General features: G+C 42.1%; 1 protein-coding gene across 3 annotated transcripts; it reads left to right on the top strand.

The window, feature by feature from the left end:
- Window positions 1-20,351: 20,351 nt before the first annotated feature.
- On the top strand, window positions 20,352-95,547 carry ube3a (ubiquitin protein ligase E3A). Of its 3 annotated transcripts, XM_069891891.1 has the most exons (12): window positions 20,353-20,709; window positions 29,544-29,644; window positions 49,264-49,308; window positions 53,330-53,640; window positions 68,127-69,373; window positions 78,996-79,140; window positions 81,192-81,397; window positions 85,877-86,041; window positions 87,535-87,690; window positions 87,789-87,862; window positions 93,962-94,105; window positions 95,377-95,547. In XM_069891891.1, coding segments are annotated over exons 3-12 (2,571 nt in total). In that variant the 5' UTR covers window positions 20,353-20,709; window positions 29,544-29,644; window positions 49,264-49,306; the 3' UTR covers window positions 95,498-95,547. The 3 variants fall into 3 exon arrangements, with proteins under 3 accessions (XP_069747993.1, XP_069747992.1, XP_069747991.1); XM_069891890.1 differs by lacking the exon at window positions 29,544-29,644; XM_069891892.1 differs by lacking the exons at window positions 29,544-29,644; window positions 93,962-94,105; window positions 95,377-95,547 and adding an exon at window positions 90,951-91,104 and having other exon boundaries at window positions 20,352-20,709.
- Window positions 95,548-121,896: the final 26,349 nt, after the last annotated feature.

Below are 121,896 nucleotides of genomic sequence, written 5' to 3'. Positions count from 1 at the left end.
AGCCCGCTCTTGTTCATGTTATGTCACTGACCCACGACTGCAACGCCTGATCCAGCTCCAACAGAATCCAGTTTGCAGATGACAAGGCAGCCATCGGCCCTCGTCAGCAACAACGATGAGCCGCACTACAGAGAGCAGGAACAATTGGGTGAGATGGTGCAAGAATAATGGCCTTAGTCTCGACTTGGACAAGACGAAGGAGATGATCATGGACATACAGAAGGACCAGAAATGATCACCCTCCACTACACATTAATAGCTCAGTACCATTGAACCATAGAACAGAAACAGGCCACCTCAGCACCTCGAGTCAGTGCTGAACCATTTTATTTTCCTAGTGTCACTGACCTGCACCCAGCCCATAGCTCTCCATACCCTTCCTATCCATGTACCTGTCCAAATTCTTTTTAAATGTTAAAACTGAGCCTGCATTTACCGCTTCAGCTGAAAGCTTGTTCCACACTCCCACCACTCTCTGTGGCGAGAAGTTTCCCCTCACATTCCTCCTAAAATTCTCCCCTTTTCACCCTGAACCCATGTCCTCTGGTTTGTATCTCACCTACCCTCAGTGGAAAAAGCCTATCTACATTTTCTCTGTCTATCCCTCTCATAATTTTAAATCAAAAGTCCCCTTATTCTTCTACACTCCAGGGAACAAAGTCCTAACTTATTTAACCTTTCCCTGTCCTGAAGTCCAGGCAACATTCTAGTAAATCTTTTCTGCACTCTTTCCATCTTATTGATATCTTTTCTGTAGTTAGGTGACCAGATAGAGTGGAGAGCACCAAGTTCCTGAGAGTCCACTTAAAAAGTGACCTATCCTGGACACACATCTCCTGATTTATCTGGAAGGTGCAACAGCGGCTGCACTTCCTGAGAAGACCAAGGCGGGCACCATCATCTCCACCTTTTACAGGAGCTCTATCAAGAGCATCCTGGCCGGCTGCATCACAGTGTGGCATGGTTGCTGCAGAGAAATGCATTGGAGGTCAATCCACAGGACCATCAGAGTGAAGAGAGGTTCACTGGGGTCTCTCTCTCTCCTTCATCGATATAATTTACCAGCTGCTCCTGTCAGGGAAGAGATACAGGAGTATCAGAGCCAGAACCACCAGGATGAGAAACAGCTTCTTCCTATGAGCAGTAAATCTGCTGAACAACCGATGAATTGCTCATACAAACCCTCCATGACTCTTTATTTAACAATCATATTTATTTAAGATTATATCAACAAAATGGGATGAATGGCTCACTTCTATACTTTAATGATTTTATGATTGTGAGAATATATACTGAAATAATATCATGACTGTTGTGAAATAAACAACATCACAGCTGCTCATGTCAGGGTTTATATAAAGAATCACTTTCGATAGTCCCCTTCTCAACCTTCATTGTGCTATTAGTCATTTAAGTAGTTCTGATGTGTGTGAAATTTGCAACTTATTAAATAATATTTGTTTTTGATTTATCACCCATGGTCACTGTGAATTACTCAAATAATGAGTCATTCTTGCTATGGGAACATTTTTTTGGCTCTTAATGCAGAAATATTCCTAGGTTAGCACCCATCTCTCATGAATATTACATGAGAACTTAAAAGAAGAAGGAAATGCCTATTTGTCCTATAGAATATGGCTGATCTTTAACGTTAATGACACTTCCTACATACAGTGCCCTCCATAGTGTTTAGGACAAAGACAATTTGTTTTTCTTTATTTTCCCTGAAGTCCATAGTTTTAAATTTGTAATCAAACAATTCACGTGTGATTAACCTGCACATTCCAGATATTATTCAAGCATATTTTGCTTTGACCGTCTAGAAATTACAGCACTTTTTTTATACACAGTTCCTCCATTTCAGGGCACCCTAATGTTTGGGACGTTTGGCTTCACGGGTGTTTGTGAGTACTCGGGTATGTTTAATTGCTTCATTGGTGTGCATACAGGAGAGCTAGACTGCTTCTAAGCTTTTGATCACCTTTGGAGTCTGTAGTTGCCATTTTTCAACATGAGGACCAAGAGTGGTGCCAATGACAGTCAAAGAGACCATTAAGAGGCCAAAAAACAAGAATAAACCAGTAAGGGACATCACTCAAACCTGAGTATAACCAAAATCATTAAGAATGGAACATCATTAAGAAGAAATAGCATACTAGTGAGCTCAGTAATCGCAAACAGACTGATAGGCCAAGGAAGACCTCCACTGCTAACAACAGAAGAATTCTCATCATAATGAAGAAAAATCCCCAAACGCCTGTCGGACAGTCAGAAACAATCCTCAGGAGGCGGGTGTGTCAATAGTCGTTTTTATAGTAAAAAAAAACGAATGTAAAGGAGGATATTCTCCACTTACTTACCTTCAAGAAAGCTCTGAGGGCAGATTCAGCAGGCGAACTCAATTTTCATTAACTCATTCCTTTCCAACACAAGCTTCTGCCTAATGGATTGACTCTCAGGAAATTTTTCTAACTCAGGCTCTTCTAATTTCCTTTTTCAACATATTTCCTTACTATAATTTCCTTTATCTCCACCTTTCTCAGGGATAATTTTCCTTCAGCAAGTCCCAACTGTTGAGCAACATTCACCAAATCATTCTTTCTTGCCTTCAGCAATTGTGCAAATGATTGTGACTCCAAAAATCTGGAATGTGCATGTACACCCGAGCCTCTGAATTAGCTTGCGAAAAGGAATTTAACCACCCAATCGAAATTTTATCGATTACAAAGCTCCAGATTCTGCGATGCCTTCTGCAGCACATACAATATAAGATCCCTAATTTGGTTAAGCTTCAATTAGCCCCAAATGTGGTAAAATCCCTGACAAACCCCCAATTTTATTACAAATCTCGTGTAACAAGCAGCGATAGACAATGAACCAGAAAGTGTTTAATTTTGAAATACTAATTTTATTTTTAACTCTTAAACTATAGTCTTAACTTTAAAAAATCCTTAACACTAAATCTATCTACAACTATGCACAGGTGTACTAGTGTGTGTGTGTGTGTGTGTGTGTGTGTGTGTGTGTGTGTGTGTGTGTGTGTGTGTGTGTGTGTGTGTGTGTGTGTGTGTGTGTGTGTGTGTGTTATCCCCAGATCATTACAGTCCAGACCAAATTCTAGAAAGTTACTTCAATGTTCAGTTCTTTTAAATTCATTGTTGACGCATAGGCCTTTGAAATTTGATATTAATAATGAACTGATGGAACACTGGAGTTGTGGCTGGTACAGACTCACGGATTCTTCTTGCATTGCCTTAGAAGAAATGTCCGTCCACACAAGCTGTGGTCATAACACTCCTGGTCCATTTGTAGGCAAGACTAGAACTGGCTGGCCTCCACAAAGCTTCCAAGATCCTGGTGCCAGTCTTTCCAGGTGACCTTCACTGTTAGTCACACTCAAAATGAAGCACCTTGCTTCCCAAAAGACCCTCCTGGCACAGGTCAATCCACCGAAAAGGCCCAGTCATTCACAGAGCATGCTTTGCTCTGGATTCCATGAAATGGCTGACACAAGAGCTGCTTCAGAAACCTGTTTTCTCTTCAGCATCAGAATGGTTCTTCCTTCCAAAATCACAATGTCTTTGCAAATGTTTTTAATTCTGGAACAGACTGTGACAAGCCTTCCCTCAGTTCTTCCAATCTATTGGTGGGCTGTGACTTGTGTGAAATGTTAAATGTTAACTGTGACCATTCAGTTCCTCCTGTCTATGCTATCCCTTACAGTGATAATCCCATTTTACTATAATCAGAGCTCGTAATAGTAGGCAAATCAACCCATATATCTCTAAAATATAGTGCAAAATAAATCAAATGAATACAAGTGAGTGTTACAGAGAAAAGTACAGTTAAACAGTGCAAGGTTTGCAAGATCAGATCATATTTTACATATGACCCATGTCTGTTCTAGAGCTTGATAACAACATGAAAAAAACTGTCTTTGAATCTGGTGGTACCTGTTTTCAAACTCTTGTATCTTCCATCTGATTTGAGGGGGAGAGGAGAGAATTACTGGAGTCAGACGGATCCTTTACTATGTTGGATGCTTTCCCGAGACAGCAGGAAGTGTAGACAGGGTAAATGAAGGGATCATTGGTTTGTGTGATGGTCTGAGCTGCATTCATAACTCTCTGCAATTCCTTGCAGTCTTGGGCAGGGCAGTTTCAAACCAAAGAGAGGGCACTTCTATGGTGTAGCTATATAAAAAAAAGTTATTGAGGACATGCTGAATTTCCTTACCCTTCTGAGAAAGTAGAGACAACTGTGTATTTTCCTGGCTGCTCCACTGAAGTCACTGGATCAGGACAAACCTGCTATCTACTACCTACCACCTATCTTTTCATCACCCTATGCCACTTATTAATACAACTTTCTGCTTCTGTCTATTTGCAGGATTGTGCAGATTGACACAAATATTAAGGACACCATTATCAGATAAAACAAATGTTGGTAATTCACTGAACTCACATCATCGTTGATTCAGAGGCATGAGATTGAATCTCAATGGATTAAGCAGAGAATTAAATTTAAGCATTTAAGTAACCTTGGCATACTACCAACATCTGTGAAAGTTCTGGGCTACCTTTAAATATCCACTTGATTCATTAAGGTCTCTTGAAAAATAAATCTGCTGTCCTTGCCTGTCCTCGATGTGATTGACTGAAAACTCTTTCTTCAGTTCAATCAGGGGTGGACCATATACTGTATGCTGGTTTTGCCAATCATCTCTGCATGCTAAGAACTAATTAAGAAATAAAAGGTAGGTGATGAAAATTGCAGAAATATTGAACTTAAAAGAAAGGGGCAACTTAAGGAGATTCGCAACTTCACCAGTAAAATCCAGTATTTTACATCTTTTGATTTAAGGTACAGAGACTTCAGAAAACTTGGTGAAATCAGTTTCCATTATCCATTAATCCATTCTGTTAGCCAAGTTATATCATAAGACTTAACCTCAGATGAATCACTGTATTGACACTGAGAAGTTCAAAGCCTCAGATACTAACATTATTAACATCCTCCTTTGCAAACCTTTATACCTGTAATATATTATTGTGCCTTCCAACCTTTTGATTTCCAGTTCACCACAGAAAAATGAAATACATCCATTCTCAATTCATCCAGGGAGATTGTTTTTACATTATAAATCATCTTAAGTGAATGATTTTTAGTGGATATAAATTTTGAATTTACAACCCAGAAAGTTGTTCTGTGTCAGTCCCAATTACAGAATAGAGGAACAAAATTAATGCCTTACTCTTCTCTAATCTATTTCACAATCTCAGAGTATTTCCGAAGTGTTTTATGTCAACGAATTATTTTTAAAAAGCATGCCCCTTGTTGTAACTTGGTCTGTAATAGAAACCTCTCCATTTTCTTTTTATGCTGAAAGATAATTTGGTACAACTAATCTTCCAAGATTGCAGCCTTCAAAGTCATTATTATCCTTGAAGAATATTAACGGAAATATCCAGATGAAATAAAATCAGAAAATGCCAGAAACAATCAACAGATCAATCAATTATCAGCTATATGGAAACAAAGTTAAAATTTCAGATCGATACATTCAACAGACCATCCTAATGAAAATTAGTGTAATAAATAGGGGTTTACTGAGGTAATTCACTGAGATGTCTGCAGGAATCAGTGAAAGGTGTGTGGAGAAGAGGGTTTGGGAAGTATATTGGTTCCACAATGATGCCAAATGAAAGCATTTTAGAGAAGAGGTAGCATTATTTAAAAATGATAGCCTTGAGGGAATGGATTATAGAAGTATATCTTTGAGCAGAGAGAGAAGAAATCAAGCTGAGGCAGCTATTAACTTGCATTCGGCAAATGTTGAATTGCAAGGTGAGATTGCAAAAGTCTGGATGATTTGCAGCTGGTGGTACAGTTTCAAGGTGATATTAGAGCAGTTGAGTATTCAGTTGGTTAACACCTGCATAAGGCTCTGATAATATCAGTGCAGGGGGTGCAGTGGGGGGGGGGGGGGTGTGGGGAGGAAGGCAATGTTGTAGTGACTGGAAATGAAGAGTTTTCTTGATGGATGTGAAGAATGGTTGGAAGCCCTAGTGATTGAGCAGGGCTGGAGAATCAATTATGTTTTTTATGCAGTTTTTTTTTAAATACACATTCCCATTTTCTCAGAACATATGCTGTGTAAAAAGCTTGAGGGTGCCATGCCTATTCTGACATTTTACTTCCTAGACCCCTTGTCAATCTCTCGGGCTGGAGAATCAATTATGTTTTTTATGCAGTTTTTTTTTAAACACATATTCCCATTTTCTCAGAACATATGCTGTATAAAAAGCTTGATGGTGCCATTCCTACTCTGACATTTTACCTCCGAGACCCCTTGTCAATTTCTCGGAATGCCTGCAATCTAAAGTGAACAACAGGCTAATGCGTAGGATGTCGCTGCAGTGGCACTCCACGTCTCTCCTCTTTACTTACCGCACTTCTGGTATGCTGTCTAAACTCATGTCAAGAAATGGAGATTTGGAGTTTTGGTCGTTCGTGTGTGACATTCTTCAGACCAGTGAGATCATGCAAAGTCTATCTAAAAAACATAAAAGCTGGATTATCAAGCATTTCTCAGGGATGGACTTTGCTTTGTTGACCTAATATTCAGAAAACACAAATCATTTCATCCAACCTCATGCAACTCTGTTCATAAATTAACATTAATCATCTTGAGCAATAGTTTCACAAAACTGAATTCAGAATTTGTAGCAATGCCACAATGGTGAGGAAGTTATTTTTGATGATAGAAATAATAATTCAAACTTCAGCTAGTTATTCTTCATCTTCATATTGATGATAAATCAAATTTTACTTACTAACATTGGCAGAAAACGTTTGGTCTGCCACAGGAAGTGGTTCAAACAGAAATGTAGTTCCAACCATCCCCAGCTGCAAAATAGCACAGATGACAAGGAAATTGTCTGGTTTTCAGCCAAGAAAGAGCTGGATAAGCCTTTCAAAACTAGCAAATGAAAAAATTGTAAGAACTGAAAAGTGGGGCCAAATGAAATTGCCCCTGAAAGCAGGTGTGGAGGTCATCAAGGTCCATTTGTCTCTGCCTGTTGTGTGTAACACAGGCAGTGCATCAACCTTCTTCTGCTCACTCATTTGCACAGTGAACACTTGGAGCAAGAACGAATTCTCTAAATGACTTGCGCACACCTCAGCACGGGATGAGAATCACGAGCAAATGGGTTGGTGGGATAGTAATAAATAAGGTCAGGAGTAGGCCATCCAGTCCTTGGCGCTTGCTCTGTTCGCCAATAAGTAAAGTGTGAGAGACTGCAGACACCATGGTTGAAGTAAAAGCACAATGGTGGAGAAATTCAGCAGGTCAAATAGTATATAGCAACGTCCTAACCTTATATAACCAACATTTCGGGCTTGAGCCTTTCATCAAGGTGTGGAAAAACGTCAGCAGGCGTCCAAACTGCCGACATTTTGTCCATACCTTAATGAAGGGCTCAAGTCCTGGATTCCTCAGCTAAAGGAAACATCCCCCCTCTATTCAGCTTTTCTGTAAGTTTAGACAAGCTCTCCTCTCATTCTTCGAAGTAAAAACACAGAAATACTGGAAAAATGCAGCAGGCAGGGCCGGTGCTAGGAATTGCAATTAGAAAATTGATAGCGGGCCCTCTACTCTACAAAAGTCGAAATTGATGTTTTATATTTCGTGTAGTATGCCACTCTTAGCCAAAAAGCATTAAGTGCTTGATATACTAAATATTGAAAGACAATATGAAAGTTTTAATTTTTTAATACAAGTTAAGACAATTACAGACATACTGTTTATGCCCAGGTCTTTTAGAAACAGACTTTCTGGCTTTTTTATTTGCAAAATCTTTCAAAATAATTTCAAAGTCAATGGTTTTAGCAATGTCATTTTCTATAGACAGCATCGCCAAATTGTTTAGTCTCTCTTGTGAAATTGTTGACCGTAAGTATGTTTTAATCAGTTTTAGTTTTGAAATACTTCTTTCGCCCGATGCGACTGTTACGGGCATATTTAAGTAAATCCTCAAAGCAATAAAAACATTAGGAAATGCTGTGAATTGATTGTTTACTACGAGGTATTCAAACAGAGCTTGAGGCTTAACGACACTGAAGGGAAGAAAAGTTTTCAGAGCTTCAAGTTCTTCGCCCAACAGATAACCATCCACGTCTTTAGTTGTTTCAGTAACTACCCCTCCATCAGTGCTCTGATTTAGTATGGTGTCAGTTAAAGCTGCTTCAAGGTCTGCTGTGTGTTTCCTTATTTCCATCTTTTGTCAGCTCTGAAAGTTATTTAAAATCCAAATAATTTTACATGGCTTTTAAGCTGTTTAAATCTAGACTCTAAAGATTGAATAGCTGAAGCACTGAACTCTGTATGTTTCTTTTGGATCAGCTAAAGCTTGATCTTTTCCCTCATATGAAAACATTCTCTTCCTTCTCAGTAGTTTTTTTTCTTGAAATTGTCTAAACTCCAATGGTAATTCAACAGCTTCAGCCAATTCATTTGCGCCTATTAGGACATCATTAAAACTGCCCTCTATAAATTCTAAGCCATGATAATAGTTTTTCAAATGACTCCATGCCTTCATCGATGTCCTTTGTTTCACCTTGTAGTTCCTTGCTTACATAGTTAACTTTAAAAAGTACTTCATGCCAAAATATCAAAGAAACTAAAAATGTGTAGTCTTTTAGCTGCTTTGCTAAAAATTCACCTTCTGCTTTTACCTTGGGCTCATCTGTTATCTCTGATATTTCCACAAGTGCATCATATACTTCTCCAACCTGATAATGAGTAGTTTTAACACTATCCATCCAACACTCCCACCTTGTGTTGCTCAAGGGTTTCATTGATAACCCAGGTACATGTTTGTTAAAAACTGCCCACCTCTTAGTTGATGCAGTGAACAATATGTAGATCCTTTGCAAGATCCCAAAAAATGTTATAGCATCTGGACAACACTTGGCTACATCTCTGAGTAAAAGGTCATAATTGTGACATGCACAGGGTACAAAGAAAGCTCTTGAGTTATACTTTAACAGTCATGCTTGTACTCCAGGTGTGTGACCTTTCATGTTGCTACCATTGTCATAGCCTTGGCCTCGAATATCTTTCACCTCTAAATTTAATTCCTTCAGTGTGTTTAATAATGTTTTATATAAATCTTCTCCTGTGCTACTTTCAACCTGCATAAACTTTATGAAATGTTCATAAACACCTAAAGGAGCCAAGTGACCATCAGACACATACCTGATCGTTAGAGACATTTGCTCTTGGTGACTCGTATTAGGTGTGCAGTTTAAAATTATGGCGTAATACTTGGCTGCTTTTACTCGTTTCAGTATCTCAATCAAAACAGCTGTAGCCATTTTGTCTAGTAGTTCTTTCTGAGTATCTTTTCCTAAATAGTGATTATGAATTTTGTGGGTTATGACTTTTCGCAAATGTTCTTCAAGAACAGGGTCAAACTTTCCAAAGAGCTCAACAAGACCTAAAAAGTTTCCATTGAGTACACTCTCATTACCAACTTTTTCCTCTGTTCCTCTAAATGCTAGATTTCTCTCAGCAAGAAACTGGGTTATTGCTACTAGCCTTTTGAATACTTGCTGCCAGTGCTTTGTATGTTCATTGACGATTATTTCAAGTTCTTTGTCAATTGTCTGTCCCCTACAAAGTCTTTGGTGTAACTCCCAGAAACTCCATATGGCTTCCAAATGGTTTTTAGAATTTTCAGGCTCACACAACCTTGTATGAAGATTAGACCAGTTGTTGAATCCACTTGTTGATAATGCGCTGGTTGTGTTCTTACTAAAAAGTTTACAATAAAAGCAATAAATTCTATCAGCCGACTGAAAGTATATCATCCAAAGTCTTTCAACACACTCCCCATTTGAAAGTTTCCTCTTACAGTGAAACTTCGAAAAACACAATCCCCTTTCATTTCATGGAAAGTTGGTCACTGGAATAGGAGGACCTTTCATTGTTAAATATCTCTTACATTTTGATTTATGTATGCTGGCCATTTAGCTGGGTCATCATCAATGTTAATTACAACTGTACTCATGGATGATCCATCATTGCGTGATGTTTGGGCTTGGTCTTTTTCGGCTATAAGTGGACTTTCCGCTTTGGCACTGTCTTCTGGTGTATTGAGAACGTCTTCAATTTGATTCACAGCTGTGTCATCCTTTTCTAACTTGTTATCGATTTCATCATTGTATTCATCAATTGTACTTGGACTCAAGGCTGTGTTGATATTTTCTGAATTGTTTTTGTTTTCTTCATCCTCAATACATGGCCGCTTCAAAGATGGGGTGACAAGGAATTTTGTGATAGCACCTCTATGATCTTAATTTTCACCTACCTTACCCTTGGCCAGTGTTCATTTCTGGTTGCCGCTTAAATACTTACGCCCTTTGTCTCTATCTCTGCTTGCGCTTGCCATGTAAAATGACATACAATTTTTAAGCTGCTCATTCTCTGGGCTATATTTTCAAGGTAAAAAAAAGGTAAAAGGAGTATATTTTAAAATGTTTAGACTTAAAATTACACAAAAAACTTGACGTTAGCAATTTGTTATAAAATTGGACTCGACATCCCTGACAACATGTCTACGTTGTTCCAACAGTGGAACGATGTTGTCATCGACATCCCTGATAACAGGTCTACGTTGTTCCAACAGTGAACGATGTTGTCATTGTCATTGGGACAACGTAAGAAACCGACGTCAATCCCACGTCATTTTGCTTGTTAGCTTTACGTTGTTCCAACGTCAGTTGCTGACCTTGGAACAACGCACCAAACTCTCAACTTGTGAATGCCACAGAACAGCAAAACAAGCGACCGATTTTGGATTTGTTGAATGACGACAACTTCGAATAAGGTAAGAATTGCCTTTTTTTAGTAACAGTTAGATTAGATTAGTTAGGCTAGGTTAGTTAGTGAAGGTTACATTCCAGAATGGGGAGATGCACTTTAATTTTGCTGGGGTTTTTTAGCCGATTTTCGAGTCAAATATCTCATGCTAGTTTGTTGCTAGATATTTGGCTCGAAAATCGGCGGGAAAACTGATGCGTGTAATGGATGTAATTCGCCCCCGAAGAAAAAAAATTCTGCATGGTCAAGCTAAACTGCGCCTGTTCCAAATCACCAAAAACATGAAATAGGCTATATTAAGCCCTGGCAGTAGCAGTAGCCTAGTACTATTTTGATACTAAATCAAACCACTGCAAAATTGTGAAACAATGACAGAGGCAGCCTTGCTAAGAATATCTGGATCTTGTAAAAATGAATAACCCCGAGATGTACAGTACATGCCCTATAGCTGAATAACCTTGTAAACCAGCTCGTAAAGATGTAGGCTATAACCCCCACAGCGACCTAGCCTAGTAAAGATCAACTTAAACTAACCTAACTTCGGGGTTATTCATCTTTACAAGACCTGAATATCCTAACCAATTCCATCTACGATTGCTAACGTTGTCAGAAATTCTACGCTTAGGGCCTAGGCTATTTATGTTCAGGCTAACTGCTTAAGCCTAGGCTATAGCTTAGGCCCTAGGCTAGCATGACGCTATCTCAATCTCATATTAACGTACAAGTTCTCTTATCGAGTAGCCTATAGCCTGTTTTGATCTTGATAATAATAAGAGATGCTTCATCAGCTCCGGAACATATCTATCTTACTGGGTCAAATAAATACAAAACATGAAATTTTTGGCTAGGGAGACAAAGGAGGCCTATAGCAGGTAGCTTAATCAAAGACATATTTCCTAAAAATATTTCACTGAGATAATAAGATCAACTAAGGGCAATAACTTCACGAGTTCACTGACAAATCCCTCAGTTTATAAGGCCTATAGTATTATTTTCTTACTAGTTTAAACGAAGTCCGTCACAGTGTTCACTGCTCAAGGCCTGCGTGGGGCCCCCTTGAGGCGCAGGGCCCAATTTGGTCAAATAGTCTTAAAACCTGGCAGCAGGTCTTGTTGCATTCAGAGGAGGTAAAGATATATGTATAACCAATGTTTCGGGCCTGAGCCTTTCTTCAAGCAGGTGCTTGTATTAAAAGGAGTTAAAATCAACAGACAAAAGGTGTCAGTTGGAGAGGAGGCCAGGAGGTCAAAAAGGTGAGAATTGATTGGGGAGGGGGGTGGCTCTTTGAATGTAGAGCTGGAGGAGACAGAAGGAAAAGAGGAGAGAGAGAGGGGAAAGGAGACAAGCGGAAAGGTTGGGGGGAGGGTGGCACTAACAGAAACCAGAGGTCAATGTTAATGCCATCCAGCTGGAGGGTGCCCAGGTAGAATATGAGGAGCTGTTTCTTCAATTTGCAGATTGTCTCAGTCTGGCATTGCATTAGGCCATGGTTAGGCACATCAACAAGGGAACGAGGCAGGGAATTGAAATTGGTGGCTACTGTGAACTCCACACTATTATGATGGACAGAGTTGAGGTACTCAACAAAGCAATCTCCCAGTCTGCATCTAGTCTATCCGATGTAGAGGAGACCACAATGGGAGCACTGGATGCAGTAGATAACCTCTGCTGATTTGCATTAAGTCCTGCTCCATTTAAAAGGACTGTTTGGGGCCCCAAATAGAGCTGAGGGAGGAGGTGTGGGTGCAAGTGGAGCATCTCCTGCAATCACAGGGGTAGGTGCTAAGGGGATGATTGGTGGGAAGGGAGGAGTGGACGAGGGAGTCACGGAAGGAATGGTCCCTGAGGATGGGGGTGAGGGGAGGAGCAAGGAAGAGGTGTCTAGTTCTGGAGGAGTAGTATGTGGAGGAAATGGTGGAGAATGATATTTTGGATGTGGTGGCCGGTGGGTGGTAGATGAAGACAAGGGGAACCCTGACTTTGTTGCATGTGGGGGAAGATAATGGAGGTTATGTAGGTGAGGGCAGAGTTGATGGTGGTCAAGGGGAAGCCCCATTGTTTGAAGAAGGAGGACATCTCTGATGATCTGGCATGGAAGACATCCTAGGAGTAGATGCAATGAAGATTGAGGAATTGAGAGAAAGGAATGGAATCCTTACAGAGGATAGGGTGTGAAGAGGTGTAGTCGAGGTAGCTATGGCAGTTTGTGGGTTTGTAGAGGATTTCTGTTGAAATTTTGTCTTGCGAGATGGAGACACAGAGATTTAGAAATGGGACATTTTGCTCGTGGTGGACCAAGTGATTTTGAGGTTGTGGTGGAAGTAAGGAGTGAACATTTGTCCATGATTCTCTTTGGCATGTGTACTGCTGTTAAGGAAGATCTTGGATGTTTGGCGTCAGAGCTATTATATAGCAGCATGTTAAACCGCGCCAGGCGAGTTTGTGAATCTGAGACCAAGCAGAATGTTCTAGTTATGTTGATCGTCTTCAGAAAAACAAGAGATTACACCATCCTACTCCTGTGCAGCAGCCGTCACCTGCAGTGTATGTGCCGATTGGTTTACAACGCTGTACTCATGTGTTCCTCTGGCATGATGCAGTTTGCAAACCACATCAGCTCATTTCTGATGGTCCTTTACAGATCTTATGACGCCAGCCGAAGACTTTTGTGATCAACAGGAATGGAGAAGCTGACATGGTTTCCATTGACAGGTATTTTTTTTAATTATTTTTCACACTATGAACCATATCAATCAAAATACATACAAACATTTCCCTCTTAAATATACACAGTGGCATTTTCTCCTCTTTTTCCCCCCTATCTTCCCTCCATCCTTCCCACCCCCCCAAACCTGTTAAATGTTCAACATATACAATACAATAAAACCATTAAACAATGTCATCACACAATGAAAATAAACAGGAAATTGTGTCATCTACTTATACACACTGGGTCAGTTCATTTCGTCCTCTTCTCATTCTATCATTTTAGGGGGTGGAGGTCTGCAGTAGGCCCTCTCTGTTGTGTTCCACGTACAGTTCCCAAATTTGTTCAAATAATGTGACTTTATTTTTTAAATTATATGTTATTTTTTCCAATGGAAGACATTTATTCATTTCCATGTACCATTGCTGTACTCTCAAGCTCTGTTCCGATTTCCAAGTTGACCTTATACATTTTTTTGCTACAACTAAGGCGATCATAATAAATCTTTTTTGCACTTCATCCAGTTTGAGGCCTAATTCTTTACTTCTTATATTACTTAGAAGAAAGATCTCTGGATTTTTTGGTTTGTTGCTTTTTGTGATTTTATTTAATACCTGATTTAGATCTTCCCAAAACTTTTTCACTTTCTCACATGCCCAAATTGCATGTACTGTTGTTCCCGTTTCCTTCTTACAGTGAAAACATCTATCTGATAATGTTTGGTCCCATTTATTTAACTTTTGGTGTGTTATATATAACCTGTGTAACCAATTATATTGTATCATGCATAACCTCGTGTTTATTATATTTTTCATAGTTCCAGAGCATAGCTTTTCCCATATTTCATTTTTTATCTTTATGTTTAAATCTTTTTCCCACTTTTGTTTAGGTTTATAGCTTATTTCATCATTTTCTTTCTCTTGAAGCTTGTTTGTTATAAATCTTTTAATTATCATTGTTTCTGTAATCACATATTCAAAGCTGCTTCCTTCTGGTAATCTCAGTCTGCTTCCCAATTTGTCCTTTAAGTAGGTTTTCAGTTGGTGGTATGCAAACATTGTACCATGAGTTATTCTATATTTGTACTTCATCTGTTCAAATGATAATAAATTATTTCCCAAAAAACAATTTTCTATTCTTTTAATTCCTTTTCTCCCCCATTCTCTATAGGAAAGTTTATCTATTGTGAAGGGGATTAGTTGATTTTGCGTCAATAATAATTTTGGTAGTTGCTAATTTGTTTTTTTTTCCTTTCTACGTGAATCTTCTTCCATATGTTGAGTAAATGGTGCAGTACTGGCAAACTTCTATATTGCACCAGTTTTTTATCCCACTTATAAAGTATATGTTCTGGTACCTTCTCCCCTATTTTATCTAGCTCTATCTTGGTCCAATCTGGTTTTTCCCTTGTTTGATAAGAATCTGATAAATGCCTTAATTGTACTGCTCTATAATAATTTTTAAAGTTTGGTGGCTGCAAACCACCTTGTTTTTACCATTCTGTTATCTAACACTATCCTCAGTTTCACCCCACTTTCCATAAGAATTTCCTTATTATTCTCTTTAGTTCATTGAAGAATTTCTCTGTTAAGGGAATTGGTAACGATTGAAATAAGTATTGTATCCTTGGGAAGACATTCATTTTAATGCAATTTACCCTTCCTATCAGTGCTAGTTGCAATTCTTTCCAATGTTCTAAGTCTTCCTGTCATTTCTTCATTAATGGCTGATAATTTAATTTGTATTTAGGTGGCCTAAATTATCTAATTTAATACCTAGGTATCGGATTGCTTGTGTTTGCCATTCAAATGGTGATCCCTTTTTAAACCCTGTGTAATCCGCATTATTCCTTGGCATCGGTTCACTTTTATTTGCGTTGATCTTGTACCCCGATATTTCTCCATATTCCTTCTATTTCTTATGTAGTTCTTTTATTGATGTTTCTGGTTCTGTTAAGTATACTATAATGTTATCTGCAAATAAACTGATTTTATACTCCTCCTTTATTTTTATCCCTTTTATTTTATTTTCTGTTCTTATCAGTTCTGCCAATGGTTCTATTGCTAAAGTGAACAATGAGGGGGATAATGGACATGCCTGCCTAGTTGATCTACTTAATACAACATTCCTCCTTCTCAAAAAAAAGTGCTTCTTTACCTCTAAACATTTTAACTATGAAAATAACATTTCCTAATTTCATGTATTTTCAGAAAATCGTACTGGTGTTTCTTCTCCACTTTGTAGATTTTGTTGCGACTGTTGAGAACTCTGCAATGCTGGTACACGTGTAGGTAGTGGTGTGGCTTGCCGCGTTTCACCTGCTGCTTACTGATGTTGCGGTGCCGGTGGCTGAGGTTTCGCCACGGGTTGCCATACTAGTTGTTGATGTTGCAGGAGTTTCTGGTATTTCCGGTGTTGTCGTTCGTGTCGCTGGTGTTGTTGGCATTGAAGCTCTCTGCTTTGCCAGATCCGGTGTCGGCAGATGTGGACTCTGTTCCGTCTCAGCTATCTGCCAGATTCTGTCTCGATGAGGTAGGACCTTGGTGCCTCAGCTTTGCTGGGCCCCAGGCTTTCATTACTGGCTCTTGAACATGCACATGAAGAGCTCTGGTAAGGATTGTGCATATCTGTTGTAGTACTGACATCCTCCCTCCTGTACGTCAGCCAGCTTTCCTCTGGTTTCTTCCTGATGGTCTGGCGGATGGATTTTGCTTGGCAGGGTTGTTTTGTATTTCCTACCATTCAAAGTCTCTGCCGGGGCCCTCAAGGGTGTTGCCCGTAGTGATAGAAGAGCAAGGTAAGGGTGCTCCTTCATCTCTCAACACTTGGTGAGTGTGCGTTTAACTGTCTGCACATGTCTCTCGATGAACCCATGGTCCTTGGGGTAGCGTGGGGGTGAACCCATACTCTGCAGCCAGCTCTCTGAATTCATGCAATGTAAATTGAGCCCCACTGTCACGTCTTGCTCAGGTATCCCCTATTCTGCAAAGAGTGCTTGTACCACTGAAGTGACGGTTGATGCTCTCAAGTCCTCACTCTTCTGATAATGGGAACTTAGAATAGTAACAGGCCACAATCGGATACCTCTCTTGGTTCTCAGTGAACAAGTTTGCTCCCACTGGGTGACATGGCCCAGCGGGTATTTCAGCGATGATCATTCTCCACCACAAACTATCTCCCGTAGAGGAATATGTGGATTTTTTTTGCATCTGTATATGACTGCCAACAGCTGTCTCTCTCTCTCTCTCGATAGTTTTCAGGGCTTTTGAGGCAAAAGCTATTGATTTTCCTTGCTGCACCAAAGCTGCCCCAAGGCCTCTGGTAGAAGCACCTACTTGTAGTGGGACAGATTTTTTTTTTCTGTCATTATAGATCAGTTCCAATTCTCTGCAGAATACATCTCTGAGCTGATCAAACTTCTCTGATCTGATGGTGGCCAGTGAAACTCCACATCATCTGCCGTTGGCTGTGTGGGATGAAGGAGCTCATGTAACCAAGAAAACTTCTTAGCTCCTTTTTGTTCTTTGGGTGCTCCATCTCAGCAATGGCTGTGACCTTCTCTGGGCTTGGCTTGACCCCACCAGGTGTGTACACCATTCCAAAGAATTGGCACTCCTTTTCGTTGATGATGCATTTGTCTGATACTGGCACCCCTTGTTCTCTCCATGGCTTAGTGTAGGTGAAGATCATGAGTTTTCTCATCTTTACCATACACCTGGATGTCGTCTGTGATGCCAACATCTCCCTTGCATCCCCTGTGGGTCGCATCGATCTTCTGTTGAAACACATCCTTGGCTCACCTTGAGGCCAAAAGGTAGTCACAGGAACTTGTCATTGAACACTGTGAGCAGTCTTGATTCGTTGTCCAGCTTCACGTTCCAATAGCCATTCTTACATCTAACTTGCTGAAGATTTTGGATCCTGCTAGTTCTGCTGAGATGTCTTCCCATGTCAGGGTTGGGTCGTGACTTAAATCAAGCCTCTTGATGGGTTGATTTAAGTCTTTGGGATCAAAGCATATCCTCAGGTGGCCATTTGTTTTTTTCCTTTACCACTATGGAATTTACCTAGTCAGTCAGCTCTATTACTTTTGTTATCACTTGCTTGTCCTCCATTTCCTTCAGTTCTTGTCTAGCTTTTTTTAAGCTCTATCGGCACTTTCCTTGGAGCATGGACTATTGATTTATTGTGTGGATGATGTGATATTCGAAGTCTCCAAAGCACCCAACTATATCGTTGAAGCATTCAGGATACATGTTCATGAGTTCGGCCGTGTTTGTGATCAGGGAGCAGTGCTCAAGCGGAGTGTCACTGTTGATTCAAGATATTTTCTTCTCATGGATCTCATGGTTTATGAAGATCAACTGTAACTCCTGACTGCTATTCAGATCTAAATTTGCTGGTCCATCAGCATCTGCCACAAAGAATGTGCACGTGATGTTCTTTCCTTTATGACAGCTCTCGTTTTGGTTTTTCCTAGCTGCTTGATCGCGGGTCCGCCATAGGTGGTGAGTGTGACGTTTGCAGCCTCCAGTTTGCCTGCCTTCCAGTATCCATTCATTATGTTTTCAAGGAACATCTGGCAGTAGAGTCTGAGTTGAAGGATATTGCTTTGCGATCCAGAGTCCAGCTTTACCTTCAGGTGGAATGTTGTAAGCCTGTTTCAGATTATTCTCTTGACTTGGATCATAGAGTGCAGCTCACTTCTCTCTCCGATTTCACGCTTTGAAATCTCGTGAAGGTGTAACGTTCCTATGTCGAGCGTGAAAGTGTCAGAGTCACCGTTCTCACTTCCATCTTCATGATGTATTTTCTGCTTGGACCCTTTCTTCACTGGCATTTTTGTACCAAACTTGCACATCTTTTCCCAGTGTTTGGCCTTCCCACAGATCCTGCATTTAAAACCATATGTGGGGCACTTCCTGCGGTCATTGTGTAGTCTGCCACAGCTCCTGCAGGTCTTGGGGGCGGGGGGGGGGGTGGTTTTGTGGCTTTATTGGTGTGTGCTTTTTAACATCAACCCTTCCGTCTCTACTGTGTAGGGAAAAGGACTGCATTTGCCTCCTGGTGACTTCGAAGGCCCTAGCTGTGCCTACTGCCAGCTTTAAGCTATACTTCCCTGTAAGAGCATTTTGTACGTCAGGATGGGCACTTCCCAAAATCAGTTGGTCGACTAGGCCTTCCTTCAGTTTCCTTGAATTTGCATTTTGTGCCAACATTCTTCAGGCCCAGGGAGGAAATGATCCACTGTCTCACTGGGCCCTCATTTTGTTTGATTCTGTGGTTAGATCTAGGTTCCAGGTGAGAGGAGAATTTCACAAATAGATTGTGCACTTAATCAGGCTGACTCAAGGTACCCATGACTATTTTGTTAATACTGTTTGTATGCGTATGGCTGGCCTGTCCCTTGCTGACTGTACCCATGGCTCCTCTCCCATGATTCCCCTAATGAAGGTGGCAACACCATAACCCCTCCTCCAGAACAAGCTCAGGTCAGCAACATGAGACATGCCTCCTGCTTCTGAGTATGCAACAAATTAAGTGCATGAGATACCTCGTGATGTTATTTTTGTATGGAAATCCACAGACATTCTACGCGAGACAGTTGGCTGTCGAACTGAAGAAAAGTGATTGATTGGTTTCAGAAATTGATTGAGCGGCAGGTGAAGGTCTCAAGCCCGAAACGATAGTGATGTATTTTTTTAGCCACTTCCAGGTGGCCAGAATACCCCAACGTAAAGCCGCATAGAATACCCGAATGCGGCTGTTGGGAGGCCGCCTGAAAGCGGAGAAGATCGGCCGACCCGAGGAGTACTTAGCCGACCCTCCTCGGGGCAGGTGTATTCTCCGCCTCCGAGTGCTCCGCCTGGGCACCCGAAAGCGGGCGGGACTACGGCCACGGTCGACAGGAGCCGGCGCTCGCTCCGCGGCGCCCCCCCCCCTGCTGCGGACCTTTCAGGTGCCAGAGCCGCGCTGCCGCCTGAATTGTCGCTTCGCGCGCACCCGGAGCCGCCTTCTCCCAGCTATCCCACCTGAAAGCGGCTCCTACCTTTGCGACATGAAAGGCACCGTTTGACCTGCTGAGTTTCTCCAGAAGTTTGGGTGGTTTCTCCAGAAGTTTGGGTGGTTTCTCCAGAAGTTTGGGTGGTTTCTCCAGAAGTTTGGGTGGTTTCTCCAGAGGTTTGGGTGGTTTCTCCAGAGGTTTGGGTGGTTTCTCCACAACTTTGGGTGGTTTCTCCACAACTTTGGGTGGTTTCTCCACAACTTTGGGTGGTTTCTCCACAACTTTGGGTGGTTTCTCCACAACTTTGGGTGGTTTCTCCACAACTTTGGGTGGTTTCTCCAGAGGTTTGGGTGGTTTCTCCAGAGGTTTGGGTGGTTTCTCCACAACTTTGGGTGGTTTCTCCACAACTTTGGGTGGTTTCTCCACAACTTTGGGTGGTTTCTCCACAACTTTGGGTGGTTTCTCCACAACTTTGGGTGGTTTCTCCACAACTTTGGGTGGTTTCTCCACAACTTTGGGTGGTTTCCCCCCCCTGCCCACCCCACCCCACCCCACCCCACCCCCAGCAAAAGTTAGGGTGGGGGGTGAAATAAGCAAAATGAGAGTGAAGATTCCTTGAGGATCCAAGTATTGGTGGGCAAAGGGCGGGAGCGATGGGGTGAGGAGGAGGAGGAGCCTTGAGGGCGGGACAGGAGGAGGGCGGGGTCCCTTTAAGAGCCGAGGCCGGCGGTCGGCCCAGGCCGCGTGGCATGCTGGGAGCTCCAGCACCCAACGGGAATCTTCGCCTCAAGATGGCGGCGCGGGGAGCCGAGGAGTGGCGGCGGCTGTTGCAACGGCGAGTTCCGGGCCGGTCGGCCTTGTAGGAGAGAGCCGGACTCGACCTCCCCGTGCACCAGTTCGTCGCTTCACCGAGCCGGAGTGAGAGAGACAAGGGGGGGCCAGGGCTGGAGAGCCGAGGCTGCCCCTCGCACAGCCACCTCGCTTCCCGGCACGGCCTTCCCCCCTCCCCCCGTCGCCGCCCCCGTCCAGCGCGGCCCCGCTTCCCACCCTCTCTCGTATGAATTCCGCCGAAGGCAACTCGGAGTGTGCGCCAGCGGAGGCGAACGCAAGGTGGGTGTTCGAGGCCCGGGCCCTGCGGCTGATATCCGAGGCCTGCTCCGTGCCCCCCTGGCGTGTTCCTGGCAACTGGGAGGGCCGGGGGGGGGGGGTAGGGAGGGAGGGCCGGGGGGGGGGGGTAGGGAGGGAGGGCCGGGGGGGGGGGGGGTAGGGAGGGAGGGCCGGGGGGGGGGGGGTAGGGAGGGAGGGCCGGGGGGGGCGTAGAGAGGGAGGGCCGGGGGGGTAGGGAGGGAGGGCCGGGGGGGGGGGTAGGGAGGGAGGGCCGGGGGGGGGGTAGGGAGGGAGGGCCGGGGGGGCGGGTAGGGAGGGAGGGCCGGGGGGGGTAGGGAGGGAGGGCCGGGGGGGGTAGGGAGGGAGGGCCGGGGGGGGTAGGGAGGGAGGGCCGGGGGGGGTAGGGAGGGAGGGCCGGGGGGGGGGGGTAGGGAGGGAGGGCCGGGGGGGGGTAGGGAGGGAGGGCCGGGGGGGTGGGGGTAGGGAGGGTGGGTGGGAGGGGGGGGAGGGAGGGAGGGCCAGGGGGAGGGTGGGTGGGAGGGGGGGGAGGGAGGGAGGGCCAGGGGGAGGGTGGGTGGGAGGGGGGGGAGGGAGGGAGGGCCAGGGGGAGGGTGGGTGGGAGGGGGGGGAGGGAGGGAGGGCCAGGGGGAGGGTGGGTGGGAGGGGGGGGAGGGAGGGAGGGCCAGTGGGAGGGTGGGTGGGAGGGGGGGGAGGGAGGGAGGGCCAGTGGGAGGGTGGGTGGGAGGGAGGGAGGGAGGGCCAGGGGGTGGGTGGGTGGGTGGGGGGGGGGAGGGAGGGAGGGCCAGGGGGTGGGTGGGTGGGTGGGGGGGGGGAGGGAGGGAGGGCCAGGGGGTGGGTGGGGGGGGGGGAGGGAGGGAGGGAGGGCCAGGGGGTGGGTGGGGGGGGGAGGGAGGGAGGGAGGGCCAGGGGGTGGGTGGGTGGGTGGGGGGGGAGGGAGGGAGGGAGGGAGGGCCAGGGGGTGGGTGGGTGGGTGGGGGGGGAGGGAGGGAGGGAGGGAGGGCCAGGGGGTGGGTGGGTGGGTGGGGGGGGAGGGAGGGAGGGAGGGAGGGAGGGCAGGCCAGGGGGTGGGTGGGGGGGAGGGAGGGAGGGCCAGGGGGTGGGTGGGTGGGGGGGGAGGGAGGGCGGGCCAGGGGGTGGGTGGGGGGGAGGTGGGGTGGGTGGGGGGGGAGGGGAGGGCAGGCCAGGGGGTGGTGGGTGGGGGGGGAGGGGAGGGCGGACCAGGGGGTGGGTGGGGGGGGTGTTTAATGACCCCATTCCCTCCCTCTGTTTCGCTGCGATTGGTTGAAGAGGTTCAAGCTATTGACTTTGGTGGTGGTCTCAATTCAGACTTTAATTTTTAGGCATTTTGTGAAGGACGATTAGGGTAATGTTTTGACCCCCCCCCCCCCCCCCCTCCCCTGGCAATGAAGGGAGGGTGTATTTTTTTAAAATGTAATCTTGTCTGGAACTCGTTTAAAAACGAGTGGTGCCAACTTTTCTCTTTCGTCAGAGTGCCTTGGTGTGGATGAGAGAACTGGATGCAAAAGAATCAGAGGCATATTTGGGGGGGGGGGGGGGTCATTTTAAAACTGAAACTTTTGAGATTCAAAGTAGTTTTGCAGAGTTTGACTGGCTCTAGTTTTCTTTTGTGATTGCTTTTAAAAGGGAACTCGGTGAGAGGATAAGAAACGTCTCGTACTGAAACTTGAGCTTTATTTGAACTCTTGGAGTACAAATTCAAGAAATTGGACTGAAACTGGTGTAAATAGCATGTATGCTTCTGATTTGTTTGTTGCCATTCAGTATTCTTGTTTGTAGTTGTCAATTATTCATTTTCCATGTTGAAAAATCTATTTGGGTGTGAATATGCTGATGGTAAAGCTTGTTAGGATGCAAGATGGGGACAGACCCTTTGGGCCAACCTGCCTACGCAGACCAAAATTCCCACCCATGTAAGTTGTATCTGTTTGCATTTTGTCCATATCCCTCTAAACCTATCCATGTATCTGTCAAAATATTTCTTGCACATTGCAGTAGTACCTGCCTAAACTACATCAACCCACCCACCGTCCTTTGTGTCACAAAAAGAAGAGTTAATCAGATTTGAAATGAAAATGTACCTTATCTCAGTATTAAATTAATTGAATGTTTTGGAGTGGTACCAAGAATCCAGCATTATTGCACAAGTCGACTGGTGAGGCAGTTCTCTGTGGAACAATGAAAGTCTTGACATTTGACAGATGCATAATACCATAAAGGGTTTAAGGAAACAATCTAACAATGGTTGAAGGCTCAGAAGACAGATTTAAGGTTGCTGAAAAGAATGGAAGAAACAAGTGAAAAATCACATGGTTGATGGATATGGAAGCTTTGAAAGGGGAATTGGATAAATACTTGATGGGGGGGTGGGGCATATTGATATTACATGGAATTGGGGAGTGAAGAGTTTGTTGCTCTTCAAAAAAGGCAGCAGAGACGAAGTCCGAAGGCTTCCTGATTTGTCATGTTCTGATTCTGAGATTATTTTATCATTGATTTTCATGTTTCTGTGTCAGAAACACAAATTTCTATTCTTTTAATCTTTAAGACTACGTTAAAGTAAAACTGAGTATATTTGCAGTAATATACAAAAGATTTTTTTTGTTTTGTCACCTAATTGTACCACTTGACACTACTTCATTTTAAGACCTATCTCCAACAGTAGCAAACATAGCTTCAAATTTGCAAATAATTATTTCATTTTATTGTAAAGGGTATGCGTGTACAAATGCCAGATTACCCCAGGTTGCTTCAGAATTTGGTGAATCAATAATTTTAATAAAACTTGATTGTTAAGTGCAACTGTATGTTAAATTTTTAATAATCAAATGTTTGCATTGACCTGCATGACTGAAATTGGTGTCACCTTTTCATTGGTGAAAAATCACAGCGTAGAGATGGTGGAATATTTTAAAATAATTGAACATCATGTTTTGGAATACAAGTCGAACTCCTCCTTTAAACAAAAAAGCCTCATTTTAGTGGTTTTATTATATATCCAGTGTACAAGTCAATCCCAGTTTTCAGGATGCCTGAGTTTTCCCATTGACTGGCCAAAAAGTTGACCCCCAAAGATCGCACAGATTTATCTGCTGGGCGTTGGCCAGAGGTGATTCTTATCATGGAGACTCCATCAAAACAATGCAAGTATGAAGCGAGCTTTAAAGTAAGCGATAGAAATGGCCAAGAAAACCAACAACTGTGCTGTTGCAAGAAACTGCTAAGAGACTGGAAGAAGAAAGAGACTTTAAGGAAAAAATACTAAAAAAGCAATGTTCATTGAGAAAAGGCATCATTCAATGGCCAGAGGTGGAAAAATCACTTTGCAGAATGGGTACTTGAACAGAGGCAAGACTGCTGCTTAGTCATCTGAAATAAAACAAGAACATTTGCACTGCAGTGGGCAAAGTCGCACTAAGACCTCTGTAAAGATTTTGAGACTAAAGTAGGCCACTGCAACTGTTTAATGAACAGGAAAAATCTGGTATTACAGGCGCCTAACCTTTTATCTGGGATCATTGGGACTGGACATCTGCCGTTGTTTGGAATCTTCTGGATTTCAGAATCATTTTAAAATAGGGGTTCGTTTAAGCAAATGTAATGTTTCAAAATTGCACAAAACTGGGTGTGGGGTGTTAAATAGATTTAGGTAAATAAAGACCATAAAAGACTATGATATTGCTACCTCTACATAATGGGAATTTCCGCAATGGCTGTGTAAAAAAAATTTCAGACGGGAATTAGAAACTAATTCCCATCCGGAATTTTTCTGTGGCAGGCCAAGACATTTTTGTGGCTAGCCTGCAGACTGTTCGCAACGAAAAGTTAATGAATATACTGACTGCCTCACTCCTGCGCTCCGCCCACCACCAGCTGGCTGTCTTTTGTGCCCCACCCCCACCCCCCCCCCCCCCCCCCCACAACCCAACCCACCTGGAGTTCACCAGAGTGCTGCAGCAGCTTGTGGCAACAGCTCAATGTGGGAGAAAGGGCTGTCTTCCTTACCCAAAATTCCCCCCCCCCCATGCAGCTGGATTATGGGTAAGGAATACAGCCACTGATCCGACATTGAGCCATTCACCACCGAAGGAAGAGAGGGACGAGAACACATTGTTAGGTGATGATATCACAAATTATCGACGTGGAACATGTTGGACAAATGTTAGGTCATGTTTGGTGCCAAACTTTATCTTTGATGAGCAAAAGTCATCTACCAGGAAAAAAGTGCTGGTTTTTGAAGCCTCCCAATGTTTGGAATCCTGGATAAAAGGTTAGGCACCTCTAAAACAAAAAAAAAACAAGTTGCACAGAAACTACCAAAAGATCTTAATCATAAAGTTGTAAATTTTCACCAGTTTATTATATGTAATCAACAGAAACACCAGTTTGCATCGGCAAATGTCAGAAACATGGACGAAACACCCATGAATTTTGACATGATAGGCAATTGAACAGTGGAACGGAAAGGTATAAAAACTGCAAAACAGAAATACTGGCCATGAAAGGACCAGGTTTACTGTGATGTTATCGTGCGAGGCTGATGGGACAAAGTTAAGACCCATGGTAATCTTCAAATGTAAAATTAAACCAAAAATAAAATTCCCTGCCAGTATTTTTGTGTATTTTCATGAAAAAAGGATGAAAATGGTGTAAAACTATGGATAGACAGTGTGTGGAACAAGAGGCCAGGTGGTTTACGCAAAGAATGGTGTTTGCTGGTCTGCAATATGTTTCGTAGCCACTTAGCTGAAGACTAAAAGTAGATTAGCACTACATAATACTTGTATGGTGGTTATCCTGGGTGGTTTGCTGTCTGCTAGAACAAACCATTCAAGTGCCATGTGTGCGAGGAATGGACTACATGGATGTCAAGTGCAGAAAAGTCGTTTACATAAAGTGGGGAAATGGTATAACTTTGTGCTCAAGGCATGGGACGAAGTTAGAGACTGATTAAAAATTGTTCAAAAAATGCACTATCTCTTGTGCAATTGATGGCATGGAATATTTATTATGGGAAACTGATGATGAAGCTGAATCTGGCTCATCAGATACAGTCTGGGACCCATATGATGACTGTTTAAACAGAGAGAGTATGCATGTGCTCGCTGCCATCTTTGCCTCAGACGTTGATAGCGAGAGTGATTTTGAAGGGTTCTAAATGGGTTGATGTTTTCAGACAATTATGGTGATTTTTTTTTTTAAGGGTTCTAATTGTGTTGTTTTCCATAAAAATCTCAATGAAAATCTGTTACAGTCAGGTTTTTGGTCTTTCAAGGGTTGACCTATAAGCCAAATCTACTTTTCATGGGTCGACTTGTAAGGCAAATCGTTTTTTTAAATGGATCGACTTGTATGTCAAATTGGCTTCTTTGGATTTCAAGCTGAATTTGAGGTCTCAGAAGTATATCCAGCATATAAAGATTTTTTTTTGGAGATATTTTTGGGTTTCATGATTTGACTTGTACAATTATTCTGCACGTCACTTTAGGATTTTAGTTTATATTTCAGTTTTATACAGATGTTTTGCTATATTATTGATAAATTGTCTTTCTCAAAACTTGAGGTAATTCTGGTTTTCAGGAAGTATTAAAGGGACTGGATTAATGTCTATCAGATCTAACATAAAAGTAAATATTTATATCCAAATGATCTTGAATAATCCCCTCTGAAAATAGAATTGATCTTAGTTGGACTGTGGGGTTCCAATCCATTTAGACAGATTGGGCACAAAATCTAAATTGAAACCTAAACTGTTAAGTGATGAAGTGCCTGAATTTTTTTTTCAAGACCATAGTATAAACTTCTTACTCCGACTTGTTCATTGTTTTCTCTGGACAGTTGCTCATAATAAAATCCTGCTTGCCTCTTGTTCATGGATAAATTGTGCACTTGAAATCATTTGGGCTAAACAAGCACTAAAAGATGCAAAAGAAATGAAAGTACAGACAATGAATAAAATCTTGAAATTTGAAGTCTTTTTATTAAACATTTCAAGCGACACAATAGCTAGTTAATTTGTTTTCAGATTTGAGTTGATTTTGGTGCTGATGAATAATATCTTTGAAGGGGGCAACATATAATACATTATTGAAAATGAAAGCAGAGTCACAGAGTTAAAAGTAACTGAATGTTAGTGCGCAATTAATATAGATCAACTTGAATGTGCAGATGACTTTAAACTTCTGAATGAGAATCAGGATTTATTGCCATGAGCAAGTCATGAAATTCACTGTTTGCAGCAGCATCTTCGTGTAAACGTTCATATTATAACCATCTTACAACATTACTATATATATAAAAAAATATATTATGGTTCATTCAGGAATCTGATGGCAGTGGGGAAGAAGCTGTCCTTGTGCTGTTGAGTGTTTGATTTTAGGCTCCTGTACCTTTTTCCTGATTGTGGCAGAGTGAAGAGGGAGTGGTCTGGGTGGTGGGGGTCTTTGAGGATAGAAGCTGCTTTTTTTTTTTAAGACACTCCATCGTGTAAATATCTGGTGCCCATCATGCCACAGACCTAGTTAATCTTCTGGAGTTTATTCTTGTTCTCAGATTTGGAGCCTCCGTACCAGGCAATAATGCAACCAGCCAGAATGCTCTCCACAGAACGCGTGTAGAAGTTGACAAGAGTCTTTTGTGATGTACTACATCTCTTCAGACATCTCACAAAGTATAGCCGCTAGTGAGCCTTCAACATGGAGGCTCCAGGACAGGTTCTCGGAGATGTTGACACCCAGGAATATGAAGTTCTTGACCCTCTCTACTGAGCCCCCGATGAGGACTAGGTCACGTTCCCCTGTCTTCCACCTGAAGCCAATAATCCTCTTAGTTTTGCTGAGCGCAAGGCTGTGGTTCCACCTTTCATCGAGTTGATCTCTCTCCCTCCTGGACGCTTCCCCATTGCCGTTTGTGATTCTGCCAACAACTGTGGTGTCATTGGCAAACTCGTAGATGGCATTGGAATTGTGCCAGGCCACACATGGGTGTATAATGAGTAGAGCAGTGGGCTAAGCACACATCCTTGGTGCACTTGTGTGAATAATCAGTGAAGAGATGATATTTCCAATGAGAAAGTCAAGGATCCAGTTGTATAGGGGGTACAGAGGTGTAGAGTTTGTAGCTTCTTGACCAGCATTGAGGGAATAATGGTATTGCAGGTCAAGCTGTAGTTGATGAAGAGCAGCCGTACGTATGAATTGCTGTTCTCGAGATGATCCAGAGCTGAGTGGAGAGCCAGCGATATTGCATCTGCTGTGAAGCGATTGTGATGATGGGTGAATTGCAGTGGGTCGAGATCTTAAGTGCGTGTTAATTCTGATGAACTTGGTCTAAAAATGTTAAATATATCAGCAGTGCAAACAAAATTCTTGTTATTTGGTACCAATAGGGTACTATGTTAGTTAAATAAATGGGCAGTGTGGTTAGTGTAGCAGCTAGTGCATCGTTTGCAGTGTCAGCGACCCTGAATCCAGCACTGTCTGTAAGGAGATTGTGTGTTTATCCTGTGTCTGTGCAGGTTTTCTCCCACCCTTCAAAAATGTAAGGGGGTTGTAGGTTAATTGGTGTATTTGGGCACCATGAACTTGTGGACCAGAAGGGACTGTTACTGTGCTGTATGTATACATTTTTAAAAATTAAAAAGTAAATAAATAAATTGGACCATACCATTTGAGCTGCATTTAGGATTTAAGATTTGAACGACTGGTATGTTGTGTTCTCTTGCACAATTTTTATTCACTTAGCACAATCAGAATTTATTGTCATGTCACAAAATTTGTTGCTTGTGGCAGCATGCAAATATTTATATAAACCACCTTGCTAAATAAAAATGGTGAAAGTCAGTGTCTGATGTTCATTCAGAAATCTAATGGCAGAGGGAAAGAAACTGTCCTTGTGCCTCTGTGTGCTTGTCTTCAGGCTCCTGTGCCTTTTTTTTTTGGATGGTAGCAGAGTGAAGAGGGCATGGCCTGGGTGGTGGGGGTCCTGAAGGTCAGAGGCTGCTTTCTTAAGACTCCGTCTCTTGTAGATGTCCTCAATGGAGTGAAGTCTGGTGCTCATGAGGTCGCGGGCCAAGTCAACAACCCTCTGGAGTTTTTCTTGTCCTGAACATGGGCAACTCCAAATCAGACAACAAGCCAGAATGCTCTCCACAGTATACCTGTCACTCTTTTAGTCTTCAGTGACATGTCAAACTCCTTTTCAACCTCCTCCCAAAGTATAGCTGATGACTATACAATCAATTTTGGAACAAGAATTATAACCAAAATATTTTCAGCCATCTTTCTTTTTAAAATATCTATTAATTTGAAAGAGAGAAATATTACATTTATATATTTAATGTTAATGAATTATATAGCTTTTATGTCATGCATTAATTTTCTGCTATCTTTCAAAATGCAGAATGGCACAGCCAGGCCTTGTGCACACAAATAGTTGTTGGAATTCTGTCTTAATCTAGGTTGAAATTGGGAAGTCCTATTAATAATTACATTGGATCTGGAGGCTTCTGGGTGTTGTGGAGAAAAATAGGCATCAGTAGGCCTGTTTCAAAAGTTTTTTCATATTAACAGGAAAATAGATTTGCAAAAAAGATTATTTTTGCTTTATCCATGCCATTTTTTAAAATTATTTAAAATGAATTGGAAATTGCCTTAATTAAAAAAAAAGATTATTTTGCTTTTTAAACACTTGAAGGAACACGTGAAGCAAATTAAGAATTAAATTCTGCAAATTTGTGAAAGTTATGTTGTGAATGAAACTTTTATGCAACTTAACTGATGCTAATTTCAAATTTCTAGGTTGCTTTGAATACAGAAGCTCTGTCCCCATGTGGACCTCTTTCCACAATCAACATTACTTGCAGGAACTTTAAAGAGATGTAAAGCTGTGTACTTGAAGAGTAAGCACTTTATAAATACTTCTAGATTACACTTTGACACAAATGTATCCTGCACATCCCATTAAGAGTCCATGTTCAAACCCTGGTTTTTATGAAGTTTGATGGATCTCTGCTAGATAGTTGTGATTTAATTTTTTTTTGCAGTCCATTTCAGAATCTGAGTGTTGGGAAACAAATGAAACCCTGCTGATCATGACTGTCAAGTAGAGACTGAATTAGATCAGCTGCAGTATCCAGTCACATAGCCTACTGACATTCATGGTTGAGAGCATTGGACTGATTATAACCACTTGGCAGAGCTGTTTAGTGTGTTCAAAGAACACTACCAAGGGGCTGATGCCATCAGTAATGAAAACTGGTGGGGAGGAAGGAGGCAAGATTAAATTGCAGTAGACCACAAAAGTCTGCAGGCATTATGATTGTGTAGCGGCCCGCAGTTGTAGAGATCGGGCCGGAACATCGCTCGGCAGCAGACCCGGACAGAGATTACTAAAGCGACTCCCAGGACAACAAACCAGCAGGGCTAGAAGCTGGGGCAGCATCAGACCAACAGCTCTATAATGGCGTTGGTCAAGCTGCCCAGCTAACTCAGAAGAAACAGGCTGGGGTAGATATGCATTCATATGCATGGATGTTCCCGCCCCCTATTGTTATTCATATGAATGACTCAGTCAATCAGCAAAAATGGTAGGAATTTGAACAGTATAAAAGCAGACTGTGTGTTTCTTTGTAGAGGTCATCTCTTCTTTCTTTGGCTTGGCTTCGCGGACGAAGATTTATGGAGGGGGTAAAAGTCCATGTCAGCTGCAGACTCGTTTGTGGCTGACAAGTCCGATGCGGGACAGGCAGACACGGTTGCAGGGGAAAATTGGTTGGTTGGGGTTGGGTGTTGGGTTTTTCCTCCTTTGCCTTTTGTCAGTGAGGTGGGCTCTGCGGTCTTCTTCAAAGGAGGTTGCTGCCCACCAAACTGTGAGGCGCCAAGATGCACGGTTTGAGGCGATATCAGCCCACTGGCGGTGGTCAATGTGGCAGGCACCAAGAGCATTCTTTAGGCAGTCCTTGTACCTTTTCTTTGGTGCACCTCTGTCACGGTGGCCAGTGGAGAGCTCGCCATATAACACGATCTTGGGAAGGCGATGGTCCTCCATTCTGGAGACGTGACCCACCCAGCGCAGCTGGATCTTCAGCAGCGTGGACTCGATGCTGTCGACCTCTGCCATCTCGAGTACTTCGACGTTAGGGATGAAAGCGCTCCAATGAATGAATGTTGAGGATGGAGCGGAGACAACGCTGGTGGAAGCATTCTAGGAGCCGTAGGTGATGCCGGTAGAGGATCCATGTTTCGGAGCCGAACAGGAGTGTGGGTATGACAACGGCTCTGTATACGCTTATCTTTGTGAGGTTTTTCAGTTGGTTGTTTTTCCAGACTCTTGTGTAGTCTTCCAAAGGCTGTTGTCTATCTCATTGTCGATCCTTGTATCTGATGAAATGGTGCAGCCGAGATAGGTAAACTGGTTGACCGTTTTGAGTTTTGTGTGCCCGATGGAGATGTGGGGGGGCTGGCTGATAGAGGACCTCAGTTTTCTTCAGGCTGACTTCCAGGCCAAACATTTTGGCAGTTTCCGCAAAGCAGGACGTCAAGCGCTGAAGAGCTGGCTCTGAATGGGCAACTAAAGCGGCATCGTCTGCAAAGAGTAGTTCACGGACAAGTTTCTCTTGTGTCTTGGTGTGAGCTTGCAGGCGCCTCAGATTGAAGAGAATGCCATCCGTGCGGTACCGGATGTAAACAGCATCTTCATTGTTGGGGTCTTTCATGGCTTGGTTCAGCATCATGCTGAAGAAGATTGGAAAGAGGGTTGGTGCGAGAACACAGCCTTGCTTCACGCCATTGTTAATGGAGAAGGGTTCAGAGAGCTCATTGCTGTATCTGACCCGACCTTGTTGGTTTTCGTGCAGTTGGATAATCATGTTGAGGAACTTTGGGGGACATCCGATGCGCTCTAGTATTGTAGTAAAAACACAGAAATGCTTGAAGAACTCAGCAGGTCTTTCAGCGTCCATTGGAGGTAAATATATTACTGATGGTTTTGGCCTGAATTCTTCTTCAAGGTATACCTTGGATACTGCAAGACCTAAATTTCTCCAGCATTTATATATTTTTACTAAGTTTAAATTGCAGCCTATCACCAGCGTTTGTGTAGAGTTTGGTTTTTTTGCAAAGGATATTTTATTTCTTGTTGGCGTGTTTAATTTAGACAGTTGTTTAACACCAAAGAACATAATGAATGGAAATGTGGTGAGAAATCCTAATTTCACAGAAATTGACGAGTTTGAAATGATCCAAATCAGTCTTGTAAAGGCTTTCTGATTGGAATGTGATTTAACCTGAGCAAGCAGTCAGAATGGTTGCCTTCAATTCAGTAAGGGAATGAAAATGGACAGAACCAGAGAAGCTCCGTTTGTCACTCGGGTTGGACTCTGTGTCCTGAAAATATAACTGGTAGAGTTTTGCAGCATGGAAACTGCCCCTTCAATCTAGATAGTCCCATTTTCCTGCTTTGGGCCAATATAACCGGTAGAGTTCTACAGCATGGAAACAGCCCCTTCAATCTAGATAGTCCCATTTTCCTGCTTTGGGCTAATATAACCGGTAGAGTTCTACAGCATGGAAACAGCACCTTCAATCTAGATAGTCCCATTTTCCTGCTTTGGGCCAATATCCCACTACACTTCCTATCAGTTTCCTGCCTAGATGACTTTAGATCATCGTGATTGTTCTGATGTTACCACCTGTTCTGGCAGCTTATTTCTCATGCCCACCATAGTCTCCTTATCTTAAATTTGATTTCCCTACCCTAGGGAACAAAGGTTATAACTGAAATGATTTTATAAACCTCCTACAAGATCCCTGATATTTGCCTTGATAATAATCTTTAATAAATTTTATTCCTTTTTTTTGACCAGTTAATAAAATTTATATTATTCAACGTAAATGGGATCAATTTATTTTGTACCAGTGGCATTCTCACTAATCCATACCCCTTGACTCCCATCAACCTATGCCATATTCTGACCAAATGTTGGTGTGCTTGTTTCTCCAGTTAATAATACCCCATTCCATTTATATAGAACTTCAGATTTTTTTTTTATCCATTTCGATATTAACCCAAGCCACTTTTTCTCCTTCCTCAAAAAAAGAAAGAAATATTAGTTGGGCTGCTTTATAATAATACTCAAAATATGGAAGTTGGAGACCTCCTGATTCAAATCTCCATGTTAATTTTTCCATAGAAATCCTTGACAAACCTTGCCTTTCCACAAGAATGTCCTTATAATTTTATTTAGATCTTTAAAAAAAACTTTTTAGGAACCTCAATGGGTAAAAATTGAAATAAATATTGCACCTGTGGAAAAAAATATTCATTTTGATACAATTTACTTGGCCAATTAATGTAATTGGTAAATCAACCCATTTTTAAAAATCTTCTTCATTTTTCTTAAACAGTGGTCCATAATTAATTTTAAAAAGACTCTCTAACTGGTTATCAATTCTAATTCCCAAATATTTCATCCCAAATTCAGGCCATTTAAATTTTGTATTTTGCCTACATGAGGTATAGTCACCAAAAGTCTTTGGCATCATTTCACTTTATCCTAATTAACATTATATCCTGAGACTGCTCTGTATTGTTCTAATTGCATATGTAGTTTATCTAATGAATTTTCCAGATCTGCCAAATAAATAATACCATCTGCAAATAAACTAATTTTAGTTCGTTAGCCCCTATTTTAATACCCTTAATATCTGTCTGTTCTAATTAATTCAGCTAACAGTTCAATTACTAAATCAAAGAGAGCAGGTGATAATGGACAACCTTGTTGATCTTGTTAATTTAATGTAATCAGACATGAGACCATTTCCAGTACTCTTGCTCTTGGTTCAATATATAATGCTTTTATCAAGTTTATAAATGTTTGTCCTAAGCCAAATTTAGCAAGTATCTTAAAAAGAAAGTTCCATTCTACTCTATCAAATGCATTTCTGCATCAAAAGCCACTGCTACACTTAAATTTTCTTTCTTTTGATCTAGATGAATTAAACTAATCAACCTAGTTACATTGTCCACCGATTTTCCTTTTTTTAATAAATGCTGTTTGGCCCTTGTTAATTAATTTCGGTAAAAGATTTTCCAGCCTATTTGCCAATAATTTACCCACTGTCTTCTAATCCACGTTCAATAAAAATAGCGGTCTATAAGTCGATGGTATTAATGGATCTTTACCTTTTTTGAATTACCATTATAATTGCTGTCTTAAAAGAATCGGGTAAATTTCCAGTTTCTTCCAATTGTATTAAACCTTTCATAAATACAGAAATCAGCACATCTTTAAATTCTTTATAAAATTCTAATGTAAATCCATCTTCAGGGGATTTATTATTTTGAAAAGAAACTATAACTCTTCCATTCTCTGCAACTAAAAGAGGTTCCAAATATTTTTTGTTCTTCTATACTTAGGCACATTTACAATAAAATTGATCAATTTTATTATCATCCTGCATAGACTCTGCTTTATATAATTTTGTATAAAATTGCTTAAAACTTACTTATATCCTGGGTTTTATAGGATATTTAATCATATTTGACCAATTGAAAGCTAAATATGGAATTTAAATAATACAATATTCGGATATTATCAATTAAAGGCTTATCTCCGAGAAAGATTAGCTATCTTCTTTTCTGTTAGAAGACTATGAAATAGAAGGAATAATGTTGAATCCAAATACAAGAAAGTTTATCAGTTATGTATTTAATACTTTTGAGAGGAGTAAAGAAGAAAGATTTTTATAAATCTAAACAAAGGTAGGAAACAGGCTTGGGTATAGATATTAATAATAGAAATTGGACACAAGTATGATAATATTAAAATACAATAAATGTTAGATATAGAATGGTACAATACAATTTCATACAGCAATTATATATTACACCACAAAAGCTTAATAGATTGAAGTTTGATATTTCTGATAAGTGTTTTCAATGAACAGGACATGGCACCTTTTTACACTCTACATGGACTTGTCCCAAATTGAATTAATAGATTTTCTTCAATAGGTAATAGGTGCTAAACTCTTGAGAAACCCTGTGCTTTTCCTTTTGGGGGATATATCAAGGATTAGGCCAGATTTAAAATTAAATTGGTTTCAAAAAGAAGTTTTAAAGATCGCACTGGCAGTTGCCAGGAAATGTATAGCAGTTTCATGAAAATTGGATACGGATTTGGTATTAGATAGATGGCATGGTGAAATGTGAAGTTGTATACCTTTGGAAAAGATTACATAATATTTAAAGAACAAATATAATAATTTTTTGAAAATTTCATTTCCATATATGCAAAAGATTGGTGTTATAACTTTATGTAATAATGTCATTTGGTAGAATTTGCAATGAACTTGGTCACTACCCAGTTTCACCTTAATGTATTTCATTTTATTTTACTTTATTAGATGTGTTGTGTTTTGCCCAGTCGCGTTTTATTTTACTGTATAACGTATTTTACTGTATAGACTTCATATTTAAAAGATATAACCATATAACCACATTACAGCACAGAACAGGCCAGTTCGGCCCTACTAGTCCATGCCGTAGCAAATCCCCACCCTCCTAGTCCCACTGACCAGCACCCGGTCCATACCCCTCTATATGAAGTTGTAAATGTTAGAATAATTAGGTCACCATTTTTTTTTCCTTTGGCTTGGCTTCGCGGACGAAGATTTATGGAGGGGTAATGTCCACGTCAGCTTCAGGCTCGTTTGTGGCTGAAAAGTCCGATACGGGTCAGGCAGTGGTTGCAAGGGAAAATGGGTTGGTTGGGGTTGGGTGTTGGGTTTTTCCTCCATTTATTTTCACCGTTTATTCATAAAGTAATATCCAGTATTGTTTAAACATCTGTCTATTCTTTTTCTTTTTGTTTTTTCCTTTTTTCTTTGATTTCTTGAGGGGGGGGTTCCATGTGGGAGAAAATGATTAAAAATATTTTAAAAATTTGTTATGCATGCAATTTCGTTACATGTGCTAATAAAATAAAATTTGAAAAAAAAAGATCCATGATATACTCCCTCTTATCCCTTCCCCCCCCCACCACCACCTCTGCTGTCCAGCAGCCTCCTATCCTCGAGGCTCAGGCTATCCAGCAATCTTGTAATTCAAGCCAACCATTCCCAGCAACATTCTTGTGAATGTTTGGGAAACATTGTTTCCCCATCAGGTTAATTGTAGTTCTGGACTTTTTTAAACTTGTGATTTATTTCAAAAAATGAACGATTGATGTTATAGAAGAATATAAATGGATTCTTGGCTTGATAACTGTAGTTATTAAAAATTCAAAATCAAGTTGTTTTTTACAAAAAATTAGTACTTCATGAAACATTTATTTTGATGGAAATACATACCTGCACACTAGAATTGTGGTCCAAGGTTTCCACAAAATGATGTAGAACTTGTACTGAAGTTTATTTGTTTTAATGGTAATTTAATCAATGTCAGGAAATTTTAGTGTCAAACTTGGTTGTTAAAGGGAACCAAAAATATCAATTTGTTGTCAAGCTTGAATCAATAAGGCATTTGGCAGAGGTTTAGCTGAAATATGTAAAAAGTACTAGAAAATTCTGGAAATCTGACTAGCATGTGAAAACTTGCTAGATTTTTTTTAAAAGTTGGCTCTGGTGTTTTGGCAAATGTGAAGAAATTCCTGGTTTATGAATAAACCACAAAAGCTAAATATTGGATGTTCAGGAAATTTGAAATAAAACGAAATGTTGGAAATACTCAGCAGGTTAAACCCGATCTGTTATGAATTAAGTTTGGATTGACCTTTACATTTGGAGGAGGGGGAATAAGCATTTCAACATTATGATGACAAGTCCACAAGCTTAATTAATCTTTCCTGCTGATGTTGTCTGACCTAATTTTTTGTAATTTCCACTAAGATTTGAATTAAGTGGGATGGCTTGGATTTGTGGTGAAAGTGGGTGTTGGCAGGCCAAGATACTGAAGGGAATTGTAGATGCTTGAAAGTATATCGATTGCATCTGGGACAGTGGTAAAAAGCTAAATATTTTGTATCTTTTGGTCACATCTTTCTCAACTATGGCTGTTTCCCACCTTTGTAATTCTTGACACCTGTGAATTTCTTACCGTGTTGGTACCTTGTTTTAAAACCGTGAGGTTTGTGCATAATAGGGTGAATGAGCATTGGGGAAAGAAACATAAATATAGAGATGGTTACTGCACTTGTTGCATTTGAGAGGGGTGAAAATGCCCAGGAGCACTTGTTGCATTTGAGAGGAAAAGCTCATTTAAAATCTAAAGTAAAACAGGAATGCTGGAAATATTAAGTCAGACCACATCTAAGAAGAGAAACCTATGTCAAAAACTGCAGATTGAAAACCTTGCATAAGACTTGCTAGTTCTAACTTAAACAGTAAAGGCTGATTGACTGAAACAGTTGACTGAATAGTCAGAAGACTGTAGCCTGTTCGGTCAAAAGGTTAAATGCTATTCCTCATTTATTTTGGGCTCTGATGGAAAAGCAAGAGGCCAAAATCAGGGGTTTTCAATGGTGGCTTTCAATGCATGAGCATGGAATGGAGAATCAAAGTGGCAGATAACTAGAAAATGAGTGTTACTCTTGCATCCTGAACAGAAATCGTGTGGGTTTTTTCCCCCCCCACTCTTGGGGAGATCACTATAAGCATTGAATCCATTGTGTTATATTAAAAGAACAGATGAATTGCTGCTTCAACTGGAAGACCTTTTCTGATCTCCAAATGGTGGAAAGGGGAAAGTAAAAGGATAGTTGCTGCCATTTCCTGTGGTTACATGGAGAGGGACCGGGAGAAGGGGGTTTAGGTATTGGTGGAGATGGAAGACTGAGCGTTAAGGTATTTGTCCCTTGAGTGTTGGTGACATGTTAATATTGACTCGACAGCATCGAGTCCACGCTGCTGAAGATCCAGCTGCGCTGGGTGGGTCACGTCTCCAGAATGGAGGACCATCGCCTTCCCAAGATCGTGTTATATGGCGAGCTCTCCACTGGCCACCGTGACAGAGGTGCACCAAAGAAGAGGTACAAGGACTGCCTAAAGAAATCTCTTGGTGCCTGCCACATTGACCACCGCCAGTGGGCTGATATCGCCTCAAACCGTGCATCTTGGCGCCTCACAGTTCGGTGGGCAGCAACCTCCTTTGAAGAAGACCGCAGAGCCCACCTCACTGACAAAAGACAAAGGAGGAAAAACCCAACACCCAACCCCAACCAACCAATTTTCCCCTGCAACCGTGTCTGCCTGCCCCGCATCGGACTTGTCAGCCACAAACGAGCCTGCAGCTGACATGGACATTTACCCCCTCCATAAATCTTCGTCCGCGAAGCCAAGCCAAAGAAAGAATATTGATTGAAAAATTAATGATCCATTGAAGGTAGAGATGGAGAGAACACTGCTGTGTGAACGAGGGGATGAGAAAAATGGAACCGATGTGCACAAGGGTCCTGTAAACTACAAAGAAGGGAAAACCACAGTTTAAAAAAAAACATTTTGGATGCACTGGTATCATAAATGAAGCTTCTCAAAAAAACTACAAGAATAAAGTGGAGTCCTTGCAGGAAGCAGAATGGGAATCTGGATAATGGAGTTAGAAACTGATTTTAGATTTATTGTCAGAGTGTATACACGACATCATGTACAACCCTGAGATTCTTTATTCAGTGGGCCAGACAGAATTACCACTTAGTAGTAGTGGGGGGAAAAACGCAGCGCACATGTGTAAACAACTTTGCAATACAGAGAGGAGAAAAAAAAGTCCAAAAGTAAGAGTCCTTAAATGAGTCCTTGACTGAGTTTGTTGAAGAGTCAAATGGTGATCCTGAACCTGGTGGTGCAAGTCTTGTGGCACTTGTACATCTTTCCTGATAGTAGCAGCGAGAGCAGAGCCTGTGCTGGGTGCTGTGGATCCTTGATTGCTGCTGCCCTCCAATGGCAGTGTTCCCTGTAGATGTTTTCAATGGTGGGGAGGGTTTTGCCTGTGATGTCCTGGGCTGTGCAGGGCTTTTTGCTCATGGGTATTGGTGGCCCCAAACCAGACCGTGATGCAGCCAGTCAGCACTAGTTTAGAAGGTTAATAAATATCTTACAATTTGGCAGTATCAGCAAGGAGATTTGTTAATAATAAAAACTGGGATTCCTGCTAATAACAGTATATCTAATTAATTTAATTTTGTTAATTTAGGTATTCAGTGCTGTAACAAACCCTTTCGGCCCACAAGTCTGTGCTGCACAATTACACCTAATTAACCTACAGTAGGAGGAAGCCAGAGCACCAGGAGGAAGCCCCGCAGACATGGGGAGAATGTATAAACTCCTTGTAAACGGTGCTGGATCTGAACCCTGCTCGCTGGCGCTGTAATAGCATTTCACTAACTGTGCCGTCCCAGTTGAATATCTGCCTTTTGAATAGTAGCTTGTGCAACTAAATATTTTGCAAAAAAAAAAATATTTTGGGAGATGCAACTTAGAGTAAACTCTGATTCTCAAATCCGCATTTATCCAAATTTTTTCTTTGGAGCTGAACTGGCCTCACAGGTAGAAAAAAATTAACTTGTCATGAAATTAGAATGTCATTGTCCTCAATTGAGGTAAGTCCCTCCCTCCTCTTTCCATTTTTTCTTTACCTTCCCCCCCCCCCCCCCCCCTTTGACTTTCCTCTCCAACTCTCCCTCTCAAACTACGTGCTGCTGGATCCCAGCCGCAAGCGGTTGAAAGAATCCCTTGTCCCGGCATTGTCAAGGAGAGCAGCCTCCCATCAGGGTGGACTAAGACTACCAAATTTTAAGAATTATTTTGAAGCAGCTCAATTTAGGTTTTTGTCCTGTTATCAACAGAATGAAAAACCAGCTTGGATTGAAATAAAAATGAATAAAATTGGTGAAGCTATTCTGGAGTTAATTCTGTATAAATGGAATAGTGAGTCATTTAAAGGAACTAAAGATTTTTCCGTATTGAAACATTTTAAACTTGGAATAGAATTCATATTGAGAGAGAAATTAAAAATTATCAATTACCAAAAATGTTGTTAAAATAAAATCAATTTCTTCCTTTAACTTTGAATAATGCTTTATTTGATCGTTGGTACAGTAAAGGTTTACAGAGAACAAAAGATTGTTTCTTAGGATTTTTTCTTAACTTTTGATCAATTGAAAGATAAATACAATACATAATACAATTTTTGCATATTATCAATTAAAAATGTATTTGGAAAAGAGACTGGGAGCAGATTTGAGACTCCCTAAACAAAGTCAATTTGAATATGTATAATAACAGATACATTTGTTAATTATAAATTTATTACTAATATATACCCGTGGAAGGGTGTTATTGGACGAGGTCTGTGACTAGCAGTGTTCCGCAGGGATCAGTGTTGGGACCCCTGTTTGTGATATAGAAATATAGAAGACTGAGATGAAAAGTCGGGTGAGTTGGTAAGTTTTCATGTGACACAAAGATTGGAGGAGTGGACAGTGTAGAGGGCTATCAAAGAATACAACTGGTCATGGATGAGATACAGATATGAGCAATGAAATAACAGATGGAGTTTAATCCAGACAAGTATTGGGTGTTGCATTTTGGAAAGTCAAATGTGAGGGGAATATATCCATTTAAGTGCAGGACTCTTAAAAGCTCATGAGCAGTCACATCCTCTTGTGGCTGACCACAGACCAAATTTGAAGGAGTTAATCTGATGGGCATGACTGCCTCCTGAAATAGTGTCTGGATAATCCCTTTTTCCTTCCCCTAGCTCTGTACCTCTTCTTTTTCCCTGTCTCCTTTCACACAAATGTGATCATTTCTTGTCCCTTATATCCAATTTGATGGTCTGGATTCCTTCCCCCAGCTAGTATTGTCTGAATTCTGAAATTTTAAGGTTACCTGCTTCTAACTTGTTCTCCTTAATTCTTGAAGGGTGCAGGCCTGAAATTCTGAGAATATATCTTTGCTTTTTATGGATGCAGAAAAGACTGGCTAAGTTCCTCCAGCATTTCAGTGTTTTTACTCTTCCCCTCTGTTTCAGTTTTTGAAGCTCATTTTCCAGGTCATCAGATTTAATCCAGAGTTCCTCAACCAACCAACACTTGCTGCAGATGTGGTCACCTGGATGGAGTCCACCAACTCTCACATATAGCTGCAACACATCACTTGACGCTGCATCCCTATTTTATTTAATTAGTTGTAATTTGGTTTCTAATTACTTTGTCAATAACCTCGTTTAGCTTCAAGCATCAGCCCCCTTGACAATTAGTATGCTTGAATATCAAAGGGGAAGGTTTAAGGGTCTTAGTTTTCTGTAAACCTGTGTTCACCAAAGCCTCTAAGTCCCACTCCCACACTTTTAGCCTTTCCACTTGAGCTTCCCTTCCTTTTATTGGCTACAATTAATTAGCCAGGCTCAGCTCTTGCCTTTTAAAGTCTCCCTCTCTTCTCACTGGAACTAACCATTATAAGATCACAAAATTGTTACCCAGCACTTAACTGTTTGATTGCATAATGTCTATTGTAATTATTTCATGTTATTCATTTGCAATGGCTCATTTGAAGTACAAGATCAAGCTCCAGGAACAGGTAGGCCCATTGTGTCTGCTGTGGCATTCTAATCATGAGCTGATCTACCCTCCCACTCAGCCCTACTCCCCCACATCACTTGATGCCCTGTCTAATCATACCTGTCAATGTCTTCCTGAAATACACCCAATGACCTTGCTTCCACAGCCACCTGTGGCAACAAGTTCCACATGCTTGTGACCCTTCAACTAAAGACATTATTCAGCATCTCTATTTTAAATTGACCTTTTATCCTGAAGTTGTGCCCTCTTGTCCTAAACTCCTCTACCATAGGAAACCTTGCCACATCTACTCTGGCTAGGCTTTTCAACATTCTAAATACCTCTGAGGTTCCCCCTCATTCCAATGAGTATAGTCCAAGAGCTGGCAAATGTTCTTCATATGCTAACCCTTTAATTCCTGGTATCATTCTAGTAAATCTTCTCTGAACCCTCTCCAACACCAGCACTGCTTTTCTCAAATAAGGCATCCAAAACTCTACACAGTACTTCTAGTCAGATCTCATCAGTACTTGGCTTTTGGACGTGGTTAAATTACATTGGTTCTCTATTCCAAAGAACAATGTATGTTTGTTTGTTTTTGTTCATACTTTCACTTTATACATACACTGTGTAGCATCTGGTTATGGAGAGAGGGGGAATATTTTAGATTAAGCTTGTAAATCATGGATCTTTTAAATATTAGCATAAAACTTGTGTAAAGCTGAGACAACAATTAAAAATTGGAAAAAGATCACAAGACTTTTCAAATTGAACCTGAACCATATTCTGTAAACGAGTAAATCATCCCAAAATATTTGTATCCTTTAAATATATTATATCTATGTATATACAGTATGTGATTATTATGCATGTGTGTGCACCATGACCCCAAGAAACACCATTTCATAAGGCTGTATATGTACAGTTAGATAATAAATTTAATTTGAAAGGCAAAAGTGCAAAATTATGTTAAAATACCTGACAGACTACTTAAATTTTTTCTGAAGTACTAAATCCACAAAATGTTGCAGCATGGAAATGGGGCCTTTAGCCCATCTAGTCTGCCAAACTGTCTTCCAGCTAGTCTCATCGACCTGCACCTTTACTATAGTCTTTCATACCCTTCCCATCCAGGTACCTGGTTATGTCTTGCTGTATGTCTGCATGGTTTTGCACTGAGGACTGGAGAATGCTGTTTCATCAGGTTGTCCTGGTGCAATCAGATGACAATAAACTTGACCTATCCAATCTTCTCTTAAATGCTTAAATCAAATTTGCACCTGCCATCTATGGTTGCCTGATCAGCCTGCTTCACCTTGTGACCCATCCAAAACTCTCTTCTGAAGGGCTTCTTATGCCTCTGCTTCCTTTGCTCAGCTATCAACCGTTTGACTTCATATGCTTTGGCTGTAACCCAGAATTCAGTCTTTCAACTCCTCCACCCTGCATCTTTAAACACCCTCTTTTAATCCCTTTAATCCCACGTAACCAGGCTTTTCACTTTCAGAGTCCCAAGTTAAAAATGTTATATAAATGAAAGACCCCTTGAACTGTAGCTAAACGGCTTGCATTTTATTTGCTTCCTTTAACTTTAGCACTAAGTCATTCTATTTAAGCTTTAAATCATAGTTTTACAGTATAGAAATATGCCAAAGGATCCAATTTCACTAATCACAATTTTATGTTCTCCTTGCATTTTCATCAACTTGCCTACCTCCAAAATTCTGCTATTCATTTGCACACTTAGGAAATTTATGGTCGCCAATAAACTTTCTGATTTGGGAGGAAACTAGAGCACTGGGAAAGTCCACATGATCACAAAAGGAATATGCAATCCGGACATTCGGATTGAACCCAGGTCATTGGAGCTGTGCAGTAACAGAATTGTGAGTTGCAGCCCAATTCCTTTTTTTTTTCAGTTTACTTTGCATCCATGGAGATGCCCTTTCGCTTTTTTGGTTACAGCCTTGCAACATGGAAACAGCTCAGTTTGTCCATGTCAAAGGGCTCTCCTCTTTTAGTCTTGTTGTCCCTCATGAGGCTCATACCCCTCTAATCCCCTCCAAACCATGTAGTTATCCAAGCTTTTTTTTTTGAAGGAAGCTAATATACACTCCACTACCACATTGTCTGACAGCTTGTTCATATGCCCATCACCCTTTGAGTGAAGAACTGTTCCCTCGCATCCCTTCTAAACCCCACCCCCTCACTTTGCAGTTTTTTTCCTTTCATCTTGGATTCTCCTACTCTAGGAAACTCTCTCTTCACCTTGTCTAGATGAAAAGAATAAAACTTGGTAAGATCTCCAATGAACCTGTGAGGCTCTTAGGAAAGTAAGCCTAGTTTTTTTTCCAGCCTCACTAACTCAAGTTCGTAATCCTGGGAATAGCTTTGTAAATCTCTTCTGTAACCTTTCCACCTTAATAATATCCCACCTATAGCTATGCGACAAAAACTGCATGCAATATTCCCAAGTGTGGCCTCACAACGTCTTTAATAACTTCAGCATGATGTCCTACTTAGATTCAATGCTGGAGCTGATTAAGGCAAATATCTCAAACATTCTCTTTACTATATACCTTTGCTACCATCTTTAAATGCCTATGTGTCTGTGCTCCAAGTCCTTCAGCTCCATAAGAATTTTGGCTTTAACAAGAATGAGTTTTGTCCTGGTTCCATTAACCTAAATGCTATAACTCTGCCAGTGACCTGGGTTCGAATCTGCTGTTCTTTGTAAGGAGCTTGTACGTTCCAAAGATGTACAAGGTTAGTAGGTTCATTAGTCACATGGATGTGTTTGAGCTGGAAGAGCCTGTACCATGCTGTATTTGTAAATTAAAAATCAGATTGAACTGTATTTGCCAACCCTTAGCCCAATACCTCATCTGGTCTAGATCCCATTTCAAACCCAGATAACCACCTTCACTGTTCACATCAACACATTTTCGTGTCATCAGCTTGCTACAAATATCCTTGTTCAATCATTTATGTACATTGCAAAAAGGAAGGATCCTAATACCGAACACTAAGACACATCCTCCAATCCGATAAACTGCCTTCTACAATTAATATGATTCCTGCTACTAAGCCGGTAGTTTTATCGTTGGCTGGTTGGCCTCCAACCCAAACCTCTGTACTGACTGCTTTGCCCTCATCTGCCTTCTTTGTTACCTCTTTCATTTACAAGATGCGATTTCACATGCACAGATCCATGCTGGTCCTCCTGATTTTCCTCTGGCCATTCACCTTTCTAACATTTTTCCTATGGTTATTTTATCTCAAATGTTGATAGATTCTACCTCTTGAAATCCTCTCCAGTAGCTTCCCTACCACTTGCATTCGACTTGCAGTACCATATTTGCCAATATTCAGTCTTCTTGAACTTCCACTGACCTCAACGATGAGTTTGAAAAAGTATTTCAAAGCTAACCTAAATTTTACTCATGCCTTCCCTCTGATCTGGGGCATACCCAGTTTGTACCTCAAGATTTACCCACCTTAATGCTCTTGACATCTCTTCACTACTGAAGGCTCTCTGTTTCCTCACTTACTTTATATTTAAAAAAGTTTTCCTTCAACTTTAGATTCTGGTGTGGTCATCTGAACAAATTTGTATGGTGTATGGATTCATTCAGCTCTAGTTTTCCCTGTGCTGTTGTCACTGATGAGGTGAGAGATTAGAGGCTGAGGTAGCAATTCACAATGCAGTGATAGGTTAAATTAAGATGAGAAGATTAAGTTAATTCTGGGACAAATTAGACAAATTGCAAAAAAATGCAACAAGGTCAAAGGACAGGTTGAAAGGACAAATATCTACTTCAGTGTTTGGATTTGTTTCATAAATAGTGCTTCTGAGAACCTATTTCATTAATCTGGCAGACGATGGTTCACGTTACCTCAGTCATTAAAAGCTCTCTAAAGTGGCAACCTTTTTCGATAAGAAAATATTTGGAAATTGCATACTTTACATCCAAGATTCATTTTGGTGGAATTTGGAAAACCTAAACTTAATATTTTTTTGATTGCAGGACCGTTATTGGAAGACTACCATATTTTCAATCATAACTCATTGCAAATAATGTGCAGAAAATCTGATATCATGTAAAAAAAAAAATTGTATAACATGCACAAGCATATAACACACACTTATAGCATTGGAGTTGGTTCTTAGTTGAAGAAAACAAAATCGGGCTGTATCTACAGTCGCCATTCGGATTGTAAGGGCCAAAGGCTTGTTCCTTACCTGTGGTTTGGCCGCAGGCGTCCCAGGGTCCATGGGCCCGGCGGTGGCAGCTTCAGGCAGGGCCAGAGTGTCTGGGTTGATGCAGGTGTGCTTGGCTCTGTCCTGGCAGCCTGGGCCAGCGCTTTCTGCAGTGAGCATGTGCAGGGATTTGCATGCGTTGACTAGTAGGTTAGTTAGCAATCAGTTGGGCAATCCAAGGAGGGAGAGTTAGGCAGCAATAATTTCTGACAAAAGTTGCATGGACATCACATGTTATGATTAATCGGTATTTCGCTTGAGTGTTACTTTCTTCTACAGTAGTTTCTTTTTACTATTAATATTGAACATTACTTTTGTGTTAATAAAGACTATTTAAGAAAATTAATTTGGGGTTCGTAACCGATTCATTCAAGAAACTCATCGCAAATGCCTCATTTAGCCTCCAAGCAGCTATTTTATTGATTGAAGTCGCTACACAGATGAAAGTGAGGTTATTGGCATGTGAAAGAAGCACCCCGATTTCAAGGTGTATTTCCCATGGATATGAAAGTTAATGAAGTGAAATGGATTGTCGGTAGGAACTATAACAACTAATAGTCAGCAACTTCCAGATGATTGGGAACAAAAAAAATCATCAATTTTCACTGCTTGGTCACCAATTAAATTTACAAACTTAGAATCACCCCTGCGGACATCATTAACATGGATGAAGTCCCAATGGCCTTTGACATCTCTGCCTCAAGGCTTGAAAGTTCATGCTTTACTGTAGTCTTCAGCTGCACTGCAAGTGGCACTAAATGGAAGTCAATGGTCATATTTAAGAATAACATTGCTATGAGAAAAACTGCCAAATACTGAGATTGTTCACTGTAACTAAGGTTGGATGGACTCCAATGTTATGAAATTGTGGGTGGAAAGACCAGGCTGTTTTTTTTCTCAAATCGTTACTCAGATTTGATTTCATGGCAGCCCCCAAAGAGAATTCAGCACAAAATACAATAAATTCTGTTGGCGTCCATAATGTGGTAATTCTGGAAGGGCCGACATGTAAACTGCAGCCACTTGATATTGCCATTAATCAAGATGTTCATCCGATTAGAATGGGAGGAATGGATGCAGAACAGCACTCATGAGTTCACCTCATCTGGACACTTAAAAAGAGCAACCTATACTGAAGTTTGCGAATGAGTTGTAGAGCGTGGGTTAAGGTAACGTCTCCAGAATGGAGGACCATCGCCTTCCCAAGATCATGTTATATGACGAGCTCTCCACTGACCACCGAGACAGAGGTGCACCAAAGAGGTACAAGGACTGCTTAAAAGAAATCTCTTGGTGCCTGCCACATTGACCACCGCCAGTGGGCATATATCGCCTCCAACCGTGCATCTTGGCGCCTCACAGTTCGGCGGGCAGCAACCTCCTTTGAAGAAGACCGCAGAGCCCACCTCACTGACAAAAGGCAAAGGAGGAAAAACCCAACACCCAACCCCAACCCACCAATTTTCCCTTGCAACCGTGCCTGCCTGTCCTGCATCGGTCTTGTCAGTCACCAACGAGCCTGCAGCAGACGTGGACATACCTCTCCATAAATCTTCGTCCGCGAAGCCAAGCCAAATAAAAAGAAAGAAGAAGAGAAACTATACGCAGTGAATTCAGAAAAGCTGGCATAGTAAACACAGATGATGGGGATTCCACCACTGATGAAAGCAGTAACAGCAATGACATGTCAATACCGACTCCAGTAACAAGAACAATTTCAGAGAGTGAACAAGAATTTGACTTTGAAGGGTTTATGGATGATAATGAAGACGAATAAACAACATCATTATTTTACTTGTTATTTCAGATATTACATGGTTTTTTTACTTCAGCATTCTTTTGATAATTCCATTCAAGCGAATTTTTTTTTTAAATTTATGTAAATCCAATTGATGTTCAATAACTTCAATTTTATATTCAACATGTTTATAAAAAAAAAGTTCTAGAGAGAATGCGCAGTGGGTTACTCGGTTTGTAAAACATATAAAGTGTAAATTAATGCGCATTATGTGGGTAGCTAGATTCTATGTTTGTTCATGAGAATATAGGAAAACCTTATCTTGAAAGATGAATTCCTGACTCAGAAAATTTGAGTCAAAATTGTGATTGACAAATTACCCAATCATTGTTTGAGTGGATTTGAGTTTTCAAGCCCATTGTTCTGAGATTTTAAGTGTTTTGAAAATGAGTTCAAGCAAAGATATCCAAGGAATTCCAAGTTGAAGGAGGATTTTTTTTGAGGCCTTGGGGAAGCTCAAGCTATTCTGAATACATGGAAAGATGTTGATCCTTCTTTCATGTTCCATTTCTAAAGGATAAAAACCTTAAATTTCACATTACTGGAAAAATATTTTCTCCCAAACTTCAGGAAATGGACTGATGGCTTGTCCTCATCGGAGCTATTTGAGTCCACACAACTGCTTCCTTGTTTTTTCTGGGTTCTATTTGGATCTCAAACCAAATGCTGCCAGAACATTCCTACTCTGGACGCCAAATTGGGAGTGGAAAAGGGGTTGGCTCAAGAAACTGATTGGGATGCTATCATCAGCTATGATGCCGCCTCTTAGGGAGGCCATTGTCATTGAGGTGCGAAGATATGTGAATGAATTTGTTATAAATGTGCATTGCTATTATTTTTGTCCCCTGGCACAATTCTGAATTAATGCCATAAGATCAAAAGTGTAGGGTTGTCTGAGCTGCGTTCAAATCTTTCTGCAGTTTCTTGCTGCTGTAGCTGAGTGTTTTTAAACTTTATAATTGTCATAAATTGTTAGGTTTTTAATGTGGATTTTTAAAATTTAGTATGAAAGTAAGTCTCCATTTCTAATTTAACTCCATATTGCTATTGCATATCCAATGTAATCTGAATGGTGCTGCTCAAGATCGATAAATTTGGAGTTGTTATGCCTAAACTAAATATCCCAGTGAAAATTTCTTTGGTTGTATTAAAACTAGTTTTAACTTGGCAATAGTCAAAAAGTCCAGCTATGCCATGGCAGTTGGTTCTCCCTTATCTATTCTACTGGTTGGACCCTCAAATAATTCCATCATATTAATCAAACAATATCCTCTTCAATAATCCATATTGACCCTACATAATTCCTTTTATTTTCCAAGTAGCCTGATTATTCTTTAATAGTGATTTAAGCATTTTCCTGCTTACAGAATTGTCTGGCTAACTTGTCGAAAGCTTCCCGTTTTCTCTCCCTCCATAAATAGGTTACATTTAATATCTTTCAATAATCTGTGAGAAACATTCCAGAATATTTAGAATTTTAAAAAAAGCCAATTGGCTACTATCTTCAGAACCTGAGAACATGTCATCAAGTTCTCTTGATTTTTTTTTAGCTTGAGCCCCATTGTTATCCAATACTAGTTTCTTGAATATCTTCATTTTTCCTATAATTGTCCTCCTATGGGAGTTTTTTTTAAATATTATTTTCAAAAAAAAATGCAAAATATTTAATCTCACTGCCATTTCCTTTTTTCCCCAGGATCCTTCATACTGCTTGCAAGGGTCGCCTTATCTTTTTGCTGATCTCTTCCTTGCACCAATTTTTAATATCTTGCTAGTCTGTTCTTTCTCCTTTCCCCTCTCCTTATCAGTGCAGTTTTTTTCCCCCCAAATTGAGGTCTTTGTGTAACCAGCGACTTAAAGAAACGCAGCATTACCTTGTAGTAATTATGTTTATTTTAACTACAGTAAACGAAGAGAACCTTTGGCTGAAAACCACACAGCAAGCCGAATGTGAGTATTCCTGCATATTCTTTTTCTAAGCCTTTTGGAATGCTATGATAGATACTTTTAATTTAACTTTGTATTGAGGGAAAACTTCTATATGCTCTACCCAATTATTGGATTGAATGACAACCAATTTTCCTCCATTTTCTGCCATCCTCCCCACAAATCATCTCACAACCTCAGCACGGAGTTGTATCTGCAGAGGAACTTAATTTATCAGATGTGATTTTTGTTTATGGATCATAATAATTTTCTCAGATGTGAAAGTGCTGGAGAAACTCAGCAGGTCGAGTAGCATCCATCGGGGGAAAGGGTCAGGCCTTTTGTTTTCGATGGATGGTCATGTGACCTGATTTCTCCACTGCTTTCGTGTGCTGGTTCTTCATTTAATGTGAACGATTTTGGAGAACAGATGCCAAAGTTGAGACTTTCAAAAAATATTTTATTTACAATTTAAATCATATAATATTAGCTATAGTATATCGATACAAACATTATATAATTAAATGAAATTTCCCCCCCCCACCCACCTACAAAGAAAGAATGAGATCATCACTGTGGAAACTGAGACATCCACCAGAGCAGATTGGGAGATTAAATTTTAATACCAAGAATTTTTAAATATGGGCTCCATGCTTTTACAAAAAAATTATATTTATCCCTCAAATTATGTTATCTTTTCTAAAGGAATACAAGATTTCATTTCAATATGCCATTTTTCCATTCCTAAAACTAAATCAGATTTCCGTGTAATAGCCAAACTTTTTTAGAAACAGCCAAAGCCAAATGTAAAAATTCGATTTGGTACATAGTCAATCTTAACCCTAAAGCAATCAACTTAATATCTCCCTAATAAAAATAACATTGGATAAAACTGTAAACTTAATTTTAATACTTGCTTCAAAAACAATTTAACTTGTAACCAAAAATTCTTAACCTTAGAACAAGTCCAAGTCGAATGAAACAAAGTACCTGTTTCTTGTTGACATCTAAAGCATAAATCTGAAGAATTTAATTCAAATTTCTTTAATTTTTGAGTTGAATACAATTGATGTTAAAAAAAATTATATTGCACCAGTCTATATCTTACATTTATAACCTTAATCATACTAACTTTACACAAATTTCTCCAAGCATTTTCATCCCATTTCATTCTTGACTTATGAACATTCAATTTAGGCTTTTTATTTTGTAATAACTTAAACATCTCAGAGATAAATTTATTTAATTCTTCCTTAATAAGCAATAATTCTAAAGCAGATTGCCTAGGTAATTTTAAACTATGGCCTAATTTCTCCAACAAAGTTTTAACCTGATAATAACAAAAAAGTATTATCAGGAACTTGAAACTTCTCCTTCGTTCAATTGAAAGATTAAAAACTTCCCTGCTTCAGGACAATCTTCAACTTTTTAAATCCCCATTTGATTCCATATTTTCAAAAACCGATTATTAACAGTAAAGGTGAAAAGTTTATTCTGATATAAAGGCATTTTTGCTAAAATCTTTCCTTTCCCACCTATCTGATAATCAATTTTATTTCATATTACAGTTAAATGTTTCGAAATTGCTGGATTTATAACAGTTAACAATTTAAAGAAGCATCTTGTGTAAGGATTGTAACCGGCCTGCAAAGACACATAGCAATTTTGAAAGGAATCACTCTAATTGAAGGAAAGGGAGATTATTCACTGTTGAATAATTCAGTAGTTTCCATTACACCAATAGGGCAATTATCAAAGCAATTGCTCAGGCCCCTAATAGTAAACAAATCTCTTGTATTTGACTCTGGAAAAAAATGGAAATTTAAATTCCCTTGAGACGGAATTGGCCTCAGCAAATTAACTAGTCATTTAAATTTCTTTAAATGTATATTAATTTTTTAAAAATTGTTTTTTAAACTTAGGTGCAGCACAGTAACAGGCCATTTCAGACCACAAATCTGTGCTGCCCAATTTACATCCCATTAACCTACATTCCTGGTGCATTTCGAACAGGGAGGAAACTGGAGCCCCCGGAGAAAACCCACGCAGACACAGTGAGAAAGTAAAACTCCTTACAGACAGCACTGGATTCGAATCCTGGTCCCAATCACTGGCACTCTAAAGGCATTGTGCTAACTGCTACACTAACCATGCTGCACCTGGAGAATTAGAGAAAACTATTTGTACTCTTTGATTATTAGCGGAATAGATCTTCTATAAATTATCACACTTTTAATATTCTTTTCAGACTTGGCTCTTCAATGTTTTAGTGACATTCTGTTTAAGAAATTGCTATTTTGCTTTCTTTCAACTGTTATGGGCCCAGAGGACCCCAAAACCCAGCAGCAATAGAAATTCACCAAGACAAATGATTACTTAAGCACAAGTTGCTTTTAATTTTCTTTAAAACCTAAAAACAGGATCAAACTTTAACTTATTACTATTAACTAACCCCCTTCTAATTCTAAGCACACGTGTATGTAATGTGTATAAGTTCAGAAAAGTTCTTCGATTCACAGTCCAATCTCACTCCTCCAAGTTCCCTGGTTGCAGGCAATTCTTATAGTATGCACAGAATTTAACATTTATGAATTTTCACCAAGCTCTGGTGTTTAAAGATAATTGATAACGGCTCAGGAAGGTTCTTGTTGGTTTCAGAGAGAGATTTCTTGATCGTTGGAAACACACAAACTGATTGTCTCTGATCAGCCACTTCATTGCCTTGCTGAAGGAACTTACCCCATTAAGGTTTTGCAAATGATAACCTCTTCTTCTGCAGGTCATCACAGAGTTCCTTTTGTTTCCCTTATTTCAGGTGAAACACTGTAGTCAGCCATTTCCTCTTGTATGGACCATAAGTATTTTCAACAGGTTGAACTCTCAACTCACAACCTGTCTTCAAAATGGGGTTTAAGCAAGCTGCCAGCTTGCCATGCTGCAGCCTCCAAAAGCTACTGCTGCTCTCTCTCTCTCTCTCTCTCTCTCCAAAATCACATGACCTTCTTAAAAACAGCAAACTGCAACCAGACAGATTGTGGCACCAGATTAAAGCTTGAGCCCGTTCATCTTAGTTTCAAAACAATAATCTATTTACACCTGCTTTTGAAGTTTCTTGAGCTTAGGTTCTTCTGTTTGCCCCTCCTTGTAAAACCTTCAGCAAAGCAAACCTTTACAAAGACCCTGGGCCCGGAGTGTCTGGTTTGAGCAGAACTCTTGCATTTTCAATGAGATCTGTTTTGTGAAGCATTTGTTTTTTTTGTGATCTACTCTAAAACCCCACAGTCTATCTCCTCCAAAAACATATTTATATGTATTATAAAATATAATATTATCTGTCACACATCTAAACAGCATTTTGGATACTGATGCATGCTTGTTCCAGGTTTTGCTTTGAGAAATTGAAATTGTGATCCAAGAACAAGGTGTTGCCATGTTATTTCCAGTACATGGTGTTCCATCTGATATAACCTTGGAGGTGTCTGATGGAATGTTTCCCAATCTGTGTAGAAGCATGTTTCAGGAAATCGTTTGCCATTTTCTTCATAATCCCGGGGCACAATCTGCAAGAACGCAGTATGTCCCTTGGCGGTGTTTCATTTAAAACAAAACGTGCAGACATCATGAGGGAATGAGATCTGAGATAAATCCAAATTAATCAATAAATTTCAGTTTTAAAATGCAGCCAGTTTCTGGGAGTGTATGCTAAGATTGTACAAGTGATTTGGATGCTGTGACATGATTTATAGTAAGTAACTGCAATTAGACTTCAAAAGAAAATTGAACTAATTTTTATAACAATTCTTGAGCTCTAATGTACACATGCTTTGTTGCCCTGAAACTCTATTTTCTAATTTCTTTACCAATAGAGGAAAATTCTGCAGTTTGCATGTGCTGAGGGGAAGTATAGTAATTAAAAATCAGTTACAGCAATATTTTACTATGCAATTGTTTAAATGAAACACTGCTCTCCAATGCTGAATTGTGCTTCATTTCTTTTGGAGGCTTAACTAATCCTTCTGCATACCGTTTTGAATGTTTGCTACAGGAAGCGAGCAGCTGCAAAGCATCTAATAGAACGCTACTACCACCAGTTAACTGAGGGCTGTGGAAATGAGGCCTGCACGAATGAGTTTTGTGCTTCCTGTCCAAGTTTCCATCGTATGGATAACAATGCTGCGGCCATAAAGGCCCTTGAGCTTTTTAAGATTAATGCAAAACTATGTGATCCTCACCCTTCTAAGAAAGGAACAAGCACTGCCTATATGGAAAACAGCACAAAGAGCTCTCATCACATCATCCGTTGCTCAGAAACAAAAATGAATAAGGATATGCAGGCTCAACGAGAAGATTTTAAAGGTGAGTGTCAATATGGTGGATAACATTTACAGTGATGTATGATCTAGATACAGCAAAACACCAGCACCAATGGGGATTGGTAGATGCCAGATAAATTAATTTTACGGTTACTTGAGATTGTGGTTTGAACTGATGACAAGGTGCCAATTTTAAACGTTTGGATTTTAACCTATTTATTCTGCAATTTTTTTTCTGGCTATTTGAATTCTGATAACAGGGAATTTTACTGTATTTTTAAAAGTCAGAATGGTTTGGATAAAAAAAAAGTTGGTGGTGGGAAAGGCAAAACTAGATCACATTGATATAAGAAAATCACCAATTCAAATGGGGATTTCTAAAAGTACTATGTAAACTCTGCAGTAAAAGCATGTAATCCTTTACGCTTGGAGATGGCTTTAAGAGTAGGATGTGTATCATGTGAAGGAAGAGAAAATCAAAGTATGTTGCTGGAGAAGACATTCTTTGGCTGGATTAGTTTGGCTAAAGATGTGTATGTGTACAATTCTGTGATTTAAAGCATATGTGGGAAATGAGGGGACCTTTTTTGGTGATCCGAACAAGTTGAGGAGCTTCAAGGCAGTTTCAAATTGCCAAACACGTGCTCCTGTTTGTAGTTAATGATAGAGAGATGCAGGCACTTAAACAACAGAGAAAACTGGCATGTTTTCAAGGCATTGAAATTTTGATGTATTGAGTAATTTGGGTCAGAATTTTAAATATTAAACCATAAATGACAAGACTGAATGAACACCAAGGTGAATAAGACAATAATTGCTATGACAGATGACATAGGTGCAATATTCACCTGCTAGAATTCTGAAACAAATTTGAGTTTGGAAGGGAATTTGAGCGAGATGCAGTGGTTTTCAAACTTTTTCTTTCCACTCGCATGCCACCTTAAGTAATCCCTATGCCATAGGTGCTCTGTGATTAGTAAGGGATTACTTAAGGTGGTATGTACAAAAAAGGTTGAGAACCACTGCTCTAGACAGAATTGTTAGTGAAATATTTTGCTTGAATGGAAGAATGACATACACTTGATGCATTTATAGTTAAGACTGGTTTATTGAACTCTCTGCTCCTGCTTGTATAGTCCAGTTTCCTGCTGCTGGGCCCGGTTTTCCCATCATTGCCATTCCGGCTGCTGATTGGTCGGTGTTCTCGCCTTGTGGGCAGTCAGCCAGGGAGAAAGGCCATTAGCCTGCACGGGGCTTGTGAGAGCGCCACGTTTTTCTACCATTTTGTGTATCGGGCCACCTCCCGGGTAGCAGACAGCTACAATTGGCCCATTTCCTTTGGAGTTATGAAACTGTGCATATAACAAGTCAAGTAGGTATGATTAAAACAGTGGTTTTCAAACTTTTTTCCTTTCACATACCACCTTAATTTTCCCTGCAGCAGCCTAGACATTTTTGTGGCCAACCTGCAGTCTAAACCTTGCCCCCCTACCTCCCCCCAAAAAAAAATCTGACCCGGTAGCAGGGGTGTAGTATTGACAAGCCCTGAGTTCGCTAGAGCATTGCACTAGTGCAGGAGCAATTGCTGTCTTTATTACCCATAATTCCCCACGCAGCTGGACCCACTCTGCCAGAGCCAGGGCTATGCAGAGCAGTCCTGTGTGGGGGATTATGGGAAAGGAAGACTGCCATTGATCCCGCATTGAGCCAGCCGCCACCTGCTCTCCCACTGGGTACTTTGTGGTGGGGGTAGGGGGAGGGTGTCCTTTCCACCGAAAGTAAGATGGGGGACTAGTGGGGGTGGAAGTCTCCCTCTGAAAATGGAGAATATTTGCACCACATCTCATTCTGTAGCTGCGCACTATTCAAAAGAAGACACACACATGAAGTGTAGTCAGGTTAAGCTCTGAGTTTTATTAGGGCTCAGGCCCGACTTTTATATTTGTACTGTTCCTGCTGTGGCCCCCTTTGGCTGACATAATAACGTGCATAACAGAAGCAGGTTTCCCACGCGCGGTTATTTTTCTGCATATCAGCACACCGTACCTGTCTGTTGGCTTCGCAGTAAGACCAGCACCATTTTGGGGTTGCTTTCTTTAAGCTGCTCATGCCATTCACCTACCGGTTCGTATGTTGGGACCAATGCCACTGCGCGGTCTGCTGGCTTTTGGTTGCGCTTGCCACCCAGAACGCCAGTTTGATCGCCGTGGTGGCGGACAGCCACATGACCCCCTTCACACCCCCCCCCCCCCCTAAGAACCAGCAGTATTGTCCTTGGTGCCCAGAGGCAAAGTCTCTGCAGCCTTCAGTGGACTGCTTCTTCGGCATGGTGCTGGTGTCTCAAATAGGTGTGCCGACTTCAGCCAGTGGTGAAGACCTCCGATCTCCAGCTCGAATGTGGCCCTGTTGTTGCGCATGACCCAGAATGGACCCTGATATGGCCTCTGAAATGGTGGACAATCTGGACCCCTGCAAATGAAAACAAACTCAGTCCTGCAGATCTTGGGGTATGTTGGTCCTAAAGTGCCCACGCCTGGAAGGTGGAATCGGGTCCAGGTTGCCGACTCTTTCCCTTATCCTGCTAAAGAACACTGCAGAGCCGTCCTGCTGTCTGCCTGGGAATGGTACAAATTCTCCTGGGACCAACAGTGGAGTTCCATAGATGAGTTCGGCCAAAGAGATGTTGAGGTCCTCCTTGAGTGCAGTGCAGATGCCCAGCAGCGCCCATGGTAGCTCGTCTACCCAGTTGGGTCCTTGGTGTCTGGTCATGAATGCGGTTTTGACGTGCCTGTAGAAGCGCTCCACCAACCCATTGGAATGTGCAGCTGGGCACTCCACAGGCTGGCGAGGTCAGACCACAGACTGGAGGTGAACTGGGTCCCTCTGTCGGATGTGATGTGGGACGGTAACCTGAACCGTGCCACCCAGGACGAGGTGAGGCCCCTGCTGCATGAGGTTGTGGATGTATCTGCCAGTGAGACTGCTTTTGGCCACCTGGTGAAGCAGTCAACCATTGTGAACAGATAGCTGAAACCCTGGGATACCGTCAAGGGTCCTACTATATCCACGTGGTTGTAGTCAAACCTTCGTTCTGCAGGCTCTAAATGCTGAGGTGGGGTCTTGGTGTGCCTCTGACTCTTGGTTGTTTGGCACTGCATGCACGCCTTTGCTCACCCGCTGACCTACCTGTTTCCGCAATCCATGTCTCACATATTTGCTAGCCACCATGGTCCTTAATGTTGGAGAACCAATTGGGTCTAGTGATCATAATTCTGTTAGTTTTAGGGTAGTTTTAAGGAAGAGCAAGGAGAGGCCTAAAGTTGAGGTTCTGGATTGGAAAAGAGCAAATTTCGAAGGAATAAGAAGGGATTTGGCGAGTATTGAGTGGGACAGGATATTTTCAGGTAAGGATGTAAATGAAAAATGGAGGATATTCAAAAAAGAAATTTTGAGGGTACAGAGTAGTTATGTCCCAGTGTGGATCAAAGGAAAGGCTGGAAGTCATAGGGAGGCTTGGTTTTCGAGAAATATTGGAAATTTGGTTAGGAGAAAAAGGGAGGTGTACAAGAGGTATAAAGAGCAGGGAGCTGAGAAGTTGAAGGAGGACTACAAGGAGTGTAGAAGGAATCTTAAGAAAGAAATTAGAAAGGCCAAAAAAAGGTATGAAGAGGCTTTGGCTAGCAGAGTAAAAATAAATCCAAAGGGTTTCTATAAGTACATTAAAAGTAAAAGATTAGTGAGAGATAAAATTGGACCCCTTGTAGATAGCGAGGGTAGGCTGAGTGAGAAGTCTGAGGAAATGGGGGAAATTTTGAATGATTTCTTTGCCTCGGTATTCACTAGGGAAAAAAATGTTGAACCAGTTGAAGTAAAGAAAAATAGTGGGGAGGTCATGAAGCATATAAGGATAACCGAGGAGGTAGTGATGGCTGTGTTAAAAAAGATAAAGGTGGATAAATCTCCCGGACCAGACAAAATATTCCCTAGGACACTCAGGGAGGCTAGTGGACAGTTAGTGGGGCCATTAACAGAGATATTTAGGATGTCACTGGCCACGGGGGTGGTACCAAAGGATTGGAGGGTGGCGCATGTGGTTCCTCTGTTTAAGAAAGGGTCCAAATGCAAACCTGGGAATTAGAGGCCTGTAAGTCTGATGTCTGTGGTGGGCAAGTTGATGGAAAGTGTTCTGAGGGATACTATTTACAAATTTTTGGAGGTACAGGGATTGATAGGGAGTAATCAGCATGGTTTTGTCAGGGGTAGATCATGCTTGACAAACCTGATTGAGTTCTTCGAGGGGGTTACAAAAAAGGTTGATGAAGGGAAAGCTGTGGATGTTGTCTATTTGGACTTTAGTAAAGCTTTTGACAAAGTTCCCCACAGGAGGTTAGGAAAAAAGGTGGAGGCATTAGGTATAAATAAGGAGGTAGTGAAATGGATTCAGCAGTGGTTGGATGGGAGGTGTCAGAGAGTAGTGGTAGAAAATTGTTTGTCCAATTGGAGGCCGGTGACTAGTGGAGTTCCTCAGGGTTCGGTCCTGGGTCCACTATTATTTGTTAAATATATTAACGATCTGGATGTAGGAGTGGAGAATTGGATAAGCAAGTTTGCGGATGACACAAAGATTGGTGGTGTTGTGGACAATGAGGTAGATTACCGTAGATTAAAAGGTGATTTAGGAAGGCTGGAGGTGTGGGCTGAGAAATGGCTGATGGAATTTAATACAGATAAATGTGAGGTGCTACATTTTGGAAAGGCAAATTTAAATAGGTCATATACATTGAAAGGTAGACAATTGAGGAGTGCAGAGCAACAAAGGGATTTAGGAGTGATGGTAAATAGTACCCTCAAGGCTGATACTCAGGTATGGTGTGGTGAAGAAGGCATTTGGAATGTTGGCCTTCATAAATCGGAGTATTGAATTCAAGAGTAGGGAGGTTATGATGAAATTGTACAAGGCATTGGTGAGGCCAAATTTGGAGTACTGTGTACAGTTTTGGTCACCAAATTATAGGAAAGATATAAACAAAATAGAGAGAGTGCAGAGAAGGTTCACGAGAATGTTGACAGGATTTCAGGGTCTGAGTTACAGGGAAAGGTTGTGCAGAATGGGGCTTTTTTCTCTGGAGCGTAGAAGATTGAGAGGGGACTTGATAGACATGTTTAAGATTTTAAAAAGGACAGACAGAGTAAATGTGGATAGGCTTTTTCAATTAAGAAAGGGGGAAATTCAAACTAGAGGACATGGTTTAAGATTGAAGGGGGAAAATTATAAGGGGAACATGAGGGGAAATTTCTTTATGCAGAGGGTGGTGGGGATGTGGAATGAGCTTCTGGCAGACGTGGTCGAGGCGGGATCATTGGTTACATTTAAGGAAAGATTGGATCGTTACATGGATAGGAGGGGACTAGAGGGGTATGGACCGGGTGCTGGTCAGTTGGACTAGGAGGGTGGGGATTTGCTACGGCATGGACTAGTAGGGCCAAACTGGCCTGTTCTATGCTGTAAGTGGTTATATGGTCCTGATGGATGGGTGAGCCAACTCGAGGATGGAATCAAAAACTTGCCATCTCCAAGCCAACGGGACGATGGGTCTGACCTGACTGGTGGCCATGTCACACAGGAAGCTGATGTTACCTATAGTGACTGGGATGTCCTGGAGCTGCAGTCCCAATATGGCAATCCTGTATTGTGGCATCTCCTCATCTTTCTGCTACACCTCCGCCAGTGCCGTAAAGTCCACTCACCTTGTTAATGTTCAGATACTTTGCCTGGACAGTGCACCTGGTACCATGTTGTCCTTGCCGGAGATGTGCCTTACATCTGTGGTGTACTCCGAGATGTAAGACGTGTTGTTGCAGGTGGGCTGACCATGGTCTGAGATCATAGCCAAGGCAAAAGTCAGGGGCTTGAGATCTGTGAAAGCCGTGAACGACCTGCCCTCTAGGAAGTACCTGAAGTGGCGGATGGCTAAGTACAATGCCAGTAGTGCTCTGTCGAAAGCGCTATACTTCAGTTCTAGAGGCTCCAGATATTTACTGAAGAAAGCCAATGGCTGCCAACTTCCTTTGATCCCGCCTATCGCTGTTCCTGAGGCATCTACCGTCATGGCCGTTGGAGCGTCTGATCTGAGATGTGCCAGGAGAGCGGCATCTGCCAGGGCTCCCTTAGCCTTCACGGAGGCTCCCGCTGACTCCTTGTCCCTGGTAATGTCCTTCACCTTGCCTGCCGTCTAGACATACAAGGGCCACATGATCTGGGCAGCTTAGGGGATGAACCTGTGATGGAAATTGATCATCCCCACAAAGTCCTGTAGTCTCTTGGTTGTGTTGGGTCTGGGGAACTTCCAAATGGCCTCCGCTTTACTGCGTAGCAATGTGGCTCCTTCCCTGGTTATCCTGTGGCCTAGGAAGTAAATAGCCTTCAATCTGAACTGACATTTGCCTGGGTTAATCGTCTGGCCAAACTCACTCAGTCGGATGTAGAAGTTACGAAGTGTGTCATGTGCTCCTGTCGGTTCCTGGTCGCCACCAGGATGTCATCCAAGGGCACAAAGGTGCCATCCTGGTCCTGGCCCACTGCGTCCTTGAGTCATTGGAAGGTCCGTGCAGTGTTCCTTAGTTTGAACGGCATTCGAGGGAATTTTAAGAGACCGAATGGAGTGATGATGGTGGTCTGGGGGATATCATTCCAGTACCAGGATCAGATTATATCCCTGCACGAGGTCCACCTTGGAGAAGATCCATGCCCTGTGTAGGTTAGCCATGAAGTCCTGGATGTGTGGCATAGCGTACCCATCCGTTGTGGCCTCGATGAGCTGGTGGTAGTCACCGCATGATCACCAGCCCCCAGTTGCTTTGGGTAACATGCAGGGGAGAAGCCCATGGACTGTCCGACTGCCAAAAAAATGCCAAGCTCCTCCAGCCTCCTGAATTCCTCCTTTGCCGGCTGAAGCTTTTCCAGAGGAAAGTGTCTTGATGGTATCTTGCCCTTGCATGGAGCAGCGGGCCCTGGGTCAGGATATAGTGCTTTACTCCGTATCGGGGCATCACCGTGGTGAATTGGGGGGTGAGCACTTCAGGGTACTCAGTCAGGACTCTGGTGTACTCGTCTGATCTCTGTACAGAAACCAGGTGGAATGCTGGGAGCCTGGATCTTTGAGGGGGAAGGTTTGAAAAGTCTTGGCATGAACCAATCTCCTTCCCATGAGGTCCACTAGCAGGCTGTGGGAGTGCAGGAGGTCTGCCCTGAGGAGTGGCTGTTCCACTGCAGACAGTGTGGACAACCATGAGAAGAGCCTGCCTCCAACTCCAGATGGACTTTGCAGGTTCCATAGGTTCAAATCATGCTGTTGTTGGCAGCCCTCAGTGTGGGGCCTGACTGCCTGTTCCTGGTGTCTTGTCCTGAAGGGGGCAGGATGCTGACCTCTGCTCCTGTGTCCACAAGGAAGCATCATCTGGACTGGCAATCACAAACGTACGAGAGGCTGTCTTCGTGTCCAGTTGTCATGGCCATTTAGCGATGGATGGCCCCGGCGTTTCCCTGAAACGTGCATGGCAGCCTGCACCGATGGACTCCAGCACCCCATCTCTGGTGGTAGAAACACCACTGGCCATCTGCATCACCTCCTCTGGGGTGCTGCTGTTCTCTTGGCGGCTCTGCACAAGTCTGGCTGCGGGGTTTAGTGACAGGCCCCACAGATGCAGAGCACTCTCTTATTTCCCCAGAACCTTCGCTTGTGCTGCGACTTCCTGGGGATTGCTGAAATCCGCATCCGCCAAGAGCAGTTGGATGTCCTCGGGCAATTGCTTTAGGAATGCCTGCTCAAACATGATGCAGGGATCTTGTTTACCCAGGAGGCCCAACATCTCGTTCATGAAGTCTGATGGGGGCCTGTCCCCTAGCCTGTCCAGGTGGAGCAGATGTGTTCTTCTCTCATGCCATGAGAGCCTGAAGGTGTCAATCAGCGAGTTGTTGAAGGCAGTGTATGTGCTTTCCAATGGGGGCTCCTGGATGAAGTTGCCCACCTGGCTGCTGTGACCTGGTCCAGGGTGCTCACCACATGGTGGTACTGGGTGGATTCTGCTGTGATCTGCCGGATCTGGAACTGTGCCTCAGCCTGGTCAAACCACATGCAAGGTTGATTTACCAAAAGGTTCGCAACTTGAGACCGACCACGTTGACTGCTGCCTGTTCCTTTATCGCTGGGTTTAGATGCCATCTAAACTGTCAGGCTCATCAATTGTAGCCATGTGCTACTCGAAAGAAGACACACACATAGTGTAGTCAGGTTAAGTTCTGAGTTTTATTAGGGTTCAGGCCCGAATTTTATACTTGCTCAGTTCCCACCGTGGGCCCCCTTGTCTGACGTCGCAACATGCATAACCAAAGCATGTAAATGCCCTGTCGGTGTGAACAATAAGTGTGCAAATTTATTATGGGAAATTGACATTACTTGTGTGTAAAAACCATATTTGATTCAATTCAAACCAGAGCAGTAAGAAAGTAAATTATACTTGTCCTGCCAGAGCTCAAGGCAATCGAGTACAAATGCAAAAGACAAAAGAGCATACTCCTGAAGAAAGACTCGGGGTCCAAAATCTCAACTGCTCTTTAATTCATATGGATGTTGTGAGACCCGTTCTGTGCACTGCACTGGACCCCAGCTTTGGTAATTTTTTGTGTCAACTTTGGTGTGTATTTTTAGTTGCTCTACCAACTGTCAGACAAATGATGTTCTGGATTCCAATTGCTCTCTGTTCTCCTATTTAAATTGCATTTTAAAGCCTTCCTTTGCTTCTAAAATTTCAATGCATGCATTAGTGTCAAATTTTGTTAATAATATCATATTTTATGCATTTATTATCTGGAAATTCTTGCTGCTTAATGATGGTCAAGAGATCCCCACCATGACTACCAGCCCCCCCACATTTCCATCGGGCACACAAAACTCAAAACGGTCAACCAGTTTACCTATCTCGGCTGCACCATTTCATCAGATGCAAGGATCGACAACGAGATAGACAACAGACTCGCCAAGGCAAATAGCACCTTTGGAAGACTACACAAAAGAGTCTGGAAAAGCAACCAACTGAAAAACCTCACAAAGATAAGCGTATACAGAACCATTGTCATACCCACACTCCTGTTCAGCTCCGAATCATGGGTCCTCTACCAGCATCACCTACGGCTCCTAGAACACTTCCACCAGCATTGTCTCCGCTCCATCCTCAACATTCATTGGAGCGCCTTCATCCCTAACATCTAAGTACTCGAGATGGCAGAGGCCGACAGCATCGAGTCCACGCTGCGGAAGATCCAGCTGCGCTGGGTGGGTCACGTCTCCAGAATGGAGGACCATCGCCTTCCCAAGATCGTGTTATATGGCGAGCTCTCCACTGGCCACCGTGACAGAGGTGCACCAAAGAAGAGGTACAAGGACTGCCTAAAGAAATCTCTTGGTGCCTGCCACATTGACCACCGCCAGTGGGCTGATATCGCCTCAAACCGTGCATCTTGGCGCCTCACAGTTCGGCGGGCAGCAACCTCCTTTGAAGAAGACCGCAGAGCCCACCTCACTGACAAAAGACAAAGGAGGAAAAACCCAACACCCAACCCCAACCAACCAATTTTCCCCTGCAACTGCTGCAACCGTGTCTGCCTGTCCCGCATCGGACTTGTCAGCCACAAACGAGCCTGCAGCTGACGTGGACGTTTACCCCCTCCATAAATCTTCATCCGCGAAGCCAAGCCAAAGAAGAAAAAGATCTGGTTGCTTCCTTTTAGAATGTTAGTGAACTTTGCAGACTTTTTGTGGCAATCTGATTTATTTTGTGGCTTCATTAACTGAATAGTTTTCATAATTTCATTTTTTTTATTGGTTGCATTTAAATTCCCAGATTCTAGTTTGGGATTTAAGATATGTTACCATATACTGAAGCTCCAATATATCTTGTGTTGAAATTAATACGTAAATGCCACTTAATTACCATATTTTTGGCATTTAAGTTGTCATGAAATTCAGCTTAAAAAACAGCTCCACACTGATTCAATGTGTGTTGACCCTTGAAAAACCAAAAAAAAACCCAACTACAACAGATTTTTTAGAACCCTTCAAAATCATTTTCGCTATCATAGTCTGAGGCAAAGATCATGGCAGCGAGCACATCCATCCTCACTGTTTAAACAGTCATCATATGGGTCCCAGTCTGTATCCTGATGAGGCGGCTTCTGCTTCATCTTCAGTGTCCTATAATAAATCATCTTCTGTGCCATCAATTGCACAAAAGATGCCACAATTTTTAAACTATTTTATTACAGTCTCTACTTTAACTTTGTCCCATGCCTTGAGCACGAAGTTACACAGGACACTAAGCGATGCAGCACGCATTACCACGCCTTTCATTAACGATTTTTCTGCACTTGACACCCATGTATTCCATTCCTCACACAAATGGTCTTTGAATAGCTTGTTCAAGTAGACATCAAGAGGTTGCAATAGAGATGTCAAACCACCTGGAATAACAGCCATGTAAGTATTATGTACTAATCTACTTTTAGACTTCTCAGTGGCTACGAAACATATCCCAGACAAGCAAACACGATCCTTTGGATAAACCAACTGGCCACCTGTTCCACAAATTGTCTATCCATAGTTTTCATCCACCCATCCATCCTTTTTCATGAAAATATACAAAAATACTGGCAGGGAATTTTATTTTAGGTTTAATTTTGCATTTGAAGATGACCATGGGTCTTAACTTTGTCCTGTTGACCATCAGCATTACACCACGGTAACCTGGTCCCTATCATGTCAAAATTCATGGGGATTTCAACCATGTTTCCAATATTTGCCAATGCAAACTGGTGTTTCTGCCAGTTACATAAAATTAACTGGTAAAAATTTATAACTTTATGATCAAGATCTTTTGGAAGTTTCTGAGCAATTTTTGTTTTTTTGTTGTAATACCAAATTTTTCCTGTTCATGAAAAGATTGTATATTGTAGCTTCAAAATCATTGAGTTCTGGGTGCGACTTTGCTCACTGCAGTGCAAATGTAACAGTCTTGCCTCTGTTCACGTACCCATTTTGCAATGTCATTTTCCAATTCTGGCCAATGAGTTATTTCTCTTCTCATCGAACATTGCATTTTTGGTATTTTTCTTCAACTCGCTTTCTTCCTCCTTTCGCTTTCTCCCCCCCCACCCCGCTTTCTCCCCCCCACCCCGCTTTCTCCCCCCCACCCCGCTTTCTCCCCCCCACCCCGCTTTCTCCCCCCCACCCCGCTTTCTCCCCCCCACCCCGCTTTCTCCCCCCCACCCCGCTTTCTCCCCCCCACCCCGCTTTCTCCCCCCCACCCCGCTTTCTCCCCCCCACCCCGCTTTCTCCCCCCCACCCCGCTTTCTCCCCCCCACCCCGCTTTCTCCCCCCCACCCCGCTTTCTCCCCCCCACCCCGCTTTCTCCCCCCCACCCCGCTTTCTCCCCCCCACCCCGCTTTCTCCCCCCCACCCCGCTTTCTCCCCCCCACCCCGCTTTCTCCCCCCCACCCCGCTTTCTCCCCCCCACCCCGCTTTCTCCCCCCCACCCCGCTTTCTCCCCCCCACCCCGCTTTCTCCCCCCCACCCCGCTTTCTCCCCCCCACCCCGCTTTCTCCCCCCCACCCCGCTTTCTCCCCCCCACCCCGCTTTCTCCCCCCCACCCCGCTTTCTCCCCCCCACCCCGCTTTCTCCCCCCCACCCCGCTTTCTCCCCCCCACCCCGCTTTCTCCCCCCCACCCCGCTTTCTCCCCCCCACCCCGCTTTCTCCCCCCCACCCCGCTTTCTCCCCCCCACCCCGCTTTCTCCCCCCCACCCCGCTTTCTCCCCCCCACCCCGCTTTCTCCCCCCCACCCCGCTTTCTCCCCCCACCCCGCTTTCTCCCCCCCACCCCGCTTTCTCCCCCCCACCCCGCTTTCTCCCCCCCACCCCGCTTTCTCCCCCCCACCCCGCTTTCTCCCCCCCACCCCGCTTTCTCCCCCCCACCCCGCTTTCTCCCCCCCACCCCGCTTTCTCCCCCCCACCCCGCTTTCTCCCCCCCACCCCGCTTTCTCCCCCCCACCCCGCTTTCTCCCCCCCACCCCGCTTTCTCCCCCCCACCCCGCTTTCTCCCCCCCACCCCGCTTTCTCCCCCCCACCCCGCTTTCTCCCCCCCACCCCGCTTTCTCCCCCCCACCCCGCTTTCTCCCCCCCACCCCGCTTTCTCCCCCCCACCCCGCTTTCTCCCCCCCACCCCGCTTTCTCCCCCCCACCCCGCTTTCTCCCCCCCACCCCGCTTTCTCTCCCCCCACCCCGCTTTCTCTCCCCCCACCCCGCTTTCTCCCCCCCACCCCGCTTTCTCCCCCCCACCCCGCTTTCTCCCCCCCACCCCGCTTTCTCCCCCCCACCCCGCTTTCTCCCCCCCACCCCGCTTTCTCCCCCCCACCCCGCTTTCTCCCCCCCACCCCGCTTTCTCCCCCCCACCCCGCTTTCTCCCCCCCACCCCGCTTTCTCCCCCCCACCCCGCTTTCTCCCCTCCCCCTTCATTCTTCCTCCCCCCCACCCCGCTTTCTCCCCCCCACCCCGCTTTCTCCCCCCCACCCCGCTTTCTCCCCCCCACCCCGCTTTCTCTCCCCCCACCCCGCTTTCTCTCCCCCCACCCCGCTTTCTCCCCCCCACCCCGCTTTCTCCCCCCCACCCCGCTTTCTCCCCCCCACCCCGCTTTCTCCCCCCCACCCCGCTTTCTCCCCTCCCCCTTCATTCTTCCTCCCCCCCACCCCGCTTTCTCCCCCCCACCCCGCTTTCTCCCCCCCACCCCGCTTTCTCCCCCCCACCCCGCTTTCTCTCCCCCCACCCCGCTTTCTCTCCCCCCACCCCGCTTTCTCCCCCCCACCCCGCTTTCTCCCCCCCACCCCGCTTTCTCCCCCCCACCCCGCTTTCTCCCCCCCACCCCGCTTTCTCCCCCCCACCCCGCTTTCTCCCCCCCACCCCGCTTTCTCCCCCCCACCCCGCTTTCTCCCCCCCACCCCGCTTTCTCCCCTCCCCCTTCATTCTTCCTCCCCCTCACCCCTGCTTTCTTCCTCCCACCTTTCCCACTTCGCATATATATCAAATTTTCTTGTTGCAGCACAGTTGTTGGTTTTCTTGTCCATTTCTATCACTTTAATTTAAAACTCGCTTCATATTTTTATCATTTTGATGGAGCCTCCATGATAACAATCACCTCGAGCCAACACCCCAGCAGATCAATCATCGCAATTTTTAGGGTCGACTTATACACCAACAAATGACCGACATCACCGGCATCGCGATTTTTGGGGTAGTCTTGTACACCCAACATATGATAAAACCCTTAAAATGAGGCTGAATAAGAGGGGTCAATTTCTCTGCAGGTCAAAATATATAGTATTCTGTCTGACAAATATTGAATGAATTCAGAGAACGCTTTCATTGTTGTACTCTTTCATTTAAATCATAACTGTAAACTTTGTATTTTAAACTAATTTCTCCACTTACCGACTCGAGCTGAGTTAATAATAGACTTTGCTACCAAGCATCAACAACATGAGCCTGAAAGGACTTGTATGTGAGACTGCACTGTTGATGAGCAAGTCACACTTTTCATATGATTCTGTTTTTAATTACATTTGTATTTAAATATCATGCGTGGCTATAAAATTTCTGTACATTTGGCCTGAATCTTTAGTGTCTTTTAGATACAAAATGCAGTGAAATCCCTGTTATCCAGAATTCAAGGAACCGGCAAAAAAAAGTCGGAAAATAAATAGGTTAAAAAAAATACAGACGTTTAAAAATGGCGTCCCTCAGTCGTTCGTTTGCTGAACTATGGGCCACGCAACCTCAAGCAATCGGCAAATTCATATTTTGGTCAGATATTAGCTTTGAATTCTTGAGTGGCAATAACTTTTCAGCTTGATTTTCACCTTGTTGGCATTTGTCAACTTCCTGTATTTCTTTTATTGCAGAAGGTAGAACAGCACTCTCTTCTGGTGATAGTCTTCAGATGAAGGTTGTTCAGGTTATACCAACTATCCTGTATTGTTTTGGGGGTAATATTTTGCTCATTCATGTGCAAACAGTAAGGTGGTAAATATAAAGACAGCAGCCTACGTGTCATGGACATCCAATAGCTGTTAGTATAGATTCAAAAGTATTTTATGGGGTGTAACTATTTTGTGATCTCTTGTGAAAGGAATATGAAGTCATAGTACATGCAGATCAACTGGCATTAAAAAAATGTTTCCATTGTTTTAATAGTGTTATTTCCCCTAACCCAGCCTTGAGGAGCTAGTTTACCATCGATAGAGTTTAAATTTCTCAGATGGGTCTACTGTATTTGCAAAAATAAACAATTTTTCTTAATTTTGCTCATTCTAATACAGCTTTTTGTTTTGATTGAACGATCAAAATTTGACTTTTCATTTCTTGAATATTATATGCTTTACCATTTTAATTAGTGGGCTAAATCCTGTTGGTTTTTTTCCTCACGTAGATGTGAATTATCTGACAGAAGACAAAGTCTATGAAATCCTGGAATTGTGCGGAGAGCGTGAAGACTATTCGCCGTTGATACGTGTTATTGGCAGAGTTTTCTCTAGTGCAGATGCCTTGGTGCAGAGCTTCCGAAAGGCCAGACACCATACAAAGGAAGAGTTAAAATCGCTGCAAGGAAAGGATGAGGATAAAGATGAGGATGAGGAAGAAAAAGCTGCTACTGCAGGATCCATGGATGACGCAGAGGCTTCTTCATCAAGAAGCTCTGCTGGAGGTGCACAGACAAGAGAGAACAATGTTCATAGATTAGGACCTGATGAAGTATCTATTGACGTTGATGCAGTCAGACGGGTCTACAGTAAATTGCTATCCAATGAAAAGATAGAAACAGCGTTTCTTAATGCATTGGTGTACTTGTCGCCAAATGTGGAGTGTGATTTGACTTACCATAATGTGTATTCGAGAGATCCTAATTATCTGAACTTGTTTGTTATAGTCATGGAGAATAGCAACCTTCATAGCCCTGAATATCTGGAAATGGCCCTTCCACTTTTTTGCAAAGCCATGAGCAAGCTCCCCCTCCCAGCTCAAGCCAAATTAATTCGCTTGTGGTCGAAATACACTGCAGCCCAAATCCGTCGGATGGTGGAAACCTTTCAGCAACTCATTACGTATCGAGTCATAAGTAACGAGTTCAGTGGTCGAAACCTGGTGAACGACGACGATGGTGTTGTTGCTGCGACAAGATGCCTAAAAATAGTGCACTACGCGAATATTATTGCAGGAGATGTCGATACAGGGCACAATGAAGAAGAGGAAGATGAAGGAGTTGCTGAATCCAGTGAAATTACTTTGCAAGAGCTACTAGGGGAAGAACGGAGAAATAAGAAAGGACCCCGAGTGGACCCCCTCGAAACTGAGTTGGGTGTGAAAACAATTGATTGCCGAAAGCCACTTGTTTCTTTTGATGACTTTATTAATGAACCACTCAACGAGGTGCTGGAAATGGATAAAGACTACACTTTCTTCAAAGTAGAAACAGAGAACAAATTCTCATTTATGACCTGCCCCTTCATTCTCAATGCTGTAACCAAGAATTTGGGTCTTTACTATGACAATAGGATACGCATGTACAGTGAGCGACGAATCACTGTTCTTTACAGCCTTGTCCAGGGGCAACAGCTGAATCCTTACCTTCGACTTAAAGTCCGACGTGACCACATCATAGATGATGCACTTGTTCGGGTAAGTTGGTTTCTCACTTTTATCATGGAAACTGGTTTTATTCTATTGAGTAGAAAAAAAATTGTTGGAGGAACCCAGTGAGTTAGACACAATCCACAGGTAGAAATGGTCATTGTTTTGGGTCTGACCCCCTGAGGTAAAATGATTTCTAAAGGACAAAGAAGATAGGAGAGGGGCTAGGGGCGATGGATATGGGACTGCTGTCTTGTACTCTGGTCCCTCCCCCACTTTATAAATATAATTTTACCTCTTAGCCTTGGTAAAAGGGTTCAGACTCTACTAATATTGACTGACCATTTCTACCTGTGGATGCTGTCTGACCTGATGAGTTCCTCCAACAATTATTTAGGATTCTAGCATCTGCAGTTTTTGTTTCTTGTATACCAGGGTGAGTATTGGATGTTTGAATGCTTGCAGATTGATACAATTGATGTCCATTTTGGAACAAAAATATTTTTGTGAATTGCTTCATGTATCTTTTTTAAGAGTTCAGAAATTCTGATCGGAGAACAGGATGTAGCGGACATGAGTAGTGCATTATTCAGTATAGATATTTCAATCTATGTCTACTTCAGTTAATTTGTGCATATGTATATGTAAATATTTGGATAGTAATGTGAATCCATGCATCTTTAGGTCTGAGTGAATTAGTGCATTTTTTTTAAATGGTGTTCCAAAATCTGAACCACCTCTGGTCCCATGCATTTCGGATAAGGGATGCTCAACCTGTACTAATTTATGATCTTAATTTGCTTGAACATTATGCGTGTTTTTTGTATATTATTCCTTTAAGTATCTGAATATTGCAGCCATCTTCAGCGCAAACTCCGGGAGATCCAAAATGAGTGGTGGACTAGCCTCGCCAAACGAACACAGCTCAGCGCGGACATTGGCGACTTCAGGGGTTTCTACGAGGCTCTAAAGGCTGTGTACGGCCCCTCACCCCAAGTCCAAAGCCCGCTGCGCAGCTCAGACGGCAAAGTCCTCCTCAGCGACAAGATCTCCATCCTCAACCGATGGTCAGAACACTTCCAATCTCTTTTCAGTGCCAACCGCTCAGTCCAAGATTCCGCCCTGCTCCAACTCCCTCAACAGCCCCTAAGGCTAGAGCTGGATGAGGTTCCCACCCTGGATGAGACATATAAGGCAATCGAACAACTGAAAAGTGGCAAAGCAGCAGGTATGGATGGAATCCCCCCAGAAGTCTGGAAGGCTGGCGGCAAAACTCTGCATGCCAAACTGCATGAGTTTTTCAAGCTTTGTTGGGACCAAGGTAAACTGCCTCAGGATCTTCGTGATGCCACCATCATCACCCTGTACAAAAACAAAGGCGAGAAATCAGACTGCTCAAACTACAGGGGAATCACGTTGCTCTCCATTGCAGGCAAAATCTTCGCTAGGATTCTACTAAATAGAATAAAACCTAGTGTCGCCGAGAATATTCTCCCAGAATCACAGTGCGGCTTTCGCGCAAACAGAGGAACCACTGACATGGTCTTTGCCCTCAGACAGCTCCAAGAAAAGTGCAGAGAACAAAACAAAGGACTCTACATCACCTTTGTTGACCTCACCAAAGCCTTCGACACCGTGAGCAGGAAAGGGCTTTGGCAAATACTAGAGCGCGTCAGATGTCCCCCAAAGTTCCTCAACATGATTATCCAACTGCACGAAAACCAACAAGGTCGGGTCAGATACAGCAATGAGCTCTCTGAACCCTTCTCCATTAACAGTGGCGTGAAGCAAGGCTGTGTTCTCGCACCAACCCTCTTTTTAATCTTCTTCAGCATGATGCTGAACCAAGCCATGAAAGACCCCAACAATGAAGACGCTGTTTACATCCGGTACCGCACGGATGGCAGTCTCTTCAATCTGAGGCGCCTGCAAGCTCACACCAAGACACAAGAGAAACTTGTCCGTGAACTACTCTTTGCAGATGATGCCGCTTTAGTTGCCCATTCAGAGCCAGCTCTTCAGCGCTTGACGTCCTGCTTTGCGGAAACTGCCAAAATGTTTGGCCTGGAAGTCAGCCTGAAGAAAACTGAGGTCCTCCATCAGCCAGCTCCCCACCATGACTACCAGCCCCCCCACATCTCCATCGGGCACACAAAACTCAAAACGGTCAACCAGTTTACCTATCTTGGCTGCACCATTTCATCAGATGCAAGGATCGACAATGAGATAGACAACAGACTCGCCAAGGCAAATAGCGCCTTTGGAAGACTACACAAAAGAGTCTGGAAAAACAACCAACTGAAAAACCTCACAAAGATAAGCGTATACAGAGCCGTTGTCATACCCACACTCCTGTTCGGCTCCGAATCATGGGTCCTCTACCGGCACCACCTACGGCTCCTAGAACGCTTCCACCAGCGTTGTCTCCGCTCCATCCTCAACATCCATTGGAGCGCTTACACCCCTAACGTCGAAGTACTCGAGATGGCAGAGGTCGACAGCATCGAGTCCACGCTGCTGAAGATCCAGCTGCGCTGGATGGGTCACATCTCCAGAATGGAGGACCATCGCCTTCCCAAGATCGTGTTATATGGCGAGCTCTCCACTGGCCACCGTGACAGAGGTGCACCAAAGAAAAGGTACAAAGACTGCCTGAAGAAATCTCTTGGTGCCTGCCACATTGACCACCGCCAGTGGGCTGATAATGCCTCAAACCGTGCATCTTGGCGCCTCACAGTTTGGCGGGCAGCAACCTCCTTTGAAGAAGACCGCAGAGCCCACCTCACTGACAAAAGGCAAAGGAGGAAAAACCCAACACCCAACCCCAACCAACCAATTTTCCCTTGCAACCGCTGCAATCGTGTCTGCCTGTCCCGCATCGGACTTGTCAGCCACAAACGAGCCTGCAGCTGACGTGGACTTTTTACCCCCTCCATAAATCTTCGTCCGCGAAGGCAAGCCAAAGAAAGAAGATCTGAATATTACTGGTGACACCAGCATTTATAATTCATAATTGCCGTTGAATGTGGTGGATGGCTGTCACTTCTAACCACTGCAGTAGTATTGGTGAAGGAACTTGACTGGAGTGCCAGGATTTCAACCCAGCAATAATGAGGGATCAGTGATGTACTTCCAAGTCTGGATTTGCAATTTGGTGAGGAACTGAGACGTGGGTGGCTCCCATGCACCTGCTACTCTTGGTGGTAAAGATGATAGCTTGGGAAACAATTGTCTAGTTTAGTAACTGCAGCTTACATTTCCAAAATGCATTTCTAAATATAAATTTGGGTTTGTGTCTGCAAGATGAAATGTGTTAACTCAGTTTATGTTAGCACAAAGGAATACAAGGATACCAACTTTATTCCATGGTTGGCTGGTTTCTATTTCAATTTCACATGAAACCTGAACCTGGAAGCTTTTCACTCTGCAGAATCTCTCCATTTCAGTTTCTGGTAAGGACACCCATGAAGGAGTTCTGGGTTGAAAATTGTGTGATGTGCAGTTAGTGTGCTGTTGCACAACTCGGATTAATGTTGACTTAGTGTGTCAGAGAGATAAGTTCCATACAGCCCTAACTCAGTATTTGAGAGAGATTCTGGAGATTGGATGGAAACTAATTGACATATAAGATGCTGAATTTTTAACTTCATGAAAACGCCATTTGTAATATCTTCCTGCCCACTTTTTAAAAAAAAAATTACCTGTGATTTTGAGCAAAGTATGGTGTAGATGCTTTGAAGTTTAGCACATCAATCCTGTGAGCACTTTTGGTAATTAAATGTCACACATTATTCCCTTTCTTCACTTATTTCTAGCGGCGGTATCCCCGTAAATTTAAAGTCCTGCTGTCTCAGCTCATGTGGCCAATAAGAGGAGGTGCAACATAATGAAATAACATGGCTTTCTTTGATTTATGTGATGTGCTCCCAATGAAAATTTATAATTTCATAATTACAGCTTAGAGTATTTGAATAGAAATTAATTACCCAATCTTACAAATGAAATGATAGCTTCTGCTTTATATGTCTAAGGTAGGTGAATTTTGTTCATTCTAAGTTACTACAAGTTTGTGTGTACTTTGAAGTCCACTCATTCTAATTTCCTAAAGCAAACTTTAATGTTACCTTATCTATTGGTAATCGTCCTGGGATAGATGTACCATTGTCAATTGCATCTGATGACAAGATCGAAACCAAGTAGTTCACTTTTTTAATACATTGCATATTGGAAGTAGTATTTGTTTGATACTTCTGTAGAGATTTACTTGCATTACCTTTTGTCTCTGTCTGATGTACTTTTATGCTCTGGATTTCTCTCTAATTACTTGACAACCTCAATTACCTCGTGATTATTTCCTTCGGGGGGGGGGGGGGGGGAGAGGCTATACTATGTTGTAGAATTCTGTGAGCAATCTGATATCTGAAACAATGGTGAAAATATTCTTTAGCATTATGACTGATTGCAGCAACTACCAAATGTCACATTATTTCTGGGGCTATTGAATCCTGATAAAAGCTGGGTCTTTGAGCTCTATGTACTGCATGCTGCACATTATTTCTGGGGCTATTGAATCCTGATAAAAGCTGGGTCTTTGAGCTCTATGTACTGCATGCTGCACATTATTTCTGGGGCTATTGAATCCTGATAAAAGCTGGGTACTCCATGCTGTGAACAAACGAGAGAAGAATTGAAATAATTTTGGCACAGAAGTAAAAGTTGTATATTCTCGAAAGTACATGTGGAAAACAAGTTACTGTTTCGGCACAACTGACGTTTCATCTGCACCTTCATTGATGCCATCAGGTATTAAACATGAGAGTTTAACTGTATTTCTCTAGGAAAGCTCTGTGACCTGAGCATTTCCAGCATTTAATCTCATTTCAATTTTTCAACATCTGCATCTTGTTTTTAAGTTGTGGATTTCACATAACATTTTTTAGTTGGATGCCTCTACCTTATAAGTAGGCTCCCAAAATGGCTGCAAAAAGTCATGGGTTCAAATTCCACTCTGGTAGATAAAGCTGAATTATATGGAGATAGTGCAGAATTTATTGTTCAAAGTTCAGATTTATTGTCAGACTACATGCGTGACATCACGGACAAACCTGAAATTCTTGTTCCTGTGGGCCAGGAAGACTTTCAACTTGTTGGTGCAAAATAAAAACTACACAAGAAAAGACGTGTATGCAAAAGAGAAATGTAAACAAGGAAGTGCAAACAAACTGCAATACAAAAAATAACTATTCAATGATAAATAATGTGCAAAGCCCAAAAAGTCTGATGGTGGAGGGATAGCCAGTGTTCCTGATCTTGGAGGTATGATGCTTGTGGCACCTGTACCTAATGGCAGCAGCGAGAGCAGAGCATGATCTTGGGTGGAGTGGATGCTTGATGATTGCTGCTGCTCTCCGACAGCAGCATTCCATATAGATTTTCTCGATGTTAGGGAGTTTTGCCTGTTCTGGGCTGTGCTAGCAACTGTCTGCAGGGCTTTCACACAGGAGTATCGGTTCCCCATACCAGGGACTGATACAACCTACATGCACACTTTTAACTGCACATCTGTAGAAGTTTGCCATGGTTTTTACCAAACCTCTGCAAACTCCTGAGAAAGTAGAGGCAATGACGTGCTTTCTTCACGATGGCAGCCATCTGTTAGATCCGAAAAAGGTCCTCCGAAATGGTGACTCTCAGGAATTTAAACTTGCTCATCCTGTCCACCTCTGATTGTATCCCAATGATCACTGGACATAACATCTGTGGTTTTCCCTGCCTAAAGTCCACATTCAGCTCCTTGGTTTTGGTGACATTGAGTGCGAGGTTAATCACCATTCAGCCAAGTTTTCAGACTCCCTCCTATTTGCTCATTCATCGCCCCCTTTTTATCCATCCACTACTGTAGTATCATCAGCACATTTGTAGGTGGTGGTGTTCTACTGAGCCACACCGTCAAAGATTTGAAGTGAGTAGAGCAGGGGTCTAAGACTGCATCCCTATGGTACTCCAGTGATGATGGAGATGTTGTGAAAGTAACCTGAGAATTTCAGCTAGATCCTTAACATTGTTTAGAAAAGGGAACCTGCCACTGATCCCATTTTCGGTTTATTAGTCCAAGAGCACTCCAGCAACAAATAGTCAAAATTGGTCCATACCAACAAATTTTGGATGCCTCTTCCTAACATAAAGTGTGAAGGTGCAATCATGTTTTGTCTGCTACAGTACACCTTTCCTTTTGTAGATGGTAATGATGGCTGAATCTCTAAAGTCTGCTGGAACATCATCCTTTATCCAGATCTTGTTGAGAAATTAATGCAGTTGGTAATGAAGCAGGTTACCTCCAAGTCCAACGGCCTTGTTGTTTTTCATGGATCCGAATATGGAAACTATCGTGGAATTTCCCTGTTGAAAGATCCTCACCTGCATTCATGAATAACCAGCTCACAAGCCTTTAGCCAAGAAGATTCTTCTGGAGACAAGCCAGTTTTAGACCATCACGTGGAGCAATGCAACAACTGCAAGAAAAATGTCATGAACGACTTCAACCTTTGTATATGGCATCCAACGACCTCACCAAAGCCTTTGACTTAGTAACAAGGGAACTCCTATGTGATGTCCTATCCACCTATGGATGTCCTGAAAAGAACATTCAACACCTGAGCCTTCTCTGTGATGGCATGTGTTCCACAGTCATGGTTAGCAACAGTAGCAGTGAGCCTTTTCAAGTCAAATCTGGAGTAAGACGGGGATGTGTGATTGCCTCAACATTGGTCACTATCTTTATTGCAGCAATCATCCGCATTATCAAGGATGATCAACCCCCAGGAATCAAAATTATCTTATGGCAGGCTTTTCCATCTCTCCTGTCACAAGTCCAAAAACAAGATATTCCCGAGTTCCCTCATCAAGTTCCGATATGCAGATGACAACAATGTTGCATCTCTCTCAGAATACCACCTACAACAGATTCTGACGCCCTACAACCGTGCATAAACGAAACTTGGACATGCCATCAATTCCAAGAAGACTCAAATCATCTACCAACTGTCACCAACTGAGGCATATTGGATAGAACCATCAATTCAACTTGGCAAAACAACACTGGAAAACATAGACCATTTTCTGTACCTTGGAGGTCACCACTCTTCCAATGTCAACCTTAATGATGAAATCCAAAATAGTCTTAATTGCACTGGAATCACTTTTGGACATCTCCGAATAATAGTGTACAATGCAGCGGTGATCCCAATGTTTTTATATCTGTTGGAAACCTAGACAACATACCAATGGCATCTGTAGACACTTGAAAAATTCCATCAATGCTGTCTTTGAATCATCTTAAATATCAACTGGGAGATGGAAGAACTCATGTCAGTGTGCTAAATGAAGCAAAAACAACAAGCATTGAAGCCTACATCATTAAGAACCAGCTAAGATGGAGCAGTCATGTTGATCGAATGGAAGACAAACATCTACTGTGTGACGGGTTATATTTTATATATAAATATGTCTTTAAAAAAGATAGATTGTAGGGGTTTAGTGTCAATTGTCACAGAGTAACACTTTACATCTCATTTAAAATGCAAGAGCTTGGCTGAAGCCAGTCTTGCAGGCAGTCGTGGCTTTGCAAAAGACAATGGGACTGCTTTGAAAGGAATTTTCAAAAGCAGGTGCAAATGGAGGAGTCTGGGCTCAAGTACTGATAAAATTTTTCAAAGATTTGGGTTTGGAGCCCTGTAAGAAGTTCTGGTTTTTACAAGCAGAGAGAGAGAAAAGAACCAAACAGTATTTCTCTTGGGGGGAGAAAGAGATAAAATGGAGTTCTGCAGTCATAATAAGTTGGCATCTTGTTGAAACCTCATTTTGGAAAACAGATTGAGAGTTCTGAGTTCAGCCTTTTGAAAACCCTTGTGGTCCTTAGAGGAAATGGTTGGCTAGAGTGTTTCACCTGAAATAAGGGAACCAAGAGGAACTCTGGTGACCTGCAAGAAGATGGGGCAAGTTTCTTTGGCAAGACAATGAAATGACTGATGGAAGTAAATCAGTTTGTGTGTGACGAGCAATGAAATGCTCTCTGAAACCAACAAGAACCTTCCTGAGCGGTAACCATTTAACTTTAAGCACCAGAGCTGGGTGAAAATCCATAAATGTTAAAAATCTGTGTACAGTATAAGAATTGCTTGATTCCAGTGAATTTGGAGAAGTGAGATTGGACTGTGAATCAAAGAACTTTCCTGAACATATACACATTGCATACACGTGTGCTTAGTTAAGTTAAAGTTTGATCCTGTTTTTATGTTTAAAGAAAATTAAAAGCAACGTTTGTCTTGGTAAATTTCTATTGCTGCTGGGTTTTGGGGTCCTCTGGACTCGTAACAACTGAAACAAATCGTGTACTCCCACATTAAAGAGGTGGACAACAGAAGAGATTCAAACATGTCTTAAAATCCAATGTGAAGAATTGTAACATCAACATCAATAATTGGGAAACCAATACCAAGGACAGGAACCTTTGGCAAACCATCATCCTTGAAGGAACAGCAACTTTTGAAGCCAACAACTGTTCAGAACTAGAAGAAAAAAGGAAGTAAATGGAAAGAGAGGCAGCAACAACCAAAGCCTGATCTGCCATCTGGAACTGCCTCTCCTGAATGCAGAAGATCTTTCAAAGCCAAGATTGGACTTGTAAGCCACTTGAGAGCTCATAAATAGATCAATGAAACAAAGTCCATCATCCTCGAACTCAAGGGATAGCCATGACGCTAGAGTACAAAATTGCTAAATACAGACTTTTTACATTTGCAATGGATTTAGTAGTATCTGTATTGCTTTGAACATTGACACGATTCCTTTGTTTTCAGTCCATGTTAGAATTTGGGTTAAAGAGCTCAAGGCACCACCTTGGTATGCATGAGTGAAATTTATAAACTAAGCAAAGATCCTTTCTATTTACTTAGATCTCATTTTATCATGAGCTTCTATTAAGATTTCTCAATGTCCTCATTGGCTATATCTCCAATTTTACTTTCCCCACTTTAAACTCAATTTAAAATAGCAGCAAAAACTATGGCCAAGAATATCAACAAGAATATCAACCTAGGTTGATCACACTTTACCAGAAATTCAAAATATGAAGAATGAAAATTTGCACTGTCACTAACTTCAAAGTTTAGATACATTGTCAGAGTCCATGCATGACAAAACTTCCAATATAGTTCTATTAAAAGGATATTTTTGTTAAACTTCCATTCTAAATTTGAAGACATTTTTAGCTGAACAGAATTTGAATGCAATCTGCAGCGAAGCAACATTTATGGATCTGTTGAGAAGAATGTATTTTATAGCTACGCATCTGGCTTCCAAAATATTGCAGCACGGTTAGCGCAACGCTGTTACGGTGCCAGAGATTGGGACCAGAGTTAGAATCCTGAACTGTCTGTAAGGAGTTTGTATGTTCTCTGCGTGGATTTTCCTCAGGGGATCCAGTTTTCTCCCACCATTCAAAATCGTACCAGGCACATGCTCGTGGGCCGAAAGGGCATGATACAGTGCTGTATATCTAAATTTAAATTTATATTTTTGATAGATTGTGTTCAAGTTTGAAGTATTTTCAAGTGAATGCTGTGTGCAGTATGGATAAATTAATCCATCAACATTAAACTGTTTATAATAGCTGGAGATGATTGCCATGGAAAACCCTGCTGACCTGAAGAAACAACTATATGTAGAATTTGAAGGTGAACAAGGTGTGGATGAAGGAGGAGTTTCCAAAGAGTTTTTTCAGCTTGTTGTGGAAGAAATCTTCAACCCTGACATTGGTATGAATTTACCTTTTGGAGTCCTTCACTGCCACTTTGGCTGTAGCTGCAGGGATTTGCCTACTTCCATGTTCTTAAAGTCGTGTGTTACATAGCCATGTAGACTAGAAAACTCGTATTTATTTTTGCCTATGTACTCTTAAATTAGTAGCAGCTATAGAGTCGGTCATCATCCATAGGGAATTCATTTATGATTCTGGATGTTTCATGGTTTATTGACTGTTGCAGAAAGTACCCCTATTAGACTGTCAAGTCAAGAGTAATTGGGCTCAACTGCAAACATTTTCAAGTGTGAATATCATCCTGTGTAAACTGACTACATACAGTAGAATGCCAATGCTTGAGGAACTATAACTCAACAGCACAATGTTATGACAGCTCCAGTGACCAGAGTTCAAATCTAGTGCTGTTTGCAAGGAGTCTGTATGTTCTCAGTGTCTGCATGGGTATTCCTATTTCTTCCCACCCTCCAAACATATGAATTTAATTGATGTACAGTAGAATCACCATTATCTGACACCTATGGAGATCGCAGATGCCAGGTATGAACATTTTCAGGTTGATGGAGACTGGCTCTTCCAATGCCTAACAGCTGCGTTAACAATATGCTCTTTCAAAGACAAAAGACAGTACAAAATGTAAAGTAGGTTGAAAAAAAAATCCATATTTAGTCAGGTAATTCCCATAACTTACAAAATTTAAATTCCAACCAGTCACTGGCGCTGTAACAGCGTTGTGCTAGCCACTAATCTAACCATGCCATTGTCAAATTTACCCCCTCCCTGCCCACCCCCACCAAGTTTGCAGATAAAGCCTTACTAAGGCAATATTAACAAAGATGAAGATTCTTACTAGGCAGGGATAGAAAGACACCAGCAGTGAGTGGCATCAGCCGGTTCTTCATCCTAAGCACCATCATTTCATTACAATGCAACTTTATTGAAACTTTACCATCTTCCTCGTGCTGACAACCTGACTCCCCTCCATACCAGTGCTCCAGTGAGGCCCTCTGCATACCTTCCTTACTCTGGCAACCTGGCTGACCTCCGCACAAGTGTCCCGGTCAGGCTCTCTGCACGTGATCCTCACATTAGCAACCAGCCTCACCTCCAAGCAAGTGTCCTGCTGAGGCCCTCTGCACACTTTCCTTGCACTGGCAACCCGGCTCACCTTCACGCAAGTGGCAACGATGGAAAGAATGTGCATTAAGTTCAGTAGGTCAAACCTGTTCATGTCCAATGAAGTCTTAGTGTTTCCGTGTGGGATCCACCCACCCAGTCTTATTTATTTGAATATTAATTTATTTATTTCCTCCTTTTTTTTGCTGTTTGTTTAATTTTCCGGTTAATTGAATTCCAGATAATGGGGATTCTACTGTATTTGACGGTATGGGCTTGTGGGACGGAATGGCCTGAAACTGTGCTATAATCATTAAATTTAAATTTAAAAAACATGATAATCCCATCAGGAGGAGTAGAGATTTTTATAAGATTGATAAAGTTACTGGACTTGAGATGGTCAAACCCTTTTTGAAAACTTTTATCAGCACAGTCTAGGCAACTTGTTGGAGTAAAATTTTAGTGGAAGTTAATCCTTGATCTTCTGTAGGGATAAAAGATGTGTTTTGTTGATGAACCATTTAGTTTGTCTGGAGTTTGCATGTTCTTCTTGTGACTACATGAGTTTCCTCTGGATACTCCATATACCAAAGTCATCCAGGTTAGTAGGATAGTCAGCCGCTGTACATTGCCCCTCTTTTAGATGGATGACTGCCTGAAGTCAATGGATTTGGTAGGTTGCAAGGCCAGTGTTCATAATGTCTCAATCCGAAACCCTTAGTTAAGTAACCATAGTTAGTTCCAATGTGACCATAGTTAGGTCCAATGCTATTTCCAGATTATTAGTTATCCATCTAAGCCGTTGCTAAGTAGCAAAGGACTTTTCTGCTAATCAACTTTTCGTTTGGAACTGACAATATTTCATTTTTGGTATAAATTTTATAGATATAAAAGTATGTTGTCTTTTGTTTTTCTCCAAACCCCTCTCTACAGGAATGTTCACATATGATGAGTCCACAAAATTATTCTGGTTCAACACTTCCTCATTTGAAACTGAAGGGCAGTTTACTCTAATTGGCATAGTTCTTGGCCTAGCCATTTACAACAACTGTATATTGGATGTACATTTTCCTATGGTTGTTTACAGAAAACTGCTGGGCAAAAAGGGAACATTGCGTGACTTGGAAGACTCTCACCCGGTAATGTGCAAGCATTAGTTTTCTTTATTTTTTAAAATATAATTCACAAGCTCCATGGTGATAGTTTCAAGTAATTTTTTTCTGCCAGCTGCATGAACAAGTTTCAATTTGTGTGGAGAGATATGTGGTACAATATTACAGCATAGTACAGGACCTTCGGCCCACAATGTTATGCTGAGCTAGAAAACCACCTCAACAATCTAAACCTTCCCTACCTCACACCCATAACCCTATATGTTTCTTGGATCCATGTGCCTGTCCTAAGAGTCTTTTAAATATCCCTATTGTACCATCCTCCATCACCTCTCACAATGCATTCAAGGCACCCATTATTTAAGGAGAAAAAATACTTTGCCTGATGTCTCCCCTAAACTCTCTTACCCTCATCTTGTACTGATGTCCTCTGGTGTTTGCTTCTCTTGGTCTGGGGAAAAAGGTCCTGGTTGTCCACCGTATCTGTGCCTCTTGTAATCTTGTAAATGTCTATTAAGCCACCTCTGTCCTTCTTTGCCCCAAAGAGAAAAGCCCTACCTCTGTTAAAATTGCCTCATAAATCGTGTTCTCCAATCTAGGGAGTATCCTGGTAAATCTTTGCACACCCTCCATAGCTTCCACATTCTTTCTGCAATGAGGCAACCAGAACTGAACACCATATTCCAAGTGTGGTCTAACCAGAATTTTGGAGAGCTGCAACATTACCTCGTGACTCTTGAACTCACTCCTCGAATAATGAAGGCCAGTTTACTAAAAGCCTTCTTAACAACCCTTCTAACCTGCTTGGCAACCTTGGGGATTTGGAGGCCCTTGAATTTCTACACTGTTAAGAATCTGCTATTACCAAGTACTATTCCTTCAAGTTTGACCATCCAAAATGCATCACCCCATATGTATACGTATTGAGCTCCCATTTCCAACATAACTAGCATCCTGTCTATATCCTGTTGTAACCTATGAAGCCCTTCTATGCTATCCACAAAACCTCCAACCTTTGTCATCTGCAGACTTACTGACCTATCCTTCTACTTCTTCATCCAGGTCATTAATAAAAATCATTAAGAGCAGGGGTCCTAGAACAGATCCCCATGGAAATATACTGGTCACTGACCTCCAGGCAGAATATGATCCATCTGCCACTAATTACCCTCTTTCTGCAGGCAAGCTCATTTTTAATCCACACAGCCAAGATTCCATGGATCCCATGCCTCGTGACCTTCTGAGTGTACCATGGTGGACCTTGTCAAATGCCTTACTAAATCCACAGATGTATCTACCTCCCTGCATTCATTAATTTTTTTTTTAAACTTCCTCAAAAAATTCATTTAGGGTCGTGATGCTTGACCTGCTCTTCACAAAGCCATGCTGATTATCTCTTAGAAGACTGTACATATGTAAATTCTTGTAAATCCTGTCCCTAACAATCCTCACCAGCATTCTCCCTATCCAACGCAAGTCTCACTGTTCTATAATATCTAGATTGTCTTTTTTTGAGCAAGGGGACCATTTTTGCCATTTTCTAATTCTTTTGTACCTCCCGGTGGCCAAGGTGGATGCAAAGATCATTGCCAATGCGGGCATTTCCTGTAGTAACTTGGTGTATATCTCACCTGGTCCTGGGGACTTAACAATCCTAATGTTTCTTAAGAAGATCCAGCACTTCCTCTTTCTTAACCTCAACATGCTCCAGTACATAAGCTTGCTCTTTACTGACCCAGCATTGACCAAGACCCCACTCTCTCTGGTGAACACTGAAGCAAAGTATTCATTTAGGGCCTCCTCTGCATCCAGGCACATGGGACCAATTAAGGATAAAGGATACGTCTTCACTCTTCATTCTGTTTTTTACATATGCATAGAAAGCCTTGGTGTTTTCCTTAATCCCACTTGCCAAGCCCTTCTGGTGCCCTCTTCTAACTTTTCCGAGTCCTTTCTTAAATTCCTTCCTGGCTGCCATATAATTCTCATGAGCCCTTGTTGACTTTTCTGTCATAAACCTGTATGCTTTCTTCTTCCTCTTAACTAGCTGCCTCACCTCTTTTGTTAACCTTATCCTACCATCTTTTCCCTGCCTCAGTGGAACAAACCTATCCAGAAACCTGCACAAGTGGTCCCAAAACAGCCTCCACATTGCTTCTCCCCAAGAACTCTTCCCCAGCTCCTCCCTAATCCCATCATAATTAGCCCTTCCCATTTTGTTACTCCTATCCTTGTCCATATCTGTGCCCTTTCCTAATTAAACATTTTTCCATTTGGACTTTTCCATAACTATGCTAAAGGTCAGGGATTTGTGGTCACTTTCTCTGAAACGTTCCCCTACCAAGAGCTCTGTCTCCTGATGAAGTTCATTAGCCAGTTCTAGATCCAGTACAGCCTCTCCTCTAGCTGGCATGTCCACATACTGTGTCAGGAATCCTTCTTGGACACACCTGACAAATTCTGCCCCCATCTTTCCCTCTGGCAGTAAGGAAGAGCCAGTCAATATTTGGGAAGTTGAAATCTCCTGGAACAACAATCCCGTTATTTCTGCATCATTCCAAAATCTCCCCTTATTTGCTCCTCGGTGTCCAGAGGAATAGCTGGGGGCCAACAGACCACACCCAGTCGTGTCATGACTCCACCCCCCCACTGACTCGGTAGACAATCCCTCTGAGGTGTTCTCCCTTTCTGCAGCGGTGATACTAACCCTGATTAGTAATGTTCTTCCCCACCCCTCTTTTACCTTCCTTCCTATGCATTTAAAAATCTCCAAACCCTGGTATCTGCATCACATGAGTCTCAGCCACGACATCATAATTCCACCAACTGATCCATGCACCAAGTTCATCTTCCTTATTCCTAATACTTCCTGCACTAAAATAAACACATTTTGATCTCTCCAACTCAACTGAATTTATGCTTCCAACACTGTCCTTCCTCAAAAACTCACTAAACAGTGAATCATCCATTCTACTGTCTATTTTATTCTCTGCACTATCATTCTCCTTCCCATCTCCCTGCCAAACTAGTTTAAACCTTTCCCAACAGCTCTCGCCATTCCTTTCCACCAGGATGTTAGTCCCCTTCCAATTCAGGTGTAACCTTTTTTTTGTACAAATCATGCCTGCCCGAGAGGAAATCCCAATGATCTAGAAACTTGAACCCCTGCACCAATTATACAGCCACACATTCAACTGCCATATCATTACTTTTCTTACCCTCTATGGCATGTGGTTCAGGGAACATCCTGAGATTATTACCCTTAAGCTCCTGTCTTTCAGCTTCTTACCTAGTTCCCTGTATTCTCTCTTCAGAACCTCATCCTTTTTTAACCTATGTTGTTGAGCCAGTATGTATTACGACTTTTGGCTGCTCACCCTCCCTGTTCAGCATGCCATGGACCTGATCTTGTCTCCAGCACCTGAGAGACAACAAACCATCGGAGTGACCCTTTCATGTCTGCCCCTCTAACTATCGAATCCCCTATCACTGGTTCTCTCCTTTTCTCCCTCCTTCACCTCTGAGCTTTAGGGCCAAACTCGGTGCCAGAGAACTGGTCACTGCGGCTTTGTCCTGGTAGGTCATACTCTCCCAACAGTATCCAAAACTGTATACTTGTTATTGAGTGGAATGGCCACTGGTGAACCCTGCACTACCTACCTTCTTGCCTTACCTTTCTCTCTCCTAACAGTGACCCAGCTTCCTGCCTCCTTCAGTTCATTTTGGTGTGAATATCTCCTTGAACTTCCTGTCTTTGAACTCCTCATTCTCCTGAAGGTCGAGTTGCAGCTTCAGTTTATAAGGAGCTGCATCTCGATGCACTTTGTGTAGCTGTAGCTATCAGGGAGATGGCAAGTCTCTCAAAATGCCCAAATCTTACAAGATAAACACTCCACTAACCCTGTTGTCACTCTATCTTGGCATTAATATAGGTTCAAAGAATAAATAATACAGTCTCTGCCTCTAGAGCCAAAGCCTCAACACTGTGCTAACTCTGGCCCACTCATGTGATAGCCTCTCTGCTTGCACTACTCACCTTCTTAAGCGGTCCCACTCTCACTCCAGCTCCAATTCGCTGGAAAAGAAACTCAATCACCTGCATAAAACTATCCTGCTCTCGCACATTCTGGCGCCAACTCCCATTCACTGGAAAATGGGGTAGTGGATAAACATCATTGAGGTGGTGAAATAAGGAAGATATTAAGTTGAGGGGTGATGAGGAAAACATTTTTAGGGAAACATTAATTGCTCATTAATTTCAGCTTTTTCCTCAGTTATGTTTTCTACTTGTTTGAACTAAGCAAATACCAGTCAGGAATTCCTTTGATTTAAAGAGACTAAATTAAGATTGGGGAGCACTTTGAATGCAGAGTTATGACAATCCAGCATTGTTTTACAGTTCTATTATAAACCATACTAAATACTTCTATTCATTAATACTTGATCAGCAATAACTTGTGAAACTCCCAAATTCATTGTGTATTATTTATGTCGCCACCTCCCCAGGTCTTGTATCAGAGTTTAAAAGAACTTCTTGAATATGATGGCAGTGTTGAGGATGATATGATGATCACTTTCCAAATATCACAAACTGACTTGTTTGGAACCGCTGTGATGTGTGACTTAAAGGAGAATGGAAATCAGATTCCCGTGACAAATGAAAACAGAAAGGTAATGTCAAGATAATGAATTTGAAAATCCTTTTTTAGAAAAACCTGGACTGCAGTAATACTGGTATTTTTCAATTGATGCAAACTTGTCAATATGTCCTGATGTGGCTGCAAAATTAATTACACAAGATCTCTTCAAAGAAGGATTCCTTTACATGGTCATATATGGCACTAGTGCTATCGTTCCAGCATGAAATGAAGTGGGGGTAATTCCAAAGATTTTCTTTACCCCTCTTATTGCCTCAGCTCTTGGGTGGTCTTCCCTGTTGTTTCTGAGTTGATGCATGATTCCATCAATTTTTTTCTTGTTGTTTAGGTCCTTAAAAAAATGAAAAGCTATTTGAATAAATTAAAGGAAGAAGCACAAGTGCAAGATGGAAGTCCTTGAACTCGTGCTCTCCAATCAGAATGGGAGATTTACCTATATGGCAGAGGTGGGGGAAATGGGGGTGCGGAAAACTATAAACCAATGCAAGACTAGTAGAGGGGAGCAAAGAAAAGAAATAGAGATTTGAAGGAAGTGATATTTTTCTCCATACTTGAGAAAATTTGCAAAAGGTCAGTGTTGACAAGTTTTGGTTTTTTTTTGCTCATTACAACAGATATGCATCCTACAGATGTTTACCTATTCCACTGAGTGTCACCTGTTGAGATGATTCTGTCCAGGGCGTCATTCTAGTTGACCCTAAATTTGACAACTTTATTATAAAAGTATGTAGCACAGAAGCAGTGCCAGTAGTTGGGAATACATTTGGTAAATTAATGTTAAAAGGTGAAGTGAGGAACTTGTGAAAAGGAAATAAATTGAGGAAGCATGTGAAGAAACTCAAGCTGGTAGAGATGGCCCATGACGGACATCATTTAGGAAACTGAAGCCCCTGGGGAAAACCCACGTCGACTCTGGGAGAATGTACAAACTCCTTACAGTCTGCATGGGATCTGTCAAGAGGGCAACAGCAATCATCAAAGACCCTCAGCACCCAGCACACTCTCTGTTCTCGATGCTGCCATCAGGAAAGACGTATATAGGTGCTGATGACGGGCGTCACCAGATTGAGGAACAGCTGCTACCTCTCCACCATCAGATTCCTCGATGACAGCCTCAGTCAGAGACTCATTTAAGGACTTTTACTTGTGCACTTTAATGATTTTTCTTTTTGTTCCAACTGTATTGCACATTTGTTATGTTTACAATTTTATAATGTTTTAAGCTGTGCACAGTTTAGTTTTTGCATTACCAATTTTTTCCAGTGCCTGCAGTAAAAAGGAATCTCAGGGTTGTATGTACTCTGATCATCTGAAATCCAAACCCCATTTCCGATCGCTGGCACTGTAACAGCGATGTGCTAACTGCTACGCGAACCATGCTGCCCCCTGAATGAACTATAAATTGGTAATTGTAGATGTTGCTGTGCTAAATTAATCCATTGATAGCACAATTTCAACTGCAGGAAACACAGGGTTCTAATGTTGGTTTTATTTTGTACCAAACAGGAATTTGTTGACCTTTATACAGATTATATACTCAACAAATCAGTAGAAAAGCAGTTCAAAGCCTTTCGAAGAGGTTTCCATATGGTAACCAATGAGTCACCACTGAAGTATTTATTCCGACCAGAGGAGATTGAGCTACTAGTCTGTGGAAGTCCGGTAAATTAGTATTAAAAACATATATACTAAACTTTCTGATTAGAGACCATGAACTGTTATATTATTAAAGTTGATAAAGAGAGATCTCTCAAATTTAGAACCTAGATTTTCAAGCACTTGAAGATACTACAGAATATGATGGTGGATATTCAAAGGACTCTCGCATTGTGAGGTATGATTTTAGGTTTACATAATTTTTTAATTTTCTGTATTTAAAGATAACATTGTAAATAATTTATTGCAACCTTGGTCTCTATCTGCAATATTTTAGAACATAGTCCAATGCAGCCCCTCAATGTTGTGCTGACCCATATATTCCTTCCAAAAAAAAGTACCAAACCCTCCCTACCCTTTAACCCTCTATTTTTCATTCGTCCATGTGTCTGTCTAAGAGTCTCTTAAATGCCCCAATGTTTCAGCCTCCACCACCACCTCTGGCAAGGCATTCCAGGCACCCACAACTCCCTGTGTGTATTTAAATAAAAAACTTACCCCTGATATCTCCCTTAAACTTCCCTCCCTTCACTTTGTCCATATCTCCTCTGGTGTTTACTGATCCTGCCCTGGAAAACAGGTGTTGGTTATCCTCCCTATCTATGCCTCTCATAATCTTGTAGATCTCTGTCAAGTCATCTCTCATCCTTCTATGCTCCAAAGAGAAAAGTCCCAGCTTTGCTAACCTTGCCTCATAAGACTTGTTTCCCAATCCAGCTAACATCCTAGTAAATCTTCTCTGCATCCTATCCATAGCATCCACTTCCTTCCATCCTTCCTATAATGAGGTGACCAGAACTGGACACAGTACTCTTGGTCTTACCATAGATTTGTAGAGTTGCAACATGACCTCTCTCCTCCTGAATTCAACCTCCCATAGGCTTTCTTAACTATTCTATCAACCTGGGCAGCGACCTTGAGGGATTTGAACCCCAAGGTCGCTCTCTTCATCCAACCAATAACCCTGTGCTCAGCCTTCTGGTTTGTCCTTCCAAAATGTATCACCTCATACTTATCTGGATTGAAATCTATATGCCACTTTTCTGCCCAACTCTGCATCCTGTCTATATCCTCTTATAACCTTCTACAACCTTCAGCTCCATCCACAACTCCTCCAACCTTTGAGTCATCTACAAACTTACTGACCCATCCTTTTGCTTCTTCATCCAGGTCATTATAAAAATCGCAAAGAGCAAGAGTCCCAGAATAGATCCCTACGGTACTCTACTAGTCACGGACCTCCAGGCAGAATACTTCCTTCCACTACTACTCTTTGCTTTCTTCCTACAAATGAATTTTTTTATCCACACAGCCAAGGTTCCACTGATCCCGTGCCTCGACTTTCTGGATGAGTCACTCGGGGACCTTGTCAAATGCCTTGTTAAAATGCACGAAGACCCACATCTAACACCCTACCCTCATCAACTATTTTTGTTACCTCCTTTAAAAAAAAACTCAATTAGACTAGGGAGACACGACCTTCCCTTCATAAAGCCATACTGACTATCTTTGAGTAGACTGTACTTCTCCAAATGCTCATGGATCCTCTCCACTAATTTGCACACCACTGACATAAGACTCACAAGTCTATAATTTCCAGGATTCTCCCTATTACCTTTTTTAAACAAGGGGACTACATTTGCCATTCTCCAATGATCATTGTTTATTTTATTTGTCATTGGATTGATTCTGCATGCTGCTAAAGTGTATCATTTTTAAAATTGATCTCTTTCAACGCTTGTTTTCACGTAAATTCTTTCCCATTCAACCTTAAAAGGTTTATTTAATTGCATTGGTGTAGAACAATACAGCGCAGTTCAGGCCCTTTGGCCTTCAATGTTATGCCGATCCACATATTCCTTCAAAAAAAATTAGACCATCCCTACCCCATAACCCTCTGTTTTCATTTCATCCTTGTGTCTAAGAGTCTCTTAAATGCCCCCAGTGTTTCAGCCTTCACCACCATCCCCGGCAGGGCATTCCAGGTACCCACAATTTTTTTTTAAATTTTTTTAAAAACTTGCCGCTGATGTTTCCCCTAAACTTCCCTCCCTTCATCTGCCCTAGGAAACAGATGCTGGCTGTCCACCCTTTCTATGCCTCTCATGATCTTGTACACCTCTATCAAGTCTCCTCTCATCCTTCTACGCTCCAAAGAGAAAAGACTCAGCTCTGTTGACCTTGCCTCATAAGACTTATTTCCCAATCTATGTGGCTGAGCATTGTTTGTCTCACCGTTCACCAAAGGACTATGTAGCAACATTCGATATCTGTAAATGGATGCAGTCACTTTGTGCTAAGTCGGATTGTAGTGCGGAAGGTTTTCCATTAATTTAATTCAACATGATCAAATCTTAGTCCATCTCATGTTTTTGTCCCAATGATCTTTCCTTCATCCACTTAATAATTGTACAACTGGGTTCATTGCTGATTATTTTATTCACAGTTCTTTGATAAATGAAGCAGTCGTGCCTGGGTGCACGAAGATATGGACAGGGTTAAGATTTGGGCTGATAAATTATGGTTGCTACTCAAATGCCATTTCTGGCAAAAAGAGAGTCTGCTAAAGAGTAAACACTGAGGTCTCTGTACGCATATCCAAAGAGTCATATTGATGAGAAGCTTGTTAGGCTGTACAGGAGGTGTTTATTTCTGAGTACTTGTAGTCCCTGTGTGCTCAGTGGAAAGTGATTTCTTCATTCTTCACCATCTAGAAGGTTCAAGGTCATGATGTGATGAATCCAGTCAACTTCCATGTGCTCCAACAACTATTCATGAAAAAAACCCAGCATATTTGGCACTCCCATCTACCAAATTAAAATTTCACTTTTTCTATTGGCATTTTGTGGTTCCTTCAAGAGGTGCAGAAGCAATTTGGCATTACCTCCAACTTCCTCCACCGAGAAGGCAGAGGATACTTGTGACACGGAAGTATGAACATCTCCTTACAAACTAGCTATCTTTATTTGGAAATGTATTACAATTCCAACTATAATCCTTTGCTCCCTGCTTAATAGCATTTTGAGAGCACCTCAACTGTGTGGGTTGCAAAATTTCACCACCCCATCATTACAGGTAGTTGAGAATAAATAGATCTTTACAGTGAGTCCATTTCTCCAGAATGATTTAAAAATAAATTAATTGCAAGCCAAACTAATGGGGTTCTGATTCATCAAAGTCTGACTTAAAGGAAAGCTTGTTACAGTATGTTTCCTCATATCCAAAATTGCATTAACTGAGAAGTTCTTTCATCCGAACTTTTTCAGTGCCGACACGATGTTACAAGTTGGAAAACAAATTATCACCCAACTTTCCCGTATGGGGTTCTGGCGCCATTTGAATCCAATGGCGTTCTCGTGTACTGTACGAAGATATAGTTGCAATGGCAAAAAGGTCTGTAGATAGCACTGTCGATGTCAGTGAAAAGAAAAAGAGGAAGCGTTTATGTTTGTATATAGATCAGAAAGTCAAGCTACTAGAGAGAGGTGTAAGTGTGAAATGCTTTACGGAAGAGTATGGTGTTGCAATGACCACAATCTGAAGAAGCAGAAGGAATAAACTGTTGAAATTCTGTTCTGAAAATGATGAACAGCAATTAATGAAAGATAGAAAAACACTGGAAGTGTAAAAGTGAAAAACTCGATTGTGTATTGATGGAGTGGATCCGACAGTGTCACAGTGAACACACGCCAGTTAATAGTTTGCTGATCAGAAAACAAGCTTTATCACGATCTGAAAATTGAAGGGAACTGAATATTCAGCAGGCTGGTTGAGTAAATTTAAGAAAAGACACGGCAATAAGTTAAGTCTTAAAGAGTAGCGGCAAAAAAAGCATCTGCTGATCACGAAGCTGCAGAGAAATTCATGGAGTTTGCCAAGATCATAGCTGATAAAAATTTGACGCCAAAACATCCACAATGCTGAAGAAACATTACTGTTTTGCCGTTATTTCCCCAGACAAACACTGGGGCAATGAGACCGGCCCTACACGAATTAAAGATGTCAAAGACAGAATGACATGCTGGGACGTGTTAATGGAGCAGTGTAAGCTTGATGTGATAGGCAAAAGTTTGCGTCCTCATTGTTTTAAAGGAGTGAATTTCTTACCAATCCATTATGCACACAGAAAAGTATGGGTCACCAGGGATATCTTTTCTGATTGGTTTAACAAACATTTTGTGCCAGTGGGGCATGCTCACTGCAGGGAAGCTGGACTGGATGACGACAGCGAGATTTTTTATTCCTCGACAACTGTTCTGCTCATACTCCAGCTGAAAATCTCATCAAAGATAATGTTCATGTCATGTACCTTCCCCCAAATGTGACTTTCCTTAATTCAGCCATGTGACCAAGGTATCCTTCGATCAATGAAGAGTGAATATATTAAAAGAAACTTTCTTGAACAGTATGCTGTCAGCAGTGAATAGAGGCTTGGCTGTGGCAGATTTCCAAAAGGAGTTTACCATAAAGGATGCCAATGCTTGGAACAAAGTGTCTAAAGAAACAGTTGTACATGCCCGGCATAATCTCTGGCCTGCAACTATATTCATCGATGGTGTCAGGTGAGGGGGGTGGGGTGGGGGGGGAATGTTGCGTAACCTCCTTACAAATGCAAAAAATATACATTCAGAGTCTGTCCGTAAGATGGAAGAAGACGATATTGAAGTTTTTAACATCGATAAGGAGCCTCCAGGTGTTCATTCTCTGACCGATGGCGAAATAGTTGAAATTATTCCGCATCAAAGTGAGCACGATGAATTGAAGATGACTTAGTTGACACTGCAGAAAAAAGGCCCATAGATGACATTGTGAAAATGTGTGATGGACTTATTGAGGCATTAGAGCAGCGTGCGTTCATCACAGGAAAAGACATCATGTCAGTGTATACTGCTCAGACTAAAAGCCATTGTTAATGAGTCAGATGACACTGGAGGAAACATTTGAAAAACCCGTTGAGAATTTCTAGTATTTGGTGCTGCATTTTAAGTGGAGATCACTTTTTTTTTTGATACATATTAAACATTATTTCATGCTTGAACAGCCTCCTGTTGTTTAAATGCTGATACAAGTATCCTGCCTGATGCCTGCTCGGCTGCTTAAAGCCATTATTCTGTTATCTTTAAGAAAAACGTGCGGACCCAAGCTTTTCAGTTACGGGGAAACTTGCTGTATTAGTTTCTGTGCAAAAACAAATGTGGTAATAAATACAAACCATTAGCAAGTGGAATAAATCTGAACTTGATATGCTAAAGAGTCATGAAATTTAGGTTCATAAATCTGAATATTTTAACCAGAATCTTATTTTAACTTTTGTAAGAAAAAAACTTCACAATAATTCTACTGTGATAGACACAGGGATGTGGTAATGAGGTTTTTTTTTCTATTCTTGCTTTTGATCTGAAGCTTCATTTTGGGGAGAAAATTAGAAGATTTTGTACATTTGGAAATTAGGCCTAGAAAATCTCAACTCTGCTTTTGTATAACTCAAACAAGGTTCTCCCCCCCCCGAACTACTAAAAGTTAAAGTGCCGATGATAAAAAATTTTAATTCAGTGGATTTTTTCATGAAATACTATACTTCACAGGAGTGTCGAATTTTTTTTTTGTGAAAAGACAAGAAATAAATAGAAGGGAGACTATGCAATGAGTAGTTGAATTAATGATCCACTCAGTAGTGGATAAAGATTCTGTGGTTCAGCCTTCAGAAGAGCAATGGTTAATAGGGGAAGGGGAAAATAAATTCCAGGGATGCGAGGCATGCATGAAAAGTGCATAATAGCCTCCTATCCTCTACTCTGAATATGATTAAACAATTTGAAAAGTAGATTCCTTGGTTCATTAGTTGAAAAACATCATAAGGGGAATGCAGATTAATAAGTCATCATATACTGTATTCGATAACCTCCTAATACATCTTTCCATTCATTTCTCATTGGCCATTTTCTAAATGACAGCAACTTAATTTTAGGTCTGGACCACCACAGTTCAAGTGTGTATATTTTCCAGAAGAGGTTTTTTATTTCAGGTGGTGAAATTCTAGTTGCTTTGTATTTATTGTGAGGAGTTGAAACATTAATTTGTTACTTAAATGTCATTGATTTTCATTTAATTCCTTGGTTAATGCTAAGTAGTCACAGTAATGTGTATAAAGGTTTTACAAGTAGTAAATGTCAAAATCCATTGTTTAAAAGCATCAAAGTAATGAATTTCTGAAGGAAATGATGTTAAGCAGTCTTGCATTTCGGGTACTAATTAATTAATATTTATTCCTTATCAGGGAATTCTGGCAAATAGTCCATGCATTTTCAGACGATCAAAAACGGCTCTTCCTGCAGTTTACAACAGGCACAGATCGAGCACCAGTTGGTGGCCTTGGAAAACTCAAGATGATCATCGCTAAGAACGGACCAGATTCAGAGAGGTAATGAGTGTCTCGAACTTTAAGGCGTATCTGCTTTCACTCAATTGAGTTAAATTAAAATCTACATGTTCTTCAAAGTAAACATGCTGACACCTGTGATATTGGCAGTCACTAGAAATCTAGCATCAGTTAATGTCACAAGACATTTGTAGGACACTGCAACGATATAATTAATTGCATTCAAATCACACTGCATGTATTTAACACGAGACAAGTGAACTCGATGACCAAATGGTGATTTGGTTTAGAATTGGAAATTATAGAATTTTACTGCATAGAGCAATTTATTCAGCTCTAGATATCAAAGCACAATTTTTTCTTTAGACCTTTTTTTCATGGTAACAGACCCTTTCGGCCCATGCCACCCAATTACAGCCAATTGACCTACAACTCCCGAAAACTGTGGAATGGTGGTTTATTCCCATCTCAAGTATTTTCAAATCATGATTCAATCCCATTTTTCAAAAAAATTATTGCTATTGGTACTATGATAAATATGCTGCAGAACCTTTCGTGATCTGACAAATCCTTAAGTTGCTAAACCCAAGTTTTCAGCCATAGATCATTTCTAAATCATTTCCTATCGTCTTTCAATCAATTTAATGCAGCATTGGTAGAAAACAGTCACACAGACCAGTGTATATATCAGTCCATGTAGTTAATGTACTTTTCTCCGGAATGTGCCCTTCTTGGCTCATCTAAGCTAAAACACCTGAAACTGATCTATATATTCTAATTGCTGTAAATGGTTTTTTGTATGATTAAATTAAACATGTTTGGAGGATGCTCCTATTTGCAATTGATAAATAGCTGTTAAACATAGCTGTACAAATATCTCTGTACTAGTTAATTTTAATTTCCACAACTGCAGTTTAATCATTCTCTGGACTGTGGATATATTGCAGATTTATTATCAAGGATACATGACATCACATACAACCCTGAGATTCTTTTAATTTTAAAGTATATACTGATTCATAATAATATATGGTCTCCTAAGTCTATCTCCAGCTTAGAAACATTTTATTTTTTTGGGAGCCGTTAAATGGCTGGTGTTTTTGCTTCTCATTAATACTGAAAGTCCAACATATTGGTACTGGATTATATGACAGAACCAGCTTCATAGATTGCTTTTGGACAAATATTTATTCCTCTGCTTTTAATCTTCAAATTAACTGTCAGATTTATAATGGCTCGAATGCAAGCTTTTTTAAAAATTCTTAAAATATTTTCTCTCATACTGAACTCTATGTACCGCTTTTCTCTCCTAGGCTACCGACATCCCACACGTGTTTTAATGTCCTCCTACTTCCTGAGTATTGCAACAAAGAAAAGCTCAGTGAGAGACTACTAAAGGCCATTACCTATGCCAAAGGGTTTGGCATGCTGTAAAGGATATGAATGTAAAGCGTGTGATAAAAAGTAAAATTATGGGTGTCAAATGTCCCTGTGTTTTTTTTAAAAAGGCCATAAAATAGCAACAATATTCACCCATGACTGCCTCCCCTCCTGGCGACGCTGGAGTGGAACAGCAGATGTCACTTGGGATACTGGGATAGAACAGCAGATTTCAGCTACTTCCTTAAACTTTTTTTGGTTCGTGTGATTTTCATATTATTTGCATGTACGCATAGAAAACTTTTTCCGAATATTTTGAAGTTCTAGGGTGGAGGGAATGGAAACAAGTTACTCTTGCATATGTTTGTTCCATTACTGAATTGAATCTTCAATGAATTAATAACCGGAAAACAAATTCTCCCAAATAATGTTCTTTGGATTATCATCAATATAATTTGTAAATTACTTTTGTTGGAGGCCTCTGTAGTGGGGGTGCTTTTTACTCGTTCCTACCCCCCCCCCCCCCATTGTTGCTTTAGAGCTTAAGATTTGGAGTGGTTTGGTGCACGTGCTGCTGTTCTAGTCCCAGAAAATAAAGATGAATAAGAACCCAAAATGTTAACTCCGTTCTTGAGATCCTGTTTTGGTTCCAGCACAAAAGTTCTTGGGAAAATTTTGGAAAAAAAATTAAAAAATCTCAACTGCTCATTCTATCAAGTCTGGAAATACATTTTCTGAATAACTTAATCAACATTTCTTGCTGAGTGTTGGAATGCCAGTTCATAAGATTGACTGACTCTTTAATTCCACTAGTTTACATTTTTGGAAACACTCCCACAAAATGGCAAAAAGTCGCAGACTTTATTGAAAAAAAAATTGGAAGTGGCCAAGTGTGCAAAAGTGCCCTTGTAAGAATTGGAGCAAATACTTCCTCTTTTGTCTCTCCAACAGATCCAAAAATAACTTAAAAAAAGAAAAATGGCATAAATGTTCCCTTCTTGTATCTGCTGTACCTGATTTATTTATCAAGAACAACATTGTCCTTAATCCTCTTGGCCTTTCATAGTTTCTAGTGGAGAAAAGGCTAATTGCATATGAAGTAATGTATGCAGACTGTGGGTGATTTTTTTTTTAAAGTCAGCACTATTGAAACATTTTTTTACTCCTTACAAATGGACAAAAGATGATACTAAATAAAGTGGAATGCAACAGTTTCTTTATTTACTCGCATGACAGGCAACTACATTGAATGGAGTTCAGAATATTTTGCACATCCTTCTAGGTAAAATGTGAATCTACATATGACTTGTTCTATTTTTAAGCATCGCTATCTTGTAGTTTTAATTTACACCGATGTTCTCATTCAGATTTTAAAGTAGTAGCCTTCCCGTGCCTGAAAGGCATGGATCAAACTGTTTTCTATCAATCTGGACAGATTAATGCTTCAGTTTGCTTTACCAAATAATGTAGTGTGAAATAAAATAAAGAATGGGCATTAAGAAATTTCCTGGAATTAAAGAATTTTGTAAAAGCCCGCATAAAGCCAGGCTAATAATATTTTATTGGACGAAAAGCTGGAGAGACTCAGGCAGAGAAATGATCAGTGGGGAAGAGGTCACGAGGTGATAGAATACAGGACAAATGAAGGAGAGGTGCAGTGACAGATTAGGGAGGAGACTTGGGTGGGAGGGGAGGTTTGAGAATCAAAGAAGAGCAGGTTTTAAAAAAAAAAATAGGTGGAAACAGTGGAACTTGATCGGATTGGGGTTACCCAGAATTGGAAAATTCAGTTTTCAGGCTATCCAGGTGGAATTCTACCACAGAAAGTCGTTGAGGCCATTGCATTAGATATATTGCTGAAAATGGCGGCACTGGTGTGGAGCCTCAGAGAGCAGTGAACAGAGACACAGTCCAACCGCCCAGTCTGTACAGGCCTTAATCGGCCAGTTAAAGGAGCCAATGTTAGTTTTATTTAAAATCTTGTAACTGAGGGGTCTGCACCCAAGATTGTGGCACCCTTGATCGGCAGTAGCCCTGAGGAAGCGGAGAACTGGCGCAGGGCAACAGAATAAAAGGAGAACACCCCATCTGAGAAGAAGCAAAAGAGATAACCCACAGGACAGAGACCACAACGGCGGACCAGTGAGGGGTTCTATGGCTGAGGAGCACACAGGCAGTTGGTGACTTGAGGAACCCATGCAGGCTTTGGTCTACTGGAGATTGTGGTCAAGTGACTCACACCAGATGGCTGACTGCTGGAGACTGGCTGAGGAGGTACCAGGCGTCAGAACCAGGATGCAAGAGGGCTCTGAAGGGTTCCTATTCATGTTGGAGGTTCAGAGCTGGAGCTCGGATTACCAGTGATTTGGACTGGACCGTGTGTGGCTGCAGGAGTGCTGGAGGCAAATCCACGGACACTGTGATGGGGGGGTGGGGGGGCGGGGGGACTCTTGCTTCTCTTTCTCTGTAAGGTGCCTCAGGCACCCTTTGCCGATGGTGAATCTGTCTGCCTTAGAGCAGACAAAAGGTAATTTTGTGCAATATGGCACTATTATATGACAATAAATTGAATCTGAATATTCAAAGGGGAGTTGGATATGACCCTTGTGGCTAAAGTAATCCAGGGCAATGGAGACATATCAGGAATAGGACACTTCACGAAACTAGAGCATTCCTATGAAATCTTTCATAGGCTGAAATGGCGTAAAGCGAAGACCCATTCAAATCCTTTCGTAAAAGTGAATTTTCATAATTCGAGTATTCATAAAGTGGGATATACCCGTACTGAAGTGTTATGATCAGACATGATAGTATTGAATGGTGAAATGGGCTGAATGACCTAGTCCTGCTCCGTTTTTCTGTTGGTTTTAACGCCATTCGTCCCAACTAACTTGTTCTATATTGTAAACTTGAACAATCTACTAATGATTGTGGAAACATCTTTTCGGATCTTGTTGGTCATCTTGATTCCTAACTTTTGGCCTTTGATCTCATATTCCAATACAAGCAAATTTTTAATGAAATTTTAGAAGTTTGAAAGTCTATAAAAATGTTACATCAAAATAATTGGGTTAATGGGGTTTCATAGAAGAAGAGGGATAATCTTAAATGGCAAGATTGTCGCCCTTGTTGAATTTGCAATGAAAATTTTTTTTTTACATTGCATATTATGTAATTTGGGTTCAAACTATTAAAATAGGACATTTGTAAGTGGGTGCCTGTTGCTTGTCCCTCAGTTTGATGTAGTTCATAAATCCATTCTGACTTCCTTGCACATAGGTATCCATGGGGTGGTAGTTGTTTATTGCCTGCCTTAGTACTGCTAAGGTTTAGCATAATTTACTTGAGTTGAGAACATTCCAATAAAATGCACTAAAAAAGTGAGTACAGGTATAAACAGTAATCCTTCAGGTTCAACATCTGTATCGCTGATGCAAAGTTAACTTACTGAAGTCATCATTCAGACGTCCTTTTGGTAATATCTCCACCAATGAAATCAGTCAACCGGAGCAATCCCGAACATAATCGTACCCATTTTTACATACCCCATTTGGCATAACGGTCTTGGTAGTGGAGCTGTGCTGTCACAATGTAAATCTGAAAAGGACTGAAACTTCTCCAAGCAGGAGCGAAGATCCTGAGAATGGCTGCTGTAAAACCTGCAACTATTTTGGCATTACATGAATATGTAATCTTTCCTGCTTATTTGGTCTTTTTATTTAACAAAAGATATACTTGCATTGGAGATGGTTCACAAAATTGATTTCTGGGTTGAAGAATAAAGTAGGTTAGGTGGGTTGACCTTCCCCCCCCCCCCCCCCCCCACCCACCCATTCAATGGAGGAAAGTGATTTTATTGAAATGTGTACAATATTTTGAAACAACTTTGGGTAAATCCTGGTCCTCTGCCACTGGATCCTTGACTTTCTCATCAGAAAACCACAGTACAAATTGGAAACAATGCCTCACTGACAATAAACACAGACTCAAGGATACGTGATACCCATAACTGTGTAGCTAGGTGCAATTCAATGAGATCTACAAATTTGCCGATGACACCATGGTTGATGACAGAATCACAAACGGCAATGAGGAAGCATCCAGGAGGGAGAGAGATCAGCTCGTTGTGGTGTCACAAAAACAACCTTGCATTGAACATTGGCTAAACCAAGGAGGTGATTGTGAACTCCAGGAGAATGCGAACTAGTACTCAAGGGGGTCAGCAGTAGAGAAACTTCATATACCTGGGTGACAACATCGCTGAAGATCTGTCCTAGAGCCTCCATGTCGATGCAATCATGATGAAGGCTCGCCAACAGCTATACTTCATGAGCAGTTTGAGGAGCTTCATTATGTTGTCAAAGATGCTCAAACTTTTAAAGGTACCGTGGAGAGCATTGCCTTGTTGCATCACTGTCTGGTGTAGAGGTGCCAACACTCAGAACGGGAAGAAAATCCAGGGAGTTAATTTGGCCAGTGATATCAAGGGAACCAGTCTTCACTCCATTGAAGACATCTACAAGAGATGGTGTCTGAGGAAACCAGAATATATCCTTAAGGCCTGCCACCACCCAGGCCATGCCCTCTTTGCTCTGGTACCATCATGAAAAAGGTACAGGAGCCTGAAGGTGCACACTCGGAGGCACAAGGACATCTTCCCCCTCTGCCATCAGATTTCTGAATGAACAGTGAACCACAGACACTACCTCACTTTTTTTGCACTATTTTGAAATGTGGCTTATATAAATGTTTGCAAGGTGGTGATGCCGCAAAAACAACGAATTTTGTGACCGGTTCCTGACAATAAATTCTGATTCTAATTGTGAAATGCTAAGAGGGTGTTTCCTCATGGGGAAGTGCAGAGATGTAGTGTTTTCTGAAGTATGAGTCTGGAATGCTGCCCCTCAAAGTATGGAAGCATTGAGTTTGCAGGGGGACTTGGACAGGTTAGGGAAATTAGTAGATGGAATGCAACATAGGGAAGTGTAGGATCATGAACTTTGGTGGAAGGAATAAAGGCATAGACTATTTTCCAAATGGGGCGAGTTCAGAAAGCAGAGGTCCAAAGGGACTTGGGAGTCCTAGTGCAGAATTTCTTTAAGGTTAACTTTCAAGTTGAGTTGGTAGCAAAAAAGGCAAATGCAATAATAGCATTCATTTTTAAAGGATAGAAATGAATGTACTAGCATATAATAGCAAAGATGTGCTGAGGTTTTGTGAGTTGTTGGTCAGACCACATTTGGTCTGAACTTGTTTGAGTTCAGAAGGTTGGGAGGAGGGGGGGGGGGAGAGAGAAACTCATTGAAACAATGAATATGGAGATATTTTCACTAGTGGGAGAATGAGGGCACAGCCTCAAAAATAGAAAGATATCACTTAGAACAAAGATGAGAAATTGATTCATTCAGAGGTTGGTGAATCTGGATTTTTTTTGCCAAAGATGGCTATGGGTAAGAAGTCATTAGATAAATTTGGAGATTGATATGTTCTTGGTAAGTAAGGGTGCCAAAGGTTGTAGGGAGAAGGTAGGAAATTACATCGTGTGATTCAAATAGAAGAGCAGATCTGGACTGAATGGCCTAATTCTGCTCTTAGCTCTTGAGGCCTTATGGAACTCCATTAAATATATTGGAAAGGTTTTTGTTTTGTGCAAGAAATAAAGTTATTGGGAACAACCAGAATAAATCAATTGAGGGCATGATCAGGGCGGTCATGATCTTGTTTATTGACAGAACAAGCCTGAGGAGCCATATGACTTATACCTCCAACATATAAACTGTTTCTCCCATGCTTGAACGAGAATTTAACTCCCAAGTTTGTTATGTCATATTTTGGAAAATTAAACCAGGGCAGGACTTGGACAGTAAATGCTGAACAAACAATACTAACACCCTATCACCAGGTTTGAAACTCCCCACTTTTTTCTTACGATCATACAAGACTACTTTCTCTGCTGAGTGCCTTTCAGATTTACTTTTGCCATTTCACAGGCTTTCTATAATTATTCCTTAAATATAGACACATAATCCAATGTTCAAATGTGTAACCTGATCAATCCATTGTTCCCTCAGCAACATTCAAGGACCTCTCACCTCATGTCTGAAAACTAGCACAAATGGACTAAAACCAAGTGATTCTTAAGTTGATTCTCTTTTTTTTAATTTTTCACACTATAAACCATATTAACCAAATTACACACAAACATTTCCCTCTTGAATATACACAGTGTCATTTTTTCCCCTCCCTTTCCTCCCTACCCACTAAACGTTCAACATATACAATACAATAAACCCATTAAACAATATTATCACACAATGAAAATAAACAAGAAAATTGTGCCATCTACTTTTACACACTGGGTCAGTTCATTTTGTCTTCTCATTCTATCATTTTAGGTGGTGGAGGTCCACGGTAGGCCCTCTATGTACGGTTCCCAAATTTATTCGAATATTGTGACTATATTTTAAATTGTATGTTATTTTTTCCAATGGAATACATTTATTCATTTCTATGTACAATTGCTGTATTCTCAGGCTCTCTTCTGATTTCCCGGTTGACATTATACATTTTTTTGCTACAGCTAAGGCTATCATAATAACCCATTTTTGTGCTTCAACCAGTTTGAGGCCTAATTCTTTACTTCTTAGATTACTTAGAAGAAAGATCTCTGGATTTTTTGGTATGTTGCTTTTTGTGATTTTATTTAATACCTGATTTAGATCTTCCCAAATAAGAATTATTATAGAGCAGCACAATTAAGATATCTATCAGATTTTTTATCGAGCTGATTCTCTTAAGGCAAATAAAAATGTGAATTCCTTCATCCCCATCTTTATTGTGTTTAGAACAAATAAGTTCCCATCATTTTTTTCAGGGCTGAATAAAACCTTTCCAATGCTCCCTGACTCTCTGGATGGTAGGTGGAAGACACAATCTGTTTAACCCTCAACCCATAAATCACTGGTCCTGACATGAAAGTGCTCCCCTGGTCTGATTGTATATCCATGGGCATGCCAACTAAGCTGAAAACCCTTAATAAAGCTTTCGCTTTCATCTTGGCTTTAATATTCCTCAGAGGAATGGCCTCTGGAAACTTTGTAGCAGCACATATAATTGTCAGCAAATACTGATTTCCAGCCTTTTTTATAGGCCAGTGGTTCTCAACCTTTTTATTTCCACTCACATATCACATATCGGTGCTCTATGATTAGTAAGGGTGGTATGTGAGTGGGAAGGGAAGGTTGAGAACCACTGCTCCAGACCCAATTGTTACTGAAATATTTTGCTTGAGGCAAATTGTCATTGGTCCATTTCCTCTGGAGTTATGAAACCGTGCACTTAACAAGTCAATTAGTTATGATTAAAATAGCGATTTTCAAATGTTTTCTTTCCACCCACATACCACCTTGTGCAACCCCTTCTCCATTTTCTCATTAGCACTCCATCCTTATCACAATATACCGGCACCACCTTTAGTTCTTCCTCGGAGAGGACCTTATCTATTATCTCCATGAGTTCTGGATCCAACTTTTGTCTGATAATCAACTTGTCTAGACAATGTCATCTTGGGACCCTTCAGTTTACTATCAACTGGTATTGGCTAAAGAGGATTTCTCAGTTTGAACCAGGTCAGTTTTACTTGAAACCTGTTCTAAATCACTACCAATTGTGTTTTGGTCCAAGTTCTTTTCCACCTCCTTATGTCGGCTCGCCATTCATTTTTTTAGACATCACCCTGGTTATCACACAGGTGGAGTAAATATCCAAGCCCTTATCAGACACCTCACTGACTAGCTTCACTAGCAATTGTACTGTGGGAACAACTTAAACTCTGCCAAATCATTACCCTGTAACTGAAACTGTCCACTGGCAGCTTTGCCCTGATAACCAGTCCGTTAACTGTCTGATCAGTGTGGAGGAATAAGTTCAATATCACCTCAAATTAAGTTTATCTCACCTGTGTCAGTTTCCTCACCAAAATGTAAGATACTATCCAGCACAAGTGACTGCCACTGCCATATCTTTCAAGGTTTTTTTTTACTGGCACTGAACTTTGTCACAAAAAAGTTTAAATATTTCCTTAACCCCATCAATAAGTTTTGATCCTTCCTATTTGTTAGATCTTCTTTCACTCTCAATGCAAGCATTTGGGGTGACCTCCCTTTTCCTCCTTTCTCTTCAACACAGGGCAACTATGACCAGTCTTTTTTGAAAGCTGTGAACAAAGCCATGAACCTAGAGTTGAATGTTAATTTTGGAAGCCTGTTTGCTCAGAGACAGCTTGATTGCTACTTCAGAGACATAAGCAGTTTGATTATTGTTCTCCATTGAAACCTGGAATTCACATTTACTCAGAAAGCCATCTGATCAAACAGAAGACCATTTGCTGTTTGACTCATCTTTCTGAAGAAATGAGATTTCAAAAAGAGCCTGCAGTCACGTCATGTCGTGTGATATAGATATTTCAAGAAAGCATCTTTAATATTATGAACACCTGAGGTCAGAAATGCAGTAACATTCTGTGAGAAAAGAGCTGCTACTGCATTCTCCTTGTCATGGGAGGTATATAGAATTAAAATGGCTTTGGAAAAAATGGCCATTTTGACTGTATTTCTTTGTTAAGAGAGCAGTGTTAATGGGACCATTTGTAATGGTCATTTCATCTAAAACCCTTGCCTGGGTTTGTGAAATCATCATGGAAATCACAAGTTCCGTAACCTCCACGTAGAAAAAAATAATTTGTACAAAGAAACATTTCTCGAAAAGCAACTATAAAAGTTTGATGACTTCATAATTACTTTTGAATAACAGTTTAAGACTAAGTTTCAACACACAAGATTTCTAAGACTGAACTTTAATTTTTAATCATCTCTTTTGAATTGTGTGTTAATGGTTTGGAATCTACCATGCGCGTGCACACACACACACACACACACACACACACACACACACACATTTGCACTTAGTGGAGATATGTTTAGAGTTAAGTAAAAATGTTATTATTAATAGTTATTAATATAAATTATTGTTTAGAATATACTATTGTCTTGGGCAATTTCTACTGCTGATGGTCTAGGTTGTAATAGTGTGATGTTACATTTCTGCTTTATCAGAATCAGGATTTATTGTCATGAACAAGTCATGAAATTCACTGTTTGCAGCAGTGTCCCAGGGCAAACATTCATATTATAACCATCTTACATCATTACTATAAAAAAAATTTAAAAATAATGCATGAAAAGTAAGGCAGTGACTTTGTTTCATTGATTATTTAGGAATCTGTTGGCAGCGGGGAAGAAGCTGTCCTTGTGCCACTGAGTGCTCATCTTTAGGCTCCTGTACCTTCTTCCCCTGATGGTAGCAGAGTGAAGAGAGCATGGCCTGATCTTTGAGGATAGAGGCTGCTTTTTTAAGACACCGCTGCATGTAGATGTCCTCAATGGAGTGAAGTCTGGTGCTTGTGATGTTGCAGGCCTGGACTTTATTCTTGTCCTGAGAGTTGGCACCTCCATACCAGGCAGTGATGCGACCAGCCAGAATGCTCTCCACAGTACACCTTTCGAAGTTTACAAGAGTCTTCGGTGGCATACCAAATCTCTTCAGACACCTCACTAAGTATAGTCTCCCTGGTGAGCCTTGTTTGTGATTGCATCAACATGGAGGCTCCATGATCGATCCTTGGAGATGTTGACATCCAAGGAATTTGAAGTTCTTGACCCTCTCCCTGACTTTCTCCTGAAGTCCACAATCCTCTCCTTGGTGTTGCTGATGTTGAGCGCAAAGTTTTTACACCATTCAACGAGATGATCTATCTTCCTCCTGTATACTTTCTCATTGCCATTTTTAATATCTGATCTAGGAATTATGTTGAGCTGCAGACAGGAGAGAAAGATGAAGTTACTCCATTCTCAAGATTGGAAATTGTAATGGAATTATTAGTTCATGAAATATTGGAAAAGTGTTCAAGCAATGTCACAATCTTGTTTTACAACAGTTCGTTGCTGAAAATGGTTCTGTTCTTCCCTGATTAAATATGGTTTCCTTCCCATCGTGGACCAAATTTAAGGAGGCCATTTACAGCCTTTGAGATTGAAGGGCTATGTCGCTGCTTTCTGCATTTTTATTGTATCTGTAGTTCAGTAAATATCACATATTCTATGCTTTTGAAAATACAGAATCTGCGCAATGATTGTGAGAGTAGCTCTTCAGTAGTGAAGATCTTCAGTAGTGACTTCCCTGCGGCACTCTAATGAACACATTTGATCTACTCCTTTCTTAAAGATGATAACAGTTACAACCTCTCTGAAGCCCAATTAACACACCTTCCCCTTCCTAAATATGAGCATAAAGTAATAAATTTGTGACAAACTCCCCTTTGCTGAGTGTTGGGGTTTCAGTTGGGACATCTGTTCCCAAGGCCTAGTTATGTAGAAGTTTACGAGGATCTTTGGTGATATGCCAAGCTGCCTCAGACAAAATATAGCCACTGGTGAGCCACCTTTGTGATTGTATCAATGTGGAGATTTCAGGACATCCTCGGAGATAGACACGCAGGTTTATGAAGTTCTTGACTCTCTCCACTACAGAGCCTTCAATGAGGACTGGGTTGTGTTCCCCTGACTTCCTCCTGAAGTCCACGATCATCTCCTTGATTTAGCTAACTTTGAGCACAAGGTTGTTGTCGTTACACCATTCAATGAGCTGATCTATCTCCCTCCTGCCCACTTCCTCATTGCTGTTTGGATTCTGCCGACAACTATGATGTCATCAGCAAACTTGTAGATGACATTGGAATTATGCCTGGCCACTCAGTCATGGGTGTAGAATGAATAGAGCAGTGGGCTAAGCACGAATCCTTCGGGTGCACCTGTGTTGATGATCAGTTGCCAATTCATACCGACTATGGTCTTCCAAAGAGAACGTCAGGATCCAGTTGTACAGTAGGGTACAGAGGCCTAGAGTTTGTAGCTTCTTGACTAGAATTAACATGTACCTAATTATTGGAAATAGCAGGAGAAGAAAATGAGTCCTGACCTAAAAAGAAAATGTATTTAACTGCAATGTGAACAACATTAAGGAATCTGCATTGAAAGATCCCACTGCCCTTTTCTTCCAGTCAGAAATTTACAAAAGTGTCCTACCAATCTCAGGACATCACAAAGGGTTTTATGGTCAATGAAATAGTTTAAGGTTTGTCACTGCTGTGACGTGGAAAATCAAGAAGAAAAGTGAATGTAGGCTGGAATTTACAATGCAGCTTTATTGTCTACACAAACTACCCTGCAAGAAAAAAAAACCAGTAAGCTATTTAGGGCTTTGAAAATTTAACAAGCTCCCTTCATACACTGCCATGCTCAAGTGAGCATCTTCAGTGCTTTTAAATGCATTCCCCCATCTACACAGAGTGAAATTAATACTTGCTACAGAAAGAAACATTCCATTGAGAATAGAACTGTTAACTCATTGAGTAAATTACCCCGTTAAAATACGAGAGGGGAATTTTAGCCCTGATACTAAAATGGAGTAAAGTTTGGAAAATTTCCAACATGCCTGCTTGAATGGTTGTCTTTGCAAGCCAATGCTATCACCTGAAGATCCTTCACATTCTCTGGAAGGCAATTCAAATGACCATCAATGTTCCTTCCCAGCCACTGTCCCCCAGAATTGAGGCCATAGTTCAATGTGTGATGTGGCCCAGTGTGTTATCTTGGACAAAAGTAAATATGAAAGTCTGAAATGTGATTGAAGTAAAAACAGAATGCTGGAGAAACTCAGTAGGTCAACCGGTATAATTTATATAGCACAGATAAAGATACTGTGATGTAATATTTGGGAATGAGTTTAGGAGATAAATTGGTAAAATCAGTAGGTTACATACATATGCACATTTTTAAAACCGATCTTATTTGAAATATTGAATTAATATTCAGTAGATGCTAATTGAAATGATGTTATGAAATGAATGGACTGGAGACTGGTTGTCTGTGTTGGACATTTCTGACTTTTCTGCAAAGTCCTCACTCAAAGGTCAATGAGAGGTTTGTTTTCCTAAAAACAACAGATGGGAGCAGAAGACTAACTCCTATTGTTTGCTGGAGAAGTGGATTTTGCAAGTGAGAGAGAGAGGACATGTGGCTGGGAGTTTGAATCTCAGAGATGGAGAGAGAGACACGCAATTGAAACGGTGTCAGTGAGGGGAAGCTTGTTGGAACTGAAACAGAAGCTCCAGAGTGGCAGATGGCTGGAAGTGCTATCTGTCTGATGTTTCTTTTGGAATAAGTGGAACAGAAAGGAACTCTGTGTTAGCCTGAAAGAAAGAGGTTATCATCTGGAGAACCCTGATGGGGCAAGTTTCATCAGAAAGACATTGAGGTGATGAATGGTGATACCTCGGTTGTGGAAATCCTGAAACTCTCACTGCAAACCTAGAGAACCTTCCTGAGTGGTAAATATTTACCTTTTGAGCACCAAAGCCTAGTGAACTTTATTCATGTTAAATTCTGTGCACAGTATAAGAAATACCTGCAACCAGAGAACTTGGAAGAAGGAGAAGTGAGATTGAACTGTGAACCAAAGAACTTTTCTTAAATTTACACCCACATTACATACATGTGCACTTAGAATTAGAAGGGACTTAAGTTGGGTTATTTAAGCTAAAGTTTGATTCTGTTTTCATGTTTAAAGATAATTAAAAACAAATTTCATTTAAGTAACTACTTGTCTTGGTGAGTGTCCATTGCTGCTGGGTTTTGGGGTCCTTTGGGCTCAAAACTTTTTATATCCAACGTTCCTGGTTTGAGCACCTCATCAAGATATGAGTAAAATGTGGGCAGGTGCCCGAACAAAATGTTATCTTGGACAGGTTGCGTGTCCATACCAGACTCCTGAAACAGATGGTCTGTTCCCACCTCTGCTTTGGGAAGTGAATACAGACTCAAGGGTATTCTGACGTTTCTTGAAGAAGTGCAGCATCTCTTGACTGCTTCCTGAGAACCCTTGACCCCATGAGGTCAAATTGGGTGAGAATGTGGGGTGGTGAGAAAGAGGAAAAGAAGCGACAGAAAGAATGGGCCACATCACACAAACTAGCCACCAACACCGTCAGCCCCCTTCTGCGCCCTCCACGGAACTCACAATGGTTTTATCAATTACCTCTGAACTCCAGGAACCCACTGTTTAAAAAAAACACATCGCGAATCCCAGGATTGTCTGAGTGGTAGTTTATTTTTTGAGAGCAAGTGTGACAAGGGGATGGCGTACAGATCCTTTCATGGAATCGAACTCACTGCGATTGAGAGAAATGCAACTGCAGATGCCAGACCCTCGAGCAAAGCAGGAGGAACTCGACGGGTCAAGCTGAATCCAAGGATAGAAATGGTCAGCAGTAAGAAGGGGTGTGTTGAGGGATGAAGGGGGAAAATAAACTGGGGGGGCATTAAACAGAAGGTGGAAGAGATGGAGAAACGGGTAGAGGTGGAGATCATGGGGTGTTAAAAAACGAAGAAAAGTAAGAAAATCAAAAGTTTCTTCGCCTGCATGAAATGAATGAAAAGGTCGGGATGGACGAAGCTCGATTTCATCGCGGTGAACGCCACAAAGTCGGGGACCACGGGACGCCGGTTTAACGATGGGTAACTCCGTTTACACAGAGTGTACGGATCGGGCTGCCAGAGGAGCAGGTCTAATGGACGGATACAGTATAGGTTTAGGCTAAATTGCATGGACGTGGGACTTGTGTGGGTTGGGACATCTTGAACGGTCTGGACAGGAGGGGCTGAAGAGCCTGTTTCCACGCTGTATGACTCAAGATAGAGACCTTGGGAACATTTCCAGAACCACCTTGCTCGCAGGGCCGGGCTTCCCGGCTCTTCTCCAATCCCTGTCTCGCCTGCTTGCCCCAGCTCTCACCCGCCTCTGGCTGGGACTTGAGCGAGTCGGGGGTCCGACGTTCCGCTCGCTCGAAGTCCTCGGTGGGATCTTCCTCGCTGCAGCCGGTCAGCGGGGGTGTTGAAGTTGCGGGATGGTCCGGACTTCAGCTGCTCCGTCGGGGCTCGTCTCCCCAGCAGGGGAGAGTTTGTCAGCTTGGAGCACTGGAGCCTGGGGTACACCTGCTTCTTCAGGAGGTCGAAGGCGAGCAGCCGCCCCTGCAGTAACAGCCCCTCCTTCCAGTTCATCGAGACTGGCAACTTCTAGGCTTCCACCTCTCTCGGTTTCCTTCCCTCATTCATTCCTCGGCCATAGCGGATCATTGGAGATCCCACGGAATGACCAAAAAGTTCTGCTCGCCATAAAAATGTCCACCCTTGCATTTTCCAACTTGACAATAAGTCAACGCTCTGGTTTTGGATACAGGTTAATAACCAGAAAAGGCACAATGCTGGAAAAACTCAGCTTCCCATCAGCTTCCCATCACCTTCACCTTGAACTCATCCTGAATAAGGTCCGAAACATTGGTTATCTTTTGCTCTCTAAAATCCAGCAGAGTTTCTGCAGCATTGTCTTTTATACCGCACCCTGGGTGTCTGCAGACTCTCTTTGGTGTGGGGGTAAATTGAAGGGTGTGGTGGTACACCACTGGCCAACTGCAGGGGACAACCTCTGTACCTGCAGAAGAGGACAAGACAACACCTGGCCGGCTGTCAATCAGCCGACCTGAATGGACCAAGCCCCACTGCGGTCGGGTGTCAATCACCCTCCGGGATCTAAGCCTGAGCCGGCCCTTCCAAGTCACTCTCAGAGTTTACAGCAGCTCTCCTCACAGCCGGCTCTGTGGAAGTTTACGTCGCATAAAGTCTGTTGTACAGTCTTTTGGTTTTGTGTGTTTGCTTCTGGAAAAAAAAGTGTTTGCTTTTGTGGGGTTGCATCACGGAGGAGTTCTCGTTATGTCTGGCACTCGTCGCTGGGCCGGAAGGAGTGAATTGAAACACTTTTAACTATTCCCCGCCATTAATGAAATCTTTGAAACCAAATTCCCTTACAAATGTTCTCTTGCATCACTTCATAGCCTACCTCGAAAATTCAGGGTGCGGAAGTCATTTGAACTCCAGTTTATTCTTGTAGTCTCTCAGAAAGGACTGGAAGCGTGAACAGTGGATGGTGGAAACCAGAGCGACTCCATCATGTTTCAGGTCTCAATAAAAGGTCTGAGCCCGAACTAGTTCACACTGCAAACTTACTGGGTATGCAAAGGCTTTCCCACTGCACCATGAATAACCGGCAACCCGGCATTTTAAGGGGGTAGGGTCCCGCCTCCAGCTGTGACCATCCTGACCTGCTGAGTTCATCCAGTGCCTCATCAGGACACACAGGAAGTAAGTATGCTCATTTTATTTTTGAATAGTCCCGAAGTTTCTGTGTAAAAAAAAATGCCCATTTAAGGTTTTTAGACTGCAGACATGTAATGGAAAAATCAAGGAAACTTGCCGCGACACGGGCAATCTAATTTTGAGTCAATTCCTGCACACCGTGATTTATCCTGCAGGACCCCTACAACTTTTTCGAGGAAGTCTGCGGTGTAAATCCTACTGGAAATATTATGACAGATTATGTTATGTTTGTATTGCATATAGATATGTTTTGCGGAGATAAATTGGGGCAGTTCTTTTTAGTGTAGGACACATACAAACACTTTAAAACAGATCTTATATAAAATACTGGAGCTCTGCTCATGCTAGACATATCCACCCCTGAACCTTTGCAAAAGCTTTGGACAGTGCCCAAGAGACTTCACTAATGGATTGTTGTTTACAAAAAGGCAACAGATGAAAAAACTTGTCTGGAGTTGAACTTGCTGTTGTAGGGGGGTCATGTGGTTTTGCAAGCAGAGAAAGTAAAACAGGCTTTCTCACATAGAGAGAGAAAGAGAGAGTGAGATACAGAGACAAGTTCTGCAGTTTTACAGTCAGCAGCAGCAGCTGGGACTGGAATAGGACAAGCTGGCAAGCTTGTGGAAAACCCCATTTGGAAGTCCTTGTAGTCCATACAAGAGGAGAAGACTGGCTTCCTAATGTTTTACTTGAAACAAAAAGGAACTCTGTGGGGACCTGAAAGAAAGTGATTATCATCTAGAAAACCCTGATGGGGCAGGTTTCTTCGGCAAGACACTGAAGTGGATTCTGAAGGAATTCGTTTGTGTCCAGTGAACAATAAATCTCTCTCTGAAAACTGACAAGAACCTTCCTGAGCAGTAACCATTTACCTTTCAACCACCAAAGCCTGGTGAACTTCATAAAGTTCTATTAAATTCTGTGCACAGTACAAGAATTGCCTGCAACCAGTGAAATTGGAGGAATGAGAAGTGAGATTGGACTGTGAATCAAAGAACTTTTCTAAACTTGCATACACGTGCACTTAGAATTAGAAGGGGGTTAAGTTAGGTTAGTTAATACTAATATGTTAAGAGTTTGATCCTGTTTTCATGTTTAAAGATAATTAAAAGCAACTTTTGTTTAAGTCTCCACTTGTCTTGATGAATATCTATTGCTGCTGGGTTTTGGGGTCCTCTAGGCTCATAACACAGTAATAATGTTAATTTTTTCCATGATTTTCCCGACATTGCAATCTTAAAAAGACTAAAAGGAAAGTGGTTTGTTTATTTTGCATTTGTTTCTAAGGAAGGAAAAGATCTTGTTTGATAATACATTTTTTTGCTGTTTTTAAATGTCTTGATCAGATCAATTTATAATTGTATGGGACCGAATTAAGAGGCTCTTATTTCCTTTATGTGACATGCTGAGTTTCTCCAGTACATTTGTATATTGCACTTGACTCCAGCATCTGCAGACCTTCTTGTTTAACTTCATACTGGCTATGCTGCCTTTCTACACTAATCCCATGTATCTGCATTAAACTCATATCCCTCTTTTCTTACCTGTCCAAGTACCTGTCCAAATGGCTTGCAAACGTCATAATTGCATCTAATTGTATAACTAATACCCTCTGTATGAAAATCTTACCCGTCAGAATGCCCATCTGAATCTGTGGAAGTTGTTGCCACAGGGAGTTGTGGAGGCAAGGTAATTGGGTGTATTTAGGCAGAGATTGATAGATTCTTGATTAGCCAGGGCAGGGCCGGCCTTAGGAGCTGCGGGGCCCAATTGGAAACTTTTTTTGCGCGGCTCAGGTTCACAACCAAGGTCTATAGAATCTTAGAGATATAAATAAAATTTATTACAGACTTTATATCTCTATGGTAGAATGGAAAGCAATCAAAATGTCCACTTAAAAAGTGCATGTGAGTTAATGGACCAAATGGATCTAAACACATTTTAATATGAAATTGCATTCATGTTAAGGTTACGAGTAAACAAACAAAACGTGTAGGTTACCTCTGAAAAATAAATAGTTACAAATAGCGGCTCCACTTGTGTGGTGGAACCACTGTGTAGCTATTAGCACTGTCTGTATGAATGTACTGTATGGGCTGGCCCGCCCCCTTAACCTGTGATTCCTCCCTCAAAAATCCCCATAAAGGCTGTTACGCCCAAACTCCTCCCTCAGTGCCTGCCTTAGAGCTGGGATGCAACATGTGAGATATGCTAATATTTTATAGTGATTAAAGCCTATTTATCACAACTCCCTGTCTAATGTGGTTGATCGATAGCACTACAATTTAATTACCTTAACATTTTGGGCCGTGGACAAGGTAATGCGGATGGATAAACTGGACACTGACCCTAAACATCTTGAGGCCTTCATCAAATTTGATCAGTGGCTGCACTGCCTCAACACTTTCATGAGACGCGACGACGTGTTACTTCTGCGGCCACGCGAAACATCCCTGCTCAGCCTGAAATGCTACATGTCCTGTCTGCTGGAAGAAAAAACACTATGGAAAGTGTATAGATCCCAACCTTCCCCCAGCAGTGTCGTGTGCTGCCGGCACCCACCACCATCTTGTATCGCTTCACTTCCAGTGCCACTTCTGGTCACAGGGAACAGCTCGGCGGGACGATGGGGATGGCAAATCAGGATGGCACCACTTCTGGTGTCACTTCCGGCATCACTTCTGGTGGCAATTAACAGCACTGTGTGTGTGACATGGGGGCAGGCAACTTGAGGGATGTCCCCAAACCAGTATCACAACAGCAATTCAGACAGAGACCAGAAGTTGGACTCCATTACCCTGGATCAGGACAGCCCACATCAACTAGCCAGGACCATGATGTGCTTCAAGGTAAACTGTTGTATCACAAACTGCTTATTTGATACAGCGAGGATAGAGAGCTTCATTCATCCGGGCACAGTACAATGCTACTTCCTCGCGGTAACTCCAGCAAAGTGTAAAGTTGCCCTGGCCTCCAAATCCCACTTGGCCGAGATCCACGGTAGCTGCTCTGTGACAATGACCATGTGTGGCACCGAGTACAAGAATTTTTAAACTCCTTATCATGCCACAGATCTGCACACCAGTGCCACCTCAAGAGCATCCAAATGCAATTTGATGGGCCACACCCCCCTCACAGTCCACAATTATCAATTTTTAAACCACCAGCTCTCCCCTCCGAACATGATCTGTGGTCCGTCCACCCTTCAAGACTGTCACCACCTGTCACCACCAAGAGCAGACAATACAGCCCCAGTGATAGAGCCTTCATCAAAGAAGGTTAAATGACTTCTGACTGAAGGGATCATAGAACCCAGCACCAGCACCTGGAGGGCACAGGTGGTCGTAGCTAAGAGTGGAGAGAAACACTGCATGGTCATCAACTACATCCAGACCATGAACCATTAAACCCAGCTGGATGCCTACTCCCTCCCCCACACTGCCGACATGGTGAACGAGATCGCCCAGTACTGGGCCTTCTCAACCATTGACCTCAAGTCGGCTTACCACCGACTCCCAATCACCCGGAGGACAGTCTATACGCTGCCTTCGAGGTGGATGGCCACCTCTGGGTCCCCTTCAGGGACCCTTCAGGGTCACCCACAAGGTCTCTGTCTTCCAGAGGGAGATGGACCAGATAGTGGATGATTACAGGCTAAAGGCCACATTTCCCTATCTAGACAATGTGACCATCTGCAGCCATGACCAGAAGGATCATGGAGCTAATCTAGAGAAATTTCTCCAGATGGCAAAGCCTCAACCTCGCATGCCACCAAAAGAAGTGCGTGTTCAGCACTTCACAGCTGGCCATCCTGGGTTGCGTGATGGAAAATGGTGTCAATGGGCCCGACCCTGACTGCATGCTCCGCCTGCTGGAACTCCCATTGCATCACAACCTCAAGACCCTGAAAAGCTGGTTGGGCTCTTTTCTTACCACGCCCAGAGGGTCCCTAATTATGCAGACAAAGCCCATCCCCTGGTGAAAACTACCAATTTTCCCCGGTTGGCGGAAGCCCAAGCAGCATTCACACACATTTAGGGCGGCATCACCAAGGCAGTGATGCATGCTGTGGATGAATCCATCCTCTTCCAGGTGGAGAGTGATGCGTTGGCCGCCACACTCAACCAGGTGGGCAGGCCAGTAGCTTTCTTTTCCTGAACATTCCAGGACCCTTAACTCTGGCACTCAGCCATCAAAAAGGAGGCTAGGCCATAGTAGAAGCTGTGTGCCACTGGAAGCACTACCTGGCAACCAAACCATTCACCCTACTAAATGACCAATGAGCCTTTATGTAGCCTTTATCCACGCTGCTGAAGATCCAGCTGCGCTGGGTGGGTCACGTCTCCAGAATGGAGGACCGTCGCCTTCCCAAGATTGTGTTATATGGCGAGCTCTCCACTGGCCACCGTGACAGAGGTGCACCAAAGAAGAGGTACAGGGACTGCCTAAAGAAATCTCTTGGTGCCTGCCACATTGACCACCGCCAGTGGGTTGATATCGCCTCAAACCGTGCATCTTGGCGCCTCACAGTTCGGCGGGCAGCAACCTCCTTTGAAGAAGACCGCAGAGCCCACCTCACTGACAAAAGAGAAAGGAGGAAAAACCCAACACCCAACCCCAACCCACCAATTTTCCCCTGCAACCGCTGCAACCGTGTCTGCCTGTCCCGCATCAGACTTGTCAGCCACAATCGAGCCTGCAGCTGACGTGGACTTTTACCCCCTCCATAAATCTTCGTCCACGAAGCCAAGCCAAAGAAAATGTTCAATATCAAACAGTGGGGAAAAATTAAGAAACGACAAGATGCCAAGGTGGAGAATTGAGCTATCCACCTAAAATTACATGTACCGGCCCGGGAAGCTCAATGAGTCTCCTGATGCCCTGTCTCGAGGAACATGCACCAACGTGTAGTTGGACCGCCTCCAAGTTCTCCACAGCAGCCTCTGCCACCCCGGGGTCACCAGGTTCTATTACTTCATTAGAACTCGCAACCTCCCTTACTCGGTTGAGGATATCAGGGAGCTGACCCAGAACTGCCCAATCTACACCGAATGTATACCCAAATTCTACTGGCCAGACAAGACACACCTGATTAAAAGCCACCCACCCTTTCAAAAGCCTGAGGATGGACTTTAAGGGCCCCCCTCCCCTCCACCAACAGAAATGTATATTTCCTCAACATTACTGATGAATATTCCCACTTCCCTTTGTTAGGTCTGCTTTGTTCATGAATGAGTGAGACAAACACCAGGCTGAGTCGAAATCAGGGTTCTTTGTTCTTTATTACCGGATTGTAACACTTGCGACCAACCATGTTAGTCGGAGAATGCATTCTGCCGTTATCAGCAAAATGGTGATTTTTTATACCCTTGGATATGTGCTTAGAACATCATCATATCATTACTTGTCCAATGACTAAAACTGTTGCTATCCTTTCCCTGCTAGCTTCCTGCCTCTCAATCCATCAATGTCTCTCTTATCTTGTAAGTACAAGGATGCATTCACATCTTGTTACAGCCCTGTACATTCCCATCTCATGATGTTTTACCTAACAGGAGTACAAGGACACCTCCCCTTCTTGTTACTGCCCTGTACAGGGTAACTCCCTACACATTCCCATCTCATGATGTTTTACCTTACAATCCCTCCTTTGTCCTCTTTAGAGGACAATCTCGCCCTGACTATGCTACCACCGCGTTACATTAGTTCGCCTATTATTGCCAAGCTCTATACGGGTTCTGTTCACAGGGTAGTTCGGCTGGTGGGCGAGGGCTCCCCCAACCCTCCTTTGCGTACACCCCCCATCCGTCACCCCGATCCCATTGCCCGTTTACAAGTTTCATCCCATTTGCCCCCAAGCAAAAAACTAGCTAACCCCCCATACATTAGTAAATTCCCAAGTTAACATATGGTCTACAATCTAATTCATAATATTTGTTCTACAATCAAGGTTATAATATTTAGGTTACAAGCAAGGTTAAAATTATATGTGTAACAATCTAATTCACAATCCCTCCTTTCCATCACATTCCCCATCAGACTCCAGATCGATCTCAGCAACTTTCTCCGCCTCCTGTAATGTGAGATAGTCTTGCTCCACAGCCTGCACAGCTTGATATTTCGGAGGCAGTTCATCACGGTCAGCAAAGGCTCTCTCTATGGTCCTCGTGACCAGCGTTCGAATGCATGGAATACAACAACAGCCACAAGTGATAAAAATTGATACAGAAATGAACAAACCCAGCAAAAGTTGTCCTAACAATGTGCTCCATCTCCCAAACACTCCCTGTAACCAGGATAAAACAGGATTGGAGACTCCAGACTGGGCTTTTAATTCTTTCGCCAATGCCCTAAGTTTCGTTAACCCCTTAGTGAGTGATCCATCTGGCCCTGTGTTATTAGAGATAGAAGTGCAGCATAGATCTCCAAACATAGCACACACTCCACCTTTCTCTGCCAGGACCATATCAATCGCTATCCTATTCTGAAGTGTCATAAGGGAAGTTTCTGACAGTTGTTGATGTATTGCCTCAACAACGTCCCTGGTCAAATTTGCAAGGCGCTGGACATTATAGTGAATAAGGTTGATCCTATTAACATTCTTATTTACAGTGATGGGAAAAATTGCACTAAAAACAGGAAAGCTTTCAAACCCAGCTGCAATCTCATCGGCTAACTTAAATTCGTCCGGAATATTCCGGGCTTGGCCAATGGCATCAATCCATACCCCATCAGGGTTCCTTCCTCCCGGCCCCAAGAGTCCAACACTCCTCCTTTTTCTCCACAGCCAACTCTCTGTGTGGCGCAATTCTAGGGAATCCTCGTCTCCCTCCTGCCTTTTGACAATCAGCACTGGCGCATTAAGGGTTACTAGAGCACACCGACCATCCCAGTTAGCGGGGAGTCAGTTGTACAGCACTCTTCCTCCACAAAACTCATCTGTGTAGTCATTCAATCTGCTACAAGTCTCCTTAGTTTCAGATTCATTTTTTTTGTTATGGGACCTCAAAATCATCCCCTGTATATGTTCATGATAACCAGTAACCTGTTTGGCTGCCCTGTCAGGCACCCATGTGGCGTTTTCCCTGCTAATAGTAGGTCGTCTACATACTGAATCAGTGTAACATCTTCCGGGAGCTTTAATTTCATTAGGATTTCGCTAAGGGCCTGATTGAACAGTCCTGGACTGTCCTTATAACCCTGAGGTAATCTAGTGTATGTGTACCGATGTGCTTGGTAAGGGAAAGTTAACCAGTCTTGCCATTCCTCAGCTAAATTCAAGCAGAAGAATGCGTTTGCCAGATCAATGACAGTATAGTATTCGTGCTCCGGACTCAGAGCCCTAAGTGCTACATATGGGTCTGGGACTGGTCTCCCGATGGTCTTGGTAGCCAAGTTAATCTCCCGGAGGTCGTGTACCATCCTCCAGTCTTTTCTACCCGGTTTGGGAACAGGCATGATGGGCGTGTTCCACATACTGTCAGGTGCCGCCCTTAAAACCCCTGACTCCATTAACCCTTCTATCGTTCCTTTAATACCCTCCTCCTGACTGGGCGACAAGCGGTATTGTTTTCTCCATATTGGTTTCTGCCCGGGGTTGGCCAATTCTAGAAATACCTCTCCTTTTATTACTCCCACATCATAGGGCCCCGTTGTCCATATATGTGGACTCAGATTAGAAAGATATTTGTCTGAGTCTCTGTGATCAATATTTTTTCCTTCTATGGCTCGGTCTCTTTCTACTTTCTCATTCACTACCTGGTCCCATGCTTCAATATTCAGTCTGACAAATTTTCCTCCCTCCGGGGTGGAATATCCCGGGATTTCTGTCTGCCTGTATTCACACCCTATCGCTTCCTTTACCCTCGGACCCAGCTGTCGAGCGTGATGATCTTTGGCAATACCCAAGGTCACATGAGGCACACTTTCTACTTCTAAGCAGAACCACTCCATTGTTCTTCTGTCATGACAACCATAGCAGCTATTCCCTCCTTACCTACAAAGATAAATGGACAATGTATCATTTCTGTCTTCCCTTCTTTTAGAGAGTCCCACCTCTCCTCATATTCCTGGTCCGGGTGGATGGTGTAGTTTAATGTAACATGCATAGGATCTAGTGGATAATGGTAATCCCCATACCGAGGAATACTGGCCCTCCACTCAAAAAACTGTTTAATCAGCCCTGGGCCTGGTTCATCATACAGTAGCCGACTCCAGAAAATACTAACCTCCACAGAGTCTTCTGAAGCGTTAGATGGGGTCATTACTATAAACTGTCCTCCCCTTCTTATTGTATCCCCTGGGTATGTTAACCGAAGGCCCTTCTCAGAACATTGTATGGTTATTCCTAGTTTAGTAAGAATGTCCCTTGCTAATAAATTAATGGGGCAACTTGGCACAACCAGGACAGGCGTTTTAACCCTTTGTCGTCCAAATGTCATGTCGATGTTATCTGTATAGGGCTGTGTTTCCCTTATCCCGGAGAATCCTATTGTAGATAATGTTTTGCCCGAAAATGTGCTCCCTGGGGGTTTTTTAATCACTGTCGTAACTGCTGCCCCTGTGTCAACCATAAATTCAATTTTTTCTCCATTTACCGTCCCCCAAATTTTTGGTGGCTCCCAGGGAGGCGTGATTTTTGATTCTCCTGGGCACCTTCAATAATCAAATTCAGCACCTTCCTCAATATAGTCATTACACTGAGGTGCCTGGACTTGTTGATCACTCTGCCACCCCCCGATTCTCTGGGGCCCATCAATGTGTCCACCCCTACCCCTTGCTTGTCCTCTTAAGTTTCCTCCTCTTCCCCGATAGCCTCTCATAGAGGGTAATCTTTTTCCCCTTGCTCTCCCAGCCTCCGGACAGTTCCGCTGGTAGTGTCCAGGATTTTGGCAGTACCAGCATACTGCATGTTCCCCTCTATACATTGTACCTAGCTGTCTTTCCCAACCATTTCTTACTTGGGGTCCCGGATTTATCACTGGCCCCATGACCTGTGGGACTATCTGTTGGGCCGCTAATTTAACCCCTATATGTTCTATGGCTCTCACCAATTTATCGGTTGTCTTGTCCACCTCCTTCTGGGACGCACTTTCTGACTTAGCATGCTCTGATTGACGATGTCGTTTGATTGCATGTGTCAGGTGTCTTTTCCACAAATCCTCTGACATTGTCTCTAATCCCACAATGTCCCTTAATTTTGCTTGAACCGTAGCAGGTAGTCCGTTTATTATCCCATTACGAAAGTGAGCCCTTCCTAAGGGGCTGTGGTCGGGTCTTTCTCCAGTCCCTGTTTCCCATAAGTCCCATGCTCGAGTGAAATACTCGTGTGCAGTCTTTCCTTCCTTTAGTTGAAGGGTTACCAAGGCATCCAAACTATAGGGTGTAGGAAATGTTTCTCTAAGTGCTTCCCAAAATTTATTCCGAAGTGGGTTAAATTCTATTTCATCCCCCAATTTACTGCTTCTTACAATTTTCTCTATTTGCTTCAGGGCCCCTTCTGCCTTTAATTTTATCATGATAGTTCTGACATCTGCGAGTGCTAATTGTTCTTGGCAGGTTTCTCGCTCAAAACAAGAAATCCATGGACTAGCCCCATTACTCAACGGAGGTAGTTTTTTCATTAAACTCTCTAAGTCCATTCGTGACCAGGGTACATATTTTTGAGTTCCCCGTCCCGTGATCAGTAATGGGCATTGATATCTCAATTTTGGGGATTTCTGCTCCTTCTTTACTCTTGGCATGCATTTATTTATCCCACCTTGTTCTGACTCTTCTTCGTCACTGTCACTGTCCCTATCAGCTTCCAATGTCTCAGGGTCAAAGGTATATTGGTCACGTTCATCTCTAAGATAATCTTTTCGGCCATAGTTTAGTTGTTTCACATCTTTCTCTTTTGTTCTAACTATGTCCAGGTAGGCATGTCTATTTTTCTCCCTCCCAAGTCTTTTCCTTTTACTTTCCTCCCATGGTGGATCGTATCTCGTTTCCTCATCTGTACTACACTTTTCGTCCTTTACTCCTATTACCATTCCTTCAGCTTTAATTTCTCCTGACAGTGTTGTAGTTATCTTTTCCACTTCCTTCAATACACCTACCATTAATTCTTTTTGATCCTCACTGATCTGCCCCAGCACATTAATATCTCTGTTTAAGTTTTTAATGTTAACCTGAACCTTTTTCATGTTCCATTTCTGTATCTCTAACTCCTTTTCTATTTTCTTGGACTCCAGAGGGGTCTCTACATCTATTACTCCCCCTTCTATTTTTATTAAAGGGGCCTGTACCTCGTCTGATGTGTCCCTATTCCCGAGGTTCTTGTCACACCCCAGTGTCTCAATATCTGGATATAAGGGACGTGACTCCAGGATCCCATCTGGGGTGCCAGGGGCACCTTGTGACTCCACATATGCATAGGGCGGGGGTCTACAAGCTATTTCTACAGGGGCCATAATAGGTGGGTTATCAGGGAGACCAAATTCTTCGAATATAGCTAGGACATCGCGGTACTGCATCTCCTTGTCTCTCACCCTCTTTTTTGCTGACTCGCGATTAAAGATTTTGTTTTCTGTGTCCCGTTTGTATAATTGTATAAGACTCACTTATAAATGATTTATTGTCAGAGTACATACATGACATCACATACATCCAGAGACTATGAGAGAGAGAGAGAGAGAGAGAGAGAGAGAGAGAGAGAGAGAGAGAGAGAGAGCATAGCGAGAGAAAGAGATAGAGAGGCAGATACACAGAGCACAAGAGATAGAGAGAGAAAATGCCTTGCACTGGCCCCACTGGGAGAAAAGTCTTCAGATTAACACTTTCGTTTCAAAGGTTTTAAAAGGTTCTCATCCTGTGATCACTGGTCTGGATCAGATTGGGTCTCCCACCACTGGGAACTATCACTCCTTCCTTCCCTCCCACCTCGAGTGAGCTACATGTCAGCCCACAATGTCTGCCCTGATCCCGCAATGGTGGGGGTGCGGGAAAGAGGGAGGGAGAGAGGATAAAACAGGATCCCATTTGATGCGGAGCTGGAATTGTGGGCACAAAATTAAAACCAAATTGTATTTCTCTGCCCTGCCCAACCTGGGGATTTCAGGGCAGCACCGCCACAGATTGGGATTGGGA

This window comes from Narcine bancroftii, chromosome 7 (genome assembly GCF_036971445.1).
Source record: "Narcine bancroftii isolate sNarBan1 chromosome 7, sNarBan1.hap1, whole genome shotgun sequence".
Classification (NCBI taxonomy): Eukaryota; Metazoa; Chordata; class Chondrichthyes; order Torpediniformes; family Narcinidae; genus Narcine; species Narcine bancroftii.
This window is presented reverse-complemented; position numbering and strand designations above follow the sequence as displayed.

Excerpts from the sequence above, each read along its gene's own strand:
- ube3a (XM_069891890.1), top strand. The coding sequence starts at position 20,657 with ATGAATTCCGCCGAAGGCAACTCGGAGTGTGCGCCAGCGGAGGCGAAC. Across the intron at positions 53,641-68,126 it reads TCAACGAGAAGATTTTAAAG|ATGTGAATTATCTGACAGAA; the intron begins GTGAGTGTCAAT and ends TTCCTCACGTAG. Across the intron at positions 69,374-78,995 it reads TAGATGATGCACTTGTTCGG|CTGGAGATGATTGCCATGGA; the intron begins GTAAGTTGGTTT and ends TGTTTATAATAG.